The sequence below is a fragment of the Drosophila subobscura genome, chromosome J (assembly GCF_008121235.1).
Source record: "Drosophila subobscura isolate 14011-0131.10 chromosome J, UCBerk_Dsub_1.0, whole genome shotgun sequence".
In the NCBI taxonomy this organism is placed as follows: domain Eukaryota; kingdom Metazoa; phylum Arthropoda; class Insecta; order Diptera; family Drosophilidae; genus Drosophila; species Drosophila subobscura.
This window is the reverse complement of record NC_048532.1, coordinates 1,758,250-1,871,619: the sequence shown is the minus strand read 5'-3', so window position 1 is coordinate 1,871,619 and position 113,370 is coordinate 1,758,250. Positions and strand designations below refer to the sequence as shown.

Sequence of the window (113,370 nt, the reverse complement as noted above, 5' to 3'; positions counted from 1 at the left end):
GCTGCAGTTGCATTCGTGTTTTGTATACATTTAATGCAGCCGCCTCGCCCCTCTGCCACTATGGATGCATCCCCAATTGCTGAAAACTTTGCGCCATCCATGCTGTGCAGAAAATATTGCTATACGCCAAAAGTTTTGCTCACATGGAAAAAAAACACACGAATGTGAAGACTGTGCCAGTGCCCTGTACAGGACGATGAAAACCGACCTTATGCGGCAATAAAACAAAAAAAAAAACGATTCAAATACTAAAAGGAATCTATACTTCTGATAAGTTAAGCATTTTACTCGAAACATGGATAAAGCATGGTAAGATAAAAAGAGAAGAAATGAAAGATATTCTCAAAGACTTTCATAATCTATAACTAAGCAGATGAAGTTACCCAAAGGTCGTATGGGTAGCCATACAAATCTAATCCCGTCGACGTATTCTTCTACTGACCCACCCAAAAAGAACTTTCCCCCAATCCTATACTTCATGTGAAAGCCCACAAAAATACATAAGAAAATGGCAGAGGACTGGGAAATACAAATCGAGTCGAGTAAAAATGTTTAGGTAGCAAATGCGGCACGTGACAACTGCAACTGTGAAAGTTTTCTCCCCCTGATGTTCGCCTCCATCGCATCGCTTATACGACGTGTGGCACATTGGGAACCCCAGCCACTCTCTACTTTCCCTGTCAAGGCACTTTTCAGCCTTCTCGGGGCTGTTGTCTATTGAGCAATATGTTTTTTTTATCGCAAATTGGTTGAGTTGCGGGCGGAAAGGGAGGGGGGAGCAGGCAGTCCCACGGCGAAAGTCCCCTTTTTTATGTGCATTTAGTGTGTATTTTAGTTGTGAACTGCGGCTGAGTTCTCTGGAAAAGTAGTCAGGCCTAAAAAGCGTCAAATACCCAACTTGAGGCGATGTCTTTTATTTAGCTCGAGGCCATTGACACGCACGATGCAAAAAGAATTTGTCATTTGGGTGGTTGGGGATGGATGTATTCCTTAAAGAAAGCATTTTGGGGGTTGTTTGCACACTTAAAGTATACTGCCACAGAGATGTGTGTATACCTATGCAGATGCCTGAGATAGTAGTAGTAGGCGATATGTGTAGGACGACAAAGATAAAGCTATTGAACGATCATGAAAACGACAGCATAATAGTTAGTAACGAGAGCACTTCGAGTGAGCTTTTTTAGGTCGGCTCATGGCGATGTATTATTAAATAGTCGATCCTCATTTATGAGCACGCGTCCAGATGGAGAAAGCGATAGCGAAGGTGTGATTGAGATGCAAGATTCATATGTACATACAAAGACCGCGGTTTCTATATATCAGCAAATGACCGAATATATGCTTATGTATGTATGTATGGATTCATACAAACGCGACGATAGAAGAGGTCAATTGAGAGTACCAGAGATCGACAAAGAAAGCAGAGGAAAGAAAGAACTAACAGAAATTACTTGAATTCTTCACCACTGATTGTGATCTAGAGATTTTTAACTTTTAACAGATTTTAAAATAATATCTTTTGCATGGACAAATATGATCTGACTTTATTGCATTTCGACTGAACAAACTTTCATCTATGCAGTTTGAACGCAGTTTCGTTTTCCATGCAGAAGGCAAGTTGGAAGCGGATGATCGATCTTCAAGGGTTTCTAGTGGTTTCTTAACAGTTATCTAGTAAATCCATAGATATATCGCATTCAATGGCTTAACTTTATATCTACACCATCATTTGATAGGTGCCATCAGACTCCTTTTGTAATTAGATTTGTAATTTTGTAATTAGAGGTTTCAATGGAAGGATATAGATTTTCCTTTATCTACATGGAGAATTCATGAAAATGTCCCTGCATATCGTTAGAATGTTTTCTGCAGCTGACCTCGTTCCCTCTCCCTTTCTTCTCTTATTTCATTACTTGCAAAAAGCAATTGTGCTCGAGGCATTCGAATCCTTGGCTAAACATTCCTTAACTTCTCATCTAACCTGGCCAGGCTGTGTCACACGCACACTTAGATACGAAGTCACGGAGATACAGAGATGCAGAGATACAGCCTCAATAGCCTCATTTCAAACTGCTAGCTCCTGACTGTCCCTACTCTCCGGACCCCTCTGAGAGCCGCTCACGTCGCATGGTCGGAAATCCTTGCGGGGGCGAGATGTCAGTGCTAGTTATGGCAATTTCTGCGCTGGAATTGGTAGAGGAATCGCAATCACAATCGGAGTCATAGCGGTAGTAGACTCAGTCTTTTTATATACGTATATTTATATTGTACATACATACATACATACATATATTTTATATGTAAAGGGAATTTTTCCAATTTTGCTGATGGCATTTTAGGTGACGTGAAGAGGAGCCTTTCTCTGGTGTATTGTAAGGAGCAGTCATCTCTTTAACCCTTCTTCTTTTTTACAACTTGTGCCCTGGTGTCCTTGCTCTGATAGGCATCAGACATTGGCAGCCAGTGGAGAGGGGTAAATATTGATGGCACATTAAATTGGGCCACCAGAACATGACAGCCTCGGAGTCTATCAATGCAACATGGCAGCAGACACGCTGCCAATGGCTCAATATGGAATGGGCTTTTTATTGTCCTTCAAGGAGCTGAGCTGAGCCGAGCCGAGCCGGCGGGTGAAGTGTCAAGTAGTGCCAGACCGTATCCCTCTCAAAAATCGTGGGGAAAACTCAATTTTCTGGCTCATAAATATTTGTTTAAGCTGGAGCTCTGATTCAGTCTTTTATTCTTTTCACTACCTCCATCAAAATTTGTTTACAATTTTCTCGTTTTTACTCCTGGCATATCCTGCATCCTATACCGCTGACTCCTTTTTATATGTGGAAATGTTCCTTTTTTTTACGTTTGTGTTTATTGATTTATAATGTTTGCCAAATATAAAAATATTATCCGCATAAAAATACGCATACTCGTAGTATGTATTCCACTTCCCCCAGCGATGTAGGTTATCCCCGGGCGTTTGAATTGAATTCGTTTGATTGATGTGTAGCGTATTAACATATGCACTCGTACACCGTTGTGCCATTTTATTCATTCTGTTCTGTTGCTTTGTTTATTATTGTTTCTGTTTATTTATATGAATGTGTATTGTTTTTTTCACAAATTTTCCTTGGGTTTGGTTTCGTTCTATTTTGTTTTTATTACGACAAGTCAATTTGGTGCAGTGGGAATCCGAATATTCGAGTACAATTAAATGTACAATAATGTATTTCCAATGACTGATTTATGGTTGATTAATAGGCGAGTGGTAAGCGCTGGCTTACCTTTAATGATGGGAAATTTACAATTGTCAAATGTTAATCAATTCAGATTAAACATGCTCCAAAATGACCCCAAACTGAAGAGATTTATTTGTGGTATTTTGATATGCCGATTTGTTTATTTTATGTAAAGTTTTTGATTTGTGGTAGATGGAAAGTTTTTGTATTATTTTGAGTATTAATTAAAACTTTGTTGATGTAGTTAGCATCCCCATCTCCACCATGATTTAATTTGACATAAAATTCGCAATAATTACCACCTACGTTACGGGTAGAGAGCCAGCTAGTACTCTAGGAGTACCCTGTCTACAAATAAAATCGTAAGCCGATTTGTTGCATTCGTTGCTTACAGTTGAACACTTATCATTGAATTCTTTCTAGCCCTGCAGTCTGGTACTTGTAACTAACCAATTACTCGTACAAGAAAACGCAAAACTTTGTCCCTGGCTTGTATTCCCCTCTCTGTCATCAGAGTTTCCCCATTCCCTTTTGCCCATCTTCGACGTGGCCAATTAATGCCCACTTTTGGACAAATTTCCCAGTAGTTTGGCCGCATTTTCCTCACTCTTTACCAGCCGTCTCTCTTAGCCCTGTGGCAAACAACTAATTTGGGGGTTGTGGGGAGCTGCATTGTTTTGGTTGCATGTGGCTAAGAGGAGAGAGCTGGTTGGGGGTGTGAGCCGCAGTGCAAAGTATTTCCACAACCGGATTTAAAATTCTTTACTTTGTTTTATTTTTGAGTTTTTGCTTTTCAGCGCTTCATTTTGGTTTTGTTTTTGGGCTCTATTTTTTTGCTGGCACTTGGATGCTGGCTGAAAAACTGAAAATCCCCAAACAAGCCAAAATCATTAGCAACAAAGTTGCGCCCCCTTTCGGCACGCCTCCCCTGACTCGACCGTGCAGACTTAACATTTTAATTTAATTTGCGCACAACACAAAAAATGGAATACATTTTTTTAGCTCTGTCTCTGTTGACATTCGTTTGTTTTTTTTTTTGGGTGGTCTCCCTGGAGCTTTGTGGGCAGTGGGGCTGGCACATCTCTGGTTTTGCATATTCGGTTCGTATCTCTACCAAACAACGTATGGTATGGTAGGTACCGATGTAGCTACATCCATATAAACATACATACTAGAATGTACATACATACATATGTACATATGTATATCCTTCTGTGCTCCCTTTAGTATACCCTGGAAAAGGGTGTGCGGCTATAATTCAATTTCTATGCAATTTACTATTTCCCCCAAGCTCCCACTGCAACAGGATCAAATTTGTGGGATCTTCTGAAAACAAAAACTTGTTATCCTTTTGTTTAATAATAACTGTGGTATTTTGCAAACAATCTACATGCCAGGGTATACAAAGTTTCGCATGGGAAACTCACCTTTCTTCTTGTTTTGGGTACTCTTTGTTGGCTTGCATGTCTCGTCCTGTGGCAAATCCTTTTTCGACTGTTGTCACAATCAGCCACTAAATGGGGTAGGAAGAGAAGGTAAAGAGAGACATCGCTGAGTAAGAGAGAGGTACAAAATGCAACCGTTCTAGTTCGCTTTTAATGTGCATTTGACATTTGACATGCAAATTTATTTAATTTTCTGCTCAAAATTCCACGGAGGGTGGGAAGCCTGTCATCTTCCAACCTTCAACTATAGTTTCCCTGTTGCACTTTTAATTACGCAACAAATTCCTAGATACTCATCCACACTCCAATGCCACTTAAAGATCCCTTGCGATGGAGCTTTAAGCCAAAATCAATAGAATTCTGAAGCGTTGGCTCCACCAAAAGGTAGCATGGAAAATCTGCAATAGCCTCACCATCCCCTCTAAATGTTGCACCCTCACACTCTTCTGAAAAATGTATGCATACACATACACCCCCATTTCACGATAATGTTTCGGTATTTTCCTCATATGAAAAAACTTTCCTACCATCGCCACTTTAACTTACCTCAACCTCAACCTCTGCCTCTGCATCTACCTCCAGCTGCTTCCACTTCCTCCATTCTTCCCCGCTCCACTCGGCAAAAGTTAGCAGACGCCAATGCCAGACTGGGAAACGAACCCAAAAGCGCGTCTCATTTTGCGGGGCAACCCCAGAAATATTTGAGCTTGTTATGATTTTGCCCTATCCTGGGAACGGGAATCAGGCCAGTCCTGTGGGAATACCCAAAGGCAACCAAACCATTTACAAGCATCGCACCAGTAGTTAGTTTTGTTTTGGCTTTAACTGCTGAAACGTAATATAATATAGTTTCACGTATTTCAAATAGATAGATAGGGTTTCAGCTATGTACATGGAAGTATGAAGCCTCCTCCGGAATTATTAGACTCTAAATTGGGAACAAGGTAAGCCAAGTTGGATAATAAAAAAGCGATTTAGAAATCCGACATTAGGTGGCTAAGTGCAGCTAAGAATCCACGCACCATAACTCCTCTCCGAAGAGAGCATTCGCTCGTCTGCTTTGCGGCTGTCTCTCCCCGTTTGTGTTTACACTCTTCATGTGGCTGGCTGCTTCCGTTTAGGTAGGCGCCCACACCGGGCTTGAAGTGGTAGAGGCCCAGGTCTCTTGCCACATTCCTCGAGTCGCCGTTTGATGTTTGGGGGCACGTGGCGTGTGAGCAGCGCAACCCTTAGACAAGGTCCAACCCTTTGCTGGACTCCGACTCCTACCAAACGTATGAGCCATCAGGTGGCGTTAATTTTGGAGTCAGCACACGTTCTGACCCTCGCCCCAAAGTTGGCTAAGTCCGCTTCATTTCTGGGTGTTCTCTTTTTTTTGGTTTGACTTTGCAGTCGCCTTTTTCTGTTTCTGGTTTTGTTGCTAGTTTGTGTTTTGTTCTGCCATTTTTCCTGGCGATATGTTACCGCCACCGCCGCCATATTTAATTTGTTGGAAGTTGGCTGGGAAGCCGGGTGCCGGTGGCTGGAGCCGGGTTCTGATAAGCCGTTTCTTTTTTTTCGGGCTTGTAACAGCTGTGGAGGCTGCCCCTTTCTGAGGTGGCAAATGCATCACAGCGGAAAATCTCTGGACCATAAATTAGTTGTGTGGCAAATTCTCAACAGAGGGCCATAAAAAAGAAAGCCGGTCAGATTCTGTTTACGAGGCAAAATAGTTTAATATAATTGAAGGGGCTCCAGCTCGGATTTGGGTTTGGGTTGGGTTGGCGCTCAGGTTCAGGCTCAGATTTTGTTGTGGGATCAACTTGGGTCAGTTGTGTTAATTGGCTGAGGGACTGCTAATCAAATTTGTTGAGTAGGGTGAGTCTTTAGCTGTCTCAGGAGAGGGTGTGCGATTAGCTAATACAGAGAAAAGGGAATGGGACCTATGTATGGCCTATGACCTATGAAATACCCTTCAAACCCTTAAACTATTCCTATTTTCAATTAAAGTCACAACAAGCGGAGCCGCTTTGGCTTCAGCTTTAGCTTCGACAAAACCCCAAGCCCAACCAAAACCCAACGCCAGAACTTTGCAACGCCCAATTAACCAGCATGTCGACAACTCCGCACAACTCCTAGTTCCCAGCTCCATCCACAGCACCAACTCCTGCTCCATTTACCACTCCACTCCATTCTGGCTGTCATGGAGCCTTCCCCTTCCAGCATCATGCCACACTGTTGGCCAAATACTACCCGTCGACGCTTCCTCTCGTCTTACTGCATGTAAATCAAATGCAGTTCAAAGTTGAAAATAGGCCGAACAACAAGCGAAAAATCTTTGAGGCCCCGAAGGCAAAGTTGATCAAATCTTTACCCATGGATACACTGCCAGTTCCCCTCCAGCCGCAACAGCCACTACCACGCTCCCTCCACTACAGACAAGCCAGGAAGAGTCGTAAGCCAAATCGCATAAATAACGCCCTAGGGCCTAAGCCAAAGCCTTGTCCCTCGTCCCTTTCCCGACCGTGGTCCGCTATCCGCTGCCCGTTGGAGCAGCAGAGGAGCAGCAGAGGGGCAGAGAGGCACGCGTAGGTGGGCACCGCACACACATTTCCGCTACTCTTTATGCCCCTTTCCACGCAACGCCACTCCCACGCCAGGGCACATTTATCACACATACGCAGCGTATGCTGGTTAGCCAGAGGTCCCCCGATCCGTGGAGGGGGGATTGGACCATTGCATTGCCTGCGCCCAGGCGAATTGCAAATTTCCGTAGCCCCAAAAGTGAGTGCCGACCACCGAGCGCAGTCAAGGGGCAACCTTAACCAAATATAACCGCACGGAACTACAGTATTTCTGACCCTGTGCCACAGAGGGGGCGGATTCAGTGGTGGGAAATGCAATTAATTATGCGAGTGGCTCTTAAAGTACAGAAGGAGCAGGAGTCATAAAGACGTAGGAATGAAATGGAAGGAACTTTAGGGTTATGAGAAGAGTCCGCTTTTACGAGTAGTTGAGCTGATAAACTCAAATCTAATTCAGAAAATGTTTTAACATCTTAAAAACATGATTGAGTTGTCCCGAAATATGCGACGTAATCACAGCAGATTAGTCATTAATAGACTTTTCCATTAAACTATTATTATCATCATTTTAGCTACCATCTGCTGAATTAAAGTATCTTCTGTAAACATCTTAAATGGTTGCACTTTATTTCTTGCATGGCATCGACGTGCATACTTTATTATTAATGCTCCCGAGGACGTAACAAATATTTAAAATTCCCATAGCGATTCGTATTCGCCGCTATCCCAACACTCCCTCTTCTTTCCCATTCCTTCCGCGGCCCGCAGAAATGCAACGTCATGCAACAGTTCGAAGGGAATGGAACGCGAACGGGAGAGACTTAATGAGATTCCATTTCGCTCTTTGATTGATTGCACCAAAACGATGCGATGCTGACCAGTTCCAGGTTCAGGTCCTTTCCAACCCCCACCCATCGCCTCTCCTCTTTGCTCCTCCAACACCACCCACAGCCGCAGGACTTTGGCAATTTTTCAAAAAATTTAATTGAGCTTTTGGCCGTTGGCTCTTTTTGAGTAAATAAATGTTTTATTTATGAGAAATGTCTGGATGGGCCTATAGCCAATAGGTTAATGGTTCTGGTTGGGGGCTCTTCTTGGGGTATTTGTAATTGCACAAACGGCAGGAAACCATCTGTAAAAATCACGAACCCAGCAAACATTGTAAACTCTTAATCAAGAGATACACTTGAGGGGCTCTTTTGCTCAAACCCCAAATACCCAGCCACAACGCACCCTCAGGAAGAGCATTTTCTTCTAATTAGAGGGAAGTAGTGTTCATGGTTAGTGTGTTTTCGTGAGTATGAGAGGGGAGTTGACATTTTACTTTGGTTTCTCTCTGTGTGGGGACCCTGGACGAAAGTTTTGCCAGCCATGTGGCCTTTTCCTTGGTTTAGAGAGGGGTGCGTTAGAGGTTAACTAATGTGACTTGAGACGCTCATCCAGAAAGGGTAGCGGGAGCTCATCTGGTAAAGGAGGAGTGTTGTTAGGTCAGACGCAAAGTAAAGTAAATACTTGTATATTTTTCTATGTAAGTAACTGAAAACCCTTTTTATGGCTTAGGGCCACGTCCCTTTTGCATTAGGCTCCCCACACATGTTGGTCCTTAAGGGAGTTTCGAGCGTTGCCTGTTTATTTGTTGGCTTTCGCCTTCAATGCGAGGCACGGGACATGACTGAACTTTTGCGGATTGATTTGTTTATCGCATGTATTTTGTAAGCTAAAAATGATTTGGGTTCTCTTTGTTGGAACTCTTTTGAGCGCTAATCAGACTAATTGAAGAGGGAAATCAGAAGGGAAAATCCTTTTTAAATCTAAGCGAGGAAGACGTGTGAGAAGCTTTGTGCGCGTCACAACTTTTATATTTGGTACTCAGTCAGCATATTTTACCAATTTGTACCTTAGTGGTATTTTCGAATTTTACATTTGACGTCTTACATTTTTTCTACATCTGGCATCTACATCTACTTCTACATAAATTCTTACGCAACACGTGGAATGAGAAAATGTGCAAAAAATAAAACAAGCTTCTGGGGTGGGTTTAGCCACTGCAAATTATTTTCTTCATTCTGGCTAAAATAATGATCCAATCTAATCCCAATTCGGTGATCTGATAGATATGGTCATTCCCTACGGAATTGCGTTTTTATTTTGCTCTTATGTAATCATTTAAAATGTAATATTTTTTAAAATAACCACTAAGGTACAGATGTCCAACTGAGTACCGGTTATAAAAGACGTCTCACACGACCCTCCTCGTTAGTCTCTGTGCTGATCACGTTTAGTCGCATTTCACACACTCACTTTCGTGCAAAAATAATAACAATATACCCTATTTACTCTTCGGGTATCGGGTACCTAGCCATAAATTAACCACTCTAACAAGTAAGAGTCCAACGCAACCTCAGAAATAACTTCCAAAATGCGTTTGCATTTATACATATATGTATGTATGTAAATATGCATGTATGTATGTATGTATGTATGTACATGTTCATATGCGTATGCATGTGGGAACGTTTTAACAGTTCTCAACTTAATTTAGAGCGTGTTCTGCAAACCCTTCATTAAGTATCATTATATGCACATATTCTTAACAACTTCCTCCAAGAAGGTAGGACGAGTGCGAGCCGGAATTTTCAATTTTACTTTCGATTATCTTAGGAAGTTCATCTGATTCTTCACTTCGACGTTCCGAGTATTTTCTCTCAAAGAAATTCCATTTTAATTACATAAAATTACATGTTCCAAAAAACAGACGCGCGAGAAGAGAACAGCAGCAAAAACACTTTCTAACAGGGAACAGGGTAAAGAAGCAGCGAAGTGGTGACGGGAGCGAAAGAGAGCGAAACGTCAAAGTTCGTTCACTTGTAAACATCCAAACAGCGGGAAAGAAGGTAAGCTTTGAGAGCCGAAGCTTTACATGCCCTCACAGCAAAAAACCGTCTTGAAACACATTACAATACATACATATGTAAGTATGTACATACATACATATGTACATGTACATAAGTATTTAAAATTATAAACGTGGAAATGGTGCATGATGAATCCGATTCTGGTGGTTATGGTGACTCGGCTTTCGATTCGGGAAATAACCATAATACCGAAACTTGGAAGGGTACAACAAACAGAAACGGACAATCAACAACAATGAAGCTAAAGCATAAGGCACGGCGGCACAGAGAAGACGCAAAAGAGAGAGAGAGAGAGAGACGACAGAGACGGTGATTGAGACTGAGAAGAAAGAGTCTTTTTATGCGGCGCAAGTTTTTATTAAACAAGTCGACGAAGTGTGGAGTGGGGACTTGCGGGTGATGATGCAAAGGGGGAATTGAGGGAGCAGCATAAGGTGAAGGAGCATAGAATGAACATTGCCGGCTAAACCGGTAACACTTGTTTATCAGCAGCCAACCCACACGACCGACAAAAAAGTAAGAGATAGAGAGAGAGAGAGAAAACCCGTATGTCAGTAGATTGAGCATGGAAATATGTATGTATGTTAAGCAGTGACTGTGTGAGAGGGAGCCAGACAGCCAGAGGAAGAGGATCGGTCAAAAGGGTTTCTTCTTTCGCACTGCAGGTGACAAAGACAAGAGACACAGAGAGAGAGAGAGAGAGAGAGAGAGAAAAGAGATAGAGATAGAGAGAGGGGGGTAAATATGGAGAGACTCCTCTAATGTCATCATTATTGTCAATATAACAAGTTTATTGACTGTCATCTCCCCCCAGCCACATGCACTCCTTGGGGTCATTAGAGAAATGCTTGGCATCGGCGAAGTTTGTTCTCTCAGCTTCCCCTCCACCGCACTCTGCCCGCTGCTAAGCCTAGATTAAACGCAAGTTAATGACTTAATTAAGTGCATGGCAAAAAAACAAACAAATGAGTGCCGAAAGGAGAGATGGAACAAATACATAGATAGAGACAAATGTTAGATATTGTCGCAGCAAATTGTGGATATTAACGCGTGCAAATATGCTCCGACAGAAGAGCGCAGTAGATTGATGACTGTTGGAGAGGGGGATGGGGGACGAAAGCGGGTCTGTGTTGTAACGGTACCAGTGCATGGAGGGAGAGGACAATAAGAAGTGTAACGGCATCAGCGAATAGATAAAGGTTGAACGACATTTCCCTACGAAAACGGAAAACATGCACATGTACCCTCTAACCCCTGAGAATCTCCAAGAAGGCCAATTATAGCTTAATTTAAATTCAAATTAATTCCTTCAGCCCACATTTAACCATTTGTTGATATTTCGTTAGTCTAATCAACAGGAGGGAGCAACAGCAAGAGAGAGAAGCAGCATCAACATGAAGAGAAAGATAAAGGGAGAAACAAAACAAATGGCATAAAATCCGTCTCTCTAGTTTCACTGAGAGAGGTTTTAAATTCAAGGTCGCTGTTAAATTTAATCAATGTTAAATGGCAGCCTACTGGCTGAATAAGAGAGTTAGGCATATTCAGCACAGCATTTAACAGAGAGAGAGAGAGAGAGCTCTGTGTTAATGCTAACAGCCTGAGAGCAAGCAATGTTAAAAGAGAGGAGAGCCGGTTTTGAGACGGGCGCAAATATGAGCATGGTGCTCTCTTTTCGACTCAGAATGCTAATTGGGGTGGATTTTACCTTGCGCGCCATACCCCATACATTTTACCTTGCAGGCATAAGTCATAAACAATTAGACTTTATTTATTTCAAAATCCAATATCAAAACCGTTTGCCTACAACTGTAGGCACACAATAAAATTCCAACTCGACGGCTCGTTATTTTCCGAATTTCTGGATCCGTTTGTGCATCTGCTGGATCTGTTGTGCATACCCTATTTATATTCATACCTTGCTGGCATAAGTCAGGAATCTTCTCCGACAAATTGAATTCAGTTGAATTCAAGTTTCCATCCATTCAAGTTTTCTGTTTTCCGCTTTTCCGCGTTTCCATCCGGAGGCATGTTGTGTTTTTCCGTGTTTTTCCGTGTCCAAGTCGCGCGCGCTTTTTGACGTAAAGTGCTTGAGAAATTCCAGGTTCGCGCCGCGACGCGAGGGAATGAATGGTGAATGGAGTGATAAGAGAAACAAATATTGAAATCAAATATTTAGAGCAAGTAAAGAAAGAAGGGAAAATAAATTGAAATTAAGGGAAATGTTTGTTGCGCGCAAATGATGGAAGAGTGCTAAGTGTTTATTTCCCAGATAAATATTCCCCGCCGGTTTATAACGGTGATTGTGTGCGAGTGTCGCGAGTGTCAATATGTGCGAGATCTGAAGATAAGATATAGGAAGATTAAACGAGAAAAGGAATAACGAAGGGAGAAAGAATTAACCCCAGAAAGTAATTGCAACCCCGAAAGTCCCAAAATGTGGTCACAAATCCTCCTCTTAGTACTCCCCACGCTCATCCAAGGCGTCCAGCGGTACGATCAGACGCCCCTGGACGCCAGTCCCTACTACCGCAGTGGCGGTGGCCTGATGGGGCCAGATCTGACCGGCACCTCAGCCACCTCCTTGGACGGTTTCCCGCACCACAACCGCTGCGAGGCGATCACCATTTCGATTTGCAAGAATATACCCTACAACATGACCATTATGCCCAATCTGATCGGACACACCAAGCAGGAGGAGGCCGGCCTGGAGGTGCACCAGTTCGCGCCGCTCGTCAAAATCGGCTGCAGCGACGACCTGCAGCTCTTCCTCTGCTCCCTGTACGTGCCCGTCTGCACCATCCTGGAGCGCCCCATCCCGCCCTGCCGCTCCCTGTGCGAGTCCGCGCGCGTCTGCGAGAAGCTGATGAAGACCTACAACTTCAACTGGCCCGAGAACCTCGAGTGTTCCAAGTTCCCCGTCCACGGGGGCGAGGACTTGTGCGTCGCTGAGAACACCACCTCCTCCACCCCGGCGCCCGCCAGGAGCGCCCCCAAGGTGACCACCAGGAAGCACCAGCTGGGAGTCGAGATTCCCCATCGCAATATTGGATTCGTGTGCCCAGTTCAGCTGAAGACGCCGCTGGGCATGGGCTACGAACTAAAAGTTGGTGGAAAGGTGCGTTGTTGAAAGATTAATTCCTACGTAAAATTGAATACAAATTAAAGCCAGTGGACATGTTTGGGAGAGTGTTTTGGGAAAATTATTATTAACAGGCATTTTAGGTGTGTTTGTTTTAGTTTTTTAATAAAACATTCGGAACCCATTTCATTTCTGCCTGTTGCTGCTTTTAAAACTGCTTGAAATAATTTTGTGAATTTCCCGACGGGATTCTGAAAAGTTTTTAAATAGCCATCGAAACTCGCCCGATTCTTCAATAGAAAAGATAAAACTAATGAAATCCCCAACTGATGGCCAGGCATGGGGATTATTCCAGGAAGTTGATCGGTTACAGATATCACCTCAGCATATGGGTCAAACTTTTTGTTTTTTATGTCTTCATCTGGGGTCTGGTGTCTGGGGTCTGGAGCAATTTGCTAGCGCTGCGAATGAGCAGGTAGGAGGAGAGCAGAATGCATATCCTGTTGCGTTGGGCAGTAAACAATTTCCAACCACCACCAGGAAAGCCAGCAGGAGGTCCTGCCAAGACAGAGGCGTATACAGGGTGCAGGGAACAAGAAAGAGAGAGAGAGAGAGAGAGAGAGAGAGTGGGAGAGAGATAGAAGAAGGAGTACGGTATTGAGGAGCCCGCATTCCAATTCCTACCTGCCCGTACCCGTATCGTACATCATCGAAGAGCAGCATTAACCAACGTCAGGTAGATCGCTTTTGTGGCTTCCTCGAGGAAAGGTAAACCAGTTTCCTCCGTTTTCATCTTTTTCTTGAGCGGAGGAGAGAGAAAATAATAATTCTGTAATTTGTAGTGCCTGGTTATGTAACCCAAAAAACAAAAAACAGAAACAGAAAACCCAACGAGATGTGGAGAATATTTAATAACTTGAACCGCTGGGTCAGGCCTGTTGCATTTTCACGTTCTTTAATTAATTTTCCTACCATTTTCAGTTCATCGTCTTCTGACGACTTTCCACAGTTCATTTTGCCCAGCACCGAACATTTTCAAGTAGAGTTTGTTTGAGTAATGATCAAATGCTTTTTCAATGTTTTTCTTTGGTATTTTCTCTGCTTTTCCTTGGCTACTATTAGACTCCAGTCCTGCCCGTTTCCCGCTCTTTCTGTTGGCTGGCATGTGTAAAGCGCATTAAATACTTTGAGGCAGGATAATTCACACTTCGCTCCGAGTCTGGTGTCTTCTATCTGTCGGATACATGTGTGTCTCTTAGCTACTTTAGCTATGCGATTCTGTTGCTTGTTTATCCCTCTCAGTCTAGATTGGCTTCGTTTTTCTTTTTTTCTTCTCAGTGTGTGTCATCAGCAACACTCTGCCCCATCTCCATCTCCACCTCCACCCCCAGCCCCCTTTCCATCATCCTAGTCAGCATCTTTGGTTTATTCAGGGACTGAATGCCTTTCGAGCGAGCTGCGTGCGAAATTTAGCAGCTTGTTTTCCTCGCCTCGCTTTCGATTGCATTTGGATTGCCCCCATATCATGATTGTCTGCAGTCTGTGTCTGCTAATGATAATGGCGCATCGTGAGAGTAAATTAATGCTTATTGGATAGATAATGCTCCATATACATACATAAAAGGGGGGAGCATTTCCAGTTTTGATATTCCTGCTCCCTTGCGACATTTCCATTCAGGTCTATGGGTAAAAAAATTGGTTCCATTGAGGAGAATGTACGAAGTTCCGAGTGTTTAATCACTACACTATCTAAAACAAAAATCGTGTCTAAGAAACCAGCTAATTCACTTTCCCAAATCATTAGCCACACTTCTGTCAGCTTCTGCCAGAACCATCAGATTACGACAGACCCATGCCCGATGACCCCGATTGATGGCTAAAAATGTAGAAAACTGGGCCAGAACCAGACCAGACAAATGCTGCCCTTACCCATGAACCAACCAACCTCAACCAACCCCTCAACGTGATCCGTGGCAGCCAAAAATAAATTAATCAAAGAGCGAGGAAGGACAACAGCGTAGGGGGCGCAGGGCGCGTGAGGAGAGATTCGGCTGTTTGGCAAATCGTAAAACCATTAAAAGCCTCATTCGGGACGCTTTTGACACATTTAGTGGGCGATAGAGCACAGCTGCCCCTTTTAGGGATTATTTCTAGGCCCTCAAATTGATTCATTGGGGGGGAAAGCGAAGATCCCAAGCATTCACTTTTAATTGTGAACCGATTCTGCAATTGATTGCTCCTCACTGTCAAATAGATTTCGCTTGCCCTTAGAGGATGCAAAGGAATTAGGTTTGTGCCTCTTTAGGCCTTTTCCTATGATTATTTTAGCAAACAACATTGCGAACAAATTCCAACTAATTCAATTCAGTATTTCGCTTCAGGGGCTCCGGCTCTCCCACTCGATATCCGAGGGGTTTGGGTAATTGATTTCCGAAATTACATATTTTGTATACGGCATATTTGGCTGTTTGTGCAAATTGCCTGCTTAATTTAGTCAAAAAGGTCGATTATGGTGATGCTGATGGGGCAAGGGATTAGACCAAGTTGAATAGAGTTAATTTTTAATAGATTCGGATCGGATGCTTGACACGTTTGTTTTGTAGCTGAAAGCTATTGACTGCTACTGGGATAATTCCATTACTTAAATGATTACAAAGGTGACAAACAAAAAATTATTACTTATACCCGATCTTCGAGGAGTAAGAAGGGTATATTGCAGGGACCGAAATCATTATAATCTATATTTTAAAAATCATACAACAATAATTTTGTTAAAGTTTTTAGCATAATATGATGTGGAGGATGAGAAGTATCAACAGAAAGTCCACTAAATCGGGGATTACTTTTCAGGGAAAAATCCATGGACAATGATAAATGCATCTTTGAATGATAATAACTATTTATAATAATTATAAATAATAATTATGTTTGAGTACACAAAATAAAAACATAAGGGAAGGGACGTGTGAGACGCTTCTTACGCGTCACAATTTTTATTCCCGGTACTACCGGTATTTACATATGTAAATGTAAATCATTTTACATTTTTTCTACATATGTCATCCACATCACTTCTCACGCCAATACGTTCTTTTAGTTCGCCCCCCTCCCCAAGAGCCGCACACTGCCCGAAGCAGAGTGTAGAATGAGAGAATGTGCATAAATGTGATCCCAATTCGGTGATCTGATAGATATATCCTTCCCAACAGAATGACGTTTTTAGTTTTATCTTCAAAATTGTGGATACCGCAGTTTTTCGCTCTTTGCGGAGCGGAAGGGGGCGTGACGAAAAAATAACGTGAATCATATATACACAATTTTCAAGATAAAAGAAAACTAAAAAAGCCTTTACGTGGAATGACTTATCTATCAGATCACCGATTAGGGATCAGATTGGAAGAATTAGTTTTCAGTGGATCTCCCCACCCTCGTACCCTTTGCCTCATGCTGTCGAGAGCTAAAAAGTCGTGATGGCGGAAGATGTAGATGAAGAAAATATTTAAAATGTAAAATGTAACATTCGAAAAAAACCACCGACTGAGTACCGGGTATTAAAGCTGCGACGCGTACGAAGCGTCTCAGAAACGTTCTAGCTCGTTTTATTATAAAAACCAGTGCTTGCACAGAGGAATCAAAGTGAGTCTTTTTGCAGCCATGAAAGATGCTTAACGTATTATTTTACGTGTCTTAAGCACAAAGGATACAGTCAAAGATGCATTTATCATTGTCCACGGATTCTTCTTTGAAAAGTAATCCCTGAATTAGTGGACTTTCAGTCGATACTTCTCTTCCTCCACATTCACACTCACATCATCATCAGCACTCATTCGCAGCAACAATTCACAAGTAAAGCCCAGGGTGTAATCTCTTTGGCTAACTTTATCCTGTCCTGTCGGGGAAATTGATCTCATGGAATGGCCTTTAATGTCCTTTAATGAAACAATATTGCTCTCCATGAGTGCATGTATGCTCTCCTTGCATTAAAACTATAATCCACTTTATATTTTACGCTCGAACTGTTCAATTTATAACCAATAAATGTTAAGCCGATGTCGATTATTTATTTATTTTTACACAGGGCTCCCATGCTCTCCGCTCCGCCAGATAGTACGAGAACAGCATCGAAAGCATTTCAACTCAATTAATTTGCTGGGAAGCGAGAGCTGGGAAAAAATCCTACGTACTTCCGGCTACTTAAGCACAGAGGCAAACAAAGACCGGACAGGGCAGGACTTCTGCCCCAAGTGAAAGTCCCGCCTAAATCCATAAAAGTGACGAGAGAATGGGAAAGCAATCTTTCCCATACGTGCTGCCCACCAGCTTGGTCATGGCCCTGCCTCTGGCTCTAGGCGATAAGAGCGCTTTGTCCAACATGGTAGGGAGTGTCCTTCCGGACAACTAGCCTTGTAGCTGACAAGCGATGACCATGTGGTGTGGTTAGGGGGGAGAAACGCAGTTTTAACGGAGAAACGAAAAAATATAGAAAAACAAGGACATTAAAACATTTCTGGGAGTCACATAAAGATTATTGTTAAATTATAGGAACTTTGTATAACGTGTCTGTCACACTTGCATTTGTCTATCTGAATGATAATCAGATATTGCAGGTAAAAACTTTAACTTGAAATTATTCTTTACTCCCATTCAGTGTGCATTTATGCTGTAGACTCGCCAACAAGTGGGGTATTTATGGAGGTTCAAATTTGTATTTATGCAGAGAAATGTGATTTGTGAAATATCATTTTGTGTTCGCCGTGGACCCACACAGGAAAACTGTTAATGGATAGATTAACCCTTTAGATTAACCCTTTAACAGACCCCCTTCCCATTTTGCTGCCACCCACTGTATATGCTCCATCGCGTCGGTTCCGAACTGTAACTGGAATTGGAATGAAATTGCAAATGGATTTGAAATTGGAATTGTTAACGAAATGAAATGCTAATACCTGGGTTTGACTTTTGCCTGACAGTGTGGCCAGTTAAATATGCCTAAATATTTAATTACTGGCATCCATTTAATGGCAGTGCCGTGCATTGCAGTGCAGTCGACATGGCAGTTTGCACATTTAAAATGTTTGGCTTAATAACTCTGGCTAACCGCACCCCCAAATACAAGGCAAAAACATTCTGAAAATTCACAATTCGGTTGACACCTTTTATTGTATGCATTTCAGGCTGCGCTTATTGTGCATTTACTAAACAGCAGGTTGCCTGTTGGCTTGGCTGTTGCCTCCCACGGGGGTGTAAAACCATTTCAAATGTAACATTTTGGTTTTTTTTGGCTTCAATTTACAACGATATCAAAAGTGTTTAGGCTGATGGAGCTGTACGAAGCGGTTTTGGTGCAGCTACATTCTGTTTGGTTTGTCAGCAAGAAGTGTGTCAAGCGAATAGGAGAAATTCTTGGATTTTCAGTGGTTATTTTCATCACTTTATTGCTGATATATGTATATACATATGTAAGTATGTAAATAGATACATACGTTTGTATGTATGTATGTACAAAGTAAACTGAAAGTTCTTCTCTCATGCTTCTCGAACTGTCGTATTATTTGTCACTCTTCCATCAGTTTCTCTACATTTGACGTTGGTTTAGATAGCTTTCAATACTCAAGACTCCAAGCTGAAAATCAGGTATCTCAGGGAGCTGACTTCCAAGTTGCATATGTATGTACATACATACTTATAACGTGTAGAATTATATAAATGCTAGTCCATGAACAATACCAACGGGCCGAAACCTAACCTAATCCATATATTTATCGTATAACAATGCAAACTGGGCCGTTTAGGCACCGTAACACCTTAGAAAATTCTTCAAATAAACTGAATACAAGTTGAAAAAAAAGACAATACGAAATATCCTTGGAATATTTACTTGGGGAAATTCTTTGTGTCAGTTCCTTGAGAAAAAATCTTTTGGTGTCCAAATGTTGGTTCACAACCTGCAGTTTAACTCCAGCTTTTGTTGTGCAAACTGGAGCATAAAACTGAAACAAATATACATATGTATGTACATATGTTTGTACATATGTACATGTTCCGTTTTAATCAGAAAACTAGGAGCACACTGCACCCCCTGCCGAACCACTTGCCGCACCAGGAACGCCCATCTGTTCTATGCAGATGTTTTTGTTAGGCTCATGCCACAGAATTCTTTCAATGAAGTGGCTTTCATTTGCACCCACGTGCCCCACATTGCCCTCTACACTTGCCACACTGCCACACAGCCCATGGAATATTTGACACAATTAAAAACAAAAGCAAACCAAACAAATGTCAACCTCAGACAGAGGCAGGATTCTTCTGGGGTAAAAACCCAATCTCAGACTGAGGAATGGATCCTTTTTTCTCTCCTTTGTGCTCGGTTCTCTCTTCAGTTGTTTGCTGTCTGTTTTGCTGTTTTGCATTGTTCTGTGAAGCGCTGCGCCATTCTGCGACGGCAAAAGGCATCTTACAGATACTTGAGATCCACTCGGATACATTATGCAAACCATTCTTTGGGGCTCCTCTCCACTACCCACTCCATCCATCCATCCATCCATCCATCCATTCATCCATTCATATGTTAGCCGTAGAGTAAGTCGGTCTGATGAATTTATAATGCCCATTGTCTGACGGTGCCCAGACAGAATGGCAAACAAAAGCAATACTCTCCAACTCCATAGCTTCTCCCTCCCCTTTCTGCACTTCAGCCTGGCCAAATAAACAAAATATTTGGGTCTTCAAGATGGTCGACTGACTGACATACTAAGTGGGTTCGGCTCGGCGGCGGATTATGGAGCAATAAACTACGATATTTTATATGAAAAGAACTGAAAATCTTGGGGCCACAAATTGTTGCAGTGCCCGGGCCCGTACCGTGCCAGTTGGGTCAGTTAACACCTCGCCGTCGCGGATGGCCAAGGCTTAATTAAATAAGTCCGTCGATGTCCGCAGAGAGGAGTTGCGCAGGCGCAAAGTCCACAAATGGAAGGCTGGAAACAAGTTTCACAATTCTTATGGCTCTGCTTGGGGACAAACAGAAAACCAAAAAGGCAAATCATAAATTTTCTGCTCCTCCATCTGCGAGGGGCCAAGCAGAGTCCCGAAGAAGAGTTCGACTTCACTGTGTGAGTTTAGATCGTGTCTTTGTATGTGTGAGGAGGTAGGGAAAATTAATGGTTTATGGAGCATCCTATTCGGTTGGCCAGTTGATAATAAGCCAACAGCTGCAGCCACAGAAGCTATTAAAAATATGAAAATGAGATTCATTAAGCAGCAGTTTGTAAGGTCCCCATGCCATATAGATAATGTCCTGCCATAAGCCTTTGAGCCATTGGTGGAACTTAAATTAAGACAGGAAATGCCCAATAAAGCGAAATTGCAATTAAAACGAGAAGGGACGTGTGAGACGCTTCTTACGCGTCACAACTTTTATACCCGGCACTCAGTACTACATCTGCTACTTAGCGGTTATTTGTCAAATTTTACATTTTTTTTCATCTGTCATCTACATCAACAACACTACTCACGCCAACACGCTCCTTTAGCTCGCCACCCTCCCCTAGAAACACACTTTGCAGAGTCAGGGCAGAGGCAGCCGGCAGAGGCAGCGGCAGCGGCAGAGATGTGTCAGGGGCAGAGGCCATAAACTGCGTGAAGCAGTGTGTTTGCTGCTATAAGCTGCGGGACGGGGTGGGTTTGGCCACTGAAAATTAATTTCTCCATTGTGGCTATAATAATGATCCAATCGGATCTCAATTTGGTGATCTGATAGATATGGTCATTCCCTACGGAATGGCGTTTTTAGTTTTCTGTTATCTTCAAAATTGTAGATTTGGGAGGTTTTCGCCCTTTTTGCGGGGGCGGAAGGGGACGGGGCTCATTTTTTAAATACACTGGTTTCAGTGTAAGCATACAGCAGTCTGGTGCCAAAATTTGGTGGCTCTAGCTCCTATAGTCTCTGAGAACTAGCCGAAAAACAAGACGGACGGACGGACAGACGGACAGACAGACATGGCTCAATCGACTCGGCTATTGATGCTGATCAAGAATATATATACTTTAGGGGTCGGAAACGTTTCCTTCTGTGCGTTACATACAACCGTTATTCCCCACAAATACAATATACCCTATTTACTCTTTGAGTACCGGGTATAATTAAGAGCGCTGCCCATGAAGGCAGATATTTGTAGGGAATGCTAATGATTATTTTAATGTCTAACCAGGATACTCGTGCAGCCTTAAATAATTTTAAGTTCACATGATGTAATATTTGACAATATGTGGTTGTCTTAGCAATATAGTATAAAATATCAAAAGATCTGTCCTTTAATTCAGGATTGACCTGAGCATCGTACCATCGGAGAGTTCTGTCCTCTCTGCTATCCAATGCAACATTCCAATATGCAATTCCGACATAGCCTAATAGAGAAAGTTCTCTGCAGTCAGGCATGCAGGAAGCAGAATCTCATCCAAGCAAAAAATAATTCAATTAACGTCGGCCCCGCACCCACCACAGCCACCGCCTCCAACTCGCATGCACGCCCCAGGCCTCCTTGCACGGGGGAAAGGGGAAAGGGGAGAGATATACGTAAACAGCCATTAGTTGGATATAATTTAGCGCTTTAGTTATGGCCATAATGCAGCTACTTAAACGCAACTCCAAACAGCAGGTAGCGGTGGGAGGGGGAGGTGAATGCGGCAGCGAGGCAGGCGGATGCTTTACTCAAAAATGCTGACAGTGGCTATTAATTAAAGTGCAGGCACACACCACCACCACCACGAGCACATCGAGAGAGTGGCGCACTGTGAGTGGTGTTCGGGGGGAGTCAGATGAGCAGAAGACCAGACTCCAAATGGATAACGATCGAAGTCACGATGGGGGAGAGGGAAATAGTTGTATGAAGTCCATAACAAGACGTTTGTAATCATCTTTAATCATAACACAGACAGACAGACGGACGGAGAGACAGAAACATTCAGGCACGCACACAACACGGAGGAGCTACGAGTGTATCTGTGCAGTGTGTGTGCCACTAATGAACCAACTTAAAATTGTCATAACTGTAAATCATCTCAGACTTATGGAGGGAACGGGCGGACATATGTGGAGCAATCTATCGGATGTGTCCGCAGACGTGGGCAGCGGTAGGGGCAGACCTACACGCATACAGATGTAAGTATAAACAATATGGGAGAATCGTATCGAAACATACATATGTATGTTTGGGAAATTTTGAATACCCTTTACGACTTTGGATGCAGATTTACACATCTGTTTCTCTGAAATGGACTCCCAAGGCTAATACACCCGAAACCAAACATAGTTTCAACCCTGAACAGAAGTAAACCGTTCATAAAGACCCGAAATATTCAAGATAAATCACTCCGAGGGGGTGGGGGTACTATGACGATGATGCTGCATGATGATGGCCTGGCGTTGGATTGGCCTGACAGAAGGCCAGAAATCTGTGGGCAGTTGTGGACCCATGAGCCGTGGGTCAGTCCCCTGTGCGGGGCCTTGACATGGCCGAATGTTCGGATCAATCATGTGACAACATTTGGCGGCTACAATTTGATTGTCGCGTTAATTAGAATGAAGCAATCCCAGTGGGAAAGGACCATGGATGATGGACCATTATCCCGATCGGGTCCTTCTTTCTCTGCTGTGCCGTGACGAATTCTCTGCCAACGATTCCTGACATGATTTGTGATTTGTCTGGATTTATGGTTGCTGCAAAGTCAAATTGCGTTTGGCGGATAGTTTCCCACATCTCAGCGAATCCCATTCCACTTTCCTTTTTGACAAGTGGAAATTGTTTTCCTGTTTTCATGTGAGCTTTGTCCGTGTTGCTATCGAGATTTGCGTGACGCGTCACAAAACTTCGATTGTGCCCCCCCCATGTAGAACAGGACAGTGCAGGGCAGGGCAGGTCTCTTTTGATTTATTTCGGGAGCCGTAAAAACTAGTTCTGCATATGGAAGCAGGGCCATCGAGGCTACGAGGGGGAGAGCACTGTAATGTGAGCCTCTCTGCTCACATTACAGTGAGAAATTTGGTGTAATTTGGCGCATGTGTTTGGCTAAACGCTTCTTATCAGGCAAATTTGATGATTGGATGGCATGGCTGCGAGAGTGACAGCCCCAGCCTGAGTCCGAAGAGAGAGCTTTGCATGTTGATGAATTTTTGACGTGTGCGTCCGACCCCCAAATCGTGACCAAATTGTGTTAAGTTTATGTTGCTTTCGCACAGGACACAAGTCTCGTTCCGTATGCATGTTTGGGCATGTTTTCCCTGCCTTTTTGTGCTGAATTCGGTAGCGGATAAAGGGCTCAAAGACACGATATACATATACATACATATGTACAGACATACGTACAGCTAGATCCAATGACAGAGTGGCTGAATATGTCAAATGTTTTGTGCCACGGAATATGCAAAAGGTTATTTATAGGCCGAATGAAACTGCTCTCGCTTGATGGGGGTCCAATTAACTGGAACAAGTCCAAGTCAAATGTTTGGCTTCATTTGATAAATTTATTTTTGGAAACGTATCCCATGAGCACCTGGCAACATACATAGCTAGAAGATGATAGAAGGCCGATCCTTTTTAATTCTTTGTATATAGATACTATAAGTAATATTATGGATATGGGAATCAGTGCCGCAATGTAACCAGCACTGATCCTGGGTCGATTTCCATTTCATTGGGTCCTTCATGCGACTGAAAACCAATCCAACCGGGTCCCTGGACCTAGAAAGTGTGGGTTAGCCGCAAGATGGATATGTCGGCAGATGAGAGAGCGAGAGACGGTGGAGCGAAGGGACTCTGCCTGTCCCCTGACGCGTGTCTCAAAGTAAACTTTAATTTAATTACGATTTCTGCATTCACATCGAGTGGCAAAGGCGAGCAGGAGCCCGGGGATCTGCAACTGCAGATCATCTTCGGCACGCATGTCGGACAAAAGAAACACAATCAAAGCACCTGCACCTCCAGATACCGAAGCAGATGCAGATGTCGATGCCGAATGGGGGCAGAGATTGAGGTTGCTGGCTGGTCTTCGAGCCTCCCTGGTGGAAGATTGTGCGATAAAATATAAATAGAACTAGTCCACATTTGGACATGGTCTGTAAGAAAAGAATCTTTAGTTTCTGTTGTATATCAACTTCTGGAACTTTATTTGAGAGACAGAAGTGTCAATATACCCCAACAACGAATGCCATACCCTCTAGAAAACCTTCAGTTTTCTAGGACCAAGCTGCTTCTGCAGGTTAACAAACAATGGAGCAGAATCTCGTTTTACTTTGCCCTCGTCCGTTCAGGTGTGTGCTGCCACATTCTGGATATACACACTCTTACATACTGATGTGTACATGTGTGTATATTTTTATGGTCAGCAAGCCCCTCTGTAGAGCTGTTGCCTGCGTTGGCCAGCTGTCAATGCATCAAGTGAAAATTGCTGGCCATGTCAGGGAGCCGAAGTCCCTATATGGCAGGCTGGCATAACGCCTATGGCCATCGAACTATTACCAGAGCATTATTTTAATGCCGAGCCGCCGCACCAAACGGAGCCGTTAATAGCCCCCTACTTTGGGGCTGGGGTCTGTGCTGTGCCACTTTTTGTGGCAAAGATTTACAATTAAAGTCGGCGATTAAATAGTTGCGATAGCCTGGCTTTGATTTGCAATATGCGTTGCAGTGATTATGTTATTTATAGAGTGAAAGACCCAGCCTCAGACGCAGTGGCAGTCCCCCGGTCGATAGGTATCTAGAGTCCATCGGCCGATCGATCCGATGTCCACATTTATCTGGCCTATAAGTGTAACTCTTAGCCAGCGCTCCAGTGAGTGCTTCGAGTGCGTAATTTATGGCCATTTCTGCCACTATGACTTTATCTTGAAAGGAAATTTGTTCGTTGCAGGGGCCATAGCGGCGATGAAACCGATAAACTCTAAATATTTAATGCGTCTCGTCTCTCTAGTTTTTACGGTGTTGGCATGTCAGCAAGGGGCGGTTGCGGACTGGGCGTTGTCTAAAAATGGCCACCAAATCAATTTGCCATGGCTAATACGGGTTAAATGCCATGATTTTGGCTTTTACAACTTGAACCGTTACTTACTAGCGCATTTATGTGCCGTTATAATGGCAAAACGATACAAAATATGGTCGCTACCCGAATTAAATTGAAGTTAAATTAAATTCAAATGGCCGCCCTAATGGCTCTCAACGATTCGTTACTATATTTTTATACCCGGTACTCGAAGAGTAAATAGGGTATATTGTATTTGTGCGGATAACGGTTGTATGTAACGCACAGAAGGAAACGTTTCCGACCCCATAAAGTATATATATTCTTGATCAGCATCAATAGCCGAGTCGATAGAGCCATGTCTGTCTGTCCGTCTGTCCGTCCGTCTGTCCGTCTGTCCGTCCGTCCGTCTGTCCGTCCTGATGAGCGCCTAGTACTCAGAGACTATAAGAGCTAGAGCCACCATACTTCTGTATGCTCACACTGTTACAAGTGTATTTCAAAAATGAGCCACGCCTCTTTTCGCCCCCGCAAAAGGGCGAAAACCTCCCAAATCTACAATTTTGAAGATAAAAGAAAACTAAGAACGACATTCCGTAGGGAATGACCATATCTATCAGATCACCAAATTGGGATACGATTGGATCATTATTATAGCCACAATGAAGAAATTAATTTGCAGTGGCCACCCCGTCCCGCAGCATTCACACTCTGCTTCGCGCTGTTTATGGTCTCTCCCCCTGACACGTCTCTGCCGCTGCCTCTGCCTCTGCCGCGACTCTGCAGTGTGTGTCTTTAGGGGAGGGTGGCGAGCTAAAGGAGCGTGTTGGCGTGAGCAGTGTTGTTGATGTAGATGACAGATGAAGAAAAAATGTAAAATTTGACAAATAACCGCTAAGGTACAGATGTAGTACTGAGTGCCGGGTATAAAAGTTGTGACGCGTAAGAAGCGTCTCACACGTCCCTTCTCGTTTCCGTTTTGTATGTGGCTCTGGGAGTTCTATTGATAATAAAAATGGTTACTTCTCTTATAGAATTAACGGAGAGTATTAAAATTTACATAAAGCTTACAGAATCAAGCATTTTCGACTGATACTTGCATATATCGTATTCACAGGATCATAGCGAACCATTCGCTCACTTGGAAAGCGTTTCTTTAGTGAAAAGTTCGGAAGTTCTCTAAATTCTCTAATAACGAAACATAAATGGAAATTTTGGTACCATTTGCTAAATCATACATAAATCCAATACATTCATAAATGTATGTACATACATATGTATGTATGTATGCTTCCTTGAATGAATCTCACAGCTAATGAATCAAATTAAACTTTATTTTGATTTGGGATTCATTTTGTTCTTTGTTTCTTGTAATCTGTATACCCGGAATATTTAGTTGCGCTGAGACTTAAATATTTATGCCATTATGTATGAACCTAGAGGGAAAATAGATCACTATTCTATTTACCTTAACTTGATTTCAATTAACCATACATATACTTAAAAACTTTTCTCTCGGTGTATGTAATTACTGTATAAATGTATAGTTTATGTGGCTGCTTAAAATATAAAGCGAACTCAACTTTTATACCCGGTACTCAGTAGCACATCTCTACCTTAGTGGTTTTTCTCAAAGTTTACATTTTACCTTTTTTTATACATATGTATGTACATATGTATGTCATCTACATCACTTCTCACGCCTTTTAGGTACATTTCAAATATGTTTCTTGGTTTTGGAGTACACTTTTAATTTGAATTTGCTCTTTCTATGCGGACCTCATGAACATTTTATAGCAAACTGCATTATTTCTGGTAGTCCTTAACCATATTTAGATCATCGCAGAGTCTGGACGATTGTTGGTACAGTTTCATATGTCGCATTTCGAAGGAAACCGTTTGGTGCAAAGCTTAGCAACAATTAACCTTTCAGTGCATTAAATTCCTATTTAAAGTTACACTTTTGCCTCTCCGGTAAAGAGAAGACTTGGCACCTAGATTATGTACTCTTAAGCACTCACTTGGGACGACGCTAGTCCACATCCACTCCCCTGTTGGTCACTTCCTCGGTGAAGTGAAGCAGTAGCCCCACCGAAAAACCAACCCCATCATTTATAACTGTCATCAGTTTTTGTGGCCCCAAACACACGGCACAACAAAATACGGTAACTGGAAGCAGCAACAACTAATGTTTAAGCCATCAGCTGTGGAGTGGTTGAGAGGAGGAGGAGGCAGCGGAGGCCTCTGAGGCAATTGCCACTCCACTGCCACTTGGGCACTTTTGCGCGGTCCGATCCCCTCCTGCCACTGCCACGCTAGACAAACAAATTATGGTTACTGTCAATAGACGTGCATTTTGAAGCCAGACAACGAGAAAAAAAGTCAAACAAGAAAGAGACAGGGCTAAGAGATGCACCCACAGTGGCGGCAGTTGGACGTTTGACTGATGCCACAGCATGAGGCGAGTAGAAGTGAGTGGAAAACGCGAATTTAGCTGCAGTTTTTCTTGGCCATTTTCCTCTCTTGTTGTAGCTCTCTCTCTCTCTCACTCACTCTCTCTACCTCTGTTTTACAAACTGTGAAAATTGCCGTCGGGCATTTTGAGCCGAAACTGAAGCCAAAACTAAAGCCAAGAAGGCAACAGGCAACAGCAGCAGCCCCCAATCCGCAACAAAACCTGCAGCTAATCACAGTCTGCCACATGTTGAACGCTCCGCCAATTGCAAATTCTAAGCCAACTCAATAATTGACCCAAAAAACAAACCTTACCATTTTTTGTTTTCAATTTATCTAAACTTTTGTTTTATGTTTCGTTTATTTTCACAGACATTTTGTTGTTGCTCAGTTTCGTGCCCCAGGACTTTTGTGGGAGATATTCAGGCCAGGGCAGGCCAACGAGTTTCCAAGGAATTCAGTTTCCATATCCTGCAGCCGTTTTTTGCTTTACTAAATTATTTCTGTACTGCTTTTGTAGTTTTTCTTTTGTTCGGCCAGAAAATATGTTCTGATTGTTTAAGTTTAGTTTTGAAAGCTGTCGAAAGCGAATTTCCATGCCTCTTATGGAGGGGTATTGAGAAAGTTTAGCACAAAATAATGAAAAATCAAATGGTGGGCTGTAAATTTTGCAGAGAATGGCTGACAATTTCTTCGGTGGAAAAAAAGGATTATCGATTTAACTAAGAACGATAAAAGAAATGACCCGATAATCTTAAAAATATAAATAAACTCGAACCCAAAACACCAAGTAATTACTCGACTTAAACTAACTTCCTCCTACCCTAGTGAACATTTGTCTCCCCTTGCCAACGCATTTTCCGCAACTTAAATACACAGTTTTAGTGGCGGCTTTCCTTCAGCCTAACTGCAATTTGCATTAGAAAAATGACCAGAAAATAGAGACAGAGTTGTGTTAAGTAGAAATCGCAGTCTGCCACTTGAAGCGAATCCCCAAAACTGAAGGGCCCAAGGCCCAGACAGCAGGGGCATCCTCTGTGGCACTCCGCTCGGCTCGGCTCGGCTCGGCTCCATTCCGTGGCATAATTAAAAACGTGCTAAGCGTTTTAACGATGCCTGGACACTGTCGGACAACTGCGATGATGATGATGATGATTTCTCTGGTTGCTGCCCTTCTCCGCCCCTTACCGCACATTATTTGCTTTCGCTCGACTCTCGGCACTCGGACCCTTGGCCATTGCCAGCGCCAACGATGATATGCCAGTTTGAAGAGTTTCATACACACGATGAGAGCAGCAGAGCAGCAGAGCACCAGAGCACCAGGCCAGTGGAGAATAGAATAAACTTCAATCTTGGTCTGCCGTTTGCCGTTGCCGTTTGCCTTTCCCCTCGTTTTGTATTGTTGTTTTTTTATTTAGCATTCTTCGCTTTTTTCCATTCAATGATTTGAAAACTGAATTTCCAGTCTCAGATTTGTTCCTCCTGCATTTATTTCTCTTTCTGCTCTCGAGTACTTATGCCCCCGTTAAGAGACGAAGGGAGGAAGGCACTAAGGGAATTGCTCTAATGAGATGAGACTCGGACTCGGACTTGGACTTGGGACTTGGACTCGGGAGTGGTCATGGAGCGGCCCCAAGGCGGTAGCTTCCCCCTTGCTGGAGTGCACGGCTTTTATTTTTTTTAATTACGAAAATTGGATTTTTATGTACCACAGAGGTGGAGCACGGGGGGAGTGTGGACCAGCCAGAGACACTTGACATGCATGGTGGCGATGAGTGGCCCTGGCTCCAAATGGGAGTGCGAAGATGCATAGATTGGAGGCAACAGTAGCCGGAGATGGTGATGGGGTGATGGGGCTGGATCTGAATGTTGTCCCCATTCGAGTTTTTATCTCCGCTGTGTGGCTTAATTGAGTTGGTGGTGAGTGGTGACTGTACCACCGCACACCGCTCACCCCTCTGGGTAATACAATTAGGTTAAAGCGGCTGTAAATAGGTAAGAAAACGAAAAAGAAGAAATCAGTTGCCGGAGAACAGACTCTGACTCAAACCCAGGCTCTCGCAGGCTACCCCAATGCCAATCCAACAAGAATGTGTGATGCTGCCCGCATGCATGTGCAACACTGCTCCAAATTGCTTCTTCTCCCCAGACAGGTGGCACGGCACCTGGTTGTCGGTTAAGGATTGTGTGGGGCTTAGTGAAAGCCTCAGAAGTCGAGGCCTGCAATTGGAGTACTTCACCGCAATTGCTGTTGGCCAACTGATTGGGGGAGGGTGAGGTTCTGTGGCCAAATGCTAATGAAGGTAATCGGATGGGGGAATTATAGGAAAACTGGAAAATCTCTTAAACTGTGTGAATATGTTGGATTTGATCCGGGAACTTCTAAAGATCTTTAGAGAATTTTAATTTTCAAATAATCCGTAAATATCAGAAAAAAAGGAAAAGAATTAGTTTCGGATCACCCTGTCTCCCTTTCACCCTTATTTCAAGGTCACCCGAATGCGAATCGAATCGAATCGAATCAAGCCCTTCCTTGTTTGGAAACTCGAAACTTTGCGTGCTGGGCTGCTTCCTGCCTGGAAGTGTGGAAGTGTGGAAGGGCCACACACTTGCCAATTGTTGCACTCTGTGGCACTTTGCGCTGACCGTCTCCTCGATCCCTGCACACTTTACGCTACTCTGCCTTCTCTCCTTCGGGGTGGGTAAGCGACTCGCCTTTGGTGGCTCGGTAGTTTACTTACCACACATCATGCATATCGTGTTTCCCGGCCAGCCAGCTCGCCCTAGACCACAATGTGTGCCATGGTGATACACCCGATCCCCACAGAGCCGCTGAGGAGTTGTCACAGGGTTCGGGTTCAGCACGCAACTCCGCTCCCTGGCGGGAGCACCTCCCTCTGAAGACGGTTGGATGGATATGGATGCCGCAGATCTATCTTCCCAATGAAACGTGTCAACTTACATGAAAATTATTTTTCCCCTCTCTCTCTCTCTCTCTCTCTCTCTCTCTAGCTCTTTGTCAGGCAAAGTGGCAACGTGTTCTTAAGCAACCCATTAGAGGCTTATTCCTCGGCACTTTCCTCTTTCGCTTTTTCCCACCTCGGTACAGCATCTCCATATCCATCTCACTCCTACCTAAAGTGTTTTTTATGACACGCTCAAACTTTTTATGGATGCCTGCATCCTGCCACAGAGACACACAGAGAAAGAGACACAGAAAAAGAAAGAGAGAGAGAGAGAAAGAGAGAGAGAGAGAACTCTCCTCTTGTTTATTATTTAAAGCAAATTATCAAAGTGCGTTTGCATATCGTAAAAAAAGGATTTTTTATGTTGTACATCATTAAGCATAATAATCTTGCCACCGGTGAAAGATCCAAGATGCAAGATGGGAGCTGGAGGGGAGATTTACTTTTTATGGCTACTAATTTTTAAGCTGATTAAAAGCCATCAAAACGAAATCATGAATGCTCCGTCTTTATTTTATATGTCTTTTTTTTGTGCTTGTATCCCTTCCCAAAGGTGCACAGAATACTGATGTGGCCAGAGCTCTAGAGATGATTGTGCATTGCCTCGTAAAATGTTCAAGTCTTGAGTGAATCGTCAGTTCGATGGCTAGAAGAAAACTCTTAAGGGCTTAAATATATTTAATGTATGATTCATGTCTTAGAATATTCAAAAGCTCCAATAGTAAATTCTTAATTGAATATCTGTGCGTATTACAACTAATAATCTTTCTTCTTTCTATTCCAGGTACGTTGCGCATTCGGGTCTTCCCAACGTTTTGAATTTCTTATTCCAAATTAATTTCATTCTATACTAGGATGAGTGTGAGTAATCCAAACCCTTGCTAGCCCCCTGCCAGTCCCCAGCCTTGAGCATCACAACTTTCAAAAACTTTTGCCCGAAGCCAATAGGGACAAACTTTAGCCATTTGTGTTGAAGCGGTGTGGAAGGTCCGAAAGAGTCAACCATAAATACGCAATTATTTAAAGAGGAGGCGGGTGTCGCTCTCTCTGACTTAGAGCCCTAATAAACGAGTTTCCCGGACACTTACCTGTGAGTCCTCTTAACTGACTGTCTTTCCGTCTCCATTATCTAGAAGGGCCAGCCAGAGTTGCACCCACAAACAATATTATTATTCTTTTTTTTGTAGCAACTACCAAGACCCCAAAAATAGTCAAAATTGGCTGGAACTTTGGCGGGCCGGCCTCAAATGTATGCCAGGGGCTTTGGATCTGTTGGGGATTGTCTTCGCTTCAACAAGTTTCAAACAAACATTTTGCTGATTCTTTGTCGAGACTTTCGTTTCTGTTTTTGGTCCTACGCATTGTTGCAGGTGCGGCTGAATTCTAGTTTCGAAAATGTTTTGCAAAACGGAAAAATAAACTTTTGTCCTCTTATTTTTCCCGGATTCTTTTTTCGGGCGAGATGGCTTAATTTGCTTTTCATGAAATGGAATATCCAACAAAACAAACAGCCTTCCATTTTTTCCTCTCTCTCTCTCTCTCTTTCTGTGTTTGTTATGCGAGCCATTGACTTTTATATCCAGAAACTGTATGTGGGAGCAGAACCCCGAATCTCATCGACTCTGAAACTGAACTGAACCGAATTGAAGTTCCACTCTCTCTCTCTCTCTCTCTCTCTTGCTCTCTCTCTCCCAATCACTCTCTATCTGTCTTTGTCTGTCTCTCTGTTTTATTTGTCGTCGTAGTTTTGGCTGGCACTGTTCACGCTCAAGTGAAGCGATGTTGTTTTTAGCTATTGCCTATAAATTTTCCTGTGGTCGTCGCTCTACGGGGAGTGAATGGGGGATTTCGGTCTGAGTTAGTGTTCGGTTCGTGGGAGGGAGGGGCATGGAGGCTACAACGAACGGGTTCTGGAATATCGGTGTTTTTAGTGCCATTTTTGGGGCAACCATCGAGGCATCCGTTCATCCATTCATGCATTCTTCGCCTCCTCTTTGTAGGTGCGTTCTGGAACGCATTTTTGCATGCCCCACACCTCCCCACACATCCCCCTCTGGCTGCCCCCAAGCCTCTGTGTTGACAAATGGCTTAAAGATTTCGGCCTATGTACTATGCTGAAATGGCTTTAATTTGGGGCAATTTGGAGGTGACTAAGGATGGCGATTAGCAGTGGGAGTCCTCGGCAAAGGTAGTTTCCTATAAGGGGAAATTGAGAGAGAGAGTGTAGACTGAGTAATGCCAAAAACTGCACCCATCAGGACGAGCCGCAATGAGCTTCATTCAATCACAATCAATTCGAATGCCAAATTCGAATATTGCTCAATTGTATAAAATACTAAAAGCTTTGCCCACGAAACCCTGCCTAAGAGGCTTTCCCAACCCATTTTCCCTTTTCCCTTTTCCCTCTCGTCTATCGGCACTCTATCTTATTGAAAAGCAAAAACCTTTAAGCCGCGCAGCGCACTGATGACTGATAAATGTGGCCTGAAAGCTGCGCTTACAAATAATTCAATGCCAATTGCTGAATCACTTCCCTCCTAGCAGGCATGGGCCGCGGAGAGGACTGTGTGCCGTCCTGGCCAGTTCTCTACTGATCCCTCGAGCAAAACAGCAGAACAGCAGAACAGCAGGACAGCAGGTTGGGCCTTCATTTTCAGATAGTTTTCCATGGGAGCAAAGCATTTTCCAGCAATTGAATATCCAGCCATGCCGGACAAAGCATTTGAATGTCAGTCGGTCGTCGGTCTTCTCTCTTTTTATGCTTTTTATTTCCATTTCTTTCTTTTTGTGCTGTTGCTTTTGCTGTTTTTGTTGTTTTCGTTGTTGATGTGGAAATTAATGAGACTGACAGGCTTTTGACGCAATTTGATGCCCCGCAGTTTCTGTTTCTGTTCATTTTTTTTATAAATATTGAAATCATTTATCAGCAGCAGCCACAAAAGAAAGACCGGCGATGGGCAGTCTGTGCGGTGCGGTGTGGGTCACTGAGGAATGCGCGAAATCAATGAGCGATTGTGTGTCGTGTTTTTTTGTTCTGCAAAACTCAGTAGATCCCAGTAGAACTCATTTTTGGATGCATGCCTTACACCGCATAAGCGAAAATAAAACAGCATTTTCAAAAACATTTCTACATAAAACGAGAAGGGACGTGTGAGACGCTTCTTACGCGTCACAACTTTTATACCCGGCACTCAGTACTACATCTGTACCTTAGCGGTTATTGGTCAAACTTTAAATTATTTCTTCATCTGTCATCTACATCTCCAAACTTCTCACGCCAATACGCTCCGTTAGCTCGGCCCCCTTCCCTAGACCACTAACCAAATAGTATAGGTTAGTCTAGGCACTAACCAAATAGTATACTATACTATACTAGTATACTATACTAGTATACTATACTATTTGGTTAGTGCCTAGACCCACACACTGCAGACTCGTGTCAGAGGCAGCGGCCGCAAACACTGCGCGAAGCAGAGTGAGAAGGAGAGAATGTGCAAACAACAAATATAAGCTGCGGGACGGGGTGGGTTTAGCCACTGGAAATTTATTTCTTCATTGTGGCTATAATAATAATTAATGGATAATAATCACCAATTTCGTGATCTGGTAGATGTGGTCATTCCCTACGGAATGGCGTTTTTAGTTTTCTTTTATCTTCAAAATTTTAGATTTGGAAGTTTTTTGAATTTTTGCGGGGTCGGAAGGGGGCGTGGCTCATTTTTGAAATACACTTGTAACAGTGTGAGCATACAGAAATCTGGATGCAAAATTTGGTGGCTCTAGTTCTTATAGTCTCTGAGTACTAGGCGCTCATCAGGACGGACGGACGAACAGACGGACGGACAGACAGACATGGCTCAATCGACTCGGAAACGTTTCCTTCTGTGCGTTACATACAGTCACTTTGTGCACAAATACAAGACCCCTATTTACTCTTCGAGTACCGGGTATAAAAATTATCCATTGCAAAATCGTAATGCAAAAGTTTCTTTCAAAATCGCTGATGATGTGGGTTCCACTGCTTTTTCTGATCTGTTGTTCTATTGGTAGATTCTGTGAGGTTCCATTTCACAGAATCTTTGGGAGTCTGTCTGCACTTTATTATAGTAGATCCTTTTGAATAAGAGATGAAGAGAAATTCTATCGACAGCGCGCTCTTGTCTAAAAGTTGCAAAATATATTACTGGAAAATATTTTTCAAAACAAAAGAAAGAACATGAATGGGCTCCTAATTATAGTCATACATTAATTAGTACCAAAGTCCGTAACTCCAACAATTGGGCCTGTTCTGGCCATGCAGACGACGGATGAACCCGCATGGATAATTAGTGTAACCTCACTTGAAATTTGCAGTAGAGAAGGCTGTTGGGCTTTTGGACTGCTGGCCTGTCATCATCGTGGGTACACGGCCGAAATAAATACGAAATCATTTGTATACGAGTATTTCCCGGAGTTTCGAAGGCTTGTGTTTGCAATGTTGAAACATTTATCGCTGTCGTGGCCCACAGAGGGGGACGCGCCAGCGGAGGGCAATGCGGATGCGGACATGGCAAATGGTCTGGCAGGAGATGAGTCCGATGAGCCTGCCGCTGAGCAGCTAAAAACTTGCTGAGGGCCAGCAGTCGGTTTTGTTTAGACTGCAAACTGTGAGATAAATTGTGGTGTATCTGTAACTGAGCATGGCATCTGCGGCAAATGCAGGCCCGGTCCCAGTACCAGTACCAGTACCAGTCTCAATCCCAGTCCCAGCCTCTGTCCCAGTCCCAGTCTCCCTCTATCCATGGTTGATTACAAAGCGTTGGCCAGTGTACCGAGAAATGGAAATGCAGTCGGTGAATCGCGAACAGTCCTCGACTGCTGCTCCTGCTCCCCATCTAAACGTCATCGTTTAAAGTGTTAAAATAAAAGCAAAAGATTCCCATCCGACTCCGGCGCTGGACCCCATGTTCATCTGCGGGGCTTTGTGTGAAAAATTATGGCAGCTGACTGTGAAAAATTGTTGCAAATAGTTTTCAGTGAATGTTTTTTTATGTTTTTTATTTCTCCTCCATTTTTGCATTTGTTTTTGTTTTTGTTGCCCAGCACACCGTAGATATCCACTCGCTCCGCTCAGAGCTCCACTGGAGTGGAGGCTTTTAGTTAATGCGCACTCGACTTGGCCCAACCAACGTCAAGTGGTTTCGGTTTATCGGCAATGGAATGGGCAGAGAATGAGGATGGAGATGGCTATGGGTATGGGTACGGGTGCGGGTACGGCAGGGGTTAGGAGGATAGATTATGCAGCAGAAGCACCATCGATGGGATCGATGTCAGTGGCTTTGGATGGTGGAAATGTGGATGATGTGCACAAGTGCTTCACATGTGTTGCCGCTGCGTGGCGTGCCAGCATCAGTTTTGTAGGCATTTCAAGTGTCAGAGGGGTTCGATGTTCGCCAACTCTGACATTTCCCAGCGTAGGGAATACTCGTACTCGAACCATTTTTGCAATTTGTACGTGATATGATAACTGAAACTTGTCTATCCTTCAAATGGCGCCCAAGAGGGGAGCCAGAGCCCACATACATACGTAGATTGATTGTTTTTTACCAATCAGCAATCACAGAACAACACCAAATAAGAGATAAACGTATTGAAATTGAATAAATTTCAAGCGAAATGGCAATCGAAAAGGGCAAGATTCTAGGCAGCCAGCTGTCCTCTGATGTGTTGACTAAAAACACTGCTTAAACACTGCTGTATCGATAGTTTGAATGCCAACAAATTGCTCACCATTCAGAACATTCTTCGAGTCTCTCCCTTTGCAAATGAATCAAGGTGAGTGAGGATTTGGGCATCCCATCCTCCTCCTTGCCCAGAGACATCAATCACGGCCTGGTCTTTCATTGGCGCACATTTCGTTGATGTAATTTGATGCGTTATTATTTAAATAATATATAATTTCCAGCATTATAGCGCGCGGCTGACAGCCAAACCTGGGCTGTTGTTCATTTTTCCTTCTGGCTGACTGGCTGCCCCTCAGTTCCCTGGCTCTGGTCGCTCGTTCGTGGTTCATGGTCCATGGTACATGGTCCCTGCCACCTGCCATAACTTCTTGTTCTTGTAATTATTATGGTACAGTGTCCAGGAGCGAGGGAAACCGGCTTGGCTGTTGGCTTTTGCGTCAGCTATCTGCTGTACGAACGCCTTCTTCTAACTGTACGCGCAGCAAGGCATCATCCCGATCCCGATGCCGATGCCGATCCCGAACTGTGGCATCCCGAACATCTCCGATGTACGTGTATGTACTCCAAGAGTGGTTCAGGCGCACACTTTTTGCCGTTAGCCGCGTGGTCTTGTGGAGTATGTGTATGTATCTGTATCTCGAATGTTGCATGCCACAGACGCCATCGCAGTTGGAATCGCCAAAGCAGTCGCCGCCGCCGTCGTCTCCAAATCGTAACAGTAACAGACTTTATGCAAATTGTTGTAATATTTTGTGTGCCGTTCTGTTCTGTTCTGTGGCTTCTGCCTACTCTCCTACTCTCCTTCTCTTCTTTCCATGACTTCGTTATTATTGCGTGTAGCTGAACCAGTGGACAGAGGACAGGGGCAGACAGCCGCTGCTGATCAGGTGGGGGACGTGGAAATCGAGAAGGATAGGATGGCACATCAAATGGACCGTTGGTTGTTACGGTCCGCATAGGCGACAGACACTCCATGAAACGGAATTACCGTTTTGGTAGTTTGATTCTGACAAAGCTCATTGGGCATTTATTTACCTTTATTATGCGACTTTCGGGTGGGATTAATCTCGCTATGCAGTCAGCTTTGAGCCGGGAATTTGTCACAGATGGAAATCAATTAGCGGGAAAAGATGTTTGGTTAACCATAACCAAAGACTAGGAAATTAACAACGAACCTCATTGACGTTCCCATTTGACACCTTCTGGTACGACACTTCTGTCCCTGGCTATCGATTCGAGACGGTAGGGGACAGAATATGTTGAACTTCTCTCATTTTAGCATGTCTTTTCTAAGCAGACACAGAAGCTCCCATCGCGGATAAGATGCCGTCGAACATTTTGAATAAATATTCACAAAACTCTCGCATTCTTCTCAATTTCATGGACAAATTGTCTGAAATCCTCTATGGACATAACATAAGTAATGGTCCTCCCCTTCAGGCAGACACGCCTACTTTAACACACTTTCCCCCACACTCCCTCCACGGAAATACACTCGTTGGTACATACATTTCAGATCCAGTGAACGGAGAGTAGAAAGAGAGAGAGAGAGAGAGAGACCACCGCAAAATTGTGGCCACGCAAACACGTTCCTCTCTATTAAATTTCATAAATTTATTAAATTATGCCCCACCAAAGCCAGAAAAACGAAGTCAGAAACAAGAGAGAATCTCCAATGAAGTCGCTTATACGTATATAAAATAGTACGGAAGAAGACGAAGAGGAGAAGCAAGAGGAGGAGGAGGAAAACAAGTTGGAAAACTGGGACCAAAAAACTCGAACTAGAGGGAAAAATGCCACCAACTGAGAGACTAGTGCAATTGGGTGCACATACAAAGAGGCAACGCAACATGGGGCAAAATGTTTATGAGGGGTAAGGGGAAAGGTAAGGGGAAAGGGTGGAGGAGGAGAGGCGGTAAATGGTCGACTTCTCCATCTCCCCCAACCGTGCTCATTAGCTGTTGTCATGCTGGAGACACGACAGCCTACTAAAAATTAATATGTCAAATTATGGAGCATTGAGGGGAGCATTAAAAGAGACTGAAGCGTGTCCAGGCAACATGCAAAGACCTTCCTTCCACTGCACCCGCCCCCAGAACTCATTGCCCGCTAGACATCCCTGCTGCAATTAGAAAGAAGCGACTGAAGCTGTTCCTGCCAAAATGTCAAACCGAAAATTTGCTGCGTTTGCTGCTGTCTGCATGTCAATGTCACAAGAGAAAGAGCGTAAGAAACAGAGAGAGAGAGAGAGAAAGGGAAAGAGAGAGAGAGAGAGATGTTACCCAGGTGCAGGTTCGGTTGAAAAGTGGAAATTGGGAAATGGGAAGTGCACCTGCTTGTTCCACTTGGCATGTTCGTGTGGCAGCTTTTGACAATATTGTTGATACTGTAAAAAAATCCCAAAAGTCAAGTGTGACATTCGTGAAATGGGCAAAATGCCGAGTATTCTTTGTAGAACGAGTTTAAAGCATCTCGAGCAACAAGTACCAAGATGTTGTCCAACAAATTATTTAATTTGCATTCGAGCGAATGTCTCCTGATGCTGAATGTTGTTGTGACTGTGTATCTGGTACGAACTCCACAACACTCTCCTGTTCCTACATACTAAGTAGTAGGTTAGCATGTTTAACGTGTCTTTGAGGCCGTCAGTTGGTCAATGAGTGTTAGCGTCACGTTGGCCTCCCACAGCACAGCTCTCCCCAGCGCCCCTTTCTACTCTACTCCACTTGGGAGTACGTGACAAGCATGACCGATAAATATTTGCTATGTATGTGCAGATAATACATACTACAAACCAGAGAATGTGCATATACTTATGTATATGTAGAGTCTGATATCTTTATATGTATGTATATGTATGTATTTATGCGTAAAAGTTTGTCTGTGAGGAGCTGAAGCGAAACTCGAGCTTAAGTTGGTTTTAAGTTGTTAGCATTTAGTTGACATTAACTGGGATTTGGCGTACCGAGGGGAAAGCACTTGACTTGGATTGCTTTTCGAAGATGATCTAAAATATGGGGGGAGTTGAATCAATAGTGCATAAATATGTAAACATTTTAAAAATATCTGTGATGAAATATATAGAGAATTGTACTACATATGTACATACATATGTATGTACATATGTAGATTTTGGCAATTATAATCATATGATACTTAGAAACGGGTAATGATATCATCCTAGCCTCAACTCGTTTGTTTAATCATAACTTGCATTATCACATAAAAGTCTGCTCTTATGTCCTTCCCTTTTTCTTTGATAATATTAAAGGCAATACATTTGAAAATTTAAATGAAAAATAAGAAACGGAAGAGGACACACAGCCTAACAACAGGGACAACACATCCCTAATTCATATGCACAACCACAACCCTTTCGATGGCCTCAATTTTCAATGACTAATTGCCAAGCTTAAAAAAAAAGGGAGAGGCACAGAGAGGCAACAAGAACCACCTGTGGTCCTTTATAAATACAATATTCATAGGGACGACGGCACACGGAAAAAAGTCCCCAGCTTAACACCTCGCATGCATAATGGGTTATTGGTCGGTCTTCTGCCTTAACACCGACAGCCCCCAGACCCAGCAATGAGCCGACAACAACTCGCACAGCTTCCGGGCGCGGACCTTGTGCTGTGTCACTTTTTGAGGCTGAATGGAGAACGGAAAACCAAATATAAGAGTAAAAATTTAAAACAGATGCTCATTATAATTATCCATTAAAATTACATGGGTTGTAATCAAGGGGTGGAGACCTGGGATGGGGAGTCTGAGGGCTAAGAAGGAAGCGCGGAGTTGCCTATTCCACTCCTTGCTACTCTCCTTTCTGTCCTCCTGTTGGTCTCTCTTTTGTGCCCTCGCTGGAGGCATAATTTGCATGTAGTAAAGTGTAGGACCTTAACAGCATTTTTTTCTGTTTCTTGTTGGCTCTGAAAGGGTTAAACACACTGCCAGCCCCGCTATGGACATGGCCGAGGGGGCGTTAACCGAAAAAGGAAATCGCTCTAAATGTTGTTGGGCCTCGGGTACCCAGACCCCCTCCTTCTCTGCTCCTCTTTCGCTTAAACCGCGCCCGTCTGCCATCCACAATCGCCCATTCCACTACCCAATACCCAACCAACATATGGATGGGTCGACATTTTATGGCCCCGGGATCAGTTTCAGTTTTGGCAGACCGCAAAAAAATGGACACAACAAAAGTAAAGGGATATGCGGAGAAGAAATCCCCCAATATCGAATCAAAATCTTTAAAACCCTTTTTTGTCTGCGTTTGGTTGGCTTTTAATAAAGTGTCGACATGTGTAATTTGCGGGGGGCTTTTGTGTGTACCAGAAAGATGCTGAAAGAGAGCAATAATATTAATAAATTATGGGCAGGAATTTTGAGCATTGTGTTGCGGTCAGCAAGAAAATGTGTGAAAAGTGCTTGTTGACTATTTGACTCCTTTCCTTTTATTATTATTATTTTGTGTGTCCATTTGAACTGTTGACCCGACTGGGGGCCGGCTAGCACTTCCTGGTATTCTGCTCCTTCGCTTTCGTCGCATCCTTATTGAATTCAAATTGTTGTTTTTTCTGTGTCTGCCTGTCTGTCCCCGGCTGGGTTTTCCCTCTTCTGCTTTGTTTGTCTTTCAAGGAGAAGGTAAGAAGAGAAATAACAGCAAAGAGAGAGGAGCGAAAAGCAACAACAACAACATCAACAACAGTTTACAGCTTGTCCTTTGGGCCTTCATTCGTCCAGCTATGCCTGCTCCTTCCTGCTAAAATCAACCCTCAGGACAATCGAACTCGCTCTCTCTCTCTCTCTCTCTCTGTCTGTGTGTTGCTGTTCTCTTTTCGGTGCTGTCTGTTTCTCTGTCTATTTTGACTTTAACAACGTCAGCAACACCCCCAAAAATACACACAACATGCTGGGGGGAGTCATCATTAACGCTGTCCGAGGGTTGTCTGAGCACTCAATACAGAGACAGGGAGGAATGAGGGGAATGCGGACTGCAACTGAAGGCTAAAATTGAAGTGTGTTCGCATAAGGTTTTTTGCCCTTGGCGGACAGTGGAACAAGCGTTGATGCTGTGTCAGTGCAATGTAGTGATTGGAAACGGGTAGTAAAAGAGGAAGAAGGTTAATTTGAACACTGTCTTCTAGGGTTCTTTCTTTAACTCCTTTCTTTCCCATTAAAACTAATCCTTTTTCAATAATCACATCACTCCACGTTCCTAAAACGAGTCTTCTGTCCATTTAAATAACATTTCATTCCACTGTATCCTGCAGAATGGCTGGCTCTTCCGTTCCCTCTACGTATCACCTCTTAATCATTTTCAGCATCTCCAGCATCATCAACACGCCCCCTACTCAAACAGGGCAAGAGAATTCCAGCTGGAAGAGTTATCATCTCCTCTACCCCCATACCTGTCTTTCCCTTTGGCCTTTCATAACTCGCGCTGGGCATAAAATGTATCTGCAATAAATTAAAAACTCCTTAAATGTTGGCATAACTTCGTTTATTTCGCAACGGTCTCCTCTCCTCTCCCCCATCCCATATTCTTGTCCTACATACATACATAGCTTCCTCCTCTGATTCTACGGCTCCCCCTACCTCTCTTTGGCCCATTGTCATTGTCTGCCATCTTTTTTTTTTTGCATTATTTTTGTGGCCTCCAGCCAAAAATGTAAGAGCTGAAACAATATTTTTTGTATTGTTTTGTTCCTGTAGAATTGCCACTTTGGACTAGGCGGGAAAAGTGGATCCAGAGTGTAGAAGTGTGGAGTGTGGAGATGTGAGTCTGTTTCGGGGCATTTTAGTCCGTTGTCCGGCCTTTGTTGCTGCTCCTGGTCGGATGCTCACGCGGCCGGCATGAAAACTTATGTCGGCGGCCTTTGGGCGCAATTATTTATACATGCCTCATAAAAATCCCAAGACAATGGGACCCCAGACAGGGACTCGAGTCCCAGACCCTAGACTCCAAGCGAGACCCGATCGGGCCGAAAAGGGATAGCACCAAACAACTGGAGTTCAACTTCTCCGTCTTGGGCCTAACATTGCAGTCTCTGGACTCCTTTTGTTGTCTTCAATGTTGCAACTAGTTGTTGTTGTTGTTGTCGATGGTTGCTCTTGGGGAGTTTTCTTTTAAGAAGAGGTGAGTGGATGCCATGGAGTGGGTAAGAGGGAGCGACAGCTTCATCGGTAAATGCGATTGCATCCGTGAATGCAATCGATCCTGATAAATATGATGATATTACCAAACACAGATTCATTATGTATTCGAGGTTGGTGTTAGAAGGGAGAAGCTAACCAAAGAAATAATGTGCATATAACAGGGTGTCAGTGAAGGACAATTACACAACGAATTGGCTCGCTCGATGCTTGAGAGAAGTGCCACATAGGATTGTTAATCAGCTTCAGCATTTCAAAACTATTTTGAAGACATTTCCAGTCATTCAAATAATCAAGTTATAGCTTCTTGGAAAGCTGGAACATTTGCTTTCATTTGGTTCTTCTTATTTTTCTTGACTCTTACACTTATTCATAAAATTTGCTGTTCAACGAAAAAAAAAAAAAAAAAAAAAAAATAGTGATTATTTTTAAAATCGAAAAAAAAACCACAAAACTTAAATTGCAAGCTATATTTTATGTACTAAATGTTTGTTGAGGATTATTAATAGGGTTTTAATCAGTTTTCTTTTCTTGGTCCTGTCCAAGCTTCAATAGGATTTTAGCCAATATATCTTGGACCACTTGCCCTCACTTTGCTCTGGTTGCCGGAATTGCAGTTATTTTAATGGATTTGGCATTCCTCATAAGATTTCGATGACATTCAGATCCAGGGACTGAGTTGAAAATGGTAGAACGCAGATTTTTTCAGATGAAACCCGATTCCTGTAGACATTTTTCAGTCTTTCGGATCATTATCTTGTTGAAAGATCCGTCTTAGAGGTATTTTTCAGCTGTAATATGAATGTAATCTATGAAAAAGTACGCTGGCCCACACAATCTTGTGAAATACAACAACGCCAGGCTAGGAAGTCCCACTTTATATAGGCTGGAGCCCATAAGGCTTAACACAACATGCTCAATACTGTTTTTTTCAAGAACTTGGGCACAAATTAGATGTGAATTAACGCCAAAAATATTATTTTCTTATTTTCTTACCATATAATATATATAATAATATACCCGCCTAGTGCACATGTGTTTTGAAACTTCAGTCGTGCACCCCTGTACTCGTAGCGTGGCTTTCTGGTACTTCAATAAGTAAAATAATGAATAATCAGTCGTATACGAACTGTCATAATACCTTCAAAACGATATACATAGAAATGTTTTGAAAACTTTTCAGGATTTTGAAGACCATCTTCGAAAATAAGTTTTTCGCATAAGAAATCACTTTTCATGGTCTTAGTTGAAACGGTTAAATATAATAGCAAGAACACATCCAAGTTCGTTTTCAATTCTATATTACCACCTGACGTTAATTTTGTTCGCCTTCTGAACCGATCAATAATTTCTCTTACGCACTAAAAACAAAAGTACCGCTATGTTCAACATTTCTTTCATCAAAATATTCACTATATGCATACATACATACATATGTATGTAAATTAAGTTTACTGATGGTGACTTTTTTTTGAATTGATTTGCTTTGATTAAATAATTACACTCGGCACTCCTATTTTATTGAACAGCAGATTTAATGGGTATTCGACAAGAGTCATAAAAAACAAGAAGATGAAACGCAAATCTGACAAGATTTCTTCGGGTTTATAATACCTACGTTACGAAGGGTCTCAAAAATAGTTGTGAAAGGGATGAGGTGTGGCACTACAATTTTAATGAACATAATGTATGTAAATCAGGGCTCGGTACGGCCCTATCCATGGGTGCGGGACAAGGCGCTGCTGCTGCGCTGCTGCTGCGCTGCCCTCACGTACAAGCGTATTACAGTGATTCGTACCAATACCAATGTTGCGTTTTGCGTGCGTCTTCACACACAAACGCAAAAACGGCTCGTTAATTGTATGGGTGCCGAGCCCTGATGTAAATACATACAATGTATGTACATATGTGCACTTTCTTAAACCATACATATTGAGTTTTTAAAGGAACACTTCCACTAATTTAAGACGTTAATATCGTTAAATTCAAAAGGCCTCTCTGATGACGATTTAATAACCTCCATTGAGAAGTCCTTAAGGTTACTTAGTTGGATTTACCCAATTGTCTCTTCGGTTCTCTTATTCCCCACTATATCTTTGTCTTGCCCATACCAATCCCTCAAAATGAGTTCTTTAAAATTAAATTTTTCAACGCTGACTTGGCTGAAGGGAGCGTAAGCTTGGAGGATAATTTCAAATAAATGCGGCTACTTCCATGGGCTTCTCCAAGGAGAAAAAAAGCTGCGGGCAATTTAGAGGAGTACTCAGCCCGAGCCCCAGCTCCACCCTCTCTTTCTTCGCCAGCTTTATGTTATTGTTGCGGATCTGTTGCTTTATGCGTCTCAAATATGCGTAAATATTGTTCCCCCAGCATTCAGCTGGTTCCGTCTCTTTCCGTCCGCCCTTGCTTAACATTACCATTGGCTCCTGCAGTCCCTTTTGCTCTCTCCCTTGGAGGAAAAAACGCAATTTGCGCCGCTAACCTAACGATGATTGCCAAAAACGATGAGCGGACAGACGTTGGGGGGAGGATTTTAAATTTTTAATGGGAATTTGAAATAAGGCCCAATACCCAGGCAGGCACGAGGACGAGTGCGAATACGAATACGACAGACTGGGGCAGACAACACTTTTGGTGGAGTTTGCTCTTTGACAGAGAGACTGACGACGGCTTCTGTTGCTCTGTTTCCTCTCAGTCTCATGCGGAAGGGCGTCATGGGCATGGGCAGGGTGAGGACCTGCAGTGTCTTTCAGTCAGAGTTGGAACGTCTCTGCCTCGTACATGTACTATGTACATAAATATCTAAAAATGGAATAGAAAAAGTACAAAGAGTTCAGATTCAATAACATTCTGCTCGTGTTACTAATTATTATATGTTTATGTAGAATGGTTTTGCCTTTGGTCTTAGCATACGTAATAGCAGATCTTGCAGGGTATCTCCAGTCTCGATTACTTCTTGATTAGCCTCTCTCTTCCTCTCATCAATTGGGTTCGCTAGCCAGACGCCAGCCTTCCTGTCTGCGTATGTGTGCGTGCTATCTAAAATTCAAATCTCCTGCGGTTTACAATGCGCCAGAACAGAACAAACTCCACTCTTATCTCGCTGTCTCTCGCTCACTCGCTCTTACTCTGTCTGTCCCGCTTACTTCCACAGAACGTGGCTTAGGGCGCCTGTCTGCCGTTTTTGCTGTTGTTCGTCCGTTTGCATTGTTGCCACACTTCGTAATGCAATTTTTTGGGGGTTGATTCTCCTTCAGTTGTTTCGAGTTCAAGGTTGAGTCGGGTCCCCTGTTTCGGGCAAACCTCATTAAGCTGCAGTTATTGCGATGAGATTTTAACCGAGGGCTGCAATAGTATTCCCTGTTGACGTTCTGTGATGGTTTCACCCTGAAGATAGAAAATGTATCTTTTCTAATATTTTTCAAAATCTTTTCCACAATATATCGTTACTTCTCGAGATACTGCGGGGTCTTCTAGAATGGGTAAATAGGGATACCCGGTACTCGAAGAGTAAATAGGGTATACTGTATTTGTGGGGAATAACGTTTCCGACCCCATAAAGTTTATACATTCTTGATCAGCATCAATAGCCGAGTCGATAGAGCCATGTTTGTCTGTCCGTCTGTCCGTCTTGTTTGTCCGCTAGTTCTCAGAGACTATAAGAGCTAGAGCTCTTAGCCGAATTTTGCCTCCAGACTGCTGTATGCTCACACTGATACAAAATTCATTTTAATTCTGTCGAAAATCTCCCACAGCCACAATTTTGAAGATAAGAGAAAACTAAAAATGCTTTTCGATAGGGAAGGACCATATCTATCAGATCACCGAATTTGATCAGTTTGGACCAATATTACAGCCAGAATGAAGAAATTAATTTGAAGTGGCTAAAACACCCCGTCCCGCAGCCTTTTTTTGTTTTTTGTACATTCTCTCATCCACACTCTGCTTCAGGCAGTGTGCGGCTCTAGAGGAGGGGTCGAGAGCTGATCTTGATGTAGATGACATATTTAGAAAAAATGTAAAATGTAAAATTTGAAAAAAACCACTAAGTCCTACTGAGTACCGGGTATACAAGTTGTGACGAAAAGCGTCTCACCCGTCCCTTCTCGTTAAACATATGTATGTACATACATACATGTACATATGTATGTATATATGTACATATGTATGTATGTACATATGTATCTTCAAATTGATCCTTAATGTATGCATCCTTTAAGCTGTGTACATATCCTGTGTCCTCATTACATTAGCCCACTCCGCAGACCACATTCATATTCGTTTCCCATAAGTCTCCTCCTTTAATCCCCTTTAATTACAACCCATAATCCCATTTTGCCCACATTTAATTTAAGCCTTATTAATTAATCGCTGCCAGCAAGGTTAGGTTTGCGCCTATAGCAATTTACTCATTTGTATCTCCTTTATTTCTCTGCAGGATCTCCACGACTGCGGAGCCCCATGCCACGCCATGTTCTTTCCAGAGCGAGAGCGGACAGTTCTCCGCTACTGGGTGGGATCCTGGGCGGCGGTTTGCGTGGCGAGCTGCCTGTTCACAGTAAGTTTTTCATCCAATTTTATCGTTAAATATTAAATCGTAAAGAAGTGCTCGTAAGGCCCTTGGACCATTTCCATTCTCATTTCGCTGCCACCAGCAAGCGCCACCTTTGTTATCCTTCGCTGAGTGCTGCCATATTTTCTTTAAGTAGAGCTCAAAGCAAACATCTTTTCCAAGCAAAACGACTGAATCCTGCTGCTCCTCCAGCAAGTCTATTATAAAGGGGGACGGGGAGGCGACAGCGAGGGTTAGAATGGCAGGACGAGGTCGTTTGGCACTTTGGCAAATCCCACGCTTTGACATATTACCTGTCAGTGCATATTTTTCAATAAACTTGGCAAAACATATGCAGAAGCCACCCTCGCACATCCCTCTCAGAGCACCCTGCGGTGCTCCTGGTAAGGAGGATGCCACCTTGATGGCGTAAGGGAAGGAGCCCAACAGAATGGCGGACAGGGTGGAGCTGAAGCTTGCCTTAGTATCTGAATGTATCCATAGATGGAAGGGCAAATACCAGAGAACAAAAGTAAATTTCAAATATTATTAGAATTGCCCTTTGATATTCCGGAATGTCCCCACATGCCTCAATGTGTCTCATTCCTTTGACTCGGAGGAATGAATGAATGCCTCAAGCATGTATGAGCTCTACACTAATATTGGAAATAGTTCTTGCATTGTAATACTTGGAGTTTCATTCTCTCCTTTGTGTGCCTGATGTGAGAAGAGGAACTCGGGAAGGGAACGGTGGAAAATCATTAAAGCCTTACAGAGGATTTGCCTAGGGTTAGAAAATAGTTAAGAGATTAAAAGTGGAAGGAAATTAAAGTATTAGTTTTTCACTTCGAATGCAATTTTATTTGAAAAATCAAATATATAAAGGAATAATTATGGTGAAAGTAAAAAATGTTCTTCGAATATTTCACAACTTCTTCAATGTTCTTGCAACTCAATTCCAGAGGAAACCATTTACCATAAAATATCCATTTATTTCAAACCGCTTAAGCAATATTTATACTTCCGTTTCGTATCGTTTCGCTTAAGCATATCCAATAACGATAAATCAATCAATTTTGTTGTCTAATTATCTCGTCTGGTAGCGCTGGAACTATTCATCATGTGAAAGGCCCTGCGAAGGACGCTCTCTTCCTTCCCCCACTCTCGATCCCTCTCTTTCTCTTGTCTGTCACTGAGCTTGAGTATATGGAAATCAATATGTTAGTCAAGGATTTTCACATTTACCATCTCTCACAAACCATGCTATAATATTTGTTACCTTTTTTGCGAATTTCAATCATGTTGAAAAAAGAGCATACTTATGTTGGACTAAAAAACCAATTTAGCTGGAGCAGGTTCATGTCAGTCTCTCAAACAAGAAGCAACAAAAATGCAACCATAATGATGACTGAACCTGGTCCAACGCTTATAATTCCCAAGTAATCATTCGGAAGGAGGAAGGGATGAGTGGTGGTAGTTATAGGATGGGAGAAGGGCCAAAAAAGAGCATCTATCAAAGCGGGAAGGGTCCCAGCTTCCGGGGACTCAGAGTGACACACACACGTCATAAAGTTGTGCTACATCCATCAAGCCCTGCAGAGTCTAGGGGCGGGCCACCCCGTGGAGGACAGTGTCACTCACATGTCGACATATTTTTGCATGCTGTCTCTGGTTTTTTCTCGCCCTCCTGCGCCCCTTTCCGTATGTCCCTCTCGTGTCTGCGATACATTTTTGTCATTGCATATAATTTGTCGCCCATTGTCAGCGCCAGATCCTGCCCACGCCATTCGAGGGCGGGGCATATCAGTGCAATCCAGAAGAAGAACAACAACAAAATCCACAACAAATTCTATGCAAATTTCAAAATTGTTTTTCCAAACAGGAGAAGGAACGGGAGAGAGGTTTTCATTTGCCGGCTCATTCTACTTACTTTTTACGATTATGAGTATGCTCTCTCCGAGTGTTCATTCCCATTTTCATTCTCATTCGTCGTATATTTATTTTTCAGGGTGAACATTTTGCATTTTTCAGCTGGAGCTGAGTTCATGCAAATTTTCTCCATGCTTTCCCATTTATTTTTCCTTATTCGCTGTTATTTAGTCAACTGCAGCAATTCCACTGATTTGACTATTTTTTTTGTTAATTTTTTTTTGGATTTACTCATTGATTCTAATACATAAAAATCATTGCATCTGAAATAATTTCTAGAGTTCTGGTTTTTATGAGACTGGATCAGAAACTTAAGGATCATCAAACAATATTTAACTTTTAGTTTTATCACAACTGCAAATTTCTATCTCTGGTGTCAGTGCAGAAATAGTTCCGTATTCTAAGTATGTACATACATATATACCCTAGTAGCAACCCTAAGTTTCTCCCTAAATTTCCCTCATGGAAAACCGCAAATCTTCCGGCCCAGCTCCCACATGCTAAATGCACATGGGAATGGTTTTCCTTTGGCTTCCTCCTCCGTTTGCCATTTTCCAGCTTATAGTTTCGCATGCTTATATTTTTGATGCCCCTGCGAATCGTAGTCAATACATCTCAATAAAGTCCCCATGAAATGTGGGCTATGTTTGTTTGCCTGTTTGTTGATTTTAATAAACTTTCTCTCTCCCTCTCTATATGTGGTATGTGTGTACATAAAAACTGCAATGCCACAAAAATATGTCAATGAAAATGGCAATAGTAAAATATATATGACAAGAGAGAGCATTAGAAAATTGCAGTTGAAGCTTATGAGGATAAAAATATGTACATACACACATATGTACATACGTATGTACATATGTCTGATCGAGTATGTATGAACGAGTATGTATGTATGTATGTATTTATGTACATATTGTATGTATGTACGTGGTTGATGGGTGAAAAAATTCAGGAAAAAGGATGCACATGATTGTTTGCCTTTGTACTTGAAATACTTCACATTTATTTAGATTCAGCTTTGACATTTCTGGGAATTTGGTATTCAATGAATAAAGTGCTCAACTATTTTAATGGAATGAGGAGAGTGGGAACGGGCATGCAAGTTTGGGCATTTTAAAGAAATGCCTTCTAAAATTGATTAACGTCTCAGTGGAAATTTGGGAAAACAAATATACAAAATTTGTAGGGGAAAAACTTTTAGAACAAAATATCAGCAAAATATACACATATTTAAATTTAATTTGATATAATTTAAATTTTTTTGAGCATAGAATTTCTTGAGTCAACTTTAAGACAACCAGGGAAACAGCTTTCTCCTTCCAGCATCCCAGCGTTGTATCTATTCCCCAACCAATTTGGTCTGACAGCTCGAACTTTTGGCCAACTTACAGATACTAACCCGAGGAAAACCTTAGGGCTTTTCATTTCCACTATCAACTACAATTATAAGAAAACAAATTTTATTTCAATTTTCGCGAAACTAAAATTGAAGCAAATATTTTTTGCACCCGAAACTTCTGTCTCAAGCTGAGGGCTCAGAATGGCTCAGACAGGTAAAAGTGTCAGGAAATTTCTGAAGGGAAAACTTGCTGCCATGCGGCGACGGGTGAGGTTACATAGGGTCTAGAAGTGAGTGGTGGAGGGGAGGGGAGGTGGAGGTGGGAGTGTGTCACATCAACTGTCAACAATCAACACCTTTTTCATTAAACGCGTTAGATGAGATGAGACAATGACTCGCAGAGTGTGCCTCTCTATCTCTCTCTGACTTGACATTTGTTTTCCAATGAAAAGCGAAAAGACGAAATGACAATGTGTGTGTGTTTGGGTGAAGGAAAATGGGATGGAAAATGATAGCTGAAAGCGGGAAAACTGGCTGCCTGGTGGGGGTTGGGTGCAGAACAGCAAATAAACATAGAGGATGTTCGTTTGTCGTGTCGTTTGTTGCTGACTTGGATAACTTTTCCTTAATTACAAAAACCTGAGCAGGGGAACTAAAATTGGAAACCAGAAAACTGCGAGTAGCACTGAGAGAGCGCGACACGGGGAGCTGAGTGTTCAGTGAGCCGCAAATTTGCATAGATAACGTGGATGTATCTGTTTGATATTCAAATGGTGAGACTTATGTAACTATCCGAATGCTGCAGAGAAGGAATCCTTTGAGAGATCTACAGTGCATATAGTGGCTTCAATTATGCTAAATGGTTTACTCTAAATATCACTTTAAATATTAAAGTATTATTAACATCCCAAGGCAATATCTCTATCCCCGCTAGAACCTAATTAAAATACTCTCGTTTTATGATGTGACATTTTTTATGCTTAGATTTTATATTAAAACAATTAATAATTATTAAATAGGCAAGTGCTCGTAATTTTTAATCACTGAAATGTATATTCCATAAACGTCAAAGCTGTCAGAGACAGCTTACACAGCGAAACCTCAAAAATGTACCGCAAATTTATGCCGCAACCTGACTGAAATGATTATGTTAATAGTTAGTTGTTCTAATAGACGATCCATTCCACCCTCTAGACCGACTGAGACCGACGGCAAAAACTATCTCATTGCTGATGTTTCCCAATGCAAATTTATGCAGTTTTTGTTTAAAGAATTTTTTGTTGCCAGTTGAGTTAAATCTAATTTATGCAAAATTCAAAAACTGCCAACCGCTGGCAAAGCTCTCAAAGCTTTTCGGTGGCTTTTAGTTTTCAACACCACTCGAACAGTCGGCGGGAGAGAGGGTGTGCTGCGGATTGTCATAAGTGGGCGGTAGGTGGGTGTATCTACTTTAGTTTTGGGGCTGACTTTAATGACCCAAGCCAAGGAAATTTATGAGCGCTAAAATTTAAATTAAACTTGTTCTTTTTTTGTTCGCTGTTGACCGTGAAAGGCGCGGTACGAGCTAAATAATTTCTGCCGAGTTAAAAGAAGCCTATGCGAAGGCGGTGAATATTTGGTACGTGTACAATGTACACACATACATACATATACAAAAGAGTTCAATTTTTGTGTCTGGAATGTTTTTTGAATGACTCTACCCTGGGGGTCAAACGAAGATGTTCATTTGATTTGACTGGTTTGACTGGTGCTTACAGTTATTTTTATATATGAGAAGTAATACAAAAAAAAACGAGAAGGGACGTGTGAGTCGTTTCTCATCTGCACCTTAGCGGTGTTTTACATTTTTTCTTCATCTGTCATCTACATCTACAACATTTGTCACACCAACACGCTCCTTTAGCTCGCCCCCTTCCCTAGACCCACACACTACAGACTCACTGCGCGAAGCAGAGTGTGAATGAAAGAATGTGAAAAAAAAACAAATATAAGCTGCGGGACGGGGTGGGTTTAGCCACTGGAAATTAATTTGTTTATTGTGGCTATAATAATGATCCAATTTGATCCCAATGTGATCCCATTGATAGATATGGTCATTCCCTACGGAATGGCGTTTTTAGTTTTCTTTTACCTTCTTTTACCTTTTGCGGTGGCGGAAGGGGGCGTGGCTCATTTTTGAAATACACTTGTAACAGTGTGAGCATAAAGAAGTCTGGAGCTGGAGTTTGGTGGCTCTAGCTTTTATGGTCTCTGAGATCCAGGCGCTCAACAAGACGGACGGACAGATAGACAGACCTACAGATGGACAGACGGACGGACAGACAGACATGGCTCAATCGACTCGGCTATTGATGCTGATCAAGAATATATACATATACTTTATGGGATCGGAAACGTTTCCTTCTGTGTGTTACATACATCCACTTTGTGCACAAATACAACATAACCTATTTACTCTTCGAGTTCAAAACACCCGTCAAAATATGTACATACATACCAGCTCGACTTCAGGATTGTTTTTTCTGTATTTGTTGAAGGACCGTTTGCAGATTGAAATTTTGTGTAAAACGTAAGTAATTCAGATACAATTTGATACAACTACTTAAATGAAACACTGAACTGACCTGATAATAATGCATTACATATGTGTGTTTATATGTACATATTTATGTATATATTTTACCCAAAAACAGACTCACTATTCACTGCATAATTGTAATTACGTCTTCGAAGCCGTCGGCAAACTCGAATTCCGGAAAAAAAATAAGAAAAAAGAGTTTGGTTTGACCAACGCGTTTACTTCGTATTTTGCTCGGCTGCCGCAGCGGCAGAGAAAAACGAGAAGGGACGTGTGAGACGCTTCTTACGCGTCACAACTTTTATACCCGGCACTCAGTACTACATCTGCAACTTAGCGGTTATTTGTCAAATTTTACATTTTTTCTTCATCTGTCATCTACATCTACAACACCAACACGCTCCCTTAGCTCGCCCCCCTTCCTTAAACAAACACACAGCAGACTCGCGGAAGAGGCAGAGGCCGCGCGAAACAGAGTGTGAATGAGAGAATGTGAAAAAAGCAACAAAAGCTGCGGGACAGGGTGGGTTTAGCCACTGCAAATAAATTTCTTCATTGTGGCTATAATAATGATCCAATCCGATCCAAATTTGGTGATCTGATAGATATGGTCATTCCCTACGGTTTTCGCCTTTTTTCGGGGGCGGAAGGGGGCGTGGCTCATTTTTTAAATACACTTGTAACAGTGTGAGCATAGAGAAGTCTGGATGCAAAATTTGGTGGCTCTAGCTTTTATGGTCTCTGAGATCCAGGCGCTCAACAAGACGGACGGACAGACGGACAGACGGACGGACGGACAGACGGACAGACAGACATGGCTCAATCGACTCGGCTATTGATGCTGATCAAGAATATATATACTTTATGGGGTCGGAAACGTTTCCTTCTGTGCGTTACATACAACCGTTATCCGCACAAATACAATATACCCTATTTACTCTTCGAGTACCGGGTATAACAATCCCAGCTTGCGCTAGTTGACATTTGTCATCGAAGATCGAAGATTTCTGGTACTGCAGGGTAGGGCCGAGCCCTGCTTTAGAAATTAAAGAAATTAGAATAAACGCGTGCACAGTGGCAAGGGGTTTCCTCGTGGAAGCGATTTTTTCTTGTTACCCTCATTCTCTGGCCCACTTCTTTGCATTTCCATGTCTGATTACGCGCCCACTCAGCCAGGCCAAGGCGGTCTTTTGTCTACGGCAGAGACATGCCCCAGCAATGATTGTGCTGGATCATTATTCTACTCGAACAAAACTATCCGCTAGAAACAGTTGGGTTTGGGGCAAATGGAGCTGGGAATACTCAGTCGCATCGCATGTGTGTGCTTGAGTTTGGGTTGTTAGCATTGCATTAATGTGGCGAGTGTTAATGTTACCACGACTAGACCTTTGAATTATTCATAGATGCAGAAACGCACTTCTCAGGCTGAGACTCTCTATCGCCCTCTCGCTCCCTGTCTCCCACTGAGCCGAAAATGTATTCATTTGGAAATCGTTTTTCTCCTCTGAAATTATGGTAAGCCAGCTTACATCTAATTTCCACCTACGCATGGTCTTCTCTCCCCTCTCAACCCATTCCACTGTCATAATTTACATACATATGTATGTATGTGTGTACATATACACATCTAAGAAAAAGTGTGCTGGGATTCGTAAAGGATCGGAAGGGACTGTCGTCGTTGTCACAGGGTGCCAGTGAGTCACTTCAGTTTGTAACTCGTTTTGTCAACAGACAGAGAGAAAAGCTGTGAAATTGAATTGAATTGTTTATATATGCCAAGCTGCAAAACAAGCAACAAAAGTGGAGTTCCTGCCCATCGTTTTCCCCATCCACTTCCCCCTCCCTGCCACTTGCTGTCTAGCAATTTGTTGTGCCACGCATGGGAGGCGTGGGGGAATCTGTGGAGGGGTTTTGTAGGTGTGACCAACTACAAATGAAACGAAATAAGCTGAAAATGTTTCGAAAACATTTGGAAGCTCCAGCAGAGGCCCGACACGCCCACAAGCTATGCTTCAGTGGGCGGGCAGGGAAGAGAGACGTCTGTGGGTGAAGTTTCCTCAAGTCGGGGAAAAACGTTTGTAGACTTTGTTTGTGCCACACCCACACATGAAATTTGAGAGCAAATTCAAGTTTCACTTGAAGATGGAAATAAAGAAAAGTATTTCCCGGAAACCATTGGCATTGGATATGCATATGAACATACCAAAGAGATCCTGCCAAATGATACAAAGCAAATTAAATCAGTTATTGTTCCCATCGTCATTGTCTCAGTTAAAGCTAGGACCCCTTCCAGCTAAGCACATTTTTGGCCATATTCATTAAGGCCAACCCTGAAGAAGAAGCAAGCGAAACCTTGCGAAACAAGTGAGACCCCTCTCGAGGGTAAATGCCAAAACCATCACAATCAGCTAATGTGTAGTGGCTAATGACCAGAAGGCAGAGCTGCAAAGATCCTTAATAGGTCTCAAGACTCCTTCTCTCTCCCCTGAGCCTAATGCGATTTTAAGAGAATCCCAAAGAACCTCGGGTTAATTAAGGCAAACATAATTAAATCTAAATTTATATTTAATATCCTGCATTCTTTTTCTTCTTCCAGGTGCTCACCTTCCTGATCGACTCGTCGCGCTTTCGCTACCCCGAGCGGGCCATCGTCTTCCTTGCCGTCTGCTATCTTGTCGTCGGCTGCGCCTACGTGGCCGGCCTGGGAGCAGGCGACTCCGTGTCGTGCCGCGAGCCATTTCCTCCGCCAGTGAAGCTCGGCCGTCTGCAGATGATGTCCACCATAACCCAGGTAAGAGGAGGCAAGACCCATTCGATATTCCCTCGCAGAGGGAATCAATTTTGATCATTATTGCTGTATTCATAAATGCATATGTACATCCGTTGGAATATTCAGATTTAATACAATTTCATTGTCAATTCTTGTCAAACCACAAAAGATGCGAATACATCTATGACACCATTAATATTATAAATCCCGAAAACTTCAAAGAAAGTTATGATATCTACATATGTATGCATATCATTTTGAATACTCTGATCAAGATTCAATTGTGTAACATCATGCGCATCGCAATATTATGACCACCATATGAGCATTATCACTGTTTTTGTGTTTTTTTTTTTGCAGGGCCATCGTCAGACAACCGCCTGCACCGTATTATTCATGGCATTGTATTTCTGCTGCATGGCCGCCTTCGCGTGGTGGTCGTGTCTCGCGTTCGCCTGGTTCCTGGCCGCCGGCCTCAAATGGGGCCACGAGGCAATTGAAAATAAATCGCATTTATTCCATTTGGTTGCCTGGGCGGTGCCCGCACTGCAGACCATCTCCGTCCTGGCCCTGGCTAAAGTTGAAGGTAAGACCACCCACAAAAAAATATTATTATTGATTTACTAAAGCAGCGACCTTGAACCTGTGGGGCATTTATCCATTATACACATAAATCTCTATCTGTAACACACTCCCAAAATAGACCCCCATTTCGTCAGTTTGGAGGCAATTTCATCGTGTAAGGCGAAACCGTCATTAGGCATCATTTGTGGCATTAGCTGTCTCTGTATCTCTTTCTCGTGGCTGAAGTTCAGCCACCATTTCGGACCGGATGAGGGGAAAACTTGAAGGAAACCCTAAAAAATAAGCGATGAAATAGGCCCAACGGTGGGCTCTTTGGGACAGTGACGAGATTCAAATGCGAATGTACATTGTACATGACGAAAATTTGTTGAGTTAATTTAGAATTCAAAATTGAATTAAAAAATATCCACAGAAATCGACAAAATTTCACACCACATCTTCTGAAACTTTACCAATCATGAAATTCTCCTATGGGAATACATGTCCCAAGCCGATTTAATTTTTAAAATACTGAAAAAGAATACTATTAAAAGACCAGTTGAAATATGTTGACTGCTAGAAACCGTTCCTGTACCACTGTACGGTGCAGAGTGCGTGTGCCGTCCGTTTCATAGTCAATTTTGTGGTTCATTTGAAATTGTGGCCTCAGCATGGGTTGGGTATTTGGTTCTGCCTGGATACTGAGATAATTTCGAGAGGAGCTGGGGCGAGCTGGGTTTACGGCGGCGATTTCTAAACAATTTAATGACCTACGTGGTCGAAAGCAGACACGAAATAAATCTTGTCGGCCACCAAAAATGCCAGGCTAAAATGTTCACGTTAAACTGCCGTACAAATTTGTGGACTTTTGATGAGTTGGCGCTCAGGCTATATTCGGATAGTTCTTGGGTGAAGTCAAAGAACAAGACTACAACTAATTCGCCTAACGCGGTCTCTCTAATCCTCTCTCCTTGACAACACGAGAACAGAACTAGAGTTTTTTCGGCCATTCTTTTCGTTCATTTCACATTTTCTGGCTAATTAGACTGCGGCTTAATGACTCAATTGTGTTTAGCATTATGGAGCTCTCGAATTTCGGAGCCGAAACTCCTATAGCCATCTCCTTGTAACACACAACACCCACTCCCACGCTCGTCTTTCTCCTCGACTTTCTCTGGCTTTCCCTATTCCCGACAATTTCCAATATGACCCGACGGCAGTAATTAAATACAGCAGCACATGATTATGCCTTGTTAGACAAATCGAATGAAAGTCATAGACTATTTGGTTGTGGGTTTTGCTGCTAAGGGGGGAGGAGGGCACTTATTGCCAAACATTAGCTAGGCCTCCTTAATGGACAGTTAGGTAATTTCGGCTCAGACGGGAGAGACAGGGAACGGAACGAGTACGAGTTCGAGTGCGAGGTTGTGTTTGGGCTTAACACTGGGTTACTGCTGCATTTGGAGGCCAATCGTGGTGGAAATTATCTGGCTTAGGCAACGCTTTGTGAAATGTGGATTTCGTATGAAAAGTCAATCAATGTGAAGGGGAAATCCCATGAGAGAATTTTATGGATGAAAGAAAGAACTCAACCACGAAATGTCTAAACCAAGGGGAGTTCCTATAAATGGATGATTTATGGATACATTTTCCTAAACAATATCACCTAATAGTATTCCAATATCATTCGACGAATGTGCGTCAAGAAACACATGTTAATTTATTCTTTCTCTTCCTCTTGGAACCCACAGACCGTACATCTCTCATTTTCCGTCTAAACTTTGAGAAACAATTTCAATATCGAAGTTCATAATTGCTTTGCGATGAAAAATGTTTCAATTGCTTGACAAATATAATCGAAAATGTTCACTCTAGCAAAAGACAGGCCCAGCCAGGCCCGCTAATGCATGCAAAATGCCAAAAGCCATAAAAAGCATATTTCCCCCCATCGCGTCTTATATAAAAACATTAACATCCGAGAGCCAAAGGCACAGATTTATGGTGGAAATCTACCGAAAAAAGACGACTTAATGTACTGCAAAAGACTAACGGGTGGGTCTGGGGCCTGCCTGCCACTCCTTGTGATGGTTCGCCGAGAAAACGGAAAATGGAGAGGAGAGCCCGTTCAGGATCCATTCAGCGACAATTAATGTTAAATTTAAAAATACATTATTTTAATGTGTCGTCGGTGAGAGAGGGAGATGCCAGCAAAGACAGTTGTTACTGCCGTTGGTCGTTGATGATGGAGAAATGGAGAGAGCAGCTACAGTGCTTTAGGTAAACAGAAACATGGCAGAGAGGCAGAACATAGACAGAGGCAGAAACAGAGGCTTCAGGCTCGAAGCTTTTGCCGTCGGCTACGTGCATTGAATTTGTAATTTGCGCACGTTCGTTGCAAACATTGAATAATGCTCACAGATATACCCTTCCCTACCGTCCCATCGCTTCCCGGCGCCCGACACTTCTAGAAAAGTGAATAACAGAGGGAGAGCGTACCAAAAGGGAAGCGAAAAATTTGTATTGACTGCGCAGCGCGTTGGCAGCTCATTTGATGGATTTCCCTTTTAAGAGAGTGTAGACTGGGAAGTGGAAGTGAGCAGCACAGAGATAGCCAAGGCTTATGAATCACCTGCATGAATGTCCAGCTGAGGACACTTGCTTCCTTCTGACACTTGTTTTGTGTGTGGCATACAAAGCTAACTCAATTGGTTAACCGTTTCATTCCGAACAAACATTCACACACTCGCACATTTGTTAATACATATGTACATATGTACATACATATGTACATAGATACATACTCGTGTGTAAGTAGTCCTTTGAGGGGACCAGAGGCAAACATTTTCTTTACTTGTCTATAATTTATTACCATTTATTTTTTACTGCTGCTCAAAAATGATTTTACATTTGTAAAAAGAAGAAATATGCAAATTAACGGTGACAGAAACAGTGGAGGCAAAGAAGGCAGAGCAAAGGAAAATTAACAATTTGTTGCGCTTTAGCAAAATTATATGCCTTGCCAGCCAGTGCAGTCAAAGAGAGTTCTCTTCTTTATTATTCAAGTTATTAAAGAGCAACCCGGAGAAGGGAGTGGGAGTGGTGAGGCTGCCATGAAAATTTATCCAAGGCAGAAAGCAGAGCTTGACAACAAGGTGTGGGAGGGAGACAGCTTACAGCCGAACGAAGAGCGAGAGCAATTGAGAGCAACGAAACTTATTGAATGGCATAAAAATGCTACCGTATGAATGATTTATAAAATGTAATGCTCAGGCAGGAAGCGGACAGTTGCAGTAGAGTCTGATGAAGGCTTTTGGTCAGCCAAAAGGGAAGTCCGCTTAAAATTGTATGCTAGTGCGAGAGGAAATTCAGTTCAAGGAGCGCTTCACAAAAGCCTTCACTTTGCGATGTTCTTGAAACTCGCTTTCTTGCGTTCTCTTCCTCTCTCTCTCTGTCCTTCTCTCTCGCTGTGGCTGCATAATCAAATAATGCGCTTTGCCATTGCTATGGCAAACTTTTGCCAAACATAGCAGCCCCCCACACAGGGCAAAGCGAAACGAAACGAAATGAAATGAAAGAGAGTTAGAATGTTGATGATGAGCCGAAGAAAGAGCAGAGCAGGTTCGGGGAATGGCAATCGCATGCGAGTCACATACAGCGGCTGACGATGCGACACTCGGACAGAAGACCGCTCTTCTTGCAAGGAATTCAAAAGCAAGCTGTGGGCCACGAAAGAGTCGACAGAATCAACACCCTGCTTTTAAAGCATCAATTGCGGATAGATCTTACTCTTAACCAATAAGTGACTGTGAGTGCAATTCTCTATGCTGAAACTAAACAATTTGTGTGTAATAATTGCACAATTTTTTGAAATTGTAGTGCGCCTCAACTACCCTCATTTGATGAAATGCTCAATTCCTTAAAAAGAAGCTACAATGCAGTTGGACAAGCTATCAGCAGCAGCAACAACGACATACATAGCAGCACGAACAATGTGCGTTGAATGGCATGTGGCAAAAGTTATGGAGACTTTGGCGCGTAAAACCGGTAGCTAAAATGGCTGCCAATGACGTTGGAGCAGGGGAATGGGGTTGAGGGAAACAACAGCAAAAAGCGTGAAACGTGTGCGTGAGCAACAGCAGCCACTGATACGCAGCTTGAGATACCGTGATGTTGTTGCTACATGGGGGTACATGACTACAACTTGCTATTCGCTTGGCGCTGCCTGTTGGCATGACTACTCTGGAATGAGTGAGACCAAAGACAATATTAGCCAATCTAATGTACATATGAGCGTTATCCATCTTATTATACCCGGTACTCGAAGGTACCGAAGGGTATATTGTATTTTTGTGGAAAAGTGGATGTACATATGTAACGCAGAGAAGGATACGTTTCCGATCCCATGAAGTATATATATTCTAGATCAGCATGAATATCCCAGTCGATATAGCCATGTCTGTCTGTCCGTCCGTCTTGTTAAACTCCCAGAAAAGAGACTATAAGTGCTAGAGCCACCAAATTTAGCATCCAGATAGCTGTATGCTCACAATGTTACAAGTGTATTTCAAAATTTTGCACCACCCCCGCAAAGTGAAAAAATCTGGGGTATCCACAATTTTGAACATTAAGGAAGAAAACTAAACGCCATTCCGTAGGGAAGGACCATATCTATCAGATCGCCGAATTGGGATCAGATTGGATCATTATTATAGCCAGAATGAAGAAATTAATTTTCAATGGCTAAGTTGTGACGTGTAAGAAGCGTCTCACACGTCACTTTTCGTTGTTGTATTGTCTTTGGTAGACTTTTTAGAGTGTCGAGAGGGGATCAATGATAAAATACCTTTTTCTATTTTGATTTGAGAATATTTTTTGATTTCATTTTCAACTTCAGAGTATGTACATCCTCGGATACCTTTTACCTAAATTTTGTTTCGTCATGTATGGATCCTAATACTAATGTACGGATTTTCGTGTCATGTAGGGTATTTTTACATCGACTCTGTGGCCATTCTACGCATCAAGAAAGCTTTCAGCTCTCTTACGAGTACTCTTGTACGCGTTTTATTTGTAAGGCTTCTGTTTCTGATGTTGTTTTCCTCGCTGATTATTTGTTTGATTTCATTTTAATATTTCGTTTATGTCCCAGCCCTGATCCGCTGTCGAGTCAACAGTCATCTGTGACTGCCGGGGGTTGAGGCACTACGTGCTCCATTTGTCTAATGTTGTTTATATGAGTTTTTATTCCCCTCGCCACCATAATTTGATTGTCATGACTGATGCTTCTCTTTTATGGATGTTGCCATTGGATAATTATCCGACAAGTCTTTGCTGGACTTAGGGCATGATAATAAATAAATTCTCTTCTATTTAGTGTAACCATTGATTACCTGCCGGCTAGAGCAGTCGGCCTAAAATGTATGTTCATACAGAAATACACAATTACATACATATGTAGAGCTTGTAACGGCTTGGGATCATTATAACTCCATAAAGCTTTTGTCGGCTCTGGTGGTTGCCCGTTCCCTCTAATTTGTGGCAATTAAATTCATTAATAAAAATTATTATGATTCGAAAAACATTTAAATTAGGCAAAAGAAACGCGGCTCCAAGAAAAAAGCTTTGAGGAAAAAATACTTTTGCGTTCAGTTTCTGACATGCCCAAGGGCAAAAATAAAGAGAACTGTAAAAGAACAAGCAAAAAATGGTAGGGCCAATGACCAGAAGAGGGAACAATGGAATGGAAACTGTTCAAAGTGAGGCGGCTAAGTGTGAATAGAGCCATGTTAATGATGCGAGATCTGAGCTGTCCGGGTTTCGGATTCCGCACTAATGAACAGCATAGGTGGCGGAGGTTGAGTGACCATCTGGAAAAGCTTATGCTGGAAGGTGTCCTTGGCAGCACTCATGGGACCACCATATGCTGGGTAGAATTAAGGCATTCGACATTCTTAAGCCACTGTTTAATGGGGTTAAGTCAAATTAGTCGAAAGCCCGAGGATTCAAAGACCTTTCAATGAGCTAATTAATGTGATATTGAACTTTGCATATAAGATACATTTTGCATTGCATGTAAGATGCATACTGAATATAGTCCAAGTTACCCATATTATGATTTCGAAATCGTAGATTTTAATATTTATGTATATAAACCCCATTTAACCGTTTAAAAAGTTCGGTTGTACTCTCAACGTAAGGCCCAAACAAAACCCAAGTTAGGGAAAAAGTGTGCTTACAATGTCGAAAGAAGTGATTCCCTTCTGGCAAATTGATTCCAGGCCTACAACCGATGTTTCTCCACGTGTCCCAGCCAACAGCCTGCCACCCCTGGCTGCATCCTGCTGCTCTGTTTATTTATAATATCCTGCCATCGTTTTTCGGGGCGACAATAAACACGCCCCCACATGAAAATTCGGATCGAAAATTGTCTTTTGCGGTGGCCATAAAGCCCAGCCAACACGGCGATGTCATTAAAATCTCTTTTCGACAGAGAATTTCCTCGCTGCCATATCGATGGGATATCCTCGGGTGCCAGAGGCAATTCAAACGCTTCCTGCGGCGCTTGCCAACACCTTTGACCTGTTCACCAGTCACCACCCGAAAGGAAAAGCCTACCACCTCTCCCATACCGTCGGCAGACTTGAGAGTCATTTGAAAATGCTTTTCCACGAAATTTCTCCCCCTTGTCTAATTTGATAAGCGAGTGAAAAAAAATCCTTTTGCGTGTAAATTGCTTTTGCCTCTTATTTTTGGGATCTTCTGCTTGCTCTTTAGAAATAAATTTTAGGGTGCTCAAGTGCTTAAATCGTTGGCGTAGATTTCCTTCCTCCTGTCACTTTGATTTCACTCGATTTCAATTGTGCCGGGGAAAACTTTTCTTAATTACGTTCGGTCATATTTTTTTCAGGATTTCATTTTATGTTTTCTATTTTTTTTTTGCTTTTGTTTTCGGTTCTTTGTCGAGTGCAGGGAGAACTTTCGCTTAACCCCACTGTGGCTCGCAAAATTTATTGGCACAACTTCAAAAAAGTTGCAAACTTTTTTGCGTTTTCGTTTTCGTATTCGCTTTTCTTTTGTTTTTTTGCTTTCGTTTCCAGCCAACACCTTTAGCATGTTTTTGGCAGCCTTGGCAGGCAAATAAAAAATGTGCAAAAGTGACCTCTCCATCCTCCGCTGCATGACGTGTTGAATAGTTTGCGGCTTTTTGTTTGTTCATGTGCCAGGTGCAAGGTTCCAGGTAATGGGTTAATTACCTCGCCGCCTGGACCACCACGGGTTAATTAAGTGGCATGAAATTTCAAAATCCAAGCTCAAATAGATTATAAAAACGAGTAAGAAAGTTTGTTAGACGCTTCGTACGTGTCACAACTTTTATACTCGGTATTCAGTAAGTATATCTGTACCTTAGTGGTTTTCTTCGAATTTTGCATTTTAAGATTGTTCTACATCTGTCATCGACATCTACATCTCTTCTTCTGCCAACACGCCCTTTTAAGGAGAGTGAGCGAGCCAGAAAGAATGAGCAACAAAAAGCAAGCACAAGCAAAGATGGTGAACGGGCGAGAATATATTCACTTTATGGGGTCGGAAATGTTTCCTTCTGTGCGTTACATACATCCACTTTTGCACACAAATACAATATACCCTATTTACTCTTCGAGTACCAGGTATAACAAAATTTGTTGGCGAAATTAACAAATTGAAAATGGGTCAGCCAAGAAAAGTGTGAGGTTGGGAGTGGTCCGAAAAGGTAAGGCAAAGATTTTCATCAAAAACAATTGTGATTTTGGTTCGGGTTTGTGGATTGCCTTCGGGGTCGAGTTGGGTCTTGGAAGGAAATAAGAGACTAATAACTGGATGTGCGATTCCGCTGGTGGGTTGGATACTTTGATTTTAGGCTCAAAGTAGAGTCGATGTTGCGGTTACGCGATAAGTCATAAATATTAAATTCTGGGATTGATTTGGGATCAGCCTTTAAAAACGGCTTAAAGGATAATCAGCATAAAAAGAAGTCTTTGATGTAGCCATTCATTCTGTGTACTTTTCGAAAATTATAGGAAAAGCTAACTTGGATGGTAGAGGTACTGTTCAAAGTGAGAGTTAATTATAATTGAGAGAATTCGATTTCAAAAGAGATTCGATATTCTTTGAAGTAAAGATATTAGATTTATTTACTTCACAAGTGTCTCTCTCCCCTACATGGTTTGTTTGACTCGAGGGTGACTTTCGATCGGTCAAATTATCCGACAAATGGACATTTCTCCCCCAAGTTTCAATTACTTGGCTCGACAATAACTCAATCAAAGATGCGTGCCCAGAGATGAGTCCCCTTTTCAAAAACCATGAGAAATTCGAGTGTAATATCATCCCTTAAGAGTCGAATATTTATTTTATAAAGCTTACAAATTCTTTGCAAACATTTTTGGGCAGACCCCAAGAATGCATTAGGTCTGTTCCAATGCAAGAAAGGAACAGAAAACGGAAGGAAGAGCATAAAACCCAAACACAAAGGAACTAACAAGCAGTTCCCTCCTCGTCTCTCCCTCAGAGTCTACGTCTTTGTTCCGGCAAACTCTTTTAAGTGATTTCAACCCGGAAATGCCCATAAATCGATTCTGGTGCGGGTGGTTATGTGCATGCTGAGCGTGATGGGACAGGGGCCCTCTAAGAGTTCCCCTCGTCGGATGCATCAGACGACATCGTGGCTTTATGGGCTAAATGAATGAATTGAAATGGTTGTGTGCGTTGTGTGTGTTGTGCGGTTGTATCGACTTGTGGCCCACTTGTCTACACCCTGTACATGGGGATATCTTCTACCCGCTACCCCCAACCTGTCTCTTGTGTGAGCAACAATGCAAATAAAACTTCATCACAAGCTCAGGGCAAGGCGCTTTAAAAAGCTCTGACTGAGGCTTTTGTTATATTCTCTTGTACATATGTATGTTTCAGTCTGTCCATGTTTCTCTTTGTCCCACATTGTATTCTGTTTTCTGGGGCTCTTCCTCTTTTATGGTCAATGTCCCCTTTCTCTGCTTAGGATTGCGGGGGTGCTGAGGACTGGGACTCCTTACCGGAAATACCACATCCGTGTACGAGTCCATAAAGTCAATAAAAGCGATAGAGAGAGTGAGAGAGGAGAGGGAAAAATGGGGGAAAAGCGAAGGAAATTTCAACAGCCAAAAGGGAAATAAATTAACAATAAGCAATGATTTTTCAACTGCTTTTTCATCACATGCATGATGTAGGATGGGATGGGATTGGATCTAGGAAACCCGGAGGGAATCTAAAAATAATTTAACGCCAAAAATATCCGTAAGGTCCGTTTCAATTTATGGGAGTTTTATCAGTGGCAACTGTTGATACAGTGAAGCACCGACTTAATTGAATCTGTCACAACTTCGGGGCAATTATCGTAAATTATGCACACGCTCCACTTCGGAGGAGGGTTGTGGTAGGATCGGGGGACCGAGAAGAAAAATTATTATTATTGTTTTTATTACGTGTGTAGGCAAAACAAAAATCAGCAAATTGCAACCCCCGAAATCTGAGAACCCCACACCATCTCGAGATTGGGGTGGGTTATGCATAATGAAATGTCAACAAATTCGGATGGGATGGAGTGGAGAGAATGATTGGAGTTACTCCAGAATACTCACTCGTATGGCTAGACCATGTCCATGCCTGAGGTTTTGTTTCTGCGGGGGTTGTGCTGCCCCTCAAGTCTTTGAAGTTGACTTGCGGAAATTGAAAACTTAATTGGCAGAGCCTTCTTCTGTACAGATGAACATACATACATAAATACATACATACATATGTTCATATGTACGTGTATGTACATATATGTGTATGTGTGCATGTAAATATGTATTTATACAGCATGTTGTTAGCAGAGTGAACAAATACGGGGGGACAGGGAAAGAGAGAGCTAAATCGAGCATGAAATAATTTTAATTCAATTTTAATTCTACAAGAAATGAATACCGTATCTAAATCTGCATTGGTGTATTGGCTGTCTTAAGAACATTAGTAGAAATCTCTTTAGAGCATATGTATGTACATTTGAACGTCATAAAATGAAAATAATGAAATATTTTAAGCTAAAATCCACTAAAAATGGCTATTACCCACAATCCGTTCACTACCACATTTGGAGGGCCCCCGCTGGATGTGTTTACACTTTCAATACAAATTCCACTTTCCACTTTGGGTTGGCCACGTTTAGAGGTGGGACTCCTCTTCTCTTCTGCCCCCAAAATAATGGCCTCTAACCCTTTGTCAACATCTCGAGTTTATTTGAGCTTTACGAGAGTATGTGCACATGCTGAGTCTGATTTTTGGCCGAGACCAGAAATGCCTCCGAGCAGTGTTCCTGTCCCTGTCCCTGTTCTTATCCACGTCCACGTCCACGTACGTCCTTCACGTTCCTCGTCACATAATAATTTTATATGCTCTTTGGCTGCTGCATTTTTTTTTTTTTTTTGCATAGTCAGACCCTGAATCCTCGATGGAGATGGAGCGAGCGGTAGAGTTGGAGCTGAATCTGAAGCTGGGAAGGGAACGCAGAGCAAAGCTACGACAAAAGCAGAAAATGCTCAAAAAAAGTTGAAATGATTATGGTCTGTTGCATTTTTTATGGTTTCTTTTTATGTATATGTACATGTACATAAATATGTATGTGTGTGTGTGCATACTTTCTATATACGATAATGTCCATATATCTTTGTATTTGCTTGTCTGGTTCGCCTCGTCAGTGGAGCTGGAGAAAAATGCATAGAAAATTTGCGATTTACTGAATCTGGTTGGTTGGCTCTGATTTTCTGTGGGCTTGTGTATTTTGCTTTCTCATGAGTCAGACAGTGATATCTTTGAGAGAGAGATACATTTTTTTGGCTGCAAGAAACCGAAAGGAAAACATATTGCTGCGAGCTGAGGAATTTCTATAAAAATGAAAAATGATGATGCAAACTCTAATAAAATGGTGGTGGGGGACTAAGTGGTACTACTAAGTGGTAATAAACTGTAAAGATAGTTTTAAGATATTTTCAAAGGAGCTTTTGATTGTGAGGAATACTCTGTGTCTTTTGAACTATCTTTCTGCTCATTCATTGCTTTCACAAATCTCAACTATCATTCCGAATTATTCGATTGCAAGCTCTACTCCCCCTTGCCTACCCATTTGTGGTTCCCTTCGCCATCCATGAATGTTACACGTTTTACTTTGCACAGCCAATATTATCAAACTTTTTGCAGAAGTTCTTTCAGACGAGAGTACATAGAATCAAATTTATGTATTACCTGCATTCCGACCATGGCACTGCCAATCCTCCTGCTACGCCCCTCTCCGCTTTCTATTTATTTCACAATTCGTGCTCTGCTCGCCCTTTAAATAAGCATTAAATTGATACAGCAGCAAAGTTTTTCTTTCCCTTATTTTTCTCCATCTTCCTCTCCATTTCTGTTTCTATCTCTGTCCATGTCTCTGACAACCCCCAAGAAACACTCCAGACACATTCTAATCGCTTTATAACTTCTAACGCAGTTTATCAGAGCCCCACCGCAGCGCACCACCACACGAGCCCCATCCCCGCTCACCATTAAAAGGGCTCAAAGGCAAAAGTTATTGTCACGCACATGAGGAAAGGCTGCCAGAGAGAGAGAGAGAGAGAGAGAGAGAGAGAGAGAGAGAGAGAGAGAGAGAGACAGAGCCAGAGAGCTACTGAGCGAACTTCAAGCCCATCAAACCAATCTCCATATAGCCGTCCACGCCGTCTCTCTGTTTCTGTTTACCTCTTGGGCTGTATTTGAGGTCTCTAGTGTGTTCTGGTTTTCGATTCCTCTTTTTTCTCTGGTTCCCCCTTTTTGCACTTTATTAAACATACCCTTGCTGAGAGTGTTACAGAGTACAAAGTCAAAAGTTTGTAACGAACAGAGCGTAGCGTACATAATACCTCTGTATATTGCTCCTCACATAATTCGGAAAGGGTATAAAATGAACGCTTAGACGCACTAAGCATCTGTAGCTTCTGTCTCGTAAGCAAGGCGGAAATTCATTTCGGTGGAATCTTGCAATAGTAACCTTCTGCCCTTTCTCTTCTTTTGACTGTACATACATACATATGTACTACGTAAATAAGTAGTCTAAACAAGGAGGAACGTTGTGAAGCGCGTTGGAACGCATCGCAACTTCTACACTCGGTACATTGTATTTCCCCTTATACATTTTTCGACTTTTACATTTAACATATTTCGACATCTACATCACTTTTCACGCTCTTTAAGCTTATTCTCCTGGAGAGACTCGCGAGACAGAGTGTGCTACCGAGAGAATGAGCAAGCACTGAATTCAGCAGGGGGTGGGAGGTATATTAATAGTCCCATCTGACAATAATTCGGAGATGCATCAGAGTGGTTGGTTTTCGACCACAAATCTTAACTCTTAGAGTCCCGGGTATAAAAATAAATGATGTTTTGTGTATTATAAAAATCCGTATCTTTGATGGTTCTGAGTATTACTCATGAATTTGAACAATAATAAGACAATCTTTACGATCCAATTGGACTGTTGGAGTGATCGAGTACAGTGAATCCCCCATTGAGTCACCTGCAACACACCCCTCTCGATAAGGTACACCAATCGAAATAATCTTATCTAAACATATGGAACAAAACAAGCGATAACATCATCTGATGTATATAAGAGGCCAATTCGTCAAGTGGAGACTACAGTTCGAACTCTACAACCACGGAGAGGAGGTCTTAACGAACTCCACAAAAAAGGAATTTATCACCACAACAAAGGAATCTACCCTACCAATCAACAAAATGTCGCCACCACATCACGAGGATCGGGGCTTGTTCGGAATATCCTTAGGCCTGCACCTGGGCGGGCATGGACACCATCACCACCACCACCACGGACCACCGCCGCCACCACACTACGATCATCATCACCACCACCACCACGGACCACCGCCGCCGCCTCACTACGATCATCATCACCACCACCACCACGGACCACCGCCGCACCACTTCGATCATCATCACCACGAACACCATGGACATCATGGACACCATGGTCCTCCAGCGCATCATCATCATCATCACTGCTAGAAATGTGATAAAAGTGCGGAGCAGTAATCTAGCTCTCGGCCATGGATGAGAACAGGCAACCCAATGCTATCGTGGAGACAGTTTTCTTGTGATGCCTTTTCTACCGGTGAACTGACAAGTGATTGCCTATTTATTTTCATACACGAATTTACTTTATTTAAAACCATACAAAGAAATACAATTATGTTAAACAATTTAAAACCAAAATTCTTAAATATCTTTCATTGTTCACGTATGGCAAACGTGCAAAAAAAATTGTATATTCGGTAATTCGGACCACCACACTTGCCCATTTATAAATTTAATATATGTACATACATATGTATGTACATACATATGTACATATGTATAAATGTCCTTATCGATTTCTTGTAAAAATTGACAAAAATTGCACGTTTAGTTTTAATCGATCAAGCTACAAAAGTTATCTTATCTTATCACACATTTCTTGACACGTCATTAAAGAAAAAGAAATCACCCTGAGCGAATTCTTGGACTTGTCAGAATCTATATTTGGCAGCAATACCCGGTACTCGAAGAGTAAATAGGGTATATTGTATTTGTGGGGAATAACGGTTGTATGTAACGCACAGAAGGAAACGTTTCCGACCCCATAAAGTGTATATATTCTTGATCAGCATCAATAGACGAGTCGATAGAGCCATGTCTTGTCCGTCTTCTTGAGCGCCTGGATCTCAGAGACTATAAAAGCTAGAGCCACCAAATTTTGCATCCAGACTTCTATATGCTCACACTGTTACAAGTGTATTTCAAAAATGAGCCACGCCCCCTTCCGCCCCTCAAAAAGGCGAAAACTTCCCAAATCTACAATTTTGAAGATAAAAGATAACTAAAAACGCCATTCCGTAGGGAATGACCATATCTACCAGATCACCAAATTGGGAAAGATTGGAGCATTATTATAGCCACAATTAAGAAATTTATTAGCAGTGGCCAAACCCACCCCGTCCCGCAGCTTATTTTTGTTTTTTGCACATTTTCTCATTCACACTCTGCTTCTGCTGTGTGCGGCCACTGCCTCTGCCGCGAGTCTGCAGTGTGTGGGTCTAGGGAAGGGGAGCGAGCTAAAGGAGCGTGTAGGCGTGAGTAGTGTTGTTGATGTAGATGACAGATGAAGAAAAAATGTAAAATTTGACCAAACACCGCTAAGGAGCAGTGTAGTACTGAGTGCCGGGTATAAAAGTTGTGACGCGTAAGAAGCGTCTCACACGTCCCTTCTCGTTTTAATTCTTTTTTGAAATATACAATTTTGTGAAACCTGAGAACCCGGAACCAGACCACCCACTTACTTGACAGACGGCAGCGACGACAAATCAATTTGCTAAGCCTGAAGCCGATAAATACAAGTGAAATTAAAATTACTTTTCGTTCGGATCAGGCAAATGTTTGCCAATTACAAAACTATTTCGAAGTCTTTTTTCTCTGGTTGTCACAAAACGCTAATTAGACAGCAGCTACCATAAAGAGTGGGTTTCTCCCAATATATGTTTTTCTATACGAGTATGAGAGTGTTGTTTGAGTGTATTTGCCTGTGGGTTATGGCCTGTCATAAAATGCAAAATGCTGCCCATGGCGTGGGTCGAGTGGGTATCGACACCTGGAAAATATTGGTAATTAAAATTGGCCAGTTGTTGGCCCAAAACCGAAAAAGGAAAAAAAACTGGCTTCCATTTCGGGCTGTCTAATAATGTTGTAAAACATGTTGCCATTAAGTAAAGCGACAGACACCAAAACGCCCCAAAGCCAGGCGGCGGAATGAGACCTGAGACACTCGTAAATTTAGAAAATATGCTGGGCCTAGACTAAGGGATACCATATAACCATATATACAATTATAAAGATCCAAATATAAAATATCGGGACAGGTACAGTCCCAAAGACAGTGAAAAGAAACCAAGAGTCCATAAAACCAATAAGACATATTTTTACCGATCAAAGGGTATTTTTGCATACTTTACTATGGATACTTTGCTGACAAGCCTCGCTAATGGAATTGGTAGTACTGACAGGCACTGGCACTGTCTCTGGCACTCGCACTCTCTTTGAGTCCAGCCCCAAACTGTCAATTAAATATGAAAATTCATTTTGGTCTGCCTATCAAAGATATATTTTGATAGATATTTTTTGACAATTTCATGGGACAGGCCTGTGCCGACAATTGACGGGCATGAGGTCCTCTACCGAATCTAATGGAGTAGATGACAATTAACGTCTCAATTCATAAATGTCACGGCTGGAAAACCATTTCTCAGAGCTAGTCGGCGGCTTTTAATTAAAAAACTTAAATTACGTTTTCGGCCCGACTTGATCCATGCTCGCAGCCACAAATGGAGCTGCTTGCCAGCCACCAAGTCAAGTTCCACTTGCAGCTGAGCTCTTCGTGTATCTTAATTGTTATTTGTATTTAATTATATGGCAAGTCAGGCACAACATCATATCGGCCGTAAACAGCGAGGAGAGTTGTGCCGCCAGTTTACCTGAAAAGTTGAAGGAGAAACAAGTCGTAAAGTAAAGTCAAAGTTGCTTTGGCTTTTTTCGTAATTAATATGTTTACTTTACATAGATGGCCCAGTGCTGACTCTCCCAGGGATCTGCTGAGCGATGTTGGGTGAAAGGGAAGATGGGTGCACTACCAATTGAAGACAATGAGGGAAGCGACGCCAAGGTGGCAGCGTATCCAACAGATGCAGTCTCTGATTATGCAACAGCATGATAACGCCAACAATAAATGTAAACAGTTGTCGAGTCACAGAATAGTCTCGGCTGTCAGGCAATAATTTCCACACGAGCTAGTTGTAGTCTTTGTGTAGGAAATCAGTCCATTGTACTTCCGATTTTGTTTAAGTTGTAGAACTTTCGAGTCACTTCAATCTTTTATCAACAAAAACCTTAACAAATTTCATTCTCTTTGCCATCTTTCAGGTATGTAATTTATATCGCGGATCATTAAACCGAATTATGCGTGGAGTAAGTAATGAAATGCTCATGTACAGATCATCAATCAGATTAGATTAGTCGAATGAGTGTTTACTCCTAGGACCAGGACACAGTGCAATCAAATCGGGAGAATAAAGCCATTAGCTACGTCATCATCTGTAGGGTGGTCGGGCACCAATCACAGGGCCATTCGCATAGCAATCAAGGCCAATTTCCGGAATTCGCTTAGCGTTTGACCAACTCGTAAGATTACCTCAAATAATAATATAAACCAATGCAAAATCGAAAATACGATAAGTACTCGAGGACAGAGTGGGGCAATAAAAATTCCACAAAAGTTCTCATTAAATAAACATACCCAAACGAGAGACAAAGGCCAACACTGGAGCTCAGAGCTCAGAGACCAAGACCATATCAAATACGCATTCCGAAAACTAGCCCCAAACTAAAGCCACGTAATGTCGCTTGTTAGTACTAATGATGGGCCGCCCGGACTCCTTGCCTCCACTCCACTACATTCTGCTCTATCCAAACGCAAAAATAAATTTGTTCATCTGCGATAGAAGCCGCGATACAAGAGAGACCCGACCGGGTCCACGGCCATGACCATGGCCAAGGAAGGAGAAGCGTTGCCTGCTTGTCATAAATTGCCGTGGAGCGCCAACAAGGTTTCTTTGACTAGGAGCGCTCGACGCGGAGATAGGGATGGAAGCGTCAGCGTGAGTGGATCAGTGAAGGCAGACGATCAATACGATAGTTTACAAATAAAGATCATAAAACAATAGTTTCCAGCCTAAATGATTTTCACTAATCCCGATTGATCACCAACCATGGGTTGGTCCATGGATACCCATTTTTAATGCGTACCATTAATGGCTCAAGAATACCCCCCAGGCCAAACGTTTCCATCTCTAATCTTTCTGCAGAGCCCCCCAGCCCAGGCGATCCCAGAACCACACTCTTGGGGGCCTTGGGTTCCGCAACCGCGTCCAGGCTGTAAAAATGAATAGCCAACATAATAAGCGGCATTTTATAACAAGCGTGCACCTCAACACACGCACACAGGGCCAAATACAGCCACGCCCCTCTCTATGAGATGTTCGGCCTCCTCTTGGGCTTTCGGGCATCCATTTCCCATAGCATCACAAGGGAGAAGTCATTAGGTGAGGGATCAGTTGGCCACGCTTCATCCTCGCAGTCACTTTGAAAATTACGCAAATTGAAAGTAACATCGTTATGAACCGCGCCAAATGGGGAGAGCTCCGACTCCAGCCGCAGACCCAATCGCACGGACAACCTCCAACTCTGGTCCAACCATGGAGTCTGGGTCTTGGACAAGTTATGAGCTTCATATTGGCGCTACGAGATTTCGCTTTATGATAATTACACGCAGCGTTTCGGATTTGTTTCTGTGTGCGAGAAGAGTGTTTGGGTCTTTGGAAAATTGAAAAACTTTTCCTCCAAGTGTCTGCTCGCGTATGTGTGTTTGTTTGCGTGTGTGTGGGTAATATATTGTCGATTATGCAAGAGAGCTTGTGCAGTTGATCTGCGAAGTTTTGTATATAAACAAGCTAATGGAAAATACGGCCATTAAATGCTTTAGTGGAGAGAGCCCCTGAAGAGGCAACGCTGCAGGGCAAGGAATTTGTTCAGGCGGACTTTCAATGGGTGCCCTGCAATAATCGAAACAGGCTCGGAACTCTTGGGAATAGCTTTCCAATGCCGTAAACGAACAATCGGGAAAAAGCTCATCTTCCTAAACACCTGAAACTCTACACAGAAAACGACTTCAGGCTTCGGACTCCATCCCATACCTACATATGTACATCTATATTCGTACAGCCCACTCAGATCGTAGACAGGGAAACAATAAAGTTTCGATAACTCAACGCTCGAAAACGTTAGCGTAACTTTTATGCCCCATTTCTGACCAAACAGAAATAAAAACTGGACACAAAGTAGCCGTTTTCAATAGAATCTTAAATCTAGTTTTATAGAGATTTCGGCATTAATGATTTTTATTTACAATCCCATCGATTGACAGATAAGTTAATTTGGTAATGGTCTAAAGCAGGGCTCGGCACCCATACAATTAACGAGCCGTGCCGAGCCCTGGTCTAAAGACAAAACGTTGACCATACACAACTCGGCAAATTGATGATGCTAATTAGCTCTGAATGGAAAGAAACACATTGAGGAACACCATCTGGCATCGAAAGCAAATACATTCCAATAATAAATCTTTCAAAAAAGACGAAAACGAAGACCACAGACCGAAGACGAATAACCAAAAATTACATTTGTCAACGTCTTTCTTCTGCTTTAGCGAACACTTTTGGGTACATAAAAGGCAAATTAGGTTTCCTCCCCTTCTTCCATTTCCATTTCCATTATAAATTTTCTTATTTCCCTCGAAATGCATTTTTTTTGCATTTCCATTTGCATTTTATTTTATTTTTTATGTATGCATATTTTTCCTTTCGGGCTGTGGCCTGCATTTTTATTACTTGTCAAAACACAATAAAATTTATGGCAAGTTGGCAATATTTTTAACGCCAAATGCAGCGCATTGCGAGGGGACCACGAGGGAGGACGCAAAAATTCAAAGAAATCTCCCCATAAATCATCAAAGTGCAGTCTGGCCAAAGAGACAAAAGAAAATATGCCACAAAAAAAAAGAAGTAGGAAAATACATTAAAACGCAAATGCGGCGGATAAAAGTCGTAAAACTGAAATTAGCCAATGCACCATGGGTAAAAAGCCCAAATTTTTGCCATTAACTCTAAAAATAAAACCAGACTTCTACAAATTTGCACGAATGCTTGTTAGACTGAAGTAGAATTTCGAAAACAAACAATTTAAAATTTTATTTAAAAGATTAAGTATGATTAAAGATACTTTAAAACCTTAAAAATTGTTGATTGAATGATTGATTGGTTAAATGTAATTTGATTTGAATCGCTCCAACATGCGATTACATTTCGCTTAGTACTTGTCTACCAATGCAATAAATTTGATAATTTTCCTTGAAATTTCCATAGTTTCGTCTGCAGTTAGACAGTTTCCGTCAATGCTTTCTACAGTACAACATTTTGTGTCGTCTGCTTCGCGATTGTGGTTGCTCCAGACCTCCAGCAGAGCTGCATAAATGATCTAATAAGCATTTGCAATTTGTAATATTTACTGAAAAGGGGCAAAAAAGGGCATCAAACTGCATGATTCTATATTAATTGGTTAATAATATGTAACTTGAACATTGGTCAAGTGGTGTGCCGAACAAAAGTAATGTTTCACTGAACACACGCACAATTCTTAACTTAAAGCTTAAAATACACCCGAACAAAACATTGCATATTTCAATAGCAACACATATGTATGTATGTATGTACATAAGTATGTAACTATCGAAAAAGACTTATTAACAATTAATCTGCATATCCGTGACCTGTAAATTGCATATTTACATTATTATTTAATATTTCATATCAAGCTAACATTAAACGTTCAATGTTTCCCGCACTTTATTGTAATGGGAAGCTCCTTTGAATCAGCACACTTTGAAAATGCGCACAATAATAAGGGTACTCCGTAAAAATCTTCTACAACTATTTGTATTCTATCTTGATATTCAGAAATCAGAAAATTAAAATCGCATTAAAATATTTAACACAAAAAAATACATTAATTATAACATGTTAGGCTTTTTACCCATAGTGCAATGGGGGAGCGGTGTCGATGATGATAAGGGGTCCCCATGGGAAGTTTGCAAAAAGTCGAAAATAAGCTGTGTTATAGATATACTTACATATTTATATAATTAAAAGCATATAGCAAATGCCTGATGAGCGTTTTCTAGGGTCTCCCCAAAACTAAAGCAAACAAAAAAAAAACAATCTATTAGTTATTTCGTGCATATTATTCCGAGAATTCCAAACAAACTCAAGCTTGTTCTCTTGTTAAGAGTGAAGCATTGCTTTCACTTGTATTCACGCCTGTAAATGACAGGAAATGGCAACTCCCCAACAATTATTCAGAGATCCTGGCTAATTTCCCTGGGACATTCGATCCAAATAATTAATGCCTGAACACTTTTCTTTTTGTTCGCTGCTGCTCATGTTTTTCACATATTTCTCAAGAGGTTCAAAGACACCTCCACACGGCCTTCTCCCCACGTTTTTCTTCCCACTGAGCTCCGCTCATAATGTGAGAAACGAGAAAATGAAAGGCACTTTTGTCTAATGAATTTCCACGTGTCTTTAGCTCCCTCTTTCCCACCTCATTCCTGGCGATGCCGTTCTGTTTGTGGTACGTGCCTGTGTGAAAAGCGCATTTAAATGCGGTTGAGGCAAATTAGTTAATAAATCACACGTGGAAAATTGATGAGTTGCCATTTTCCTCTTTCAGTTAAGTGCGTGAAAAAGGGGACGAGAGGCTGGGAGGCTGGGAGGCTGACAGGCTGAGCAGCTAAGAGGCGGAGCAGATCATTTGATTGTCTTCTATTTGCTTGGAAAATTATTTCCCCTTTTATGTGTTTGCTGTTAGAGGAAGAGGAAATCTCAGGGGATTCCTCTTTAATTAAGCGTATTTGCTGAATTGAATACCAAATTTGGTTTATGATTTTCTTCACGAAGCGAACAATTGCGGGAAATTATTAGGCACTGAGGGGCAGCCAGGAAATCCCTCAAAGCGAACCTTTAAAGTTCACTACCCGAAATCCTACGAGTACTCGAATCTTGAGGCCCCTGAAAACGAGACCCAAATGAACCCATTTTGGAAGCAGTGTTCCCAATATCTCACTATCATGTTCACCAAATCGGTCCAACATTAAACAAACTACAACAAGACCAACTACAAGCTGGAATACACCAAGTACAACAAATACAACACTTTGCATGTGTAGCCGAAGCTCAACAAACAAAGAATAGAGAAGGAATATCGAATGAGACAGAAAAACACGCAGGCCCGTTCGGAGATTACTACGAGCAACAGGGACAAGAACAACCAACGAAAAAACCACCTATAAAAAGAGTGTAACAGAAGAAAACAAAACAAAACCAAACCAAACCAAACCAAGCAAGTAGAACTTGTCTAGGCCTAAGCACAAAGGCGTAGATTGAAAGGGGTAAACCACTTTCGGGGAGGAGAAATATGGAAATTATAGTGATCGAAAACATCGCATTACTTACCAACTGAATATTACCCACTTCCAGTAGGAAGAAGATGGAGATTACAGATCGGCTTATGAGATTATGCAAATGTCAAGAGACAGCCATCTCTCGTCATCAGAATTTAAACAGGATGCGCGGAGAGTCTCTCCGCATACAAGAATCTCTTTCAGATCCTTCTGCATCTTTTCAGTTTCGATCGTTGAATTATTTTTCGAATAATCGATATTCCCAGGAAAAAAAAATAATGAACTTCAGTGGTCATCCATCTCCGCCGCCTCTGCCCACTTCTTACCCAGGCAACAACAAATGTTTCCCTTGAGATTTTGTTATCCGTACTCACAAGTAAATATTTATTTAAATGTATATGTATACATATGTATGTATGTAGTATACATATGTACATTTATATACACATAGAATACAAGAAAGACTCCAACTTTGGGCACCACGAGCCAAATGACTTTTCTTGTTCTATATTTGCCCGGTTCGGTTTCGCTTGAGGGCTGTTTCATTTGTTCTGTGCTCTTTTCGGGCTGAGCCTCAGCTCCGCTCAGCTCAGCTCGGTCTGGTCCGATGTCTAAAGTCAAGATCACAAACGTGATTTGTTGTTGTGCCGGCTTGGGGTTTTTGCTCATTTTGGCAAATGTTGCAAAGACTGCGGAAGATCGTGATCTTTAAACTAAGCAACTTGGTTGTAGTCTTTGTATTGTTTTCTTTTATATATTTCTTTCCACCTATTTTCGGTGCTGTTGCTGACTCGATCAGTCGTCACTTTGTAATGAAGGGGAGGAAGAGATTTCCTTTGACTTCAACTTTTTGGTTTCTTGTGGGGTTTGTTTGGTGTTACCCGATTTATGTTTTTTCATTTATTTTGACAAAGCCTTTGGCTCTGGTTCGTTGCGAACCGAGAATGAATTGTGTGGGCGTCCCTATAGTTGTCTCTTTCCAGCACTCTTGCAGTCGTTTGTGCGGCGCCGCCCTGCTAAAGATTTTTGTGTGTTTATGCTGCGAGAGGCCAGATAGAGACCCGACCCCCGAGCCGTAGCACACTCTGATTGATGTGGGGCACATTAATCAAGCCATTGAAGCGGCCGTCTGTTTGATGTTGTTGCTTGATCTGATCAAGCGATCTTGTACCACTCATAACGATCTCCTCCCTCCCTCCGCCAACCTGTTTCTATGTCTGTTTGCCTATCTGCCCCTCGCAATGGACTTTAATCGAAGCGATCACCAAGCGAAGTGAATTTGGTTTCGTTAACCGATCGTATGCTCTGGGTCTTTGTTATTTGGCCAAGTTAATAGGCAATTTGTTTTCAATTAATTGGCTTGTTGTGTTAACTGCTTACTGATTACACATACATGGCTCTAGGGCTTCCGTTGATCGTCTGTGCATATCTGAATCGGAATCTGGTCGTTTTCGTTTTCACTTGCACTCTTTCCCTGCTGCTGATCATAAATTATGTTTGAATAAGACGCGAGCGTTGCTGTCCATTAAGAAAGATCAAAGGGAGCGCAGCACGGTGGAGTTTTTGATGGACCCGAACAGTATGGAGTGACTTATTTTTACGAGGCTATCACAACGGAATGCCATGAACTTTGGAAACGACTACAAAATGTAGGAAACACAAAGCACTCAACGAGTTCAAAATGTGTTCAAACCTTTCTAACTCGCAGTTTGCTCTCACTGTATGACACAACAGCCATCCTTCCAACTATTTGCAGTCTCCCCATTACCCACAGACCATGCAAAATACGTTTAATGCCACATTTTCAAATGAGAGCAAAAATATGTGGCTGTGTCTTTGTCTACATCTACGTCTGCGGGGGAACGTTGGGTGCCCTTTAAGGAAATGCCGCCACCACGTTGTCTGATTTCAGATTTTCTGAGAATTGGCTTGGAGGCAAATGAGGAAATGCTGAACTACAGAGAACTCATCCATAGAACTCAACCATTCGAAATGGAAATGATCGCCGACAGCCCTGGAAGAAGATGAATGGCAGATGGTCGTCTATGATGGGTCTTTGAAGTTGAAGTGTTTTGTGTTCATTAGCTCATAGCCACTAATTTGTTTCGGTTCTGTTTGGGGCATACATATACACTCACATAGAGCTCCAAGAAATCTCAATTATGTCCATCGCAGTGCGAGGCAACATCGTTTGAAGTTGCTGACTGATTTAAATGAATGGGGATCTTGTTGTTAGGATAAGAATAACTATGTGAGAGGATCTTTACGGGCATACTACTCAGGTACAAGTTAGTGAACGAAGACGTATGGAAAGTATGCAAATTTCATTCTACTCGGATTCTCTGCTGTTCCCAATTCATTCACCTACATTTCCCAATCACAACTTAACCTTTTGACCACATTTTGCGCGCTCTTAGGCTGGGCCCACAGATATTATCGTACTTCCATGCCGAAGCCCCAAGCAGTCATCTTACAAATGTAGTTCCACCTGGCCCCACCTAGGCCCGCTTCGCCCATGAGTGGGGGAAGGTGGCTAAGTAACTCATACAGTTAACCACTTTAAGGTGTCCGCTTACATGTTCTTTTTCCTTCTTTCTAGTCTGCATTCTAAGTGCTCTTCCCGCTCCTGCTCTGTGTCTTTCCGCTCTCGATGCCTTTGGGCTGGGAAAGTGCGAAAAGACACACGAAAAGCCTCGTGTCAGAGCAAAATCTCAACGTAAAAGCGAACTGTCTGCACTATAAAAAAGCTCAGCAAAAACAAAACTTTTTTTACATGACATGACACAATTTGCAGGCACTGTCGTCGCTCTCCCAGACACTGCCGCTGCTGCTGTTGCTTGTGTTGTTGGTTAGCCACTTCGACATGTTTGTCTGTGGCTTGGTTGAGGTTCACTTTAGGTAGACCTAAAGCCCTCGCCCAAGTACTGGCTAAACGAAGCAGGAGCTTGCAAGTGTTGATTAATAAGTTTGGGGATGTCTTCTACCAGAAAGAAATCTGACCAAGCGTCCATGACAATTGTAATTCGAATACAATCGCAGGCAGCAAGTACGAGTGTTTCCGACTGCAGCAAAGTCTGGTTTATCAAGTACTCAAACATGTGGCTGCTGCTGCTCTCGACACTATGCTGCTTAGATGATTTTTGCGTTGCTCCTCTACTTACTCTTTGCTGCTTTCGTGACTCTTCTGCATCTTCTCTGCTGCTTTGCCGACCTATGCGACTGTCGCTGTCGTAGCCCCTCTCTCCCCTAATGCTTTGTTAAATCTGTTGCCTCCCATCCGTCGCTTCAACAACATCTTCGGGGTTCGCTTTGTTTATCGCGTGTGAACTTTTTTCGCTTTTAGTGGCCGAAAACTTTTCAGCACACATAAAATTGTTTAAGTTTTCGGCATAAACAAGAGGAGCAACGATGAAGGAGAGGCTGGGGGGGACTGGGGCAATTGCGTTCCAAACTGTTGTTTATATTGTGCACACGTGTGTGTGCCATATCTACATTGTATGTGTTGCCTTGCAACTCGAGAAGATCTTTACTCTCTCGGAGAATTCTGTATCTTTAGTTCGAATTTGGAGGAGAGACAGTGATTTTCAAAACATGTTCGAATTTGTTTGAAATTGTAGGGACACTAAATCATGGCAAAATATATTTTTATAAATGTTTATTCAATACTTAAATGATGGACAACAAGTAGGAAAAGAATGAATCACTTTTAGATGTTTTTACCCATTTAAATGTCGCATTTAATGCCACTTTCAATGTAAATAAATTTTACATTTTACATTGGAATATTCACTCCAAATATAAGTATAAACAAAAAGAGCAAACAGAAGAATCAATCCAAACAAATACGCTCTGCTGTACCTTATTCAGAAAATAAGTTCAAGCAACTTTCTGCTGTGCGGTAAATTAATGAATGTTTATTAATAAACTATGCACGAAAGTGGAACAATGCTGTGGTGAAAATACGTCGGAAAAGAATGTGCGACACTTTACAGGGGACGAGCTGAATACATTCGATTGGCTGTTAATTAACATATCGGCAAAGTTCAATTAATTGGCAATCAATCATTTTTAATGAAACAGCAACAGCATCGACGACGAGGACGACGACGACAGTGGTTAGGAAGAGACTGAGACCACGAGGATTCGCGCGACACTATCGGCACGCTGCGATCTCGAACTCGGCGAAAGAGTTGGAAAATGGCAGAACAGCAAACGGAAAAAAGAAAATGGCCAATGGCAAATGGCTAAACGTGCCACAGAGGAAGAGAGCTAAGAGATGCGATGAAGAAATAATGCTGCAATTCTATTGTGGCAACGAAACGTGCCACACGATTGACAAGCGGTTTGGTCTGGGTCCCGGTACTCTAAGCTCCAGCTTCCCCCCAGCCGGGTCCCTCTACCGCGCTTTGACTGCCCCCGGCAATGTTCAGTGAGTGGTGAGGCAGAGTCGCCTGCAGCTGCATCCAGCTAGACCTGAGCTGTCAGAGAGGCCGAGGCCTGTGGCAATGCTGCCAGTCAGCCGGTCATCCGCGGAGGCGGAGAAGTAGCAGCGGGCTGACCAACGAGTTGCGGGTGCCACTGCATTGGCATTACCCCGTCCACCCAGGGCCAAGATCTAGCCAGGTGGGGTAGGTCAGCGGTACTTGCGGGAAACTTACAAAGTTTCAGATGGGAATAACTGAAGGGAGTAAAAGGGAGTAGAAACATTAATTGTAAACATATATTTTTGTATTGAATGACTAGTAGAAAGATCGAAAAGAAAACACGTTCGTTCGGCAAACCACTCTTTTTTGAGTTCAAAATTTTAAGTAACTTTTTATAATATTCAACAAAAAACTGAAGTACCTGGTCAATGCGGACTCATCTCTGCGACCAACCAATTTCGCTGTAGCGATTAAATATCAAAAAAAAAAGAAAAGAAAACAATACAAATCCGAAATGATCACAGCTTTTCAGTCACTGAATAATTCGTTGTTCCCGCAACCCAGTAGCGATAGGCACATTTAAGCCCAGAGTGAACACCTAGGCTCTAGTGTAAGTTATCCTGCACACCTCCCGGTACAAGCTATTAAGCTTCTCATTTGGCTGCGGAACCCCGGACACGCGCACTCCTCGAACGAATTTAAAACAAATTTATTTGCGCCTTCAATTTACAAGAGTCTTATTCTATGCCAGAACAAGAGGATACAGAGAACTGCAACAGGAGCATGAACATATTCAGAAAACAGAGAAGCTGCCAGAGCTACATAAGTATGTTCCGACCATGCGATACCCACTGATAAATATTCTTTAATGTGCAACAGATGCGGACAGTGCCAATACAGTCCCCATGACATGAAGAAATGATGAAATAGCTGCAAAGTTTTGTGCAATAATTAAATACAGCGCAGTATTTGAAACGGCTTCCTTTTTGGCTGTTACATGCAGCTGCTCAAGTGCAACCTACTCTTGCACCCATGCCGCTAGTAAGGGGTATCACAACTAACGGCGAAGCATAATTAAAATGTTGCAGCAGCAGCAGGCAAATGAGGAAGCTGCCGGAGGAGGATGGATGGATAAATAGCTAAGAGGGATAGGGGGGATCAGAACATGTTGCAATAGAAGACAGCGTTCAACTTTCTGGACAAGTCGCGCATGCGCTCGGCGCAAAACTAATTTTCCACTTTTTTTTCACTGCGTCGTCTTACTCTTCCTCCTCCACTTCGTTAACATGCAGCGAAAATTATGCTAATCAACTTTGCCGAAAGGAGGGAAAGAACGTAAAACTGAACTTAATTTAGTTCAATTTTTTACCCTCACGAGTTTTTGACGAAATGAAAATCTGTTTCGTGCTACCTCTGCCTTTGTTGCAAGCAACAAAGCTGCATAGCAACAATCTCGCCCGGCTCCAAGCCTCCGTGGCTTCATTGGCTCCATTCCATAGCGCCCTCTGCTGGCAATCAGCCTCAGCTTGTTTAACTTTTGCTCTCTCTCTCCCTCTCTCTCTTAAATTGGCCATGTGTGAAATGAAATGCACGATTGCAGTAAGTTGGAAGGAGTGGAGTGGCGGGATGACACTTGTACGCAGGTAGTGGAAGGTTGGCAGGGTAGCGACGGGGGGCTTGCAATACAGTTTTGAGGCCACGCACGCGCTTTCGGGTGAGTGTTCGTCTGCCTGTGCTGTGTGTAATCATGTGCTTGCGTGTGTGTGCGGGTGTGTGGGAAATTTGTTGATTAAACTTTTGCAGCAACTTTTTAATTGCCTCGCTGTAGTCGTTGTTGCTGTCGCAGCCGCAGTCACCCTCGTCGGCTGAACAGTACGAGTAATATGCAAAAGAGAATCCGATAAAGAGAGTGGGAGCGTAAAATTATGGACAGAGGGAGAGGAAAGTTTACTTAGAGGCTTACATGGCTTTTGGTGGGCTCTGATGCCAGATGTTCATCTGTCCTTCTTAAGTGTTTGGGTGTGTATTAGAAACTTTATTTGGGAAATAGTTCGTGTTTACCTTCACGCTGTTTATAAAGAGCATTCAAAGTTCTAACTCAACTCTGACTCACAAATTAACATCTGAGAATAAAAAATGAAATAGAACATGAGACAAAAATTGTATTCTGAAGTGGAAATCAAATCCAAAATCGAATTATCATATCAAGTCTCCCCCAAGATACTTTTGACCAATTCCTGTCAGCTCTAATCTGTATTTGAACTTTCTGCCAAGTGCCTCGGCCAAAGATCCAACTCAAATAAAGTTTAATATTTAATAATCCGCTCCAGCGCCCAGAGGGTGCTCGTAGTTGTATCATCTGCCCACAGTACAAGGACCGGCCCTGCCCAGTCCCCATTCGCCTCCTCTGTGATAGCGTACGATTTACTTGTAGCCCCTAGTAATGATCTATGGCGCCTTTAGTCAAGATTTATGCCCTCAACCTCGACGATTGGTATGAAATTCAAAGGGAACGAGAAGGGACGTGTGAGACGCTTCTTACGCGTCACAACTTTTATACCCGGCACTCAGTACTACATCTGCAACTTAGCGGTTATTTGTCAAATTTTACATTTTTTCTTCATCTGTCATCTACATCAACAACACTACTCACGCCAACACGCTCCTTTAGCTCGCCACCCTCCCCTATAGACACACACTGCAGAGTCGCGGCAGAGTCAGCGGCAGAGGCAGCGGCAGAGGCAGAGGCAGTGACGTGTCAGGGGCCAGGCCATAAACAGCGCGAAGCAGAGTGTGAATGCTGCGGGACGGGGTGGGTTTGGCTACTGCAAATTAATTTCTTCATTGTGGCTATAATAATGATCCAATCGTATCCCAATTTGGTGATCTGATAGATATGGTCGTTCTCTACGGAATGGCGTTTTTAGTTTTCTGCTATCTTCAAAATTGTAGATTTGGGAGGTTTTCGCCCTTTTGCGGAGGCGGAAGGGGGCGTGGCTCATTTTTGAAATACACTTGTAACAGTGTGAGCATACAGAAGTCTGGATGCAAAATTTGGTGGCTCTAGCTCTTATAGTCTGTGAGTACTAGGCGCTCATCAGGACGGACAGACGGACAGACGGACAGACAGACAGACAGACAGAGACTCGGCTATTGATGCTGATCAAGAATATATATACTTTATGGGGTCGGAAACGTTTCCTTCTGTGCGTTACATACAACCGTTATGTGCACAAATACAATATACCCTATTTACTCTTCGAGTACCGGGTATAAAAAGCAGCTGAGGAGCAGAGTGTGGAGCAACCTCCGAGCAGCCATAAAGCCAAAGAAGCAGAAACTTGTATGCAGAAGTCAAGCGCCTCTTTTTTGTAGTACAATACAAATAAATAAAAGAGCAGGAGGGAGAGAGCGGGTAAGCTGAGCAGGAGGAGGCATAAAATTGTATAAATTTATGAGCGGACCCAGTTTGGTAGCCCTCTAACTGCCTTCCCATGTTTGTTTCTGGTTTAGGTTTCGGGTTATGGTTGGGCGCGGGTTTCTTTAGAATTTAATTGGACATTATATCGCATATTCTTATATAGGCAAAATCAATGCCTGGCCATATATCAAAAAGCAAAACCAACGAGACGTTCGGGTGAGAGGTGCTGGTAGAGAGGCGGTGAGACATCCAACGGTAATGGCCGAAAAAGCTTTTCCATTGTCTGGGCAAGTTTCAGTTGCTTCTTCGATTGTTAATCTTTGTGTTATTTATGTTTGCTCAGGATGGTTCCTGCCCATTCCCTGCTCCTGCCAGCCTTCGTAATGTGTGAAAGAAAGATTCCATCTTTCTCTGGGAACGCGAACATCTGGGAATGGAACTGGGATGGGATGGGATGGGATGTCGCGCCTAAGTGCCACAAACTTCCATCTCTGTCTAATCACGTTTCATTCATTTCGTTTCATTCTGACTGTTCCCCGACATTTCTCCACAATAGAATTCCCCTCCAACAACTCATTCAAATGTAATAATCGGATAAACTTCCCAGCCTTCTCTGCCATATCTTCATCTGTCCAGTTGGGCCAAAAAGCTGTCGCATCTAAGGAGCTTTATCTGTTCCCTATTGTGCTCTGAAGGCTCCGATGCAAGTCAGATGCCACGCCCACTCACAGTCCCACAGAGCCCACAAGCCTACGTTAGACTTTACTGGCGCCAGTTTTTAAATCGGCTTAAATTATGATGCTCAAAGCGAAGAAGAATGAGCTCAAATTGTCTTTCCATTATTATTATTAAGATGTTTGCATTAGAGGGGACTAGGCGGGCCCTGGGCAAAGGGAGGGGCGAGGCTCAAATTTGCCTAAGTCGTTGACAAAGTTTTCATGTGGCTGATTTTAATACTCGAGCTGAGAAAAATGATTAGGAAAACCATCTGAAAGTGTTTCATTATTATGTTGCCATTTCTCTTCGGGACACGATTGATGAAATTGAAATATAAAAGGTACCAAATTACAGAATATGGCTGGAAGGGCTTAGATTGAATCGTTTATTTACAGTCCATTTGGGAGCCATTTAATATGACTCTATCCCACTCTCCAACAATTGTATCCTATTCATTTCAAAGCACCTGGCAAACTATATTCCCAAATATATATTTGGCATCATAATTGTAAAAGTAATTGGAATATGTTTATCTGGGACCCTCGACTATAATGACTGGCAGTGGATGGGAATTAGCTAGCCCCTAATTAATGTTGACATGGGATATATTTTGCCCTCCTCCATCATCATTCTCCGCCTCTCCCACCCTATTCCTAAAAAACAACTGAGCTTTGCGCGCAGACGGAAATATGAAAAGAAAAAATGGAACACAAATCTGTTAGATTAGTGCGTTAACAAGGGGTCGTCGGATGGGACGCTTTGGGAACGAGTCTACCCTTGTCTTTATTTGCAGTTTATCAGGTCATTTAATAGAGATATTTAATTTTAAGAATTTTCCTTCTTGGCCTCGAGAATGTTGCAACCTTTGACCCCAAGAACATATTTTTCTGCTTCGCTTTTTTCCGCTATAATTAATTTCTACTGTCAAATTACGGCGGCACTCTGACAGGATGACAAGTGAAACTTTATACACATAATTAAATAATTTCCTTCTCACTTTTTGCCACTTTTCTCGGTGTGGAAATAAAAGTTGAGCATCCGAGTTTGCGTAAAGGATGGGGTCGTGGATGGGGTCGTACCCCCACCTGCCGAGCAACTTTACTTGCATAATTTACAATTCTTTCTTTTTGGTGCGCTGCTGCTGCTGCTCTTTTGCTCTCTAATAAATTAAGATGAATCATGAAATAATAAAAAACGAAAATGCGTAAACTAATTAAAATGGCCAGAACAGACATCACCATGTCTGTACCCACTTTAGGGCTGGAAATCCATCAAAGAACTTTCACATTTGAGGAATAACTTCAAGCTATGAAGGTACTCGTGAACTGTTAGAACAATGCTTAAAAATAAGGTTTAACGAGTTTTCTCCGGTTAGTTTATCTACCTAAAACACTGCCTATTAGCGATATTTCATTGTGTGGTTTAATTGAAATATAGGAGGAGCGGTTAACCGCCTACCACTCCTCCGAAAAGTGGTATGGTGGAGAGACACGATTGAAAGGGAAAATTTGTTGCGGCATCGCGAGAGAGCATTGTAATCTGTAGAACAAAGGACACATAAATCTCCCCGTCCGAGGAATTCGCCGTATTCTTTTCATTTTGGTCATTTAAATTGGCCCCGACTTGCGGGGAACTTTGGCTTTAACTATGCCGCCTGCTTGTTCCTCCTTGTTGCGCCTTGTTGGCCCACGAAGAGCCAAAGCAAATGCCAGCCAAAAATAAAAGAGGAAAAGAAGCAAGAACCGAGCGAAAAGCGAACTGAAATTCAAGCGAAAAGATTGAGGAATCCTCAGCGTTTTTGCATACAAGTCTCGTACCTGGTGCTTGGTGGTTGGAGGTTGGAGGTTGGTGGTTGGTGCTGCTGTTCTACGAGCGACTGCTACTTGCAGCTACTGATGTTCCCACTGCTGCTGCTGTTGCACACTCCACTTTGAAAATCCTTAAGCATAAGAAACAATAAAAACAAATACCTATAAACACTTAAAATGGCACAGGTCGAGAGGGGGTTACTGTCGACCCCGCCGGGTGACTACCGAGTACATCAGGCAGTAAATGCCTGTTGCCGAGTCAGGTTAGCCAAGTTTTTCCGAGTTGGCCAACTCTCCGGCGTCTTTGGCCAGTTGTAAATGTCAAGCAAATTTGGTTGGCTGCATTTCTCGTTTGTGTTTCTTTCGATTCTGCAGCTCTCCTCTCCAATCCAATCCACTCCACTCCTGCCCATGCCCATGCCCCTCTGGCCCAACCCGTCAGTGGATTTCGTGTCGGTGCTGTGACCGTGGAAATGTCGGTGAGTCTTCGCCATGTCAAAGAATGAGTTATGGGAACATCGCAGTCGAATAGCAACTGAAAGAGGACTCTGTGCAGTGCACAATATTGTAAATGTTAGACATCCCTCCCCATAGACACAGACAACTGATTACTTGTGAAATGAACCTTCCAACTTTAACCCATTTTCCACCGCCTCTTCTCGTTCCAGGTATGTGAATTCTCTCAATCATCCATCACCGATTGACCCCCCAAGAGACTTTGCCAAATGTAAAGCGTGGAGCGTTGCTTAACGGCACAATTCAGGCTAATTTTCCATAATTAGACACGACAAACGCACAGAGGGCACTAAATATTTATGTGAACTCGTATTTAGTGGTTAAATTGCCATTTCATTGGCCACGACCAGCGACGAACATCGATATGCACTCGAGCCTCTTGGCAGGCACTCACTTGACATCACATCGCAGACATCGAACCGCAAATGAAGGCAATTAAGCGCCTGCACTTGAACCCCCGAAACATAATGGAACTTCACTGTGGCTAGAATTATGAATTAGTTGAAAATGCAATCTGGACTAGAGTCGGGGCGGGGAGTTGGTTAGCCAAGGGCTGTGGCAGAGGCCACTCTATAATTAGGCCACAAATACCTTTTACTATGGTTAGCCGCTGGCCCTTCAACTATTACTACGTTCATTTAATAGTAGATATTTCAAGTCCTCTCGGGATACACCTTTTTTAAATGAAACCGGTTTCACTTAGGCTGGGACTGGGACCATCATCATCATGAGCAGCCGCCTCAATCTCAGCTCGAGTCTCAATTCCATTTCGAGTCTGGTCGCTGGCTGATGGCATGTGAAGTACGGCGCTAGGAAATGGAAGCCAGGGCAGGATGCCCAACGAGAGGGAGCGCCAAGAACCCCAGAACCCCAGCATCCCCACCCCTGCATCGTATCGCTCCCCCCTTCCCACTTCAGTTGCTATTCTAACACACTTGAGACTGGTTTCTCAAAAAGCCACTCGAGCTGCCCGTCAAGTGTCTCTGTGTGGCTGGGTTTTTGTGGACCGCCTGTCAATAGACATCTTGCCATGACTTTTGTAAAATACTAAAAAAACATTGCATCCACATATGTATGTACATCTGTATATACATATGTATGTATGTACTTACATATATGTATGTATGTATGTATGTAGAGATGTTGTAGTTGTGTGTACACACTCGAAGAAATCATAATTATTGCCAGTCAAGCTTTGAGTGGCCCCAAACAAACGCAAACGCAGACTGGCTCATAAATTTACATACAAGATAAAATTGTGCCTAAACTGTGCCGCTATACGTTGCATACGGGGATCTATAACGATCGCAGTCTACCATTAGTAATATTGGAATGGCTTGGACTTGGACCCACACATAACTGCACAAGATGGCGATCGCTTACCAAATTTGAATGTTATTTATGGGCAGATGTCAGTGAAGTTATTGGAAAGTGGAAATAAAATGGCAAGAAGATATGGAGTAAACTTAAAGGAGCCAGATAAGAATGCTTTGGAGGTAGAAATTACATTTATTTAAGGCACCAAAAGAAGAGTTTCGCAGCAGATTCAGAGGCTGTGTTCCATATGGGCAACGATAAGTGGAATATAATGTTTAAAAATTCAATCGAAATGGATTTTTTATTCTCAGCCATGGCCAATTATTCATACAACTTTATCAATAGACCATTAATGGCCCACTCGGAGCTGTCCAAGGCAAATAAATCATATTTTTTTGCGGCTACGTGGACCTGTGTGTGTTTTGAAAGTGCGTTTCGCATTACCAGAGAAACTGAAATTCAGACTCATGGCGCAATATGTGGCGAGGTAGAGACCAATTAAGCGACTACCCACCTAGCCCCTAGACTGGCTAAGACCCAACCCTACCCAGGCCAGGATCGGAGTCCGACTCCAGCTCCGATGGCGACTGCAGCTGTAAATCAACTTTGCAGCTCTGCAGACAGGGGGAGACAGGGTGAGACATGCGTGGCAAGAAAGCCAAGTGAATGAAACATACATAAATTAGCATCAATACAGCAGCAGCCGCAGCCGCAGCCGCAGCACACTATCTAAATTCAACTTATGACTGCCATTTGTACTCGATACCCTTCGAGAGGGTAATCCACTATTCACAGAACGAACGATCTGCCATATCAGATAGATGTCTACATGCTTACATTAGAAATGATCTTCCTGATCTCGCAGTTTGAAAACTCATAACTCTTCCATTGTGCTCTCAACAGATGAACAATTAAAAGTGTAATCAGGATCAAAGATGCAACGATCGGTCTTCCAGGGTATTCTCAGTTCCGATCGCAGAGCCCGACCGTTCGTTCCTGCCTTTTTGTGCATTTGCCACTCGGCATAAATCATTTTTAATGGGCCCTTGATTTCTTCTCTCTCTTAAGAGTGCATGCTGAACACGTTAATGCCTGCGTAGGGTCTGGATGGTGCTAGGATTCGGATCAGGTTCACTCAGCAAATTGGAACGGGAAGTCGTCTGTCGGATACATTTTGCCTTGTAGCTGCTGATTTGCAAATTTAGATACGATTTCCATTTCCATACCGAGAGAAATATCTGTATGTATGTGTGACATCGTTTTTCTTTTTGGCACAGTGTTCTGCCCCACCAATATGTTTTTGGCCAGACTTGCAAAACAACAACAACCACACTACAACAGCGACTACGACAACGACAACGACAACGACACTTGTAGCCGGGCTGGTGCGTGCCCCAGACTGTGGCAGCGTCTGGCTCTGAGTACCGTTAAGCGCAACATTTAGATTCAAATGCCGAGATAACAAATTGTTGTACAACGCACTGCGAACTATGCACAGAGTTTCTTTCCTCATTTTCCCCATTTTCTTTGTGTGGTGTGAAAAATTGGCAGATTCCAGGCTGCCATTTGTCTCTTCTCTCCGTTCCGTTCCGTTCCGTTCTTTTCCTCTGATCTGCTCAGCCATCTATCTGCAGAACATTGTCCAGAATTCGTATCTGCATCTGCTTCTGCATCTGAATCTGCAGTTGTCTATCAGCTGTCTCTCGCAGTCTCCTCTTTTCGGGTCTAGGGCCGAGCCATATCATTTTTACCCCCCTCCCGCTGCACGTTTTGAGTGACACTTTGACGCGGCCATTTCAAGTGCAGTTCGGTGTTGGGTTCCCTCTGCAGAGGGAAGGCTCAGAGCTGCCGTTGGGTTTTGCTCTGGCTCTGTCATTGGCTCGGACTTCTGACGTGCCGAGTGATTGGCAGTGGTCCGGTAGCTGTAACCGTTTTCCGCTTACTTTGGCCACTCTTCTGGCCTGCCAGCCCGTCAAAGGTATCGCTGCTGACCGTGGCAGTGCAGCGCCCATCGCTGAGTGGAAGTAAATTGCAGTGCAGTCGCTGAAAGGCCAACCCCGGTCGGATATCATAGCAGCAAATGAGTGACAATACCCTTCCCGGTCAGCTCTATGAATGTATATTCCAGCAGGAATCTATTGTTAGTCTCTCCCATTCCCAAAACCTGCAGATATAATGAAAATATTAATTATATTTTTGATGTTTGTGTTATTATCTGAAGTATCCTCTGCCACTGCCACTGAAAATTTAAGTTGAAATAACTTTAAATTAATGGACTGAATTCTCACTGGGAGAGACTGAGTCCCAAAACTTTACCCCCTGGTCAACAGTGTCTCAGGGTCTCAAACCTCTGCCCATTTCTTGCTTGGGGATGACATCGAACCCCACCCCCCAACCCTCCAACTACCCAACTTGCTGCCGCTTGTGCTGAGAGCTTCCGCAGCGCTCCATTAATTTTGCAGGCACATTAACAGTTTCATTATTGCTTTTGTCAGAAATTACAGAAGAGCAAAGCTCCTAAAAGTGACTCCCCCTATGACTCTCCATTCTTTGGTTCCATTCCTTTTTGCCGCGCCCCTTGGGGACTGGCCTGAGCATCAATCTGGCCAAAACTAATCATTTTTAATAACCAATAATTTATTTTTAATCAAATTTTAATGAAAACTTTTCCCCAGCCCCAGCAGCGAGGTGGAAAGCAGGAAAAAGTTCAACAAAAGTCGGAGGTGGGGACGGGATGGGGCTAAGGGTATGAGGCTGGTGGGCCGTGCATTTGGGACGAAAGATTTTGTAGGCCTTGTCATGCATAAAAATTAGAGTAGAACAGAAGCAGCCGGAGGTGGAGCCTGGGGAGGCTGAGGCGTGGCAGAGATTGAGCAGAAGATTTATTATGACCAAGATTGAGGCAAGGGAAGATGGGAGGCAAGGGAAGATGGGAGGCAGCGATAGCTTCGAAGGAAGCTTCGTGCAGAAATCAAACAGCCCACCCGACAACGCCATCAACATCGGCAGAGACGGACTCCGACTTGGATGTGGACTTGGACTTGGACTTGGCAACGACATCCCTATCGAGTGCAACGCCTCAATCGCTCGGCCCCTTGCCTTAATTAATTTCCTTTTGCCGCCGTTCGGCTCCCAGTCCAGTCTGTCTGCTTCCCCCAGTTCCTCAGTGTCGCATCACGCTGTACCTGCAAAAGGGTTACACAGCTCATTATTTTTGCCGTCTCTTTGGAGTCCCCATCTCCATCACTATTTCCAGGCCCAGGCCCAGATCCATCGTCCCCCGTCATCTCATCGTGCCATTCGCTGCAGATCCATTCTGCTGCTCGGCCAGCGACACTTGCACTTGGATGGGGCCAGGGATTGTGCTGAGAGTGGGGCTTTGACACCGCCGAGGGCCGGCCGCAGCAGCTGGGAACCAGTGGGCGCTGTCCAGTATAGAGCCTGTGGCAGTGGCTGTGTCAGAGTCTTAGCCATGGGATGGCTCAACAATTTGAGTATTTTGAATGTGCATTTTGTGCACCTTAAAGAAGCCCAAACTTTAAATACATATTCGTATAGATACGGCCAGAGGAACGGTCGACATTTTAGGGTATCAACACATTCGGCTCCCGGAGCAAGCCGCCCGCAATGCTGCTTATAAAATTGTTCTTTTCAAGCTTACTCGTACTTAAAGCAGCCCCTCTTGGCCTTGGCACTCACATCCTCTCACTGCCACGGCCAAGCCTCTCTCTGGCAAGCACTTTTACCCATGTTTGGTCATTCTTTTTGCGCCTCTTCTCGGTGGAGTCGACGCTCGGGATTTGCCATTTAGTTGCTTGTTCAGGCCTTTTTCTCCCGTCGTGGCATCTCAAAAATGTCGCCAGTTAACTTGCTTTCAGTTCACTTTGCTTTGGTTTTGGCTTTGCCTTGGACTTTGATTGTCCTCGGTGCGGAGTGGGAGCTCCGAGCTCCGAGAATGGAGCCTGATGGGGCTGGAGCCGCCGCCCACTTGCCACTGACCAGAAGACGAAAACGAAAACCAAGTAGAAGATGAAGATGATGATGACAATTATTGCCACTGCAGAGGCTTCCTTGTGGCCATCGAGTCTTCAGCTATTGTTATCAAGCCGTGTCTGGGATGGGATGAAATGTCTCTCCGTCCTTTAGTCAGAAGTGTCGTCTGGCTGGGCACTTTTTGTATTCTCAGTGGAGCCGCAGCGGAGTGAGGCAACCGCAGACTAGCAGCCACTTATAACTATTATTTTGAGCAACGTGCAGCGATGAGGCAACAATTATTTTTCTTCTGTTTTTCGCCTCTGACAGTCACAGGCCCCACGCCAGTTCGCGTTCCATTTCATTTGCTACTTCTATCCCTCTCCCACTCCCACTCTCTCCCTCTCTCTCTCTGGAAAAACGTGACAAGCAATTAATTAAAAAATTAAAGACTGTTCCAGAGGGAGAGGAGAGAAGGAAAGCTAAGCAATCAAGTGTTCCATTTCCGTTCCATTAATTCACTGCCGTGGAGTCCACAGCCAGGCCGCAAAAAGTCCTCGCTCCTCCCGTGTGCTCCGTGTGTTTGCGGTCAAGATAATAATAATTTGCCAATGAGGCACATGGGAAAAGGCCAAAACATGGTTTGGTTTGGCTCTGCGTTATTGGGCAGGCCATTAGGCCATAGCCATATAAGATGGGTATCGATGGGCAGGAGTGGAAGCTGGAGGACACATGACAGCTGCTTGAAGATGATAGACAACATTTCAAGTGGACATTGTCGTTGTCGTCTGTAACTAATTTTGTGGAAAGATAACACAAACAAGCAGCTGCTATTCTCCGTTAATATTTTATGTACTTCGGTCTGTAAAGAGAGAGAGAGAGAGAGAGCTGCAGAGGCGGGAAGGCATAGGGAGAGCCATTTCAACGGAAGTCACTGAATTATGAGCAAAGGCAGAGCTCATTACAAGAAACTAACGTAAGTGAGTCAGGCATATGCTAAATTGTGGCTAAAAAGAAGAGGCAACAACGAGCCAACGAGGAGGGTGAGGCTTTAGCAGAGACAAAGCCAGAGCGAGACCGCAGTTTCCCAGCCAACTTCCAATGAAACGAGACAAAACTGGCAAAATGCGAACATGCACAAGGGGGAAGTGGGGGTGGCTAGGCTTCCCAGCACGGGTGAAGCAAACAGCCATTATGGATACATGCAGCAACGGCAAACAACTTCGGCAGCAACAACCAAACCATCCAGCGACAGGCAACAACGAACCACCGTTGACAACACGGCTCAAATGTCAGGCAATGGTCAACGGCTGTTCACTGAGTTATCCGGCTCTCCCTCCCTACCACTCTCCCTCCCAGCATCCACAGCATCTATTGTTGTTGATGGTTTTTCTTTCTGTTGTTGTTTGTTTGAGCTGCTGTTGCAATATGTGTCTCCCTCTCTTGGCCAACTCTGAAGGCAATGTTTAGTCAGAGGCTGCCGATTTTACATGTGTGCTCTGTCCGGAGACCAAGACCAAGACAGAGCCGGGTGCGGGTGCGGGTACGAGTCTTTCTCCCAGCTTCCGCTTGACAAACGTAACACAACATTTTTCGGTGAGTTCGAGTCATTGATGGGGGGCGGCCTCTCAGCCAAATATGTACATACACATATGTCATCTCTGTCTGTGTGTGTGTGTGTGTGTCGGGACAGGTAAGGGTCATAACTTGTTCCATAGAAGGGCATTAAGACATGGGAACATAACGCCGGAGGAGACGGCAGAAGAGTTAGTCGTAGAAATTTGCATGCAAGGCGAATGCAAGGGCAGAGTCTCGACATCAGCTACTGGGAAACTCGAGTGGCATCTGCATTGGACGGTGATGAGCGATGTATAACATTGTGTATAACATCACAGCATGGTAAAATATCTCCCAACAGGACAGTGGCTACCGGTCTGGGACAGGCAATGTAAACTGCTTATGACGGTTGATTTAAAAGTGTTTCCGAAGTACCAGAGTATCACTGAGTATCATTGTGTTTAAGTTTGGATTTCGTAACAAACAATTCGAGATTAAAATATTTTAATAGACGACGAACGTTTGTTGCAAGTGGGAAGTGATCATTTTGGCCAACGATCATAAAATATGGCCAACACATGGCCACTTTCGTTCCTCCGCACTGTCGTTTCACCTTCGTCGTGACAGCATGAAGTCCTCATATTTATGTCTTTAAAGCTCGGTTACCTTCCCCTCTTCTGACCAGGTTAGTAGTAAGTTGGCTTTATGTCTTGGAATTTTTATGCCTAATGCATTCAGTGGGCAGAGGGGCAGACTTCCACTACGCCGAGTAAGGCCTGTTATTAGCAATTTTCCACCCACTCTTTTCCCTGAGAGCGCCCACACATGGCTCTGGCTCTTGCACAGCGGTTTGAAATATTTCTTGAGCATTTTCATGTTATTTTTCTTTCTTTCTTTTCTTGGTTTGTCATAATTTTTGTTTATTTTCCCTGCCACCCGCCGTCTGTTTGCTAAGAAAATAAAGCCAACTGAAGGGCGAAGTGGTGGGAGCTGGGGCTTATACATACACATGGACATACTCATACATTCATATATATGTACATATATAAATACATGTGATATTTCTTGTGCCTAAGCACAGCTGTTTCTTCTGTCGCTTACGATTTGCTCGTCCCGTCCTATCCAATCCGGAACAATGGCTGACAATTTCTATTTGCCGAGGGGAAAAGCAAAGTTTTGAAAACTGTTTACTCGGTCAACATTTTAGAGAAATTTTATATTTATCCAGCTTTTAAAGCCATCTCCCACGCCGGCATGCTGATTTCCAAGGGGAAAGTGGAACGCACACAAATTGATTTAACTGTCAAGTGACTTTGTAGTTGAGGGACAGACAGAGTTGACATTTCGATTATTAATCATTTTCCAAAGGAGGAACATATGTACATAAGTACATATGGTGAGAGATGTAGAGAGGGGAGAACAGAGACATCGACTACTCGTATCTCCTGATGGCCATCGATGCGGGTCTTGGCGGTGGCTTTTGGCTAGCGATAAATTACATAATCAGCCCCAGCCCCAGCCCCAGCACCAGGACAACTCTATCTGATCATAATTAAGTATCTTCCTCCCTCCATCACAACTAAATTCTTGCCATTTCTATCTGTTTTCGCCCCTTTTCCCACTCCCCAAGCCACTCATTAACTTTTACGCAAATGAGCCAAAAACTTTCGTGTCAAAACTATCGAGAGAAGAGAATGGGACATAGATAACACCTGTTGGAAATGTTTGTGCATGGGGTTGCTGGCGAGGAAGGGGATCCAATTTACTCAGTAAGTTTTACAGCTTTGAACTTTTGTGGCTGGCAATTGTGTTAAGTGCGCTTTGATGAAATCACTTTTTTACACAAGGGTTAAAGTTACAATTGCGGCGTCAAGAGGTAAAGGGAGTAGCCCAATCGGCGAATAAATGTATATGTATGTACATTAGCACATACATAAGTACGTGACACTTTTTGTAATAACTTTGGAGTAATAACTTGCTCTTAGCAAGTTTGTTAGATAATTTCCACATATGTATATTCTTTGATGTTCCCTTCATCATTAAATCTGTAAACTGAATATTCTTTCAGGTATTCTAATATATTTGTATCGGGATAGGATAACTTAAAGTGCTATTCATGTGCTTCACTCAGTCTCAACATGGCAGTAACAGAGTATCTCTTTTAGCACTGTGAACTTCTACGAATGGGTCTAATGTCCTCGAACAACTTGCCTTCTTTTATCTCTCTTCTCCTCTACTTTACCATACTTCTGCACCCACCCGCCCCTAGACAGAGCAAAACAGCAAACACCTCAGATGTTAATTACACGTTACAGGAAAAACTCACAAAAGCGTGAAGGCGAAAAGGAAATCCTCAACAGTTTCAAACGCAAAGAGAGGTGCAGAAGGGGAGCTAAAGGGCATTGAAGGGGGGAAGGATACGGCCAGCTCCTCTTAAGCTTAGCTCCTCTTGAACTAATGAGCTGCTCCGGCGGAGCCCGACTAGAACCGTCTTCTCCCTATTTTCCCCCCACTTCTTTTGTCCATTTTTGGCAAGTGCCACCCTATCAAGCATAATGAGGATGCCCCCGTCATGTGAAACAGAAACGGAAACCCCCAAAATAGATATCCAAAGAGGAAAGCAGAGGAATACCCTAAAACAACAACAGAATTCGTGGGTAAAACTCTTACTCGGATGCTCTGTTTATACTAGTTGCGACAAAAGCAGCGTAGTTTATGGTGCGGCAGGGAGGGGGTGATCAGAGGGGATATCTCAATAGGAACTGGGTTTACATGAGTATGGGTGTGTGCTTTGTGTTTCAGATTCTCGTTAGTTGCACATTTTGCATTTTACTGCCATTTTTGGCGAGGATTTTGTTGTTGTGCCTTTCTCCATACTGCTTGCTATGCCCAGCCACCATCGCAGTGCCATCGCAATGCCATTGCCTTGCCTTTGTCTTGACGGCAGCGCCCTCTGGGCGGTGTAGGAGTCATCAACATTGCTTATTTCTTATTTGCTTACATATATTTTATCGTAAAAGGTCTTTTGCTGGTCCCGTGCTGATTCTTATTCTCTTTGAGCGGTCTTCTCTGGACGCAAGTTAACCTCCAAGGTATTTAAATAACGAATCTATGCCGTTCTGTTGGAGAGTGACTTACATACCTTGCATTTAATGCACCATTACCCCTTGCTTACATATGGCATATTACGCCTTTACTCTCTTTTCTCTCCATCAATGCTGGTGACTCTTCTGCCGCTGCTCTCTCCAGCCGAATGCATTCACGCAAAGGCATAGGATGGGAAAAATCCTCTCCCTGCCTCACAATACAAATACAAGTTGCACTCTGTTGTTGCGGTGGTTTTTTGTGTCGGCCAGTCGGTACTTATTTTTCTTCTCTTGAAGGTTCCCTGCCTTTTGCTATTGTTCCTTTTGTGCGTTGATTTATGGGCGCTCTGGCATGTGTGTGCGTGCCTGCGTGTGGCTGTGGCTGTGGCAGTGAGAGTGGAAGTGGGAGCTATGAATTGCAGTTGTCTCTCTTCGCCGTTGCTGTTTCTCCTCTCGGGGAGGAGGCATGCCATTGAGTGCACCGCTCCATTCTCCCTAGCCCTCGCCCTCGCCCTCGCCCTCGCCCTTGCCATCTCTCTTGTTGCGCATACAAATTGGTTTTAGTTATTAATGGTGTGTATAATTAAGCGGGGTGCCTTTTGTTGCCAACTTTGTCTGCAGTTTGTTAGAATGTTTCTTAATAATTTGTGGGCGCACAGCTCAAGACAAGGGAGGCGGACGAGGTGTGGGTAAAACTTGCAAATAGGGAATGGAGCGGCAAGGAAATTTCCAGTATCATTGAAATTGGAAGCATCGGAATGAAAGAGATGAAAGTTTTGTACGGGCACCACAATTCACAAAGAGCATTTATTCCATGCAGATTTGCGATAGCCAACTTTGATAACAATGCATTGCAATGTAAGTAAGGGCTCAAGTGAAAAGATACAAAACGAGTAGGGTTTTGTCATTCTCGCTATATCTAATGATCGATTCAGATCCTTATTCGGTGATCTGATAGATATGGCTGTTCTGTGGGGGCGGAAGGGGGCGTGCCTAAATTTTGTAATACACTTGTAATAGTGTAATATCATTTGAGTCTTCACACCAATTTTGGTTACCCTATCTTCTATGGTCTCTGAGTATTAGGCGATCATCAAGACGGACGGACAGACAGGCAGACATGGACTGTACACATCTACATATGTATGTATCTGAATAATAGATTCTATAAATATTCAATATTTACTTAGCCTCAGTTGAATGATTTCCCACCAGCTATTGTTCGCTTCATTTGAGAAATCCTTTACTTTGCGGCACGCATCGCTTCACTTGGCCGCAAAAGGGAATTTTTCCGCTAACCCTTTCAATTAAAAATTGCCAAGAACGGAAAGAAAGAATAAGAGAACAGCTTTGAAAGGGGGAGAGGAATAGGAGGGGCAAACATTGGGCAGCCCCAAAGCTAGCTTGTTTGTCTATCAATCAGACTTTCGACCTTCTGGCTTAACAAATTTCTTCTTTTGCAATTGAAATCTGAAACCCCTTTTCTGTTTTGGGGTAAAAATCAGCGGGATAATATTATTACAAATTCAGGAACCGCAAACAATTGGAAGAAGCCTTTTTGGGGTGGGCGTGGAAGGAGGAAGGAAGTTTGACTTTTCTTCGATATTTTCTTTCATTTGTTTGAATTCAGTTCTGTTTTTGCGTGTTTCACATCTAATGCCTTCATAAACTTTGATTTCTTCTCCCTCTTCGGACACTAAGTGGTAAACAAATGTGGCCCAAGGAACTTTTAATTGAATCTACACCAGACTTTTGCTTCGCTTCTGATAAAATATTAATAAATTTTGTATAGACGACAACTTTGAGAGGCCTACAAGAAAGAGAGGGTGATATATACTGGCAGAAAGAGAGAGAGAGAGAAAGACAGACGAAAGTAAACTTGAACTTTTCTAATTTATTTTCCATATGCGTCTCTTGCCAGTGTTAATACATATTACATAATACTTGATATTTTTCTTTGAGCGGCGCTTTTCCCGTACTTCGGGCATTTTCGGCGCCTCTTGTTCTAAGTCCTTGCCTGTGCTGGTCTGGCCCCAGTCCTGGCTGTGGGGGCAAATGTTAGCAAAAGTCTTGAGGGAAAACTCCGCAAAAAGTTTCGCAACACACACTGGTCGGTGAAAGGGGAGTGGATGGTTGGTGAGCTGGAGCGGACCCTGCTTACCTAGATGAGTTCCTCGTGGGTCTCGACACCGGTGGTGTTGACTGCTGCGGCTGAAAGAGAGCTCCAAAGAGCGAAGCTGTTGGAGCTCCTTGGGGGAATGTTGTCTTATTTTGTGACTCGGTTTCGTTGCATATTTCTTGGGCCATCTTTAGGTTGCAAGCAATGATAAACAGATTATTCTTTTAAGGTGGATAGGGTACCGAAGGAATGTGAAGATTTTCACGCAATTCTTGTACTGCTTAAGTTCATGTACAATCTTATAATATCGTATTATTTTACTCCAAGTCATTGTATAAGGTAACTGATATCCCAGTACCTTGATCTATAACAAGGCACATATTCCCCGCATTCCTCACCGAATAAGACTTGGTTTCAAGTGTCCAAACCATCAAAATTGGGAATATCATGTTGCCGTATATACGCGTAACAATCCCCAACAATCTCCAAGAATTCTACTTAAATGCATCCCATTTAAAATTTTCAGGACTCTTCACTGAGGAACCTTAACTGTTTCTGGCCGTTTGCCTAACCCAGTGGGAATAGCTCAAGCCCCAAAACAATTTCATTAAATGAAATTTCGCCTAATGAACATTTCTCTGCTGCCTTTTTGCTCTCCCTGATTTTTTATGCGTGGTCGTGTCGCTGGATAATTGAGCTTAAGCTCAGCAGCAGAGAAAGGCAGAAACAGCACGCGACCAGCGGCACGAGTGGGTTAAGGGTTAAGGGTTGCGGGTTAAGGATGTGGAAAAAGGGTTTTATGGGTCATCCGCAGAAACCGCAGGCGAACGTGGGACCAGAGGGGGGAATAAGGAAACGAGAGAAAAGATTTATTATGTTCTCTGTCGTGAATGGGAAATGTGAAGCAAACAAATTAAATCGTATCTCCTTTAGAGAGGATTAAATAAATACCTTACAATTATTTGAGGCAACAATCGCAGAATAAGGAAAGCGTCTACATCTACCCTGAGAGCACAAGAGGATGATTTATACATACAAGATATCTGAAATGTAACTGGCAGCAGATAGGAAAGCCATCTCTGGTATTCTGGTATCGCCTACCTTTTTATACCTGGTACTCGAAGAGTAAATAGGGTATATTGTATTTGTGCACAAAGTGATTGTATGTAACGCACAGAAGGAAACATCTCCGACCCCATAAAGTATATACATATATTCTTGATCAGCATCAATAGCCGAGTCGATAGAGCCATGTCTGTCTGTCTGTCCGTCCGTCCGTCCGTCCGTCCGTCTTTCCGTCCTGATGAGCGCCTAGTACTCAGAGACCATAAGAGCTAGAGCCACCAAATTTTGCATCCAGACTTCTGTATGCTCACACTGTTACAAGTGTATTTCAAAAATGAGCCACGCCCCCTTCCGCCCCTCAAAAAGGCGAAAACTTCCCAAATCTACAATTTTGAAGATAAAAGAAAACTAAAAACGCCATTCCGTAGGGAATGACCATATCTACCAGATCACCAAATTGGGAAAGATTGGAGCTTTATTATAGCCACAATGAAGAAATTAATTTGCAGTGGCCAAACCCACCCCGTCCCGCAGCTTATATTTGTTTATTACACATTCTCTCATTCACACTGTGCTTCGCACAGTTTGTGGCCTCTGCCTCTGACACGTCTCTGCTTCTGCCTCTGCCGCGTCTCTGCCCTGACTCTGCAGTGTGTTGCTCTAGGGAAGGGTGGCGAGCTAAAGGAGCGTGTTGGTGTGAGAAGTGTTGTTGATGTACATGACAGATGAAGAAAATTTGTAAAATTTGACAAATAACCGCTAAGGTGCAGATGTAGTACTGAGTGCCGGGTATGAAAGTTGTGACGCGTAAGAAGCGTCTCACACGTCCCTTCTCGTTTTTTCTAATTTTATATTTTACATTTTTTCTACATAGGTCATCTACATCTACAACACTTCTCGCCCCCTCCTCTAGAGAGAATGTGCAAAAAGTAAAAATAAAGCTGCTGGACGGGGTGGGCGTAGCCACTGAAAATTAATTTCTTCATTCTGGCTATTATTATAATACAATCCCAATTTGGTGATCTTATATACATATATGGTCAATCCCTACGAAATTTGTAGTTTTCTCTTATCTTCAAAAATGTGGATACAGCAGATTTTCGCCCTGTGTGGGGGCGGGCCAAATTCTTTAAAAACAGTTACATATATCAGTGTGATATAACAGCAGTCTGGAGGCTAAATTCGGTGGCTCTAGCTCTTATAGTCTCTGAGAACTAGCCGACAAACAAGACGGACAGACGGACGGACGGACAGATGGACATACAGACAGACAGAAAGACAAGGACTCGACTATTGATGCTAATCAAGAATATATGTACATACATATACTTTTTACGGGGTCGGAAACGTTTCCTTCTGTGCGTTACATAAATCCACTATCGCGCAAAAATACAATATACCCTATTTATTCTTCGAGTACCAGGTACAGATACCCCATGCTTCATGATTTATGTCAATTGTTCTCCTCCCTGGGGAGAGTTTGAATCCATTCGTTTGCTTATGGATCCACACATCTTGAATTAACCCACAAGCACGTTTCACTTCCAATTCCATTTCCTCCTCGCCCAGTACACCAAACCACCTACAACCAAAAAACCAAAAATACCAGAACCCAAAGCAATTTCATAAATTTTAATCCTTTTTTATTGCTCCGGTACAAGAGAGAGTGCGGTGGAAAAGGTGCGCGCGGAAGATGGAAAGTGAAATACACAAAACTCATTTCCGTTGCACGTTGCAGAAGAGACATCAGGTGCCGGAGTGGAGAGGGAATGAAAAGCTGTGCTTAACCTCTGAGCAACAACAAAAATATGAGCTCAGAAACAGCGACAGGAACGAACATGAGACTGAATGACCACGACAACAATTTCACAGGCACAGGCAAAGCAGAAGGTTGTGGGGATGGACAAGCTCAGAGAACTTTCCCTCACTCCCTCCATGCGCTGCTTACTAATTACTTTGCCACCTCTACCATATTAGGAGAACGGGCCGAGAGAGGACGTCACACTTAATATCAAGCATATGCTCCAGGTGGAATTTAACCCCACAGCCACAAAGCCTGTGGTTATCTACATATGTACATATGTATGTATGTCTAAGCTCTGTCTCTGCCTGCGAAAAGAAATAAAAACGAGAAGGGACGTGTGAGACGCTTCTTACGCGTCACATCTTGCATACCCGGCACTCAGTACTACATCTGCACCTTAGCGGTTATTTGTCAAATTTTACATTTTTTCTTCATCTGTCATCTACATAACACAACACTTCTCACACCAACACGCTCCTTTAGCTCGCCACCCTCCCCTAGAGCAACACACTGCAGAGTCAGGGCAGAGACGCGGCAGAGGCAGAAGCAGAGACGTGTCAGAGGCAGAGGCCACAAACTGTGCGAAGCAGAGTGTGAATGAGAGAATGTGTAAAAAACAAATATAAGCTGCGGGACGGGGTGGGTTTAGCCACTGCAAATTAATTTCTTCATTGTGGCTATAATAATGCTCCAATCTTTCCCAATTTGGTGATCTGGTAGATATGGTCATTCCCTACGGAATGGCGTTTTTAGTTATCTTTTATCTTCAAAATTGTAGATTTGGGAGGTTTTCGCCTTTTGCGGGGCGGAAGGGGTGTGGCTCATTTTTATACCCGGTACTCGAAGAGTAAATAGGGTATATTGTATTTGTGCGGATAACGGTTGTATGTAACGCTTGTAACAGTGTGAGCATACAGAAGTCTGGATGCAAAATTTGGTGGCTCTAGCTCTTATGGTCTCTGAGTACTAGGCGCTCATCAGGACGGACAGACGGACGGACGGACGGACGGACAGACAGACATGGCTCTATCGACTCGGCTATTGATGCTGATCAAGAATATATGTATATACTTTATGGGGTCGGAGATGTTTCCTTCTGTGCGTTACATACAACCGTTATTCGCACAAATAAACTATACCCTATTTACTCTTCGAGTACCGGGTATAATGACGTGTGATGCATGCGTGCTTGTGTGCCTGTCGTAAAAAAGAGCATTGTACAGAGATAAAAGAAGCTCCTTGTCTCCTGTCTGTCGGACTCAATTTTTGCATGTCTATGCTGGCTATGTGGCATTGGGGTTGGACACTTCGATGAGCCAAATGGGAGAGGTAGCCCCACTGAGCGTGCAGAGGGTCAGAGGGCGACTCGCAAAAGAGACTCTCAAATGGGGACTTTTTTCTAGTAAGTGCAATTAAATTATTTTAAAATTCAAGGAGAATCAAACCACATGGGAGGGCACACAAAATTGAATTCGTAAACCGACCCTAAGCCGACTCCGCCGACAACTATAGGGTACACTCTCCCTACAACCACCATCATCCCAAATATATCTAGCCAAACATGTTCATTCAACAATCAGCAGCATTTCATATGTACATATGTATGTATGTTTCACGCAACACAAAACTAGCACACAACTAAGCTTCACGCCTCGCACTCGCACACCACTAGGAACCCTCGACATCCCAACATTCCACACCCCCATCCACTGGTGTTTTGGTCCTCCTTCCCCCTCCTGGACATGCAAATTGAAATTGTTTGCCTTGTCGGAAAGTGTGTGAACTGTATTGAACCTTGGCCGCCGCGCCAGCTGTTGTTGCTTCTAACAGTCGTTGCTGTCTCTGTTGCTGTTACTGTTGCTGTTGCTGCTGTTGTCGACACGTAATACATATATGTATGTACATATGTACATAAACTCTCAACAAATTTTGGACACTGTCTCTGCCCCTCCTCCCTCCATCCACAACTCTCGTGCGCTTTATGTTTGATTTGCAAATATTTGGCTCTTCTATTAACGAAAAACAGTGTGCTGGAAACTTCAACGACTCCTCCCCTACCTTGCGGGAACCCACCCCGTCCCGCAGCTTCTATTTGTTTTTTGCACATTCTCTAAAATTTGGCCACTGCAAATTAATTTCTTCATTCTGGCTATAATAATAGTCCAATCGAGTCCCAATTTAATGATCTTATAGATATGGCCATTCCCTACGGAATGGCGTTTTTAGTTTTCTTTTATCTTCAAAATTGTAGATTTGGAAGGTTTCCGCCCTTTTGCGTGGTCGGAAGGGGGCGGGGCTCATTTTTAAAATACACTTGTAACAGTTTGAGCATTACAGAAGTCTAGATGCAAAATTTGGTGACTCTAGCTTTTATAGTCTCTGAGATCCAGGCGTTCAACAAGTCGGACGGACAGACGGACAGACAGACAGACAGACATAGACTCGGCTATTGATGCTGATCAAGAATATATGTTTATACTTTATGGGGTCGGAAACGTTCCTTCTCTGCGTTACTTACAACCATTATTCGCTCAAATACAATATACCCCATTTACTCTTCGAGTACCGGGTATACCTACTACATACCTACTTATGTATGTATGTACATATGCATGTTGGCTCTTGGCTGTCGTATGTGTAGGGGTGTAGGCATGAGGGACGTTTGCTAATGTTGTTGTTGTTGTTTCATGTTGTTTTTGTTACTGCATTTTCCATTTTGTGTGTTTCTCTTTCCCTTCTTTTCCTTCCTTTCCTTTTATTTCCATCTCTACTCTGCATTGCACATTTCCATATTTAATTGCGCATCTTGATACAGCACTCTGCTGTTGACATTTTCAATGCGAAATTATGCGACACGGCAGCTCAGGTTTTTTTTTTAACTTTTGTTGTTGCAGCCCCTCGCCGTGGCTCTGTCCCTGTCGCGTTTTGTGCTCTGTTATTCATTAGCCTCTGCCGCTGTTGACCTCAATTTTTATTGCCTGCCACGTTTTAATGTCGCGTGTCGCAGTTTCTTCTTTTTCCCTGCCTCCGTTCCCCATTTTGTTGTGCTCCCCTTTGCCATTGCTTGCTGCTGTGCAACAGGTTTTTGAACCTTGTATTTGCCAAAGGTTTTTTTTCCCGCCTAACAGTTGGCAAAGAACTTAATTGAGACATTTAAATGTGCGGAAAGTGTAAAAGAGCAACGAGAACATAATGGAATTCACGTGATAACGGATGCACTGGAGCAACTCACAAAAAAAAAAAAAAAAAATTTATAATTTCTGAATTTTCCTCTTATATAAATATTAGTCCGTACATTTTCTGCAAATTATAAAATAGTAAAACCTCACAAATTGCATAATAGACATAATCTAACCTCCCTTTGCCGTCTGCTATCAATCCCTTTTCAACTCTGCTCCACCACCAGTCACTACGAATGAAAAGTTTATGGCTCTGTTGTCAAAATGTTTATCTAACACTTGAGAAGCGTTGCCCATAAAAAGATAGAAAAAGAAACGCATTAAGAGCGCCAATAAACTTTTATTGAGATGGAATTCTCGTTACTACTCGTAAAATAGACGGGCCCCCGCCGGTAGCCGGTAGGATGGATGGGTCAACGGACACATTGAACAAATAGCAGATGTGCTCCCCGATCATACCTATGGGGGAGGAGTAGTAGAGGGAGAGACAGCACATATATATGTACATATGTATGTACATATGTATGTGTGTAGTGTGCTCGACAATTGTTTTATAATTATTTTATCATGACCAAAGGGAGAAGCAGCGTCTTAGCGAAAATGTGGGCTAGAAGTGTGTTATTAAAAATACCCTATAAACCCGCATTCATCTCTTTAGAATCTTGACTGATGATCGTATACTGAAAGCTATGCTGGTACAAGGTGTACATACATATGTACATAGGCATGTACATACATACATACATATGTAAATCTTCTGATGGCAAATATCGCCAGCAAAACAAAGCCAGTCCGCCCGCTGTACCTCAAGTGTTGGATTCTCAGTGCGCAGCCCAGCAGGCCCTGCCAGCGTCCATGGTGTAGTGGGTAGCATAAAAGGAAAATTGCTTAATTTATGTGTCATTTATCTAAATGGAGCAACCGAGCAAGAGCAGGGTAAATGAAAGAAAAATGAAACAGCAACGCAGACGAACCCAATGACTGTCACACTCTATACATACATATATTCTTTTTATAAAGCTCGCGATAAGCGACTAGCGACTGACAGTGAGTGCAATGCAACGCCTGGGAGAGGAGTGGTGTTGGGGTGGGGAGGGGTCGGAACTTTTGTGCCAGTGTTGTCGTGGTGCCAGAGTAATTAAAAATCTTCAGTCATGTTGTTGTTGCCGGCGACAAATAATCGTCGACGGCAGCTCAGGCGACAGAGAAACACAAAGCGCGAGGGCAAAAGCGAAGAGAAGCGGAGAGGAGGAACATGCGATTAAAATTTTAAATGACAGTTGACAGTTTCATCATCAGCATGTGTGTGTGCAAGAAATTTACATACGTACATAGATATGAAACGAGATAACCGCATGTATGTGTGTATGTACGCTGGACACAGAGACATGCTGGGGTAACATGAACAGGAACTGCAGAGCAGGTGAAATGTCATATGAGATTGACTTTACATCAGACTGAAAAGCCGTGGCTGGTGGCAGTGGTATTTGCTGCAACATTGGAGGGTTAAACTGATTCTAGTATGAACTGTTCTCGAGGATAGGGCATACGGAATAGTGGTACTCTACTCCAGCAATTGAAGGGAATGGAGTGCGAAAAAGTCTCACCCCGGCCAGCCGCAACAAAGAGAAGCCACTCTCCTTCGAGAGTTCATTACCTCACCAAGGTCCTTTTCCGCCCCGTTTGTGGGACCCCACCCCATGATTGACTAAGCACAAAGCTCTGGCTTTGTTGTGCCGTAAGCCGTGTCTGAAGCGGATACACATGCACACACACTGTACATTCTCGCAAGTATTTGCCCAGCAGATTAACACCTTGCGGAGTGGACAAAGAACAGCATCCAGAGCACACCAACCTTATTTCTGCGTTCACTCCGTCGTCTCTCTGCTGTGGATACAGGCTCATAATCCAATGCAATGTGGCATTGGCTAAAAATGGAATTTTCCTGTCTGCACTTCATCAGAGATGCAGGGAAACGGCTGGGGAGACCTAGAAGGTAAAGCAGGACAGACTGTCTGACTGACAGACAGATGAAAAAGTCAGCGCACTCTCTCCCTGCGCCTCTCCGTTGCAGCTTGAACGGAACCCGTTTACCTGCTCAGGGCAACATGCATTCCTCATGCCACACGAAACAATTGACATGCATTGTTGGTGTTTTCTGTTACTGCTCTTCTGCTGAAGATTCTGCTGCTGATGCTCCTCAATCTCTGCCCCTCCATGGCAGCCACAGAACTGTCACAGCAACCATCTTCCCCCTCTCTTTCTCCCTTTTGAGCTCAATTCCATTTTCTAACGAGAAGGGACGTGTGAGACGCTTCTTACGCGTCACAACTTTTATACCCGGCACTCAGTACTACATCTGCACCTTAGCGGTTATTTGTCAAATTTTACATTTTTTCTTCATCTGTCATCTACATAACACAACACTTCTCACACCAACACGCTCCTTTAGCTCGCCACACTCCCCTAGAAACACACACTGCAGAGTCAGGGCAGAGACGCGGCAGAGGCAGGGGCAGAGACGTGTCAGGGGCAAAGGCCATAAACTGCGCGAGCAGAATGTGAATGAGAGAATGTGTAAAAAACAAATATAAGCTGCAGGACGGGGTGGGTTTGGCCACTGCAAATTTCTTCATTGTGGCTATAATAATGATCCAATCGGATCCCAATTTGGTGATCTGATAGATATGGCCATTCCCTACGAAATTTAGTTTTCTGTTATCTTCAAAATTGTAGATTTGGGAGGTTTTCGACCTTTTGCGGGGGCGGAAAGGGGCGGGGCTCATTTTTTAAATACACTTGTAACAGTGAGAGCATACAGCAGTCTGGTGCCAAAATTTGGTGGCGCTAGCTCTTATAGTCTCTGAGAACTAGCCGACAAACAAGACGGACAGACGGACAGACGGACGGACAGACGGACGGACGGACAGACAGACATGGCTCAATCGACTCGGCTATTGATGCTGATCAAGAATATATATACTTTATGGGTTCGGAGACGTTTCCTTCTGTGCGTTACATACGTTCTCTTTGTGCACAAATACAATATACCCTATTTACCCTTCGAGTACTGGGTATAAAAAGAAGTTCAAATAAATGGGCAGAAAACACAAACTGGTTTTCACTGGCTGCACTAAGGATACGAAAATAACTGGTTCTCTCTGGCCGGCACCGATCTGCTCTGCATTTATCAATTCCCGATCGGCCGAATCTGTCCCTGTCCCAGGCCGGTTTCCCTGCCTTGTATTTCATTTCATTTCAATTGGACTCCCTTTCATATTCCTATTCTAAAGTTTCGATATAAGTGAAGATCCTTATCCGAAGGGAAACTTGAAGTGGAACTGGGACTTTAGGAAGCCAGCATGAGGCAGGTGGCGTTTCGTATCGGTTTTCGGAGTCGGATGCAGAGTCGGAATCGTATTCGGAGGAGGCTGAGCTGTACATTGAGCTATACAAATTTGATTTATTTTATGTGTAGTCGATCTTCGTTGGAAACATCTTTTACCGGTTCACCTCCGTCTCCGATGTCAGTTCGTTGGGTCTTTCAATCGGGCAAGTGGCGGACTGCCCGCTGTTATTTATTGTATGAATTTATCTGCATTTTCCCGGCTCTCAACTTGCCTAATTCGCAGCGCATCCCAGCCGTCGTCCCCTCCTTCCCTCCTTGCAACCTTCTCCGAGCAGTCTCTGTGCATTGTCAGCATGACATGACTTTTATGGTATAAAGTTATAAAGCTTCAGCCTGCTACCCATAGACATACTCATAGATAACTTCAAAGGCATGCGATTTGTAAGGCGCCATCTGGCGTCGGGAATGTACATTCAATGGCCATAAATGTCAGGCTCGGGTGAGATAGCGTATGGTTTACGTAACAAGCGCGCCTGTAAAGCCGGGACTATAGTGTTTCTCTAGAGCTCAACATGCGGCATGCCATCTGTTGAGCCTAATCGGCTGGAAGCTTCTAAAAAATACACGAACTGTTCGTATCATCAGTCAATCCCAAAAAAAACAACAGCAAATAGTATATGAAGCGCATTAACTGAAAGTATTTACAACTCAACGAGCCGTCAAAAATATGTCTGTGGCAAGGAAAAAAGTCTGTGGAAAACGCGACAAGTTTCTCAGGAAAAGTAAAAACCAAAATTAACATGTCAGAAAGAGGCATCAAGAGATCCCGAGGAGCACCAACGAGGGGCTAATCGATAATTTATTAGCGGAAATATGCCACACCGAACAAATGACGGATTCGGCGGCGCTGAATGTCTGTGGGGGCCGGGCAGGTGTGAGGCAAGGGATATTGTAACATGTTCATAAATAACGCTAATGAGGCTGGGGGCTGTCCGGAGACAGAGGGAGAGTGTTGGGGCACACAATGAGCGGTTGCCCCACTTGTGAATTGTTTAAACAAGCGAAGCGGCGCATTGGCTTTGAACTACGCTTGGTTGGGTGGGGGTGGGGACATGGTTTGGGGGAGTTTAACACAGCTATCGCTGGGTAAATATTTACACCGAAAGAGGTACATCAAATGGTTATCTACCCCTGCTCTGTCGAAACTTTTATTTAACTGTTGACACTAATCTAGAAGGATTAGCTGAAAAGATTATTTGGGATTTAGATTCCATTCTTTGTTGTAATAATGTTTGATTTTGCGTCCTACTTTTATTTAATCCATTCTATCTTCTCTTTTCAGGCGACATTCTCTCGGGCGTTTGCTTTGTCGGACAGCTGGACACCCACTCGCTTGGCGCCTTCCTCATACTACCCCTGTGCATATACCTTTCGATCGGGGCGCTCTTTCTCTTGGCCGGCTTCATTTCGCTATTCCGCATTCGGACCGTGATGAAGACGGACGGCAAGAGAACGGACAAGCTGGAGCGGCTGATGCTGAGGATAGGCTTCTTTTCGGGGCTCTTCATCCTGCCCGCCGTGGGACTGTTGGGTTGCCTGTTCTACGAGTACTACAACTTTGACGAGTGGATGATACAGTGGCATCGTGACATATGCAAGCCCTTCTCCATACCCTGTCCGTCAGCTAGGGCGCCGGGCACGCCCGAAGCCCGGCCCATTTTCCAGATCTTCATGGTGAAGTATCTGTGCTCGATGCTCGTCGGAGTCACCTCCAGCGTATGGCTGTACTCCAGCAAGACCATGGTAAGCTGGCGCAACTTCGTTGAGCGGCTGCAGGGCAAGGAGCCGCGGACGCGGGCCCAGGCGTATGTCTAGTATGAGACGGGCGCAGCGGGCACCGGAGCTGGTCCCAATGGCACGGCTGCGGCGGATCCCGAGGCGGCTAACGAAAGTTACTTAGTGTTTAGCACATAGAGCCCCCATCAACCAGACCCAGACCCAAAATATAACCACAAATGCAGTCGTAGTTCGTAGTACTCGTAGCTTGTACAAAATTCATCTCCCCCCCTCACACTGATCATGGAAAACAAAAGTTGACCCTAGCGCCTAGGGCGGAGGGCCTAGGATATTGTTCGAATTGTCTTAGTTGATACGAAAGCAAGCTTGTTGAACCAAAATTATTCATTAAGTTGAGACTCTAGCTCTAAGTCTAGTTAGGATTTCCTCGCTTTCATTGCCGTATACGAGTTTTGATTCTGATCTTTCATCTTTGGCCGCATTAGGAATTAAGTTAGGTTTTGATTTTTGAAAGCTTTAAATGTACCCTATCATTAAAGAGCATATGTATGTGTATACATGGATATATTTCGGATATAAGCTGTGACGATATTGATATAAATGTTAGAATTTAGAGATAAGAGTTGTGAGCAGCGACTGTTCGAGCAACTCGCAGTAGTCGAAGGACGCCGACTCTCCATAGGGACACAAACCACAGGCCACAAACCACACCCAAAACGACTACTTGATGTCGACTGCTCACATCGCTGGAAATGTTTCTTTTATGTATAAAGGGAAACCATGCGCAGTTTGAATGTATTATGTAGTAGCAATAAATGTCCTCCATGTGCTAAACCTAATGCAAATACGATTATTACAATGATACATTTAACTCTAACTGTAACGTAACCCTACTGTAGCTGTAACTTTAACTGTAGTTGTATATATGTTGAGCTAATTAATTCTAAATGCGTACCGGAGTATGTACTTTTAAATTCATTTTTTGAAATGACGTTGTAGTCATAGCACTTAAGTGAACAAACAACGCGGAAACACGCAAAAATGAGTTGCCACTATGGAAATTTTTACTCCACTCCACCAAACCCCACCACAGGACGCACCCCAAATTAAATAAGAATTGACACTGCCATTTAAATAAGTTTAGACAGAGTGGCAGCCAACGCAGAAGCAACTGCCAGCTCTGGCACCGGCCAACCGTTGATTCGCATTTTGTTTTAGCGCATTTGTATTGAATTGAATTTGACTGGCTATATTACGAGCATAAGAGTCGAAGGCAGGCTTGTGTGGCACTCAAGCTGGCTGATGGAAGCGCATCTTAACTATAGCCATTATCGATAGTCGGTGTAACATAGCAAACGAACAATTATAAGTGTATAAATATAACATACAGCATCCCTGGAAGCATCATAGCAAACAAACGCCAAGAGAAAATGCTAAAATAAAACTTTATTTTATTGTTAAAGACTGAAAAATGAACAGAGTGTTTACAATTCCAATGGGCTCGGCAGAATGCTTCTGTCAACAGAAAGAAACATAGCCGGTAAGAGAACGATGTATTTTTTGTAAACCTTTTCAGATCAGAATTTTTATGATCCTTCATCAATCTTTACTGTGATACTCTGACCTCCGCTATGTGGGAGTCGAAAAAAAGCTCTTTAAAAACCTTTACATACATACATATGTACAGTGTACATACATACATTCACACTTGAATCCAAATATTTTGTTTTTGGTGAAAGATGTTTACATCAA

The 113,370-nt window shown here is 43.0% G+C and overlaps 1 protein-coding gene across 1 annotated transcript; it reads left to right on the top strand.

Annotated features, from left to right (window-relative positions):
• Positions 1-12,031: 12,031 nt before the first annotated feature.
• LOC117893877 (frizzled) lies at positions 12,032-113,090 on the top strand. Its single transcript, XM_034800649.1, has 5 exons — positions 12,032-13,275; positions 46,989-47,108; positions 55,548-55,742; positions 56,082-56,307; positions 111,164-113,090. Exons 1-5 carry the CDS (start codon positions 12,595-12,597, stop codon positions 111,694-111,696), a joined length of 1,755 nt encoding a protein of 584 aa, XP_034656540.1. The 5' UTR covers positions 12,032-12,594; the 3' UTR covers positions 111,697-113,090.
• The last annotated feature ends 280 nt before the right edge of the window (positions 113,091-113,370 follow it).

Coding starts and splice junctions, on each gene's coding strand:
- LOC117893877 (XM_034800649.1), top strand. CDS start 12,595: ATGTGGTCACAAATCCTCCTCTTAGTACTCCCCACGCTCATCCAAGGC. Junction 47,109..55,547: donor TGGCGAGCTGCCTGTTCACA/GTAAGTTTTTCA, acceptor TTCTTCTTCCAG/GTGCTCACCTTCCTGATCGA. Junction 55,743..56,081: donor TGATGTCCACCATAACCCAG/GTAAGAGGAGGC, acceptor TTTTTTTTGCAG/GGCCATCGTCAGACAACCGC.